Genomic DNA, 144179 nt, shown 5'->3' on the forward strand with positions numbered 1-144179 from the left:
GTTGGGGTACTCATCTTGGGGCAGTCAGGATTTTCAAATTTGAAGCAATAGTTATTTTCTCAACAAACTCAAGTACATTGCTCTTTTAAATGAGCCACTAAATAAGACTTCTTCTTAATGTGTTGCCAAACAAATCACGGAGAATACGAAGGAACAACAAGAGCAATGGCACACAAACACAGGGCAATGAATTAATTCTGCTCCCTATTGCACAACTAATCAGTACTCCCGAAACAGGGAACTATTGCTGCCCTGAAGACCAGAATTTGACACAGACTATTTAGTGTTTCAGGAAAACAGGCAATTATTCAAAAAAATGAGCCATGAAATTATCTTATCCAAAGGACAGGGAACTAATAATAATCTCAAGAAGTCTCACAGAACCACCATTGTCACTGTATTTGAGATATACTTTCAAAAGTTCAATTAGCACATCCAACACCAATATTTAATGTCAAAAAATAAGACCAGACATAAAAAGAAATATAAAAAATCACACTCATTCAAATGCAGACATTTGAAATGGTAAATATATGAAAACACTGTGTGTTTTTTCAAACAAGAAGGTTCATATATTACTGATTTTATGATGCCAAGTATTTTCTGCCAAAGACTTTGCTATTCTTTTCTTCCTCTCTCTCTGCCTCCCTCCTACTGCATCAAAGAAAAATCCCTCAGCCTCTATTTTTATCTTGAGGCAACACAATCTCAAAATGTGTCATACAATTAAAAGGAAAACTTATTAAAATTGAACCACCTTTCATTAGATATGGATTTTTTTTTCTCTGATGCTACTTGAAACAAATTGCCTGTCTTTCAGTTTGCCTAATGACTTAAATTATCTTTTTTTCCAAAAACATGCTGGACATGCTACTCCTGGAAAAGCCAATAAAATATGTCCTAAGGTATCCTCTTGCCAAAAGCTTTTTCCATAAGCGTTTCCAGCCAGCTTCAAGAAACTTACTGGGTATTTGTAATAATTTATAATAAAAATTTTGATACGAAACTTCTGGCAAAAAATCTAAAAAGAATTCAAATTATTAAAAAATAAAGTTGCAGTATACATTGCAAACACAAAATTACTGATGAAATTACATAACATCTCTCATAACTGTAAAAGTTTCCATTACTGTAAGTCATTTTGTGTGCAATAATGAGTCAAACTGAAACTATCACCAAAAAGGGTTAAATGAGAAAACATTATCCATGCATTTATGGTGACAGCCACAAACTCACTTGAGTTCATGAAATGTTCACTCCACTTACCAACACCACCAAGCACATTTGTATTTACATTCAGAGGCTTGAACGTAAAAACCAGAACCTTTTTTGGAGTACTTAGCTTGAGAGTCCACTGTTTTCTGGAATATTTTCCCAAAGCACCGTGTGTTACTAGCTCCCCTCTCAGGGAAGTAGAAAGTCCTAAAACCTCATCTCTCTATTCTGTAACTTCATACTGCATATTTGTTCGGTGGACTGACATAGCAGTTAGAACAAATACTCCTGCTGGGTTGAGAGCACCTATGAAGCTACAGGAGGAGAGGGGGACACATTGTCAGGAAAAATGGAGTGGTTGCCTGGTCACTGTGGCAGAGCACACTCAGGTGCTGACCTGTGAAGGAAAGGTCCTAAAAGCACTGACAACATACCATAGTCAAGCAATGCATCACTTAATACCTAATTTTTGCACTTTCATCAATACCATGGCAAAGACATGGTCTAGAATTTTGATTAACTGCTGGTAAATTTTACGGATTTAGGGAGACTAGATTGTGGAGTTCATAGGGTTTTTTATAAAGCACACTAAACATATCATTGCTTTCATAAATTAGGACACCTCAGCAATAAACAGGAATACTTCCAGAACACATTTAACAGTGTATGAAAACATCTGATTGCTAGTTCATGGATCAGGACAGTAATTGTCTTTGTTCTCTCCTCCAGCTGAGTACACATCTTAATACATAGCCTTGCTGGAGTAGGATTGGTGGAAGAATTTGTTCTCCCACACCAAAAACCAGAGTTCTCTGGACACTGTAATTAATACTGGGATATAGAATTCATGTAATTTCTTCAACAAGACTGGTAGTAGTTAGCTTAAGAGCTGCCTGATATACTGGTGAACTTGTAAGTCATTTAACGTTCTTTGTTCCTTGCTCAACCTGCCTCCTCTGTTTCTCTCTTGTCTTCTGCATACACAATATTAAGATTAGAGAACCCATATTCATAGGGCCATTTTTATTTCCTGCTGAAGAACAATCCCTTGGCAAACATGGAAGTTACATCAGAAAGATGACACTAAAAAAGCCAGCTATTGTTAAAAGGTAATATAGTAAAAAAGCCAACCATGTTAAAAAGTGCCTAGAATGTTCAAATTCAGATTTTCAGAAAACTCTGAAATAATTATATCTGCCCTTAAGCCATTTGCCTGAGTACAGCTGCACACAGTGAATGTGTAAGGATACTTTTCAAAGCCTGTGACTGTGAAGAGCAGACCCCTGGGTACTGCTGGTCAGGAGGCAAAAGAAGCTGGCTTAAGAGGGAAGGAAAGAACATAAAGACAGCTGCTAAAAGTAGGCAGAGTTTACCCTGCTGCTGGACTTTCTAAAGCAACGATGCTGTCAGAACTCCTTCCCAAGCAGTCCAGAAAGGTGCCTTAACACAATGAAAGAATCAATCCAACCACATAAAGTTGGCTTACAGAGTACCTGAACAGTAACTTCATCCCATTTCTATTGGAGAAAGTGAATTCTGGGCCAAGGTAAACTGATGAAGAACAATTTTGCTCCTACAGTACAAAACAAGGCAAGTCAAAGCCAAGAACAGAAAGTAAAAAAGAATGTTTCCATTTCTATCTCCATACCTGAATAAAATTGTTGAAGCAGTTTCTCTTCTGCATGAACTTCAGACTAGAAGTTCACACTGCACCTCATGTGCAAACTTCATTCAACATTGACAGCTGAATTACCATTTCCTAGACTGCTTACAAGAATTTCTTTTTAATTTATAAATACAAGTTAACTTTTCACTTTTGTAATATACTAGTTTATGCTTAGAAGAAATAATACAGGCCTATGCCACCAAATCCAGGTGCACATTTGAAACATTTGGGCTTGCTTAGATTTGTATCTGTTTTTGAGAACAGCAGGTAAATTTAAGAACTTATTTGAAAGGCATCTGTCTGGTCATGTGGTTTCTGCTGCAGTCTCCAGACAGGGAAAGTGAGGAGAGGAAATAAAAAAACTAGTTGTCATTTATAAAGACACCCAATTTATTTCGTGGTTTGTCTTTCTGTGTTCTAGGTTTGAGCATGTACAAGGGATCTGAATCTTCAGAGAATTTCTCCTCAAAGACATTGCTGTTGGTCTGCATTCTGGACATTGTAAAATATTCAGTGCTGCTTGAAAGGGACAAGATAGTTTTCCCTGCCAAAATCGAATTAGTTTTACAAGCTTTATCAAGAAATTTTCCAGGTAATATGACAATAACAAACATTTTAACATTTTAATAAGAAAAATACAAGAACTTTCCTTTCAAGTGAGGGTCAAAATTAACACAATAGAAGCTGGAGAGAAAATTATAAATTTCTAGCTAAACATTTAGAAATATTTTTTAAAGTTTTCTATATTTCGGGCAGATTATACAGATCTTAAACATCATTTAATTCTTACACACCTTAGTAGTTTTACATATTTCCCATGGTCACTTATGTCACCATTCATCATCAATTACTTAATTGCATCATAACTCACTCTCTCTCAGACTCAATTTTCTTTCTGTAAAACCCATATTAACGTTCCAGGAATGAGCCTAGTTTTTATGAAATAGTAAGAGGATGAAAAAAAAAAAGTAGTTTGTAAAGTTTTTGCTGGAAATGGAAAAAAAACAAAAACAAAAACAAAAATGCACACAAAAACCCAGCACACAAAGAAATTACACAAATCACCTTTCTAAATGTATTTGAACAATCTGGAGATTTGTTAATTGAAAACAAGAGAGTATTTTTAGTCCTCTGGTAATTCTAAAGGCAAAATGATCTAGGTGTGCCCCTGTAAAACCCAAATACTGAATACTTCATCACCACTGCCAACACAAGAGGAGACCTAATACTTGACATTGGCACATACAATATCTGGTAGTCCAGAAATCAATAAGAGCAGTGACCTGCTTTCAAATGAAAAGCAGGGAAAAATCTCTCCCAAAGGGCCTAATGTCTATATGTCTTTCCAGCTAATCACCAATATGCAAGAAAAATGTAGAAGCCTCAAACATGATGACAAAATGGACAGAAGTGAAAAAACCACTTGCTTTAAACAAGTGTGATTCAGACTTACACTACTAGTTGGGTTTTTTCATACTGCAGAAGTCAGAAGTGGTCTGGAGTAAATGACAGAGGAGAGAGAAACTGAATGAAAAGGTGTTAAGAAGAGGTTATGGCAATATCACCTAGCCAGAACAGCACAGTACTTACAGAATTACAGTAGTCTTCTGACTAGAAGTGTGTGAAAAGCTAGGAGGGTATTTCTGACGTACATCAAACACAGTAAAAGCTGAAGTGAGATCTCAGAGCCCTCTTCATTTTCTGAAACAGGTTATGAATTTAGTTATGCAGAAACAGAATTGGTATGTGCACATCTTCTGAAAGTCTTGTAGATCCTTCCCAAAGAAAATGGTTCCTTTACGGTAGCAAAGCCTCTAACTCCAAAGAGTTTTAAGCATGCTAGTGCATGCCGCTCTCCCTTCACTGCAGACTCCAGCTCCTCCCTGAGTCAGAGTGAATGCACTTCTTTTAAAAAAACCCAGCTATTCTGACAATATGCTCATCTTTTCCCAGGGTTTATTGCCAATTTCTAAAGCCTAATTGCTGTTGTGAACTGCAAGGATATCCAAACTGAATGGAATGAGAAGTTACCTTTTTCCTTCCTCTATTCTCTCCCTAATTCAGCTGCAGATTTTCTCCCTCACTGATGCAAATATTTGTTGCAGAGGATTTTTCCTTTACAATAAAATCAAAAGTATCTCTTGATTTCCAATATGATTGCTACAGATCAACACCAATTCTGACTTTGTATTTGACATTAGCACTGCTATTTATAACAAATTTGGTAGTTTTTCAGCAGTTACATCACATTTCTTTAATGCTTATTGACAGGCAGGTCAGTAGCCAGTGACTTTTTTTTTTAATGACTGTATTCTTTTGTTCTCTCTGCAGTACCCACAAGGACTTGAATGACAGAAAGTTCATTTTTCTCCGAATGAACATCTGATTAGAGTAGCCCATGCTTTACCCCCCTTTGGGAGACATGCTGTCAGCCAGCAAAGCCATGGTGGTCGTGGTAGCTGTCACTGCATATCCAGCAGCTGCTCCGTTACACATTCCCTAACCTGGCAAGAACTGCGCCGCGGACATTCTGCCGCTTTTCCCCACCCTGGCTCTGTGTTGCCCTGGCCCTGTCCTTCCAGAAGGCAGGCTGGCCAGCAGCTCTGCCTGCAGCTGCTTCCCACCCTCCTAGTGCTGGCTCACCCCAGCAGGAGCTCTCCCAGAGGTGCTTTCTATGGCCTTGGCCCTGGAGAGTGAGTGTCACCCTGCCAAGGAGCCAGAACTCCTCAGCTGCAAGCTTCCAGCTCCCTAACCTGCTTGGTACTCACTGTGTGCAGATAGTGGCACTCTGTGGGGTCTTTGCTGCACCAATGGAAGGAAGTTATGGGGGAAAAATTATGCTGAAGTGGACATTTTGAATTAAATTTATGTTCAAGGCAGAACACGGCTTATGATGAATAGAATGTCAATCAAATGGACTCTGTATGTTTCCTCAGTATGAAAATAATTATGTCTGTGCAGTAGCCATGCTCTAGCCAAGTGTTAGCTCAGAACATGGGCTAGGTAAGACAGAATTCAAAGCAAATTGCATTCAATAGATGGATGTCCGAACCATCACCTGCAGAGTCATTTCAGTTTAATGCTAAAGAGTTCAAGATGTTATTTTAATTACACAAAACTAGGTACCATAATTTTTTTTTTTGAACCATCCTTTACATTTTGGTCTTTGTTGAAGATGTGATTAGAGCATGAATAGAGCTTTAACTGCCACCACAGCTGGTTACACCTCCCTAGAGTGACTTTGCATTAATGCCAGGTGTCCTGGTTAGGATTGTATTCTACATCTCTGACAATGAGTAGCTCTGTCTTCCACAAAGAAATCCAGAACTGAAATCAATGTGAGACATTCTTAAACATCATACTGTTCTAGAAGCCTGAAGGTATAGCAAACTGCTTTAACTTTTTAAAAAAGAACACATATTTCTGCTTGTGTAAACCATACAGAGCTTAAATATATATATATATATATATATTCAAAATTTTCCCTGATTTTTTGGCTAACAAACTTTTGAGTCAATTCAAACAATATGAGAAATTAATTATAGTGGTACTTATGTACCATTGATATTAGTATCTGCCATCCTTTTTGTTAAAGTACAAATATATTGTATCTGCAGAAACTGGAGTTCAGACACACACCTGATTAATATTGTACACCTGTCAAAGCTGATACAAGATCAGATGTCACTCACCAACCAAACTTTTTCATATCAAAAAGTAAATCAAAACTTTCATGGGCAACAAAGGATGGCAATAAAGGCAATTAATTAGACAAATTTGGATATGAATTGTGATGAAAACTAAATTATATTAATGAACTGACAGAGGATGACAGTATAACCATGGCATACCAACAGGTTTGAAACTGGAACCCTATCAAGAGCAGCATTTGCCAGAGATGACAGGTAAAGTTTTCTACATATTACTTCTTCTCCTGCTAAAATTGACCAAAAGTGATCCTTATGCACTGCAAAGGGCCAAGCTGTCACATCATAATAGAGAGCAAAAGAATAAAAAAATATTTTTCTATGCATGATGTATCGATGGAAGAAAAGATGAAACAATAAGATACTGTACTTACAGTATATATTTCTCGAATGAAAAATCAAGAAGTATAACAAAAGGTGGAAGATCTTGTTAAGAACCCAATAAAAACATACTAAAAAAACTTGTCATTCTCTGAATGTGCTATGATTTCTCCATCTAACTTGGCTGTCTCCATTTTGTTAGGATTTCCTCTCTGAGGAAATCAATACCAAGCTATGCAAATTTCTACATCTTAAAACTTTATTTTATAAGCAGCAAGAAAGGACCCTCAGAACAAATAGAATCTTTATTTCTATAGATGCCAGAACAGCATATAGATAGACAAGTGAAAAAGAGGTATTCTGACATTCCAAATGCAGTGTTTCTTTAGATCTCAGGGGTTAAAATCTTGCTGTTACTCCTAATCTGCTGCTCTGCATCAGAAAATCATGAAATTCAAACTTCAACTTCTCTTTCTACAGCTTATCCCAGCATGGGAATTGATTCATCACACACTGCAATCAACTTTTTGGTACTTAACTGAATACAAATTACGATACTGAGGGAGATTTACATGTCATAGAACACAGTGCTCATGAAAAAATGTTGTTTTATCTTCTGCAGGAGTTCAGCTACATTTTCAAATACCCATTCAAAATACAGCACAGAAAGATTGAGGGGATGGGTGTTTCAATTGTTTCCTCTGCCTTTCTATTTCTCTATGTTTACTTATGTAACTAGTCATTTTTAAAAGGATTGTTTTCTGTTTATCTCAATCCTTTGACTTACCAGAAATACCAAATGTGTTCTCCCATAATTTGGGAAATCTCAGAGATGTTATGAACCTTACTTAAAGTTTAGAGCACTGAATATTCTTTTCTTTAAAATGTGAATTAGTCACTGATATTAAATAAAAGGTGTTATAAAAAGGTGGGGGCAGGGGGGGGAATTCCAAGAAAGAATGAATTTGAAAATACCTGACCAAAAATCCCTGCTTTTCTGAGTTAACACTTAGTCCCACTTATGTAAAAACATGACAGAAAGCTAAATATTAAGGTTACACATTCTGTTGACACATCCCCATTCACTCAGGTCTGACGCTATGCTTCTTTCTAATTCTGTATGATAAATCAGAAAGAGAATTAAATATCTGTATATGAAACTTATTACATTTCACATATATTACCAATGTATAATGGTAATAGATATACAGTAGATGTCTTCATGCTAAATATGACACTTGTAATGTCTTCTTGGTCTCTTTGCCCTTATACAATTCTGCTTGTTAGTCCACTTCAATTGTTTATACTGCAAGATTTTTGGAACAGATATTCTAACAATGCTTGTAAAAACAGACTCAGATCCCTCATACTGATATTAATAATGCACAATGATCAGGCTAAAGCTGAATAAATAGTAAATAATAAAAATAATAAGTCCATAATCCAACATTGCACTTTATTAGGAAATGTTGAGAAATATAGGATACACTTTAACTACTTATTTAATTGGAGAGCAAAGAAAGAACTATGAAATCCTAAATCATAGTATCTGCATTCAACTCCCAGTTTCAGTTTGCCCTAAATTAATATTGTTACCATTGTCACTGAAGTTTCAGAACTACCCAGCACTTCATAGATCTTAAAAGATTTATTTTACTAATTTTGCCAAGGGTTTCTATTGAGTATCCATTTCTGTATCAAGCTTACATTACATTATATGAGGACATACATGGCCTTATATAATTTTCAGTTGTGAGTAAACGTTGAACACTGGTGGTAAAGCAAAGGACATGGTTAATTAAATGCTTTGCAGCAAAGAACTTGAATGTAGAAGTTGTCAGGCTCTTATGGCATCCAAAATGTAACTGGAATCAATGGGATAACTCCCTTGAATTTTCATCTGGATTCTGTGTACTGTAACGTCACATTAATCAGTCCAAAACATATCTCAAGATTCTTTAGAAAACACTGTGGTTTGACACATTGGCAACGACCAACCCTTGCTGCACCCCCACCAACCAGCCATCAGAACTAGAGTCACCCAAAGCCTGTATTACTTAGGGATGGAAATATCCCAGGTAGGGAATGAGGTACACACCACAATCAGATTGCAGGGAAACACGTGTTGAGAGATGAGTTTTCAAATCAGATATCCCCTGCATTCAGCACCCACGTAACACTGAAATGAATGTCAGTAGATGAAAGTACGGCAGCTATAAAACCACACTCAGCAACACAAAAAAAGAGGTGAGAATGGGAGGTGAGGGTAGAAATAACATTTGTTTGCAGGTACAATGAGAATTTATCTCTCAGCTTGAAAATATGGGATGCTATAATTTCACTGCCTTCACCAATAAATCTCCCATACTCACAAACAGGCAAATGCTTAACTGCACAACATAGGCAAGTTGATTTTCAAAGTAATGGATCAACACAAAGAAGCATTTAAGGTTTTATTCCCTTACTGAATTTCAGGTTATGGAGTTTTATGACTGCCAATTCTTCCTCTTGACAACATCCATATCTCAGTAACTAAAATCTCAGAATCAGTGCTGGTCAGTTGAGGTTCCTTAGCAGAGTAGTGTTAAAGTCACATATAATTTTCCAGACTGGTGAATATAGATAAGCTAAGTGTTCAGCATTATTATTGTTGCATCACTCTTATGCACCCAAAAACAAAAGGGGAGGTAAAAGATTTTACAAAAACATATATTCTGACCATATCTGTCATGGTAGAAAAGCATCTTCCTCTGCTCATATTCTGTTTATCAGACTTTAAGTGACAAGTTTGAATTAGAAACAAATACAGTATAGATATTTAATTGTAAATGTTAAGGGAAAAATCCCTGTATCTCAGATTGTATTTTTTATTCAATGGAGAAAAAGACAACCAACCAAAGCCTTCGCAATAATATAAACTAAGGAGGTATGCAAATAAAATGTCATTGATAATTATGTAACACTATCCTACTGCAAATCTGGTTGGATAGGTGTGAGGATTTATTTTAAATTAAATACTGAGAGTTTGGTGCAAAAAGAAGCCATCTGCAGACAGAAAGATTTTTTGAGACAGCATCAGGATCACATCCAGCAATGACATCCTTTTCTCTTTCATTTCAGCATCCTTTTCTACATACATTAATAAGTAGCTTTTGTTTCATCACCTTTTTCTTCTTTTCTTCAGTGACTCAGATCTTATAATTTCCAATTATGACAATCCAAATATAGAAGTATGGATTGTATTTAGGCTTAATTTCCTGAATTATGAGTAGTGTTACAATCTCAAGTAATCCAACTGGACTATAACTTGAGGAGCTTGATCTTCAGATCTCTACCACTAGCATTCTTCCACAGTGCCAGGCAAACTCCTTAAGCTCTTTGTGATGTCTTTTTTCTGTCTCTAAGGTTCTTTGTGGTTTAGAGGTCAATGAAGCAACTACTGCAGTTGAACTTCAAGGCAGAATGGTGATCCTACATTGCAGGGTGGTGTGCCCTATGAGAGGGAAATATTTACAGAACTAAAGAAACAGACAATGATTCTTAAGAGGCTCAACCAGCAGTTAAGACGATTTGTATCTCTAAGCAGGGATTTACTAAACAAAATGAGTATGTACAAACAAGACTAACACTCAAACAGGACTACGTAGTGCATTTCAGTTATTTAAAGCTTACTCTTTCCTTTCCTGTTTGTAAGACGACTCCTGACACCAAGGGTGGAGCTTTAACCTCTGTCCGCATTAAAGAATTGATTGAAAAGTACCTTAGAATTTCAGAACTTGCCTCCATAGAGATGTTCTCTGGTGTGGCACAAAAAAACCCAAAACAAATTAAAATCATACCAAAGAGTGATTAGGAAATATCCAGGCTAGTACTGATAGAAAGACAGCAAGAGGGCTCTTGTGTCAGCTCACATACCTAGAGGACTACACCAATCAGTGGTTTCTGTGGCCTTGAAGCCACAATGAACACTGAACAATTTCTCTTTTAACACTTATCATCCAGGACCAGCCCTTCTCTGTGTGGCACATAAAAAAATGGGAAAGGATAAAGTAAGACAATAGCTAAGTAGTTTTTCAAAGAACATCACAAACAGAAATAAAACTTCTAACTGGATGTAGAGCTGCAAGGAGGGAAAATGAAAATATAAAGCTCCTGTAATTACTTAAATAGTTTTCTAAGCAAAACTTGCAATATAAGTGAAAGTCACCCTATACTTGTGAATGTATTCATACAGAACAGCATTCTGACCACAGCCTGAAAAGTAACTGTTCTTGTAGACAAGGTAAATCAAACGATGAAATCTTAGTTTGCTTTGTTTTGGTGATGGACCTTCCCTTTCTTTTATACTACTGAACTAATAAGACCTAAAAACCTTAAAGACAATCAAGTGATCTACACCTGCTATAGAGTTTGTAACTTCGGGATACATCTGAATCTGTTGACATAAAAGAGGAATTTTTGGGAAACAAAAGCCAGTGAAAGAGTGTGCTCTTGTGCGCAGACTTCAGAAAAGTAACAGAACTGTTTTTCACTTTGCCAATCAGATCTAGTAGTGACTGGCAAAAAGAATTATTATTTGATGCAATTTTTCTACTTGAGCAGATGGCCAGCTCCCTATATACAATTTCAGTGACATCTTCCTAGAGACAGCAAGCTTTGGTAGTCTTCCTGATTAGATGGCCCCAACTGCCCTGAATCTTGAGTGGAAAGGTCAGGGCCATGAAGGGAAAGATTTCATTACTGGTGAAGTGGTAAGAAAGAGTCCACAGGACTCGAGATAGGCACTACCACCACAGAGCTTGCTGCCTAGGAACATGCCAGTTGTTCTTTGAGAGCAAGAGAGAGGCCAAGGCAATGCAGTGCCAGTGCCTGCACTGTGCAGATGCTGCAGAAGTTTCATGTCACTTACTTGAGGCTTGACAGGCTGCAGTTTCAGAGGTCTGCAACATACTAGCATCCACTAATATCCAGAACAGGCAGAATTAGAGGCTCATAAGACAGGGCAGAAATAGTTCAATATGCCTAATGCTTCTTCCTACAGTAACAGATTCTATTGTAAAGACCTCCTGTATTTAAACAGACATATGGATGGGTTTAATTCTGTGGGGGAATAAATACAAAATGCTGCAACTTGTATAACAGAAAGACACTAAAACTCCTTTGTCATTTTTTCCCTCTTCTGGAAGATGTCTCAAGTCAGCAAAAATCTCAGATGGCAATTGCAAATATGGCCCTCAACAACTTTGCAGTGACTTAAGTAAGAGTACATTCCCTCCAGAAAAGAAGGAAACGTTTATTTGATTCTAAGTATTCGCATTTAAAGCTCCTCCACACCTCACACCTATGAATGAATGTATTTCACATGGGTAAGCTTAGCAAAGAATCACAACCCTTTACTGGAAGCTATATTTCATGAAACAAGATCAAAAACATCAACAGCGAACAAACATGTCAAAGAGGTGTCATTTGAAAATAAGCCTTTGAACTCATTTGACTAAGGCTATTGTTAAAAAAAAAATCACACCTGTGTGCAGACAGATAGGCTCTCTTTTATCTGGTAACAACAAGGTGTGGAGACTCATGGGATAGATAATTAATCTCTATTGCTATCTATAGTTTCTTTGTTAACACTGTCTTGGTCGAAGTGTGAAAATATGTTCACACTTTGGAAAATGGGCAATTAGCTAATCAAATGACAATATGATTCTTAGAAACACAGAAATTACTGTAACCCAATACTACTTCTGACTATATAGGGTATTAAAAATTTTGTAAGAAAAACATTCTCTCAAGCATCCTTCAAGACTATAAGGGAAATTACCATATCTTCCCCAAAAATCAGTCCAGAAATTGTGACCACCATCACCAGTCTATTTCCACTACCGCACTCAGTATTTTACCCTCAGGGAATTCATTGCAGGGAGTATTTTCTTTGTATAGACAAGTTAAAAGAAACTGTGACAGAGACATAACTTAAGCAGCACCAAATAACCTGGGGCACTAAGCAGCAGCCACTGTTCTGTTCAGGCCCTGCTATGTAGCAGTGGTGTGTATTAAGTAGTACTGGTCTTACACCAGTGCCCCAGGAGATATCCCAATTAAGCAAGTTTACCAGATAAGTGTCTCAGTTAAACGAAGCATACAGTACAAACTTGTATCAAAATGCTACATGGCAAAAGCCCCACACATTTCAGCACAACTTCACAGGGCTGCCCAAGGTGTGCAAGATTCATATTAAAAAAGATATGACTAAACACAAATTGCACACTCTAGATGTTATTTCAAAACTCTCTCCTGGGATAAGATGCAAGTTAGACCTCATGTTTAAGGAAGACCCACTTTGCACTTTTTTTCCTTTTTTTTTCCTTTTTTTTTTAATGAAACCATCCCTTTATACCCTTGGATGCTCTTTCAGGATGGAGTTCATTTTCACAAGCACTTCCACATTAATGAAGGAAGTAAATTAATCTTTTCCCCATTTAAGTTCATGATCATATTAACCTCAAGACTGCACATAAAAGCATGAAGAACATGTATTTACAAAGTGGTTTGCTTTTTTATCTGTGCTACTAAAATTCTTGATATGGCACTTAACAGTTCACATCCCTCACATAGTAACTTTTCTGGTTATGAAAACTGTTCTCCATCTATTCATTCAAGCTGTTGTAAGAAAATAATTTTCCTGTGTCATTGAGTCAGCCATTGAGCCACTTCCACTGGCTCCCGAGTCAAACACAAGATATTTATCCTAATTTAAAGCCCTTTGTGGACAGTTACTACCTTACCATCTTATACAATTCCTGTTCTGCATAATGTCAGCCTCTTTTGCTTATCTGTCAAGACAACACTTTCTCTGATACTTTCTAATTTCTGATAACTTCTACTAGCCCCAAATAGCATGAGACTGTTATCAGACTCACAGCTGCATATGCCCCCCACAAAAACTATTTCTGACCCTCAAATTTCCAGAACAAAGTTGTTCTATCAACTTTTTTTCTTTGTATTTGATCTTATTTCCTTATTATATAAGGAAATATTGTATAAGCTTATTATATAGGCTGTGTCTTACTCCCTTTTGCACTTCTCAGCATTCATCATTCTTGTCTGCCAGACTTGGAAATAAAACTCCCAGAAAGTCCTGTTTCTGCTTTCCAGACCTGATACTGGAAGAAGCAGCAGCAGACAACTTCTCCAAGTTACAAAGCTATTGGACATTTATTTTTGTATGTACTGCTTCCATGAAAGAAACAGCAAAGTTCTGGCCTGAAACCAATCAAGTTAATACAACACACAGAGCTGACATGTAATTTCAAAGATCATCAGTAAAAGAAATCTTCAGAGTTGTAACTTTGCAGGGCATATATAAACATCAGTGAGCAAGAGTTCAGGAGCAGCAGAAATTATTAACTTAAATAATACCTTTTTTAAAAAAAACCTCTACTTACTTCAAAAGCATACATTCCCCTTTCTTTGGCTCTCACAGTGAAAGCTCCTCTTTGTATCATGTGTTTTCTTGTATTTTCTCTTTGCAGACTTGCTGGGATTTTTTTGTTTTAACACTCTCTTAAATTCATTGCAGAAGCAGCTTAATCTCCTAATAAAACAAATACAAATAATACAAATACATGTTGCACTTGCATGGCTTTGTTCAACTAAAATTCTCAAAACAGTTTATAAACATTAACTGAAGTGGTATAGTTTAATGTTACAGAAAAAAAATTGTAATATTCACATTTTACTCTAAGGAATGAGATCAAACTTGTGGTTAAAAAAAGAAAAGCATAAAGGCACTTAATGGTATAAAGCAGAAATGCTCTAGATCAGTAAGGCCAAAAGCATTGGTGTGGAAGATTTTGCCTGCATCACGCTCTACTAATTTCTGTGAATGTATCAACACCAAGAACTTGGCTCTTAGTGTGGCCTCAAGTTGAAACTATGAATTTCTGAGTAAAGAGACTGAATTTTCATATCAGGAAAATAGTGTTTATCTGGGGAAAAACAGTGTTTATCTGGGGAAAAACTGCACTTGAAACTTTGATGGAAAATAATTTTAGTAATAAATTACATGACATTGTCTACATTCCTGAATTTTCTAGAGTGATTATAATCTTCCAGAGGCATACAAGGTCTATCTGGTGTTTAGGGAAGGCTCCTAGGCTTCTCATGTCCCTAAGAATGTAATGTTTAAAGCTCACCTTTCCACTGAACAGAAAGTAACAATGCCACGGAACAGAGGAAATGCTACATTTGGAAGAATTTTGCAGCCTCCTGCAAAAGAGGCTACTGCAAAAGTGATTGATTTTTCATATCACTTGTCAGTCTAAAATGTTAAAGATAGGAAAAGAGGATAGGCTTTCTGAAAGTTCTGGCTTGTATTTGTAGAAACAAATTGTTTTATTTGTATCTGGCTTGTATTTGTAAAGTCCTGAGTTTCAGATATGTCTCCTTGCTACTCACTTCTCTTAAATTTCGAGGGAATCACGTTCTTGGGTTTTTAAATATACGACAATTTCTGGCCATTTATCACTTTTTAAATTTATTTTTTACTGCATGTTTTGTGTCTCGAAGTGGTTATTGTTGTCTCATTCAAGTAATAACTAAAAGTTGGTCATTTAAATATCCTGCAGGCTCCTAAATAAGAGTTGCAAGTGGGACACCAGATTTCCCGATTCCTCTGTCAACCACATTGCTGTCACAGGAACGTGGTCCCAGCGACATTGGGGCACGAGAAAGGACCTCTTGCCCGCTGACTGGGAAGCCCTTTTTATGGTCAGAAACCAACTTATTGATAAAAATAGCACCAATGAAATTCTCATGTGCCACTTCAAGTCCTTGCTGTGGAAGCCTCAGGCACGCCAAGGGCTGGAGGATGTGACATCAGTCCCTGTCAGAGGCTGCACACATGCAGACACACACACAAGGTTCCCTGAGGCTCCCCAGGAACCTGGTGCTCAGTACCCAGGCCTGTCAGGAGCCCAATTCGGGGCTCCTCAGCACAAGAGAGACTTGGAGCTCCTGGGGGTGATCCAACACAGGGCAATGAGGATGAGTGGGGGACTGGAGCATCTCTCTTCCGAGGAAAGGCTGAAGGAGCTGGGCCTGTTCAATCTCGAGAAGAAACATCTGACAGCGGACCTTATAAACGCATATAAATATTGAAAGTGGGGGTGCCAAGAGGATGGAGCCATGCTCTGCTCCGTGGTGCCAAAGAATAGCACAAGAGGCAACAAGCAGAGCCTGATACACCTGAACAAGAGGAAGAACTTCTTTACTTTGCGGGTGACCACGCTCTGGAACGCGTTGCTCAGAGAGGGTGTGGAGCGTCCCTCACTAGATACTCCAGAATACCGATCTGGACACAGTCCCCTAGGAAGACCCTTTTATGCGCAGGTAGGTTGGACCAGATGACCCACTGCGGTGCCTTCTCAACCTGACCCATTCTGTGATCCCTCGGTGACTCATAGGGTACGAGCCCACCCACGGTCCCTCGGCGCCGCTCACCGCGGCGGCTCAGTTACGGTGCCTCAGGGCCTCCTCAGGGCCTCCTCAGGGCCACCCCCTCGCCCACACGCCCACACCCACGGCACCCTCCGCCCTCAGCGCTCCCGCCCCCGGTCTCCGCCCGACGCGGGGAGGAGCGGCCGGGCTGTGCCGCGCCTGCGCCGCAGGGCCGGGGACGTGACCGCGCGCCGTGTGCGCAGCTGCCGCCGCTGCGTGGGGCCGCAGATGGAGCCTCCCCCCGGCGCCGCAGGTAGGGGCTGCCGGCGGGCGGGTGAGTGAGCGAGCGAGCGGGAGGGAAAGGGGGAGGGAAGAAGGGAGGACGGCGGGGCGGCGGAGCGTCGCCCAGATGTACTTACTTCACCCCCGCCTTCCTCTCCCCTACCGCCGCTCGCCTCGCCGAGGCTTCCTGTGGGAAACCCCCGTCACTTTCCGCTGGCCCCTCACACCCGCCGGAGAGCGCGGCTGCCTGGGTTGCGGCGCACCGCCGGTGGGTGCCGGCAAGGGCCACCCTGCGGGGCTCCGGCCCGGCCCGGCCTCCGCGAGGTTCCCGGCGGACTGGGACGTCCCCGCCGCCCTCGGCGGGCTCCCGCCGCCATCTCTCCCCTTCCCTCCTTGCCGCCCTGCTGCCGCCGCCGTCGTGAGCTCCAGCTTCACTGGGCGAAGGCAGCTCCGGGGCGTCCAGCCACCCGCGGGTGCCTGCTGTAGCCTCTGCTGTGTGACACACGCTAAGGCAAAGCACCAAGATTGTGTGGTCTTCGGCTTCGTGCTGCCGAGGTCTTGTCCTAATGGTTATAGACACGTGTCCATAGGAGTGAATGTATGCCCCTGGCCTTTATACCGTGTAGTGTTCGCTCATTGTACCCAGAGTTCCCGAGTCAGGTGTCTTCGGCTTGCTGACTTGAAAGGTCATTCCCTTCACCTCATGCAAGGTGTTCAGTCTCCCGTAAGTGGTGGTGACCTGCAGTGGTCCTGACCGTGCACCTCGGTCCCTGCTGCCTGTGGCTGCTTCTCCAAAAGCCGAAGGATAATAGCCAAGACCAGGCTCTTGTTTTTTGATGGAAACCTATCCTGGACCTGGGTGTCCAGGCCTTGCAAACAAGGTGTTCATAGAGTAGTCAGGTTCTGGGTTTATTGACTGTATCCTCGAAGCATTGATCTAATCATTGATCTCAATTAAGAAAATGTTATAAAACTTACCGCAGCATTGCAAGTGGTGGATGTTCATGTACAGCGTAATTTTGCTTCCCAGTTGTCCTTTGGAAAAGGCCTAGTTGTTACATTAGTTAATTCACAGATTCACAGAATATTCTGAGTTGTAAGGGATCATAAGGATCATTGAGTTTGACTTTTAAATAAATGGTCCATAATGGGATCAAACCCACAACTTTTGTGATATTAGCAGCATACTCTAATATACTCTAACCAAGCTAATCCTAGCAATTCAACCTGTTGAGATTTCAGTTCAGAACAAAAAGCACTGGCACCAAACACTGAAGTCATCAGCATTCTGCTTCCCTATTTATGTATATAATGACATTATCTGTCCCTCCCAAACCGTATTGTATGTTAGCTGTGGTAGGTTGTATGTTAGCTGTGGTAGGACTGCTAAGGGTGTACTTTGGGTACCTGCTATGTGACACCAATACTGAGATTCATCTCCTGAGCAGTGGATTGCTTACTGACACCTCTCTAAATCTGCTACCTTGTTATCCACTATCTTTTGCTTCCCTCCCCCGCTCTCCATCAGTTTCTGGCTTATACAGCTTTGTTGAAAACCAGAATGAACTAAAAGTGGAGATGTCTACGTGAGGTAGTAGAGAAACTGGAGCAATAGCTGCAAGAGGTGTGAGCTGCCCTGTTTGTATCACTAAGGTGTTAACCCAAATATCCTGGTGTGGTAGGTTTTAATGTCATCATTGTTAACTGCTTTTTGGCTCCTATACAAGAAAAAAGAGGGAGGATCACAGTTCTGTAAATTGTTACCATGACTGGTACTTCATTTTATGGTCACAAAAGACACAAGTATTCTCATGGCTTTGAAAGGCAGTAGGGAGTGCAAATCAAGGAGTCCTCTGAAGCTCAGATTGTAGAACCTATGCACTATGCCGTGATTTGTATGGGAGGAGTTTCTTAATAGCCATAGTTTGGGAAGAAACTGGCTGTGTCATTAGGTGATTATGTCCAATAAATAAATTGGTAGTAAACATGTTCGCAAGATTTTATGTTCATAAAATCACATATTATTCTGAGTTGAAATTCACCCACAAAGATCTCAAGTCCAATTCCTGGCCCTGCGCATGACTTCCTCGAGAATCACACCATGTGCCTGAGTGTGTCGTCCAAATGCTTCTTGAACTCTGTCAGGCTTGGTGTCATGAGAGCTTCCCTGGAGGGCCTGTACCAGTGCCCAGCCACCATCTGGGTGAAAAACCTTTTCCTAATATCCAGTTTAAAAAGCCTCACCTAACTCAGCTTAAAGCTTCTGCTTTTCCTGTTTTAGAAGGCTGTAGCCTGCAATGAGGTCTCACTTTAGTCTCCAGGCTGAACAAACAAGTGACCTCAGCTGCTCCTTGAATGGCTCTAGGCCTCTCACCAACTTTGTAGCTCTCCTTTTGATGCTTTCCTGAAGTTTTATATCCTTCTTCTATTGGGGTACCCAAAACTGCTCCCAACACTGGAGGTGAGGCTGCCCCAGCTCAATGCAGAGCAGGACAATCCCCTGCCTTGCCTACCTGGCCATGCTGTCCCTGATGCTCCCCAGGATGAGGTTGATGCTCCTGGCTGCCAGGGCACTGCAGACTCACGTTCAACTTGCCATCAACCAGGACCCCCAGGCCCCTTTCCCCAGCACTGCTCTCCAGATGCTTTTTCCCCAGTCTGTCCATACATCCAGAATTGCTCCATCCCAGGTGGTAACTGTGTTAAATCTCGCATGGTTGGTGATTGTCCAGCCCTTAATTTTTTTAGGTCTTCCTGGAGGGGCTCTCTGCCTTTGAGGGAGTCAACAGCTCCTCTCAGTCTAGGAAAATGTTACACTATTTTGTTTTATCCTTCTCCAAAATGAATGTGCTGCAGCCCAGTGTTGAATTTGATTTTTGTATGCATCACTTCCAAAGCTATGTAGGGTGCTGTTTTTAGTAGTAGAGGCCATGGGTTATGAGAAAGCTCATTTTATTTTTAATGTGCACTTGGTTATAGCTGTCATTTTTAGGTGGTGATGTTTGGATCCCTAGCTGAAGATTCACAGATGTGTAAAGTGGAATTATGGACGATAGTGAGATAAACAATACAGGTTTTGGTACCTATCCTTGACACAGAGCTTAAAAGCAGACATTTTGAAGACTGATTTGATATTTTTCATAAGATACTTAGCATGCCTATTTCTTCATGTTGGGTGGAAGTCTAGGTTGTTAAATACAACAGCAGTTTTATCAGTGGATGGAGAAAATTGGGCTTGCAGAATGGATGTGACTTGTTTCAAAGTGGCAAGGGCAGTAAGACTAGAGCTAGAAGAATACACTGAAAATAATGAAATTATAGTTTAAAAAGACAGAAAGGATAAAATAATGGAGGATAAAGCAGTGTTGCATTTAAAGAGAAAAAATGTAGTAAAAGGAAAAGTTCTTTTTCAGCTGTCCTTTTTCAGCTTTTAACTGCTTTTAGATAATTTTTGTGATTAGTAATATAAATTGCCAGAATAACATCTGCAGTCCTTGTGTTAATGTAACTGAAAGGCTTTTAGCCTTGTCACCTCATGCTCTGAAACTTAAGAGAGCACTGGTGTGTTTTGATTTTATCACTGATGTTAGTTTCCAAGGTATTCATTCATTTATGTTGTATGTATTGGTTGTTCATTTACTACACAGGTACAGAAGTCAAAGGTAGGCATTGTTGTTTATTTGTCTCTTAATCCTTACTTCCAGTTAGAGAAAATTTTTTAAATGCAGAAAGAATGGTATTCAGTCCTGTTATACATTAAACTTGCTCTTCATTTGTGTGATAGTCTTTATTTAGAATGAAAGGTGTATATTTTGCCTTGAAAGGAGTAGCTAAAGAGCTAAATATTCAAGCTCTCAAGGAGTTTTGGCAGATTTGTTTCTATAATGAAACAAATTTGTGATTTGCATTGTTTGTTATTACCATTTCCCACAGGTCTGAAAATTAGTAAGGACTATGTAGTGCTGGAGCAGCTGATTAATGGTGGGCATGGTGGCAAATCTTAGGTGGTTAACATAAATTCTTGTAATAACTGGGGGATTTGTTGGTTGGTAGATTTTCCTGAATCCCTTCCTCATCCATATTGGGTACTTTGCTCTTTCTAAGTCGCATTTACCTATTACTCATCTCTTGTTTTTGCTGCAAATTATTGCACAGTTTCTTATGTCATTGCTCTATTTTATGTGATCTGTTTGGTTTATACAATTCAGATAATTCCTGTTTTTTCGGAACCCTTTTCTGTTTCTTTCTCCAAGTGGAACTAAGCATTAAATTCTTGGACACCATTCACTGTTAGTTAGAAAGGGCACAGAAGAAATTGGGATTATGCACTCGGGACTGTTTTCAGATAGGAGGTGCTCAAATGTGTGGGCTTGACTTTTGAAAAAGTGTGCAACCCTATCCTATGTGTAGGAGTTGAATTGTGTCTGTGCTGTTAGAATATTTTGGCATCTCAGAAAAAGCTGTGGGCTGTGTATTTGGTTGCTGAAATCCTGCTGCATGGTGTTTTAAGTGACAGAAAGTTTTGTTGAGGATTTTGCAGCAGTTACCAAGTGAAGAGCACTCAGAAGCTTTACAGTGGTGGAATTACGGCTGGCTCTGCTAGTTTAATCCTTGGTCAGTCCACAGCCCTAGTTGTTACTCTGTGTTTTCTGCATTTTGCTGGAATTCTCATCTGTTGTCAGATGGGATTTGAGGTGGGCTGAGGTGTTCCCTTTTTAAGTAGCTCACAACGTAAATTTTCGTAACTGGCAGGTCTGTCGTGCTTGAACAGTGGTACAGGCTACATGCTATGAAGCTGCATTATTTCCAGTAGTAAATATTAAGTCCTAATCTATAATTAATTTTCAGGCCCTGTAACTGGATTTGCTGTGTGATCAGCAGTGTAAAAATATCTCCTTGTGTCGTTTTGGCTTTAGTTGTTACTCACTAGATGTATGAGCATTTGCAATCTGCATGTAATTAACAAGAAAGTATGCTTTGTCAGGTCTGCTTTTCCTTTTCTTTCTAGGTATTACAGACTTGCTGTAATACAGCCATTGTTCACTTTTAGCAAACAGCATTCTCATAATCCAGTACTGCTGTATTGCAGGAACATGAGCCTGAAAGCAAAATGTAAGATAACAAATTCAGCCGGTGAAAAAGGTGAAAATTGACTTTGAGGTGATGATAGAATGGTGAGAAGTTAAAGCTTTGGAAATTTTCCCTGGTGCTGTCATCCCTGTACTCCCATCTTAATTTAAAATGATGTCAGTATAAGAAAGATCTCAAAATCTGGAACTTTTAAATACAAATAAATTTATTTCTATACATTTGAATAAAAAGAAAAAAGGATGCTGCATAGAAAAGCTGCATTGATAAGTTTCTTTTGCTTTTAAATCAGGGTTTCAGGGCATCACAGATCTAGTTTCACTTGGATTATAACACTTCTGTCATTTCATATTGTCCTATGCTTCAAAACCTCAGCAGAAACTCACTACTTAAGACTCTAGTTTGCATGCAAACACTAATGTGCAAATGAAATTACCAAAACTCAGTACCATTGCACATATGTATAAAGGTGTTTGTTTGGTCTTGGTCCATCATCTCTCAGTTCAGACTGGATATCTTTGACTGATAAAGTTCTTTAACAGGATTCTGCAGGGTTTTTAGGACTGAAGTTTACAAAGCGAGATGCTGAAATTATTCTGCACCTTTGGCACAGAAGGCACAGAAGCCCTCCCAAAGGCTACAGGATTGGATACTTAAAGTATTAATTGAGACATCAAATTACAGTTGTAGGAAAAGACCCTAAGATTTGAGAAAGATGTTTTTTTTTTCTCCTGTGACTTTAATGGGTCTATCTCTAAATGAATTTGTTCCGATGTGTGACTTAGTGTTTTCAAATAGACGTTTTGAGTATTTGATAATATATTCCATGATACAGACTTTTTGGATAAGTTTTTATGATGCACATGTGCATAAATGATTCACATGAATTAACCTAGGAGTGGTATTATTTTTTTTCAATACAAGGGGAATAAGCTAGGTAGAATAATGGAGATGAAAATTTTGAGTTGAATGCATTCTTTTCCTGGAGGAGTACTAAGCTCTAATTATATTTTCTTATTCAAAACATTGTTATAGTTACACTAAAATGGATCTGATTTCTTTGTAAAAAGAAAGATAGTGTCTAGAGCCAATAGTCCAATTGATGAAAGGATTGTTTGCCAATAAATAGGCAGTGGACACTGTGATGCTCCTTCTGTTATTAAGAAAAGTTTAGTTTTCCAGTTTATTTTTATAATTAGCTCATAGGCAAGTGTTTTAAAGCAAAACTTTGTAATGAAATGAGTATTTCCCTCACAGAAACAATTTTTACTAAGTAACATGAAGAATAACTGAATCCTCTAAATTAATGCAATGTTGCAACTTAGTTATGAACTTGTTACTCATTCTCCAAAACATCTCAAGCATTGCGTATATAACAGGTCTGTGTATGGAAAAAATGACAGAATGGCTGTTAAATTCCAAGTTTTAGTGGTCTCATCACAGCTGAAAACATGACCTTCCCTTCCAGGAAAACAGCTTCTTTGCAGTGGAGATTTTCTTTAAAAGTGATGTAGGTTAAAGAATGGTAATTCTGCATGCACCTTCTTGGGTTTCTTCCCTTTTCACTTTAGTAACTGCTATTTCAAGGGCTAAAGTTCTCATTGATGCTTTTTTGAAGTTTTACTTTTTAGCTTAAAAAAGAAAAGTATCTTCAAAATCTGTCTGCTCACAACTACTTACCTTTGATGGCAACTGGTAGGAAAAAGATATTAAGGTGTAATAAAAAAGAAGGTCCTCTTTATGGCTTCACATTTTTCAACCAATCTCCCGAAATAATGAAAGTGATTGCTTTTAAAATTGATGTGTTTTGTGGAGTGTTGTATTTTAACTTGGATTCATGAACCTTGACTGAACTTTCTACAGCATTTTTGCTAGTAAGGAAAGTAACTGATATTTAAAAGTTGACAGAACTGGGATTTCAAGAAAAACATGAGGCTAATTAAAATGATATAAAGTTACTGAAACTTCTTTCTTCTTCATGTATACTGTGATTCTTAATGAAAAAGCAATAGTATTTTAAGTATAATTTTGAGCATTTTTTGAATGTGGATAAATAAAAACATCAAGAAAATCCAAATTATAGGTTGTGTAACTAGAAATGCACATTTCAAATACTGTTACTGGAATTGCTTGACTCAGTTCCCTTTGGATGGAGAAAGTGTGAGGCTTCTTAAAGTATCTGGGTAGAGCAGATTTCAACTTTTCTAAGTAATCTGTGTCCCTGCTCCCTGAAGTCATGAAAGAGGCGAGAGCAGAGCTTTTAACTACCAGCAGGAGGAGTAAAGGGTCAGCAAGTCAGTTACCATCTGTGTTGAATGAAGTGGGGAGATGATACGACTTCTCTCAGGACACTCTCCTAGGAAAGCTTTTGTCTTGGTATCCTCTTGTTGTAATAGCGTTCTAATTGATATGAGAAGCTGCTACAGTCCCTTTTGTTAGGACTGTAAAGCAGCTTTGTATTTCATTCTCCTCTTCCCCTTAAAGGTCTGCTGCTTGCAGCACAACTCTGCACTTGTGCTCCTGTTGTTCTCAAGGTCATCCTGGGTCCTTTGGTCAGAGGCTAGAAAGTCAGCAAAGTTTTTGTCATCTGTTTTCCCAGCTTCCATACAGAGTGGATTTGATGTGTTCTAGTGGTTGGGATGTTCTTGTTCCTATCAATGCATATTAGTTTGTTGGAGTTTGGTAATTGTTACAAAAATAACAAAAATTATTAAACTGACCAGCTGTGGTCCTTGGCCTTCCATGGTAAAAAGAGTTTTTTCAGCTGAAGGTTTTGATCAGCCACAGAAGGCTATTATTACAACTGTAGTCTTGTGGCCTACATATTGTATGCAACAAGAGAACCACAAGCACTGTGATTTCCCAAACCCCACAAATTTTATTCATTAAAAAAAAATCATAAATTTTTTCTTAGTGATTTGGTGAATAGGGATATCCCTCAGTTTAGTAATCTCTGTCTTTAATAGTTTACACTGGGCTGAGGTTTTCTGGAAAACAATTTCTCTTTCACAAAGGTATTCCCTTTTCTGTAGCTTTCCCCCCTTTTGTCTTTTTCCCCCCCTGCAAGCTTGTAACTTCTTTAACTGTTCTTCTCATCTGGTCCTTGTCCCCAAAAGGAGCATTCTGGAATCTGCTGATCAGTCTTCAGGAAACATTCAGTAGTTCTATCATAGAGATTCCTTGCCTGTAGAGTTACATTTTCAAGGAGCTAGTGATTTAGCTGTAGCCCCTGGAAGCTTGCATTTGATTTTAATTCTGGCTAACTTCTGTGTATGTTTTTACAAAATACTTAGCTTTTAGTATTAATAGTATTTAGTCTATGTTTTGTAACTTTACTTGATTAGCTGTGTTCATGCACCTGTCCATCTTAATATTTGGTTGTACTTGGAAATTTCATCAAAAAGTAAGGTAAGGGTAGAATCTCAGAGTATTAAATTGTTCTAACAAAAATGCTCAAGTTTGGGCTGGCAGAGGGAGAAGATAAAGCTGCTGCTAGCATTTCTCTGGCTCTCTGGAAGCTAGGGGGAATGTGGTGGTTTGTAGTGAAATGCCATGATCTCTTCAGCCTACCCAGAAAACCAGGAAAAGTGTGTGGAGAATGTGGGTGGGAACCAAAGGTATCAGCTTTCAAATGCAGAAGGCAAACTGTAGGAAAATATATTTCTTACTTGTCTGGGAATAATATTTTCATGATGAAATAAATACAGATTCTTCTGTAGGGACTAGTCTGCAGCAAATCTGATAGTAGAATAAGAAGTACCTTTCTTAGTGCAGAATAGTGAACTTTCAAAAGGGGGGAAAAGTTCTTATTCTGGAACCTGTAATATAATTGAAAAAAGGGCAAAAGGAATTGATGGTTTTACATCATGGTGGTGTCATGTTTTTTTGCTTCTGAGGTGGTCTCTGAAAGTTCTTGCCATATATGTTACTGCAAAGATGAACAGCTTGGATTGATGATGATCTTGCAAGTGCTTGTACATCAGTCTCAGAAATGCAGGTACTTTGCATGTGAACACATTTGCTTTACCTGGTATCTGCCGTTTTTATATTTGCACCTTATTTTTCTTAAATATTTTGTATAAATGCTAGGGATACTGACTTCAGTAAAGTGTTTTAAGATTGTTGAAGGAAAATCACTGTAATTGTAATCCTCTGGATAGTTTTGAATCAAGGAAGAATATTCAAATACTTAAAATGTTCCAGTTGAAACTCAGAAGTAAATACAGTACTGCCAAAACTGAACATCTGGATTTGAGCTATTTGGAGAAGTAGTTGAAGCCAGAGCTTGAAACTTAGACAGTATAAGATAACTAAAATTTCTTGGGCTTTTCATAGACTCAGTTTTCCTGGCTTTAATACCATCGAGTCCAACCATTATTAATCACTAAATATTTTCTAATTAAAAATACAAAAACAAAGTCCTGTAAATATAAACATTTGTAAAATTTAAAAAAAAATAACTAAAACTGATACTTCACAGCAGAGATTCTTCTAAAAACTGTAGATGAGTTTATAAATAGTCTTTACTGTCGTTTCCTTTATAATGTTTAATTATCTTTGAATTGCTGTTGTAGCTCTCTTCTCATTCTTCCTACTGGATGCTCCCCAGTGTCCTGATGTGCCCTCTCCTTCCTGCATTTTCAGCATTTGTAGTCTTGACAACATGGGACTAAAAAGAAGGAATTTGCCTGGAGCATAGTTCTGTCATGGTTCTGGTTGTGCTGGTGTTAACACCAGTAGAGCTACTCCTTGCTATCAGTGTTACGCCTCTTTTCTTTTGAATAATCAAACCGAAGATTGGGTGTTTAACCTATGAGAAAACACGACAGTCTTTTTGACTGTTCTGGGCTGTCAGGGAGGTCTTCTCTTTATGGGTTTCTTTTTCTTTGCTTGCTTGCTTGATGTCTTGCTTGGTTTTTTCCAGATGTCCCTATGTCCTGTTTCCTTCCTAGCCTTTAGTTGCATTCCTACCCACCTCTCTTTGTCAGTAGCAGGATAGCTGATCCTTGCACTGGAGCCCTGTGCTTTGTCATTGTGAAAATTGTGGATGCTTCTGGCCAGCTTTGCCAGCAGGGGAAGCCGAGCTGTTCTTCCCAGGACCTAAAGACTTGTCTCCTCTCTGCTACATTTCATGTATGCTGTGGTATAAAAGTTGAACCTGTGCAGAGCCAAGGGGTGTACTTGATGATCCTTGTGGGTCCCTTCCAAGTCAGGATATTCTGTGATGCTAATTATAGGAAGTAGATAAGTAGATCTAATTACTCCAAAGTGTAAGTCAGCTGAGAAGCACTTTTTTACATGTATTTGAATTAGTTTTCTGTTTTGACCTGCTTACTCACCACACAGGTGCATAATAATGATGATCTGATGGGAGTGAGTGAGGGCAATGCAGGACTGGTAAAACTTCCCTTTTGGTGACAAATGTCAACCCACTTACTTAACTGTATCTGCAGTTGTACTCTGTGTACTCTAAGCACCAGTATAGCCAAGTTGAGTTTAGAAAAAGTAAGTGTGGGGAGCAGAAATTTAGGCTGTAATTTGAACCAGTGGTACTCATAATACTTCAGTCTTTCTTCTCGCCCAAGACTCGCTGAATTCCTTCATATGGGCAGCTTTGGAGTTATACACTGAACTGGATTAGGGAATTTACTGAGCTGAAAAATTGCCTAACAGGAAATATATTTACCTTTAAAGGAAATTAACTTCCCCTTTCATTCACCACAGGGCTGCTAAGCCTGTCTGTGTGGGCAGAGGGAAAAGAGCATCACAGGATGTGGAGAGGGCAGGAAGGCTGCAGTGCCAGCTTGTTTTGACTGGAGTGAGTGGAGCTGAGACATGTAGTGTGGTAGTGCCAGTTCCTGCCATGTCATTCAGCTGAACTGATTTGTCCTGTTTACAAAACAGGCTTGGAAATTTTCTGACAGCTTTATCTTGTCTGTAGCCTGTGTAGTGTACCAAGTGTTTGGTACAGTAATTGCACTGATACTCTGCAGAAAGTTAAAATGTAGGATATTTGTAATATCTTAGCTGTAAAATAATATATTTGTAGAAATCTGGTATTTGTAATATTTTAATATGAAAATTAGAGTGTGGAAGCAAATCTAAGTCATGGGCTATTTGTTTTTAATGTCTCTGTTGTATGTACAGAATAGTTATTTTCCCTGCTGTAGAAATGTTAAGAAGGATATTTTTGAGGAGAAATGTCTTTAGTTCAGGTTCTGTATATTGCTCATTGTAATCTTCTGTTGTTGCCAGATGCCACTACTAGTATCACATATGCAATACTGTGTAATCTCATAATGCAATGTCCTAGCATTAGTAAACTTTAAGAGATGATGACTTAAGAGTGACAAATGTTGGTTTTGGTTGTTTTTTATGGAGAATTAACCAAAAATGCTCTGAAGAATAGTGTTTGACTGTAGGTAACTTGAAACCTGCTTCTTTCCTTAGTTTCAATACATTGTGCTTTTTCTTCATTTAATCTCCTTTTTAATAAGTGATTTTAAATTGAAATGACTGTCACCCAAAATAACTCTATCTGATAGTAGAATATTCATAGTGTGGGCATCCCAACTCATGGTATTCTGAAATGTGGTATGAACTCCAAAGGATGAATAAATAGTGTGTTTGAAGATGAAAACCAGGTATTTGGTACGACTGCTTTGGACTATACAGTGTTATGAGCACATGTCCTTTAAAGGGTTTTAAACTCAGAAACTGAGAAGTAAAAAACTGTTCTTGATAAATTCTTATCCCCTCATTTTGAAGAAAGTGGATTTGGAAAAGCAGTATTTTTTTTCCATAGTTTTCTGTGTTGTTTATTTTAAATCACTAGCTGTACTCAAGAGAATTCTGGAGGCAACTGAAAGCAAACCACAGCTTTGCTTTTAAGTATAGTAATCAGGCATTAACATTTCTTCTTTTTAAGTTGGATTTCTCAACGAAAGAGCTCCTAGATCCTCCATTGAAGAGACTTTGTTTTCTTCTGAAGAATTGAAATCTTCCACGTAGCCATACAAATTCTAGCTTGTGCTCTAGTATGTGCTATTTTTCTCAGCTTTGTGTCAGTGAATGAAAGTACATACAGATCACGTGCACAGAAAAATACTAGTATCCAGAAATAAAAGTATTTAACTGCTGTAGTGTCTTTATGCAGAGTTTTTATTCAGTCAGAAGAAATTCAAATGTGCTGCCAGAATTTGCTCCTTTATTTTTGTTTCATAGTGCACATTAAACAGAGTATAAATATTCAGGATAATGCTCATATTTGTATCTGAGCAAATTTTGGACTTCCCATCCTTTTGATCTGAGTGGTCCTTTCATGGTACTTTCTGCAGCTGTTTGTGACAGTTTTAGTGTAATCCTGTATGTTAGATAAACAATGCTGTGTTATTTCTTTAGATTTACTTTTTCTGATGTATAGATAACATTTTTTTTTCAACATTATCTTTTTTTTTTCATTCTTGCAGAAAATTCTAAGCTGAGACATGTAGAAAAAGATGTTTTGATTCCACAGATAATGAGGGATCGAGCCAAGGAGCTGTGTTCAGATAAGGTGCAAGGTAAGAGTCACATATTCATTAGGAGATCAGATGTACTCACTTTTGTGCCCTGAATATAATCCTTGTTTTTGAAATCATGTAGTCAGAGAATTAATATGTGCGATCTCTATCTTACCAGTTCACTGTGAAACCAATATTGAAGCATGTAAATCTGCTATGTTGGCTTTGGGTGCTTGGTGATGTGGACTGTTTTCCAAAATGTCTTGTTCTCAAGGGCTGTAGAATTTAATATGATTATTGCAAAACTTTTCACTGTCTCAGTCTGGTGATGACAGAACAGCGCAAGAGTTACTGTGTTCCTATATGAAGTATTTAATACTTACCTAAATTCAGTTGCCTCATGCAAGCTTTCAGTTAAGGCATCTCTCATTATAATAAATTTGTTTAAATATTCCCAAATTACTGCATCCTTTCCTTGCCCCAACACTGAAATGGTCCATGCTCATAAACACACACGTTACTAGACAGATGTTGAAATAGGGTGTTGCAGTGCGCTTCTGTTTTCTTTTGAAGAGTACTGGCCGATAACTCTTTAAAGTGGAGTCACCACCTCTGCTGAGAGCTACTTAGACACAGGTTAGCCAAGAATGCTGCCAATAAGAGGGATGTAAGAATGGATGAAAAGCCGTGGAATTATTCTGTACAAGTGTTGGCTTTCAGTGGAGAGCATTTGCATCTGGTCATTCAGATCTGTACTCTTTAAACTTCCTTTTTCATGTACCCCATCAGTAAAAAAATTTCTGCATAATCCCAATATAGATATATTCAATTATAACCTATAAATTAGATAAATGTATCACTGTACTTGTATGTTATGTACATTATAAAACATAAAAATAGAAGTTGAAAAAGAATAAGATAATTAAATAAACAGTTCTTTAAAATATTTTAAGCTATTTATCAATCTAAAAAGATTACTGTTAATAACAGTACTTTTTATTGAGATCTGTACGACTGAACATGCATCACAGTTTTTAAAATCTTTAACAGTTTGATATAGGAATTTGAGTACCTGGTTCTAAGTTTCACTTAGTTATCACTTGATCTTAATGGGTGTCATGCCTGGAAAAGATACCTTAAAGAGATGCATAGATCCTCATGGAAGAAGTACATAGTTGCTTGCACTTACTAAATTTTACTCAATTGTACTCATTTTTCAGTCCTATCCACAAGTTTTGCAAATGTTTTGCTTGAAATTGGGTAATAAATTATCTTGTCCCCTGATGTCCATCGGTTTTTCTTCCAGACTAATGAGAAGTTGTTGCATGTCAGTGTTTCCAACCCCGAAAAACACTCCTTGGGAAGATTTTTTTAACAGGTTAGACAGTTCTGTTTATATCCTTTTAAAATGTGCAGTTATAGGAGGTTTTTGTAGGTGACACACATTTTGTTCACCAACAAAACCAAACCAAAAATTCCATAATTAGGTGAACACATCCAAACACTTATTTCAAAATGCTTTCTCCGAAACATGATTTTCTTTTGCAAAGAAGTTGCTTTCTTACTCATTGTTAAAATGACACCTTCACCTTGAAGGGACACTTGAGTGTTTAGTTTTTGGAAATTCCTGCTGGGTAGCAAACTACTCACTGCCACTTGCCATCACTGAAAAGGTCAGTGGATTTGGAGCACTTGTCAAACCTGACACATTTTTTTTTTTAGAAACAACAGCTCTTTTAAGTACTTTGCCACAAGTTATCCAGAGAACCACTCTGTGGTACCAGGGATTTTCATGGCCCCTTGCCTTAGTGTGGACTCCCATTTTATTCCAATCAAAGCAGCCACTCCATCAGTGGCTACATTTGCACAGTTTTTCCATAATGCATTGTTTTTTATTCACGGAGGTGCTTCCTGTTGAGAATAGGTCTTCTCCAGTATGTCTTTCCTTCTTAAAAAAAAGCAAAAGTTTTTTTGCATCTCCTTGTTGAGATGCAAATACCACAAGGTGCAAGTTCTTTACTTTCACTCAACTGTAGAGCAAACCTCCCACACTGAGTAACTTGTTTTAACACTTCTTTCTTCAAACCTTTATCACTGTCTTCTGTGCATCTTCCAACAGCATTTACTGACAAAGGAGTGCATTTTAGTTTGTTGCCATATTGTTTTCCCTGAATTATTTCAGTGACTTTTACCACAGCAGGAAGAACAATTGTTTCCCCAATGGCTTGTGGCTTTTTGTGTTTTGCTATTATTTAAGAAGCTTCAAAGGAAGTTTCTGGAGTTTTATCACTGGGGCACTCTATGACTAGAGTCAGGTCTAGTCTAGGTAAAGTGGACCAGTGTATTTTTAAGTGGCTGCTTTTAGAGGTTCTCCAGAAAAATTTAAAAAGTAGTGTTACAGTAATAGCTGCCAAAGGAATGTGGCATCATGTAACAGGTGCCTTCCAGTCCTACCAGAACGATTTAACAGACCGTTTTTTTTTTTCATAGTTGAATCCTTTTTACTTTGAACGCTATACCTGTTGGGGGAAAAAATGAAGATGAAAGCAATTGTAGTAGTGTGGGTCATTTGAAAGATGTCAGTTAAAAGTATTTTGAGAACTTGCTGTTTGTGTAATATTGTTTGAGGTTAACCAAAGGGACAGTATGTATATATTTTTCTTCTCTGAACTTTGTGTAGCATGAGGACTTTGTTTTCAGCACCTTCATTTTCTGTGGCAGCAACCAATATTGGACGTTCTTGAGCTGTGAGCTGTGGACCATTACCTTGCAGCTTCTCCATCTTTTTCCCTCCGTAAATTTTAAAGCCAAATGTTAGGTTTTTCTCTTTCTGTGATGTTAGGCAAAAGTATAATTTCTTTCTTCTTTCTCCTGCACAGAGTTTAGTTGTGTATCTTTAGGAAAATAAGGTTTGTGGATGCATCCCTCCCTCATTCTTGTGTCACGTGTAAGCCAGCTTTGATCAAATTGTGTGAAAGTTAGAAGCGGAAGCTGAATATTTCTGAAACAATTTTTAAAATCAAATAGGTGAGCAAAACACCACATTAATACCTCTATTAAAATAAAAAGGTGGTAGCAGAGCTTCAGTTATTTTGTTGTACACTTTTTCATCTGGGTGGAGGGGAGAGACCAAATCATGGGAAATGAAGCTTAAGCAGTTTTGTGATCAGTAGATTTACCATCTCCTAAATCCATTGTGAGATTATTCCTGGCATAAATTTGTCTTCTTAGTACACAGGGATAGGTGTTAATCAGAGTAAATAGGCTATGCTTTTTATGCTGTAAACAATTATAAGCTATGAACATAAGCTCTGTAATTAAGTAATCAAAGCTCTTGTGACTTGGTTTGTGTGCTGTGGAGTGTACACACATGCATGAAATGGAGTTGTTTACACTGAGGGCAGAGATACTCATTTAATTTGCTCTCAGTGTAGGATTTTTCTGCTTTATATTAAGTTCATGTTTCAGGAGCTCCTTTTAGTAGACCTCTGTTTCTTTTTGTCTTTAGGAAATTGTGATAAATGCATCGGTAGTGTAGGAGATGAAGCTATTCCACAAGTATGTGCCCTTACAATTGGCTTGGTCAGGCTAGGTTTGCATGTGTCCCTATGGGGAGCCCCTATACATTCAATAGTGCTCTGCATGAGCACAGGGGTCCATCTGTACCCAGCCTGGTACCTTAGCCTGCAGCTATACCACCTAGAGCTGTGTGCTTATCAGAGCTAATAATGCAAGTAATGACAGCTTGTCCAGCACGTGTTCCAGAGCCATCCAGGGAAAAGAAACCCCAAGTGTTACAAAAATAAATAAATAAACAAATAAATAAATAAAGGTTTTGTTAACTTAAGAAGTCATCCTGCTACTCTAGTGTGCAGTTAAATGGGTGGCTCATTGCTGTGCTTGATTCTTAGCCTACCAAAATGGCTTAGAGAAGAAATAACCATGGAAAATATATCTACCTGATAATTTCTAAAAACAATTAAGTGTTCTGTCTGGTTGTATTTAATTTTACTTAGATTATTTAAATTTGCTTACAGCTTTTTCTTTAGATTGTTCCAGTGTAAGTTCTTGTAGGTGATGCATGTTAATGATTTTGTAGCTCTCAGTTTCAGAATGATTTTTGTGTGATTTAAGATTTTCAAGCACTTTTCCCAGTGTAAATGGATATATTAGTAATTTTGTTAGCTTGGGTAGTAATTCTGTTAACATGCTTTCTGGGAAACATTGGTCAATTTTCTGTGACCATTATGTAAATATGGTTTATCGTGTTCATATCCATGCACTGTATGTACGTATGTGAAATTATGGGCCAAAGTGTCATAAAACAAGTAAACAAAAAAAACCCCAAAGTATTGTCTTACAGGAATGTTTCACTGTATTTTTACAAACTGAAGCATGAATTTGCCTGAATTAATATTAAATTATATATTTCTGTTATCTGCATGCCCTTGCATTTCAAATCTAAGTAACTAAAAGGATTATTTATTAACCATTGCCTCACTTACTGCTTTTATGAAATAATTTCTTAAGCAAGATGTTTTCTTGTTTTGCTTTGATTTCCAGTGATAAAATTTAAATACGAATAAGCTTCTCCAAAGCAAAATCCTGGCCAGTTTCAGGAACCTGGAGTTAGCAGTTTTCATCAGAATGGTGGCCCTTAGTACATCAGAAGTTCTGTAGTTTCATCCAGCTGTACTTTGCTTTCCATGACTCCGTGTTCTAAAACTAGGGACAGCTCTGTGCTCTAAAACTAGGGGCAGTCATGGAAAAAACTGCAAGGGCTGTGGTTGATTCTTGATAATTTCTACAGGAAAGTTTGTCTAATTTCTTGAGAGCACTTGCTTTGTTGTCCAAAGTTACAGATTCTGAAACTGAACTTGGTGGGGTTTTTTTTGGTAAGAGAAATACACAAACTTGGACTGTCAGCTTAATTTAGTTTCATTTTGGGTTACTTTCTATTTTCGGCTTGGAAAATAGAAACGATTGACTGACTTTGAGATGTTGTGGGTTTAGACTCTGAAGAAGTTGTCTTGAATTGAGATTGCAAAAAGAAATTACTGGGTCACAGATTCAGTCATGAAATTAATTCTGTATTATATATATTGTAGATGTTTTGTGTATTTGTTGTATTGTAAAGCATGTGTGTCAACCTTCAGAAACCTCACAACCTTTTTTGGTTTTTTCTGGGAGAAGAATAACTTGCTCCAGAGACAAGCGGTTTAAGTTCTGAACTTCTTTCCTCTGAATTTTGTTGTCCGTTACTTTTACGTCATCTGGATTTGGACCTTTAAGATCATGAAGAGGGACTTGCAGACATCCTCTGTAACAGAGACTCCTTTGTAAGATTGATGGATTCAAGTAGGAAATAGACCTACATGCATTTCAGGGTGACTGCAGGGACAGATAGTTCAATTCAGCCAGGTTCTGCCATTAGAAAGATTTTGAAGTAAATGTAGCGATCTCTTATTTTAAGTGTATTGTGGGAGACGTCCCTTTGATCAAGATGACAAGTTGTTCTGTCCTTTTAAAAAAAATTGTTAATCTATTTTAATTTTTTTATGAGGGGGACACAAAGAAGATATTTCTACATGTGCCGAGTTGAGGACCTTGACTGGAGAACACTGTTGTGTTGGTTTTATTGTCTGTAGGAGCTGTATAATTAAAGCAGCTGGAGTTACATTGCTGAAAAAATCTCATGATGCTTGGCAGGGCTTTAAGAATGGTTTGGAAAGTGTGGCTGGAAAAGGACATTTCCAGGCAACCACCCTCCTCCCATTCTCCAGACTTCCCATTAGCCTTCTCTTCCTCAGGGCTCGTGTTGATACTTAGTGAAGATGATGGGATGCAACACTACTGCAGGCTCCTCCGCAGCTGAGCATGACCAGTGTCATCCGGAGTTTTGATAATGTGCAGTTACTCAACAGTCCTGTCACTGACATTATCTCTGTCCCCGTAGGGGCCACCTGCTCTAGACCATGACCCTTACACCTGACATAGCAAGGTCCATAAACCCAAAGAAATTTCTGATCGAACTACATGTGGTGCTGTACATTGAAATGCCCAAGAACGCCTTTTGATAGTCCTTCTTAAAAACCCAATTCTTTTTATATATACAATTTCCTATCAGAAATGCAGATAATGAAATGCGAGAAATCCTTAGCAAATTTTGCTTGATATTGCTCACTTTCCTTGGTATTGCAGACTGAATTATGTTAGTTGTTGCTAGGCCTTGTTTTATGCTGAGGGAGCATACCTGTACCTGTTGGTACCTACAATTATGACATTAGAAGATGCTAAGACTGATAGTAGAGGGAAATCACATTACAGCTCTACTTAAAAATTTTGATGAGTGTTCTTGTCTTATAGCAAATTAAAACTAAAATCACTATTTACAGTCAAACACCACGCATCTACTTTGCATCATTGTGAAAATATAGTCCTTACAGTTTTTTTTTCAAGTTCACATCTCCTAAGAATATCTGGGAACACAGTGATCTTCTAATCCACTAAAGCAAAAAGATCAAGTGACTGATAAAAATCAATGAGTTAATATGACAGCTGCTGAGACCTTTTTTAAATTGAGCTGCTGTGATCAGAAATTGCTTACATGTGCTTATGTCCATATTATTCAGAGTTTGGTGGAAAGCCTGAGAGGTTACAGAGGAAGAATCATAGATTTTTTTTATGGCCACAATAGCCTTCTCTTAGGAGGATAGAACAAAAAAAGCTGCATTATTATCTGCAACTCAGTTTTTATGAGAGGAAGGTTAGTATAATTTGAGAACATAGTTTCAATTCAGCAACAAAACTGCAGGTGGAGAATGGAGGAAAACTGTTGTCCTCTGTTGCTGTATTTATTGTATGAATATTGAAGTATATTATGCTCATATTGTGTGTGACCACATGACCCTATATAAAATTGTTGATACTAAATTAAGTTACATGTGTTGTCAGTTATTTAAATTAATTTAGATGTTTTGATAGTATACAGTTATATTTAGCACTGATAGTACATTGCTGTGAGCTTTTTTTCTGGCTGCCATTCCTCGAGAGTAAGATACTGAATTTTTATCAGATGTTCTTGTTTGCACACAATAGCTTTTATTTTGGAAAAAAATTATTCAGTGCTATATATTTCCAACGAACATTTACTCTCATCGCACTTAACTATGTGAATTAATACAATCTCTAGAGGGATTATGGTATATTGAGCTTTGCTCCAACAAACTGGGCAGAGAGAACAGCTATATGTAAATTAGAATTTGAATAAATGAGATTCTAGATTTGTGTGGGTTTGTTTGTTTGCTTGTTTGAGTGATAACAGCATTAACTACCCTAAGCTAATTTATAGAAAAGAAATATGAGGGTATATTTTCTTGCTTGCTGATATAAATTTCAGTGTTCTAACTAGTTTTTAGGACTTTGAAGAAAATGTTCAGGGAGGGCACTTGACTGATTTCATTTTTTTTGTTCTTCCCCCCATCCATGTCATTTCAGCGTAGCTGATGACAAGAAATGGGTCAGACTGCTAGCTTTACCACTGCAACTTAGTTGTGGGGTTTTTTGTTTTTTTTTTTTTTTAATTTTTATTTTTTATTTATTAGGGAATGGAACAGCTTTTACAGGGACAAAGAGAAATGAAATCACTTTCAGTGAAAGAGGCCTCATTATAGCCACCAACAGCAGTTATTGACAGCTACACTTCCTATTAACAAGGAGCATTTAAGAGTTTGGCTGTTGGATCTTTGGACTTGATCTAATTTGCTAGCATTAATTAGTTTCTTTTGAGCACAGACACTTGGTGCTCACAGCTATAGATTTAGAGGACTAATTAGGACAGAAAATTGAACAGAATGGGGTAAGGCATTAACCTTCAACCATTACCAGCTGGGGCTCTGATAAAGACCACAGAGTCCAAATGCTCCTATTCATGCAAAGAGTACTCTAATGAATATCAATTTCAGCCAGGTTGCCATATCTTACAAGCCCTGTCTTGATTTTGATTCTCGTACCTGGTAGAGATTTTTATGTATAGATATTAAAGTGATATTGGTAGTTCAGAGGTCACAGATGAGAACCTCAAGAGGTTACCTGTGTTTTGTTCAGTCCTTCAATTGGCTTTTCTCAAGTTACAGATTTTATTGGTTTCCAGCTAAGATCCTGAATTTCAAATTGATTTCCCTCTCCAGCATAAATGCATTAATGTAGCCCAGATTAATTACATGTTCTTAACAAATGCTGGGTTTAAATAGAGGATGCCTGTGGGTTTTTTTTTGATTATTGTAGTACACGGTAGTAATAGCCATAACAAGAGCACTCACCAAGCTAACTGTTGAAAGTTGAACAGTAGGATTACTTCTTTTGCAGCTCTTACAGTGAGATACAGTTATTGTGTTATGATGTTCAGTTGGTAATCCAGTTTTAGGAGAACTATTTTTCCAAACTGGATTCATGTATTTTAACATCTGCAGAATAGGAATACTTTAACTGTATATAAGGAAAGAAAAAAACTAGTTGCCTTTGTCCTTTTGCATAATTTCTTGGATTGTTGGAAGAGTTGAACTTGAAATTAAGCATCAGAATCATCTGTTGTTTCTACCTTTTAGTCATATTACTATTCCCTGACAAATTCCCCATTAAAGCTGCGTCATGGTTGCTGTCATCATTTGACTTCTGTACCTGGAAATTCTTTGCCCACTGATGAGAAAAGTGTAGATGTCTTTATCATAATTTCTCCAAACTTGTTTTTTTCAAGAATGATGCTAGCATTGATGTATATAGCTTTTATGTACTCTGATTGTTTCCAGTTCTCCACTAGTGCACTCTACAGTGTTAGGTTGAATAGCTGGTTTTGTGTCTTAGGGTCCTGGTGAGGTAAGATTGGCACAAACGGTAAAAACAGAGAAATTCAACCTTGCCTCTATTACTGGTCTTGGAGTATGCAATGGTATTTAGATCAATCTTTAGAGAGAGGAGACATGGTCAAGTTCTTCCCCCAACGAAAGGGTGAGGATACTGTTCCAGCCACTGACTAATACCTTTTCCCAGATGTTATATACAGTGTTTGCTGTTCTCAGTTTTCTTTCCCTTTTGACACATTTTGATTCTTCTGTGTCATTCTTATTACCAGCAAGTGAGTGCAAACTTGGGATTCAGTGAGGGGTTTTTTGCATCCATTGGATCTATGGTGGGGTTATCCTATGGGTGCAGTTTTAAAAGTGTTACAGTGAGGTGTTACTGTGGTGTAGGTGGACAAAGCAATGGCAGTTTGTGACTCACAGTAGCTGTTATTTTTGCTGCCTTCAGTGTATGAAGTAGTTGCTCTGCAATTTTGCATTATAAGCCCCTCTTAGATACTGCATTCAACAGTTTCACAGTTAGCACTTAGTGTAAATAAATCTTAAAACTTTCAAGAGGTCATGCTATATTCCCATTGCCTGTGTATAAATGTTTATGTTGTGTATTAATTATTAATATTACCTGGGGTTAGTTTCACACAGAAAATAGGTTATTTTTCAACTATTGAAGTCAGAATGTGTTGTATAGGTACCATTAGGTTCAGCAGTGGAAAATAAAACAGTTTGGTCAAAAGGTTGCTACTGTGTATTCAGAGATGCAATAAATAGTGGTTATTCATGCAGCCTAAAAGCTGACCAACTTTGTGTTCAGCATAAGGGGAAAGTTCCTGTCCATTCTTTAGAAAACACATGAAGTTGACAAGTGTATTTGCCAAAGAAAATTGCTTAACCAAATCTCAAAAATTGAAATGAAGCTCAACAGGAATTAATACTAAATGGAAATCAAAAGTTGTGGTTTTACTTAATATGCTTTGATTTAATGGGACAGTAGATTATGAGAGTTTTAGTTTTGATCTCCTGTATGTTGGAGACCTATACCTGTTGTACATATCTTTGTGTACAATGTTATGACTCAGCAGAACCAGTCAAAAAAAAGGAGTGGGAATCACAGGTCTTATCAGGCAATAAGGGAAGACAAAGTTGAAATACAGTTTGGCAAATACACACGCTTTCAACAAGATGTGGTGTTCTAAGTGTTCTTCATGCATTTTGGTCTAAGTGTTCTTCATTGTTTTCTGAGAACAATGAAATCTCAAATTTTCATCCTGTTTTGGGATGAAAACATTTTAAGCTTCTTTTCCCGCGTAGAGCAGTAGTTCTAAAGATTGTTTAGCTCAAACCGAGTGAGTTGTCCCTCTAGCACTTATTCTTTGATGTAGTAGGTAATGGGTCCCATGGTAACAACACTGACAATGCACAAGTGGTTTTTTTATGGTAGGCACAATGTTGTCTGTTGCTGAATAAAACTCTATTCTTGTACATAATTTTTCAGGTCCTTTTAATAGCAACAACAAAAATAATCCCCCTCTTTCCCACCCCCAAATTTAGTTTTGTTGCTGTTGTGATTGCTTTCCAGTAGTTGTCTCAGTGGTGCTGCATAGAAAAAGTGTGGGGAGATTTGTACTCTGAAGAGTTTTACTTAGAGGTCTGGTGCCTGAGAAGGGAGTAAAGGCTACAGTATTGAAAGGTCATAAAAAACTTGCGCTGTGTTGTTATCCCTCTGAATTTTGTTTTTAACAGTCCTGCAGAAAAGAGCGCCTGGAACATTTGCTGTCTTGAATCAGGACAGCTACCTCTACAGGAAGTGTAATCATGTAACAGAAGGCAAGAGATGTTTTGGATGGGGAATCAAGAGCTGCAGAGCTGGTCAGAGGATAGGAAAGGGGATGATCAAGGAATGCCAGAGCTTTGCAGATATGGATGAGGCTTTACATTTATGATCAGGGAACAAGAAAAGCAGTTTAGCTGCTATATCCTAGATTTGAGAGGGATACTAGCAAAGGATTTGAAAGGAATCATGGAAAGGAGGGAAGTTAGTAGGAAAAGAACTTATATGAGGAATTTTGAAGAAGATAATGTAGAAGACCTGTGCATGAAAATTTCCCTTGGATGAACAGATTCTTCTCTTAGTATTTATCCATTGTTTTGGGAAGGAGTTGAAATGGTTGTAGGGAATTTGAGACTTGAATTATGGTATTAAGAGATCTGCCTTCTTACCTTTTTCCTAAAATGAGTTTAAAGAAAATTTTATTTTAGTCAGTAATGCCTTTTTTTGGCTTCTGATACTCAAATTCAGGATTTCCTTGTATTACTTTTATCACCTATAGTGTTGTACTCTTGATAGTTTTCTTTCTTTCTGGCTGTGATCTGGAATCTCTCAAGGAGGTTCTAGTTATTCTTCTTCTCCCTTGTCTTCAATGTACACTAAATATGCCCTTCAAGATTTCGGATCAGCACCATATTTTGGGGATGTTTAAATAGTCCTTTTTGAAGCACAAAATCAAAAATCTGTTGTTACATTTGCATGCTAGGCTTGATACAGTTCCTGCTTTGTTTTTTGGTGACAGAAATTTCCCATACTCTTTGCTGTAATGGGATGCTCATGAAGTGTGTGAAAATAACAACTGCAAAGTTGTGGCTTGAGATGTAATCTCACCTATGGCTTAGACTGTCAGACTTTTTAAAAATTATATTAGGGAGGCACAGCTAATGTTTGCTAAAGAACTTCTGAATGCTATGGTTTAATATGTGGAAAATGTACAGGAAGTGTATAATGTGGAAAGACAGAGAGTTGAAAGTATGACTTCTTCATGAAATCTAGACTGGTCTAACTATGCTTCAAAAGCATGAACTTCAGTTCTGTGAAATTCTTACCAAACCTGAGTGCTCTTGGAGGGTACATTTATCAGGCATGAAAGGGATTCAGGTCTGTAGAGGGCTTTGGAAAGACATTTTGGGCCATCAGCTTCTCTTGGGGCCGTATCTAGTATTCCTGTGTTTGTCCTGTAATCTGGGTAATGTTTCAGCTACTGTAGACAGCCGGTTTCAGTGCTTAGTTTTATTTTACCATTCAAAGAATGCTTTTTGCTTTTTAAGTTTTTTGGGGATTTAATGCCTAAACTAACTTTCCTTTGTATATCAAGCAATTTATGTTCTCAGACATTGGGCAGATTCCTGGCAATGATCTGAATAAAAGCAGGACTTTAAACAGAAGAAATAGGATGATCTGATTAGTGTTAGACAGGCAAAAGGGAAAAAGAAAAATAAAATACTTACTCAGTAACCATCCTGGAAAATTATTTCTGTCAGAGTCCCCGAAATGGCTTAGGGAAGGTGTTGAGTCCTGAGATTTCAGGGTTGTTTTGAGGAGCATGAAGAATTTTAAACACAAACCCCCAAAATCTTTAATGTTGTGGTATTAAAAATGACATTTAAATTCACAGGGAGAATTCATGGTTTCAAGTTGAAGAAAATTATATCCAGTAAACAAGAGTGACCACAGTCTGCAACTTCAAACTTTGTTGCTCATTACTTTTTTTCCTGCCTTTGGGGTGATAATTTTCTACAGTGACTCTGACAGCCCAGTCAAAATGATTCATAAGGCCAATGGTGAAAAGAGCTCTTTATTTTTCTCTGGTGTAAATAATCTTTGTCATTTCTGATCTGTCCTGATTTCCTCCTTGTACTTTGCATGTCTTTTCTGAGTGGTTGGAGTTTTTTTATGTTAAATGTAGGCTTCAGCATATGTCTAGTTAATGAACAGAAATTTACCATTGCTTTCCATAGAATATGGCAAAGAGGAGTATAAAACAATGTGTTTTATATAAAACATTTGGGGTTATATGACTTGAGATTTAGTTAGTAATTAATTAATCTTTAATGGGGTGCTAGAAGAGCACAGAGTTTCTCTGGTGTCTTCAATGAGTTACATCAGAAGACCCATGTTTAAAATACTTTACATTAACTACTTGTAATAATGCTTCATGACAGCTGAGTAATAGTATTAATGATTCTTCAGCTTTGTCTTTGTAATAGAGGTATCCCCATACCTTCGAAAACTATTCCAAATTTAAGGAAATTAAAGAGCATATTCATGTATGTATGTGTGATGATTTTTTTATGTTTAATTTTATACATTCCAAACGGTTTGAGGAAGTTTTGAGTCCTTTGTGGGAAGTGAGAATGGCATGGAAAATATACTTTTGCTTCTGTGAGACTGTTGTGTAACTATTTTGATATGCTCCATCTGTTGAGTAACTATAAAACTTCAGTAGTTTTAAACCAAAATAGTGTTCAGGGAATCTGTCCTCTTCACTCTGCTGTCAAAGTCATGTAAATACTACTTACTGGCTGTGCACAAATCATTGGGAAACATTCATTGTTGGGTAGAGAATACTTAGTAAATTACAGCCCCAAAAAATAATTTTTGTAGTTCTATAGAAGGAAGATATTTAGCAGAGCTGCAAACTTTTGCTTTGAGTGCCTTCTCCCACCAGTAATTCAGAAGAACAGCTCTGGTGTTCTGGTCTCATGATTTTCTTTTCTGTAGTAGTTTCAGTGGAGTGCTGTTTGTTCCAGACCTGATGTTACAGATCTCTGTGGCCCTAATGTTTGAGTTGCAATGACTTTGACTTGCCTGAAAGCTAATTCAACCACTCTAATAAGAAGGAATAATTGCCTCTGTGAAAGTGTTAAAAGTACTTAGAGGTAACAGTGTTTGGGTTATGGTGTTGTGGTATTTGGTTCAGCCAGATATGTTTCACATAAGCAGTAAATTGTAACAGTGACTATAATTCTGTGTGAAGTGGGTAGAATCCCCTTGTTTCTGATGTAATGTAGTCATTGTCTTAAAGTTTGATTGTAAAGTTGATACCCTGATGTCTGGGTTCTACTGTGTTGCAAAGAGATCTGGTACATACAGTCTTCTATGTGTCCAGAACTGATTGTACAATAACATTTTACTTGGACATGTTTTGTACCAACAATTGTCAAGTCCTCAGGTCTCTAAGCCTTGGCTGAACTTGTGACAAAAAAGTCAGAATGAACACCTAAAGCTTGTTGTATTTCCAGCAATCAGAGGGGTTGAATCTGAGTAAGAAACAGAGTCTAGCCTTCCTCTTCTCCCTTTTGCAGTCTTTCAAAGCTCAAAGGGGATAGAAGTTACTTCGTCCTGTTCTGCAGTGTTCAGAGAGGAGACCTTTATAAGTGGAACACCCTCGGAGACTATGTCAGCTCCTCAAACTTATCCTTTGATTTTTGGTTAAGTCATGTCACATGGGAGACATCTCATCCCAGTTGCAGTCCTACCCCTCTCTCTCTCTCTCTCTCTTTTCCCTGTCCCCTTACCCCTTCCTTGTCAAGGCTCAAGGCAGCAAGGACAAGAAGGTACTTTCAGAATCAGCTTTGGGTGAGACATGGAAATTTTGGGTGGCTAAAATGAGGTAGTGTATTCTACTCGTAGTCATTCTTCAATTTTTGTTTGGGTATTTGATCTCCTGCAAAAGCCATGTAGAAACCCTTGGACTTCAGCACTTCCTAAGGATTCCTTTGAGCTGTTTTTTTCTTGTCTGTCTCTGGTTGCTTCTATATCTTGGGAATCCCATTGGTTTGTTAGTGCCTTCTCTAACATTAAGCATCAATGTGTCTCCAGGTTCTGTGCTGGTGTGGACTGGCAGAAGAGTAAATGTCTTTCAGGTCACAACAAGATCTGGTGGGGTTAGGGGAAAAGCAGTTGGTGCCTGCTAGTTCATGGCAAACAAGGTTCAGCTGGACACTGGTTAACAATTTTAGAATTTGGGAAGAGCACTTGTAATTGAATGTGGGTTTTTTACTTTTATGACTCCAATTACTTTCCGGGTTTTTTGTTTGTTTGTTTGTTTGTTTGTTTGTTTTACTTTCACCACTGGCCGCAGTCCTGGACTCTAGCTAAAGACCAAAATCTAAATGAAGCTATTTTTCATAACTAATTTGACATCTTGTTTCCTGTTTAATAATTTTTTTTTTTTTGGGTCACAAAATACATAAGGCTGAAATCTTGGTATGTAGGGGAAAACAGGCAAATAATCTCAACAGTGTAAACTTCGATTCATAAATTTGAGACTTGCAACCAGGCTGCTGTACAAGAAAACAGATGCCATGCAATAAATTAATACTAAGCTGAATAATAAACAAGATGTATTGTTAAAGGTCTTTAATGCAAAGAAAGTGATTTCAGACTTTCATATGCTTGTTTTCTGTCTTTGTTTAAATGAAGCCTTTGCATGTGTTTTCTTTATTGTTCTCCTTTGTGCACATTTGAGCTTTGTTGGGTTGAGGACTCAGTCTCTGGTTGGGCAGTGGTGATTAACTTACACTAAATAGGCAGCAATAATGTGATTTGAGAGTGAAAAGGATTGATTTCTTTTAAATGGGGAAAAAAAACGGGGTTGAAGGAAATAGTTTACATAATCTGTAAACTAGTTAAGGAGCTGAATATTTATGTTGGTTGAAATTGAAGCTTAGTTGCCCTCTAGGGGTTTTACATTAATACAGCATATGCTAGCTTTTGGGTGGTTTTTTCTTCTTTCAGAATAAAGGTGAGACAAGTCTTTGAAAAAAACTTACATGCTGACAAATCTGTGGTGATAGAGGCATGTGTACATCTGTATTCAGTGAGTAAAGCTCATTTAGTTCAAAACCCAGAAAATGGAGGAGAGACTTTTAGCCACTTAGGTTCTTTTAAATTTCATTGTACCAGTGGAGAATGCACTGACAACCAACCAGTCATGGCACTGAAGTCCCAACCAGGAAAGGTCCTTACTTTTAGTTCTAAGTAAACAGAAGACAAAATGTCACAGGAGGTTGTAATGGCAGCACTAGGGCTCTCCATCAGTTTCTGCTCATATCCCAGCTGCTGAATGCTACTTCAAAATCTTGTGTCCTCAGTGGCTACTTACTAATGCACAGGGGTTTTCTGTCACTTCGGGTCTTTCAGCAGGTTGAGCCCTGGATATTGGTCTGTGATTGAATGTGTTAGAAATAAACTTTGTCTTCTCCTTTTGAAAGCAATTGACAAAACCAGTAGTTTTTGATTGCTTGGATAGGTCTGGTGATATTTCATTGGAAATATCCTCATGCCATAGGAGGAAGTGTGACAAATGGCTTCTAAACTGGAGCTACGTATACATATCCCCTTGTTTTAACTTTTAGTATCTCCTTCACCAATGATTTTGTAGCAGAGGCATTGTTAACATACTTATTTGAACAATTGCTAAATAAATTCATAAGAGTTTGGTTGTTTTTCTATAAACGGAAACTACATTTATGTGATTATTTTTGCTGTTGATGCTGTAGAACTCTAAAATGTTTTTGCATGAGAAACCAGGTAATTGGAGCAGGCAGAATAGATGCACTTAAATGACCCCTCCTGCCAAACTTGTGTCCCTCTGCATACAGCTTGAGGAGCACAGTGTAATCAACTTCCAGAAGGTAGAGCAGTGTCCCCGGGGCTTCAGTGTGCCAAACTACACCTAGATTTGTGCTAGTAAAGTCAATGGTCTTACACAGACTTTTATGCCATTTGCCTATTAAGCTTTGCACTGCAAAACAGTTTCTCTCTTTTGAGGAGTTTTCATAGCTAGTTTCTGGTGCATTTTGTTTTGCTTTGTAGATTTATTAAAGATTTGTTTGTAAATCCCCTATCTACCAGTATTTGATTTTATTGTCTTCAAGATTACAAATTTTGATCTGAAAAAATGTACCTGGTTTTTGCAGTTCTTTATTTAAAACATTTTACAGAAGATGAAAGATAAATCTTACACAGTTACTACCAAATTTCCAGATACTGCTGAGTTTTGGTAATGTGTTTTCCTGCCACGTTTTAAAGTCATGTCTTCGAAATCATGAAATGAATAGGGTAGTCTGAAATTCTAAATGCCTACACTGTCAAAGATGCAATTTTATTTGAAAAACTACGTTTGCATACTTTATCACACTGTGGCCACAATTGCAAGGGGTCGAATTACTCTTCACTGTTCACTTCAGAACATGGACATAGCAGATTTTTCTTTTCCTGGAAAATTTGCACCTTGGTTTTGTCATCCTTACTAGTACTGAGTAGTACCTCATTCAGCAGGAATTCTTCCATCGTGAAGAATGATCTGCCTACGGCTAGTCACTTTTGAAAAGATACTAAACATATGCTACAAAGTAGGCGAAGTACATGATAACTATTTTGGAGATGTTGGAACAGTGGATGGGGATGAACTGTGACCTGCGAGGGAAAGTAACTTCCTCTTTTATTAACTGTTGGAAATATTCTATATTCTCAAAAGACCTGAGATTTTGACCCTATTCTGTGTGGCCCATCTCACTGTCGCCCTCCAGATGGAACCCTGAAACCAGTTTCACTTTTGCTTAGAGGATATTTTGTTTCATTCAGAGCAGTGAGATAGTTCTCACTCTATTACTGCTACCACCACCGACCTTCAGTATTGAGCTGCGAGTTAAATAGGTGGTTTTGGAAGTCCATCAAATTGAACTGGGGCAGGGGAAAGGAAGAATCCCCGGCACAGCACGGTGTAACTGAGAGCTGGTGTCGTGGTGGAATAACTTGGCAAATGCCTCCTCCGGCGTTATATGAATGCCCTGCTCTACCCCCACCGTGTGGTAGAAGGACATTACTGTTACTTCTTCGACTCCGTGAAGCTCTGTTTTTGAGAAATAGATATATTTTGCCTTTGAAGTTCAGCTAAAGAGTCAGTCGCTATGGGACAGAGGGAGGGGATGTTGTTTCTTTAATCATCTGTTATCCAAACTTCTCTGCTGTCCCTGAGTGGCTCGGCAGCTCCCGAAGGAGGCGGGAGGATAGGCAGTGGCGAGGCTGCGCTGTGCAGCTCAAGTTGGATGCACTTGTTTATATAAAAGCAGGCAGTGACAGACAGTAGCCATGGGGGAACTTGCATTTGTTCCAGTTCTGCCTCTTCCAGCGCCTGGTATGGTAACGCTTGATGTCAGGGATACTTACTGCAGGGTGGGAGGAAAATTAGATCAAGTCAGTCTTAAAGGAAGTTGTTTAAAACCAGTGCAGCTTAACCAAGTGGCTGTTCTTGCTGGGCGTGCTTTACCTGAAGCCTTATAGAGAAGGTAATGCTTGTACTTGACGAGCATTCCTCCAGCAGATTTCTTTAGTGGATAAATCATGTTTTACCCAAATAAACTGCCTCACAGCAATATGCTTACTTAGCTTAAAAGGGTAGCTTTTTGTAATTTCACTAGGAAGAAAAAGAGGTCTGCTTCTCTGTAAAAATCTTCCTGCGTAGCCCAGCAGATTGTCATTTTTGAGCACTTAAATCTGCCTTAAAGTAGTTGCTGTAAAGCCTTATACATAATAGTCATTCCCTTGCTATTTCTTCTGTGTCTTCTGAGGACATAACGCTCTTGTGTACTGCTGTGCTCTGCCTGTCTTGCTTAGTCAGAAGGAGGAGGACTTGGCTTGTAGCTCTTACAGAGCTGGCTTGCTGGAATTTACTTTAAAAGTATGACAGTGTACATACATAATCTGTATGACAGATTTCTGTGTGTTTGGTGCAAAATGCATGCACACGTGTGTAGGTGTGTATACTCATGCATACAGAAAATGCTGATGATTCTGTATATCCAGGATGGAAGATCAGATTAGATCTATGGCACCAAAACTAATAAGTAGACATTTCTCTGTATCATCTCTGCCAAAGCTCCTTTTGTTTTTGAAGTCCGAGTTCTGTTAAAATTCTAGTGACTAAACATATATTGCTAATAAATTCCGCCTTCCACAGTATTTAATCATTTAGCAAGCAGGAAAAAAAGATGTCAGGAAAGCACTGCCTGACATTTTAAGGTATATGTTCTTTTCTGACTCTGTGGCTCTTAGGAAAACACTTTTCCTAGCCAGGTTTCATGTATGCATTCATATCAAACTGAAAACTAACTTTAGTCTTTCTAATCCTTGTCCCCAAAAAGGCATTTTGGTCAGATCTCATGTGTGCAGGACATAGAATGAGCAGAGCTGACCTGTCCTTGTCCTAATGGCAGAACTAAATGCTCCTGAAAGTATCTTGAGATTGCATGTGTATATTTTTTTCAGAACTTTTTTTTAACTCTTAATTACTTTAATCTGGCATATTTTTGTTAACACTTTTTGTATTTGTCTGGGGTTTGTTAGCTGAACTGATTAGGTTGGCTTGAATTACTGTGTTTGGCTGTGTTCCTCAGCTTGTTTTCTGTGGTTTTCTTTTTCTTGAACAAAACAATTCTTGTCTTTCCTAAACTTTGCTTTTCAATTCCATTCTCTTGTTTCTTGGTGCTTACTATAAAATTGGAAAGAAAAGATCCAGCGATATGCTGTGGATAAGTGTGGGTTATTTGGGACAGACAGAAGTGTTTCTCTGCTGTTGCTTGAGGTTTCTGGTTATGCCTCTTAGAAACATCCACAACTCTCAGTCTGGATGGTAGCAAATTTTGAATTGCAGAACATGTTGCGAGTCTGGTGAGAGAGGTTCCCCCAGCACAAGCCTCTGCATCATATGGGAATGGGACTAGATCTTCACTGTTCGAGGCTTTCATGCATGTTCTCGTAATTCCTTGATGGTAGTTTCTTAAGATCCTCTTTTCTTCCCCCCACATATTCTGTCTTTAATGATTGTCAGGTTTTAAAACAAGAGAAACCCTGCTAATATTTCTGTAATAAAAAGATCACCAGCTGAGCAATGACTTCTGATTTGAATTAACTGATGTTGGAGGATCCCTATGTGCCTTACATGAGTTTTCAGAACTGCTGTGGTATTGTGGTTTAAAAAAAAAAACCCTATATATATTTTTTTTACAATTTTTGAAACAGAATGTTTGAGTAAGCTATTGATTTCCTATATTGGTTTTAAAAGCCCACTGTAATCAGTTTGCCAAACCTAGATCTTTGTAATATCAGTGTATGTAGGACATGAAAACTTGTAGAGATGAATCCCTCTGCAAAAACCCCTGTGACAGCCCCCTGGAACCTCCTTTGAGATAAGAAAAACTACTTGCTTAGAATGACTCATGTTAGAAAAATGTAAGCTCTTATTTTTTTTTTTAGAATATTATTGGTTAGGTTTGGTTCTTTATAATTGGTTGTCCCAAACAAAGAAAAATAATGTAGTTGGCCAAAATGTGTTAACCCTGTTTTCCATTGGTTTACTTGTGATCCCCCCAAACCCTATAAAAGTACATGTGTGATCCCCCATCTTTGGATTTGTAGCCTGACCCCTTCACAGATGATAATAAAGCCTGTGGGAAAAGTCTGAGCTTCTCTCCTGGTCTTTTTATGCTGGCTGGAAACTACAGGTTTCTGTGAGAAACCATGAAGCTAAGTTCCTGAAAGGCCAGCACTCACAGACCTTGTAACTTTCCCCTGCTCAAGGACAACTGGGCAGGGGACACAACAAAAAGTTACAAAAACTTTGGAGACTCTTGTTCATAAGTAGGTGGCATTTACAAAGTGAGTAACTGGATGTTCTGAAAAAAACCCCAACCAACTCTCAAACATTTTTGATCTGTGTAGAGTGTTGTTGCTCCCTACTGCTCTGGCCTGTTTCTGTATCCAGCTGAGAGATACTTTGAGGTCAATTAATTTTTGCAGCAGGATTTTGAAAACCTGCTAATGAAACAAGCACGCATGGTATGAAACAAATAACTACAATTGCAATAGTTAGGAGTTTAGCAGGACTTGAGTGGGCTAGGGCAAAAAATGTCGAGGTTGGCATATACCTTTCTGGTTTCAAGAGGTTTTTTCCCTCTTTCTTCCTCTGCTTTTGGATGCTTGTCCATTTAGACCCACCATGTAAGGCATCCTCAGGGTTTTGAAGGGCATGTGAAAACTTTATGCTTCAAGGTATAAGCCAAGCTTACAGGTGCTAGGGGTTAGGAAGAAACTTCACTTGAGAAGATGTGTTTCCACAATGTAGACTTTCTGACATGTTTTTTTTAAAGCAGCTATTACTGGCTTCTGAGAAAGATGGTATACAGGACAAATAAGCCCTTTGATTCAGTATGTTAATTTCTCATCTCTTAATGTCCCCTAAAGCAAAGTCTTCAGATTTGTTTTTAGGATATTGATGTGTTCTTTATCCCAAGGTATTGTGTTTAGACAAACAGATTCTAGATTTTTTTGGGAAGCATTCTTCCTCTGCAGATCACAGTTGTGCTGTGTACCTTCCTGATGATTCTCTCCTGCTGTATGTTCACCTCAGTCACAAGATGAAGGTTTCTGCATTTCATTCTGAAGTGCCAACCAGTGCTGTGGTCTGCTGGGGGATCCTCTGTTTGCACTCTGTACTTTAAGATAAAGCTGCTTTTCTATGCTGAGAATGCCCTGGAAAAGATTGGCCGCAAGGATGAATATCCCTTCCTTAAAATTGCCAAATTCTTGGGTTTCTCTGCTCCGCAGTCCTGTATGGCGTGCTAGTATATATTGATCATCTCCCCTAGGACAGATGCCTCCAGCTACAAAAGCTGAAATGGAGCAGATTTTGGGGGGCTGGGGATGAGCAGGAAAGTAGAAAGGATATGATTTTTATGTTATAGCAAATGAATGTTTGTGGAGAGAAAGTATTTGATCTGATAACAGAGGTTTACTTGAAAGAATCAAGGTTATTTTATGTCAATTTTCTCTTTGCCCTATATAATATGCATTTAATTATTTCATGCTATCTCCTTCTATTCAAATTAATCTGTCTTATATATATTGTTGCTCAAATTAGAATAATTCTTTAATCAGCTGTGTTATGCATGCCATACTAGGCCAGAATAGGAAAGCTACTCCTAGCATACTGACGATGCATGTATTTTATTTGTTGTTGTAATTTAAAAGTAAAATCAGAAATATTGATTTCTACTTGACTGGAGAGATGATTTAGTTTGAATATCAGACTGATCTTAATCAGGTGAGAATTAATTGAGTTGGAGGTATTAGATATTCAATGATGTTAACTGAACCATGAGCAATCTGCAGAGAAGCTTTCTTTTGTACTGTGTTGGAAATATCAAATAGCTCATACTCTACAATGTAAAACAATCTCTTCATGCTCATGCTACTACTTCCTCTGGCTCATTAAATGTACCAGTAATCTTTTCTGTGCATACTGAGTAATCTTCAAAGTAACAAGCTAATGAATCATAATTTAATACAAAACTAAAAGCATAATAACTACCCTTAAAAATGTTGCTGGTAATGTTGGGATAATTTTGTTTTTGTACACATTTTACAAATCTAGGTTTTAAAATTTTGCCATTGTTTGCATTTTAAAGGGAACTATTTCCTCTTCCTCCTGCTATCACCTCCAAATCCCCATTGTCATTTGGGCATCTTTTCTCCACTCAGTGGTACAGCACAAGGAATGACCCAATACACCAGACAAATACATACATACATATATATTTTTTTTTTTTTTTTTTTTTTTTTTTTTTTTTTTTTTTGGTAGAGGGAAAAAACCTACCCCAGAATAAGCCTGGTCTGGATCATGATGAAAGCTGGTTTGGTGTTTTTTATTTTAAGAGTGTGATAGCAGTATCATAAGTGTTGAGAAAATATAAATGGTGAGATAACACCTCTGTAGGACTTTCTCTTAAGTAGTAAAATTGTAAAGTCTTTAAATAAACGAGAGTCAGACTGAGAGGATCAATTTATCTTGGTAATGGGGAATATTTCATTTATTTTGTGTACAAGCACATCTGCAAAATAGATGCACACTTATAATTGATAAAACTACAGTTCCAGTATTATATGAAATGTACAACACTTCACAATATGAGGCAATATGAAAGTGCCAAGGTCTGAATCTGCAAAAAATGAACCTTCAGAAATAGCCTTCATGCTACAAACAGTTCATACATTGAAAATAATGAGGATGATTCTTTAGTGTTATATCAACACAGTTTCCATGCAGCTGCTTGTCTGGAGATAAGTCCCGCTTTTTATTCTCTTACTTTGCACATGGGAAGACTTTGATGTTTGCAGAAAGAAATTATTAACATCTAATATTTTAAAATATTTAAAGCAAAGAGAAAAAAATCCTTTCGACATCTGCTACAAATATAATCTAATGCTGGTTGTTCCTCTTTATTAAATTGCAAAAAAACACCCACAACTTTCAGTTTGTTTTTAAGCTTGGGGCAGGACATAGCAGGTTTTTTTCATAGTCTTTCCTTTACATACACATAACTGAAACTTCAGCAGTCCAACACTTCTATTCCACCGTTTCATTTTGAATGCAGCACAGTGAAAAAACAGCCTAATTCTGTTTGGGTGTGGGATGGTATTGTAGGGTACCTAAAGAATACTTGCATCATAAATATGGTGCCTTGTTTATGTTGTCCACTCTTTGTAGTCCTACAGACACCGAGATTAACAGTGTTAAATGTAACCTTGTCTGGTTTAATGGTATGGAAGAAAATAATTGTCTTTCTTCTGCAGAGCTGTGCTTGTGTCTTATGCTAGTTGTGGGTTTGTCCCTTTGACTCAAAATCCTACAGGTTTTTTTTTTTTGTCATATGGAGCAAATATTTCTTGAACCTGTGAATGTGTTCCGAAGTTAAAATGGGCAGAACCCTGGCTTTTTAATCTCCTTTTTTTTAATTAGGGCTCGTATGTCCCAGAACATCTGTTGGTGGAATCCCACCAACTTTGTTGTAGCTTTCTGGTAGTGTATCTGATCTTTTAAAATTAATGCTTTAGTGTGTATTGCATATGCTTGTCTGACTGCTTGAATAGACAGGGAAATAATTTGTCCAGTCTTTTTTCTGTAATAAGTGAACTGTTAGCCAGTTTCACTTCAGTTTCCATCTGCTTCTCATATTATCTTGTGGTAAAGTCATAAACCAGTTGGGGAAAAAGCAGTTAGAAATCCTAAGGAAAAGCATTCTTCTTAGGTACTGTTTTTTTCAGCAAAGGTTAGTGCAGACTGTAAATATCTTTGTTTACACAGTGGTCTTTACTGTGTCAACCTTCTAACTAATTATGAAAGAAACCTTAAAAAGAGTGCTCTGTAACTTAAAGAAGTTTTTAATCAACCATCAAATATACTAAGTCAGGCACTGAAAACTAATTCTTCATACCTTCAACATAATTTGTATAATTCTTTATCTGAAGGAAATTACAGAAAGACTTGTAATAGGATTTTTGTTTAAAAAAATTGTGTCTGTACAGCTTTATGGATAAATTAAGAAGGCTTTCAAAACCTCTTTTTTTTCCTGTTCTGTGACTTTACATACATCAGGATCTAATTTCTCCTAGTTCTTTGGGTTGTGCTTTCTCAGGTGGGTAGGTTGGGATAGGAAGACCCAGTGAAATCCGGCTCTTGGATCCAGGGCAGATCTGGAGGTGCCAGGGACCAAACTCAGCAGTTTCCCTGAGCTGCTCAGGGCCAAAGATGCTCCCTGCTGCAGAGTCAGTCCTTCGAAGGACTCATTCTCCTCTGGCCTCAGCCAAAAAAGCCCTCCTGTCTGTCCCTGAAAATGTGGTCTTCCCGTCATAGGCAGATCCCCTGCCCATGCCAGCATGCCGTAGTGAGCAGGTGAGAACTGGCAAAACTGAACTGCTCTGTATTCAGACATGGCTGTTCAGCTTTTGTTAGTTGACAGCAGACCTCTCTCTTGGCAAAGATACATACACACAAAGATACAGACTAGCCTTACACGCTTGGTTGATTTAGAAAAGGTTCTAAAATGCGGGCTTGCTTCTAGCAGTTAAAATCCCTCTATGTGGCTGGAATGGCCAAAATGTAATGAGACTTAAAATTCTCCGAACTGTGACTAAAACTCATTTTGGATTTGCCTTGTAACAAAAATGCAAAGCTTTCTTCATGAGAGATGAAGAAGAAATCCAGCCTCAAATCAGTGATGAGCTGTTAGTGAAGTGTCCCTGAGCTGTAGGCTCAAGAAGAGATCTTTGCTCCATGTGCATCCCCTTAGACAGAGCCTGTGGCACAGAGAGGAGCCTGTGGGGTAACCTATGTCAGATATGATGTCATGAACCATGACTTCTGCAGGTGAAAGGCAGTCTGTAGCCAGTTTCCGTGGTAACTGGTAGGCACCTGCAGCTTGTTGACGCAGTAGTGGATCTGTCCTTGTCTGTGCACAGAGCATTCAGTGATGGACATATGTAGCTGTCCTAGAAAAGCCTTGGCAAAGGGTTGATTTGGTGGAGGGTGAGCCCCTTTCGACAAAGCATTTTCGCTTCTGTTGTGTTTAGCTCTGTTCCTCAGTTAATTTGGCTTGTATCTGGAAATATTGGGGATAACTTTTATTGTTTGAAACATGACTTTCTTTTGTGTTACAGTTCGCAATGAATTTGCAGACTGGCCCAAAGTTACCTCTTGTTTGGCTGCTGCTTGAGGTCTTATTTTGGTAGCTTGCTGCTTGCAGGAAGAAAGGAGACATATCAGTCTATGAACTTCAAAAGTCATGGAAAGCCATTTCCTGAAGTTGTAAAGATAGTATCGTACACAAGATTATTAAAAGATCAGTTCTGTTCTTTCTGTAATGTGCAGTGCATCAGGAGGAAGGTTGGTTTGTATTCTTTAGTGTTCTGATTACCCCTCATAGCTGCTAAAGTGTTAAATTACAGTAGGTTTGTAATCAGATCCTGTGTATCTGCTCCTTCTGTGGTCTCTTGCGATGCATCCTGAAACTATGGTCAACAATGCAGATATTGCCTGCATGAAGAATGAGTAAGGCCTGTCAGACATGGAGATTAATTCTTGGTTTGAGATATCTGGAAATATTGAGCACTATTTCTGACATTATTCTCCAATAGTAGTTTAACATCAACACATTTCATTTCATGGAAGAGTCACAGAATCACAGAGTAAGCTGAGTTGGAGGGGACCCATCAGGATCATCAAGTCCAACTCCTGGCCCTATGCAAAACATCCCACTCGTACCATGTGCCAGAGGCCATTGTTGAAATGCTTCCTGAACTCAGGCAGGTTTGGTGCTGTGACCACTTCCCTGGGGAGCCTGTTCCGGTCCCCAGCCACCCTCTGGGTGGATATCTTTTCCTGATCTGATAGCCAACCTAAACCAGCCCTGATCCCACTTCATGCCATTTCCATGAGTCCTGTCACTGGTTAGGAGAGTGAAGAGATTGGTACTTGCCTCTCTGTGAGCAAGACAAAGCACAATTAAAAATAAAGAAAACATTCTACAGACTCCTAGAAGGTTTCTGGTAAGTGTCTATAACTAAACCCATCTTGCAGTCTTTACATCACTGCCAAACAGAAGAGAAAGATAATCAAGTTTCGTGTGTTCATATAAGGATACCCAAAATGCTTTAACCTTCCTTATTCCTCTTTGTTGTTAAGCATCAGTACTGTTAAAGCTAAACAGCTGGAAGCAGTTTTATCACTTTGCAACAGTGCCTGGCCATGTACCACAAGCAGGGCCTTCTGAAGCCAGGGAATGCTGGCAATTGCAGTTCAGGCCTTTTTTGTTCACTGGGACATCACGCCTTTAACCAATCAAGACTGGTGAGCTAACAAGTGAGAGGGACCTCCTGTTGTCTTCAGTGGTTTTTTACTTCACAGCTTCCAGAAGAAATGATTGCTACTACAAAAAAAAAAAAAAAAAAAAAAAACAAAAAAACAAACAAAAACCAACCAAAACCTCAACACAGCACTTAAAAGAAGTGCCTGTAGAGACTATAAATCAAATTGGTCACTAGATAGACCATAAGCTTTTGGATGTTTTTCCCAGAAAAAAACAAAGGTCATTTTTAGGAATATACTAATAGGTATGTTTTTTCTGAGATGCTGATGTAGGAACAGTCAGTATAAACAGTCAGGAAAGAACAGAAGAAATGTCAGATTTGAAAACCAAAGAAATTTCTGATAAGCTAATAGCAAACACATATCCCTTGTTCTGGGCTTAAACTGCTTAGTAAACCTGAGCTGTCCAGGTGTTTCCTCAGAGCTGTGCTTGTGCATTTGGGTGAAGTCTAAAGCACATAGATCTTAGAAACTGAGTGTGGTTATTAATAGAAACCTTTGAGCACAGCTTATGGTGTCTTCCCAGCTGGTTATTAACTGATTAATTGAAACTCATTTTCTGCACACTTTCATCTGGTCTTCGTGTAGGGTTTGGTGGAGTTGCCAGTGTGTAATGCTGGGTGCTGCATTGGAGAAACATTTAAGTGTTCATTCATAAATAATATGTTTGAAGTAGGTAAGAAGTTAGTTCTTCACCAAGTTTGGCAGTATAAGGACACTTAAATCTGTCATCAATACTTTATGCAAACACTACCTTATCTTGCAAATTATTTTAATGAAAGCATACTTAATAATAGCTATGGACAAGCAGATTAATCTCACCTAGGGATTGCTTGCAGCTGTTGGATCACTGTCTCAAAATCTTGCCAGTAGTACCCAGGATCCTAGAAGGTGGATTTTGTTCCACTGAGGTTGACAATTGCTTAATGCCCATTTCAGCAGGCATCTGCTATGAGCAGAGGACAGGAGTGCTGCGTTTGTAGGCTCAAATCTCTGCTTTCTTGTTTATTTAAGTCTTGATGTACCTATACACTGAGCATAGGTAATGTGATTTACCTGTTTTGTGATGTAGTACCATTAAGTTTTGATATTACTAGATTAGCTGTAAATTTTGCTAAGTATGTGCAAGAAAATAACAGGTTTTGTATGCCCTAAATTTGCTCAATATTAAATCACTACCAGGAAGACCTTAGAGGAGGAGAAATGGATGGAATTCTGGAAGGGGATGCAGTGGAGGGGGGAACTTTGCTCTTGATCTGGCTCCTAGTACATCGTGGACACATGGCTTTCTCTTTCTTTCTCTCTCTTTTCCATCTGCTAAATGTAGCTGATTACCACTTAGAACAGGACAGTTTGAAACCTCCTGATAGAAATAACAGCCAGTTCTTATCTAGGGTTACTATTCAGTGAAACATCTGTACAGGGTGCTGGTAATAATAAGGCATAATTTTAGTTACTTCCAGATAAATCCCACGTCCTTAGCCATGATTTTGTTGTTCTGTTTTAGTATCTCACTGGCTTGTTTTTAAGTCTTAAGATCCTTAAAACAGACCAGGTACTTTCACTTTTTTGAGCAACTTCATTAACTGCCAGAGATGTAGGTGATAGCCCTGAATAGAGCATGTGAAAAGCAAGCACAAAAATAATGGATTTGCTGCAAGAATAACTTCAGAAATGGTATTAGCAACAGCAGTATGTGTGCAAATGTGCTACATGATGAGGGGAGAATCCCAGTTAAAATGTTGTTGCAGAGGAAGTGACAAAGGCCTTGCAAACAGTATGAGAATCTAGGCCAACTATGGTTACATTAATAATAAATCAGATCTGGTCTGCTACCTCCTCCACATAGGGTTTTTTTCACCTATTGTCAGTTTTCTAACTTCAATTTAGCTTGTGTTGTTTTTTTTTTCCTCAGCATTTACTAAATGCTGTCAAGAAACTGGTATTCTGATGGTGGTGAAGTGTCGGCAGGAGAACACAGCACTGAAGGACTGTCTGGTTGGCTAGTAAGTCCCTCATGAGTTTTTGCTGGCTTTTGTGCATGGCCTGTACTAATCTAGAAATGTTAACTATTCTGAAAAGAGCTGTGTGGGGTTAGGGACTTGGATGTATTTTCTGAAAATGCTATCTTTGCTCTATTAAAACCTGGTCAGGGTGAACAGGGCATTAACCAGGGCACATGCTGGTCAGGGCACTAACTGACAAGATTTATTTACCATATGAATATATGGCTACAGAGACTTCTTGATTCACCTGGGGACAGATTTCAGCCCAGAGGCTCTGCAGCTCTAGTACATCACACATGTGGGGACAGAGGAACACAATGAAGCTTCTGTTAGTGAGACAAGATAAGTTTGGTTTTGCTTCTGTTTTTTAAGATTTAGTCTGTGTTGAAAGTGCCCTACTGTCGTGAACAGCAGTAGCAGGAGCAATGGAAAATTGTTATATATGAGAGGTCAAGTCAATGCCATGGTGGATTGAAACATCTTTTTTGGAAGTCCTAATTTAACCCCAGTGCCATTAGGCTGAAGTTTTAGATTCTTGAACTTCCCAGGGTGAGGACTGTGAATTTTTTGAGTTTGACTGGGGGGAACAAGGAGGTTGGTTTGATTTTTAGTACATCCCGATCTCTTAAACCAGTGATTTAGATTAAAAATAAATGCCTTTGAACTAGTGATAGTTATTCTCAAGTATTTAGGAACTGATGAAAAAAACATGTGCAGCCAGGCAAGAATTTAGGCCTAACTGTAGTCAGAACTCTCTGGAGTTACTCAGTTTTATTTGTATGTTCCTTCACCTTAAAAAAAAATAAAAATTGAACAAATTGCTTCTGACAAAAAAAAAACAAAAAAAACCCCGGTTTATAGTGTTGAATAGTTATACATTAAAAAAATTATGAGAAAATTTAATGTCATGATCAAGGACCTCTATATCTACTGTTAAAGACATACATATGAACCTATTCCCAGTAGTTATCTGGGTGCATTAAAAAAATAACTCAACTCCAGCAGCTTTCCATGCTGAGGAGGGTAACTGCAAATGAATTCTTCAGCTGAACTTAAATACCAAACATCTTTCCCTTTTTCTGCCTTTCCTCTTGGTGGCTTCACTGCAGAGGCTTGAAAAGGACTGTGCTTCAAAAGAGAACAGTATCATGACATATACCTCTTTTTATAAAGTAGCTAAATGTTAAAGTTATTTTACTGTAAAAGGCAGACAAGTTTTCTTTGGGCATGAAAGGAAGGTCAGTTATGAGTGGTACTCGTGCAATATTTGTTCAATATTCCAAGATGAAAAACAGTATGTATTTTTCTGTCTTGTAGCTATTCTGATCCATCATTCTATGAAGAATGCAAAGCAGAATATTTGAAGCAAAGAGAAGAATACAGAGCAACTGGAATTAAGAAAAAAAGACAGAAATTTACTTCGAATGTGTGATTAAAACTTAAAATGAACTTTTTTTTATATGCAGTTTGGATTTAACTTGATTTAAACAGACTTAAATTGTCTGAACCACTGTGTGGAGTTTAACTGAAATATACAAAATGAGATGAATGGAGAATAAAATAATGACTGAAATTAAGAGTCTATTTTACATTTTTTCATAATTAAAGATCTAGAGCATGCTGTCAGAGTTTGCAAGAGAGGTTGCAAAGGTGTGTTCCTCTATCTGGATGTGAGATTTTGATATCAGTGTACAATTTGGAGTTTACGACTCCAGAATGTCCATTTGGAATTTAAACCCTATATCTAGCTACATGAGCCAGGCAACATAAAAACTTAAGGGTGAATAATTTAAGTTGTATTAACTGATCACAGATTGGCTATACACTTAAGTTGGCCTGTTAATCATCACCTGAAGCTGACATAATGGAGATGCACTTACTAGAAGAGAAGGGTAGCAAATGAATTTGAGGAGAGCGACACAGACCAATGTGAATTATCGTCTTCATCAAAGTGTCAGATGAGAGCCTGGTAGTACTTCTGCCTGCACTGTAACTCATTTTTACGTCTATGCTGTGACTCACTTTTAAGCCCACACTGTCAGAAGGGATGGATGCTTTACACTTGTGTGTGGCCCAGACTGGCCCTTGCAACTCTGGAGGAGCGAGTAATCTCATCCAGATGTTCCTTGAGAACAGGGGAGAAGCTGCCATGCTTCAGGAGTGAGTGACCACACTTGCAAAATTATACCAGGAAGAGGTGGGTAAACAACTAAATCAGGCATGGAAGATGTTGATCACCTCTTGCAGGAGCTAAGCAGGTCCCTAATTTAAAAAGAGCACACAAACAATCTTTCGTATACTGATACTTGAAGCTGCTTAATTGTCGAACTCTCAAATGCTTAAATTGCTTCACTAAAGATACTAATACAAAGTTTGAGAAACTATCTTGGAGTATCATCCAAGCATTCTGAAATAAAACTAAATTCTTTAAAAGCAAGGAAAGGCTGCACTTAAACTTGGTAACTTTAATGCCCTGATTAAGAAGAAAAAAAAAGTAATTTTCTGAGTAAGGAGTAGGATTTGATACTGTTCCATTAAAAGAGGCAACATTTTACTTGTTTATTTTAATACTGTTTCACTACAAGCAGTATTCCCCTGTTCAAGGAGGAAACTGACTGACACCTGTATATGAAGGACTTAATGCTGCAGGTTAGTAATTGCACTTTATTCTGTGTCTTTTACTGGAATAATCATTAATAATGTTGCTTCAGCAGATTGAGTGGAGGACTGGACTTGTGAGTGACAAACTGCCTTGTTAGGCAAACTTAAGTGCCACTCTGCTCTAAAGCTAATAACCACTTTGAAATAGCTTATGTGAAACAGGGTCCTACGCGTGGTCTCAGCTTCTTAGCATTTTGGAAAACAAAAATATTCCTAATTAGCTGTTTTGCTGTATGTATTTTAAAAAGGAGGAAATTTAAGGTAGATGGTGACATGTATTATTAATGACAGTGACTGTTCTTTTGTCCCATTATGAAAATCTGCTGTACTTTCAACCTCTGGAAAATTATTTTGGAATTTTTTTCTGGAGTTATTTTGGCTCTAGAAAGCCAGCCTGGGTGTTTAAAAGTGTTGGCAAAAACCCTTCCCCAGAGGATTGGTGTGGGAGTGAGCATTCTCTTAGGGGCAGTGCTGGGTGCTGCCTGTGGTGCGTGTCTGCACTGAGGGCTCACCTGGGTCATACTCAGCTATGACTCAGACCTGAGTCAGACAACAGCACCAGCAATGGAGGTCCCCTTTTCTGGCTCAGCAGAAATTGTGTGCAGCAGGTGAGGAGAAACCCCCAGTGCAGCGACAAGGACTGCAGGGGCGGAACGGATGCGTGGAATGGAACAAAGCTCAGGTGAACTTGCAGGTTCGCTCCTCACCCTTTGATACAGGCTGTATGTTAACAGCAGCCACAGCTCACATCTGCACCAATATCACACCTGAAATTCCATGTATTGAATGGTGCTTCCAGCCATTTTTTTCTCTTTTCCTTCATCTGGATTATTTGAGCTCCTATGTTTACTCTGGTATGCACTTAGAGCAGGGATTGACTTTTGGATCATTCATCAGCTTCCTCTATAGTACACCTCTGTGTGGCCTTTTTTATACTCAAACACAGAGAACCAGGGAAATACCTTACACATCTGCAACCACTGTCCTTCACAGGGCCTGGCTGGAGATCAGAAGACAATACAGGTGTCAGTCAGGTACCAGAGCTCTTCACTCTTCCTTTACAGCATCATTAAAGCTACAGGTGTCTCAGCACAGGTGTGTCAAAGTCTGCTGCAAGTTCGTTTTAGAAGAAAATTCAATCTGCTTTATCCTACCAGTATAGATCATGTGATATTATATGGACCTGTGTTTCATTACTTGGAATGGGTGTTGTTTTACTGTAACTCCACCATATGTCTCATGCTGCTTTTGTCTTTTTCCAGCTGTAAAATTTGGACAGTACATCACAGCTAATTTGGGGGTTTTCTTTTTTTCAATAGGGCTAGTTCACATGTGAGGAAAACTGATCAGCTGTACACCACAAACTGGCAGAGAAACTTAAAATCATCAGATTTTAAAAATATTTAAAATTAACCAAACAGTGCAAGCTTACATGTAAGTTATTAGAAGGTTCATCCAACTCACCAAATACCCAAACACATATTCATCAGGTTGCCATTTGCTCATTTAAACGTGTTTAAATTTAAATTTAAATGCTCATTTAAACAACCTCCTGCTGCCCCAAAAGCTGGCTTTAATTTCTGTTAAATTGAGTTAATGCTTTCTTAAATTAAAAACTGTCTAATTGGTGGGTTGGGGGAGGTTGTAAAATGTTCAAAGTTTGCATTCAAGTTAAAATTTTCTTGGGGTCATGTAACAAAATTATTTGAGAACTTTGGTCCTTACAATATGTAATTTTACAGTTCTGTGTAACACATGCACACTAGCACCAGGACCTCGTTACTACAGCTACTTCTCCATGTTATTTGTTGTCACTGATGAAAAGATTCCACTTCTGAAAATGGAAAAAGCACTGTAAGCCACTAGCAGCATGGATTTAAATGACTTTTCCATCTCCAGTCAAAATCTGATTGTAAGCTTTGGTCTAACAGATGCTTCACAAGTCAGCGAGCTCCCCAGCGCCTCTGAATCTGGGGACTTCCTTTTCAAATGTTACAGCTTGGACATGGCAATGAGTGAGTGGATTGGAAATGCTGCCTGCAGCAAGCTCTCTGGCATCAGTCCCTCTTCTCCCTAGTTAGCACTGCTCCTGAAGTCCCTCTCAGCAAACATTGCTGCTCCCTTCGCCAGCATGAGCAAGAGCACAGAATCTAAACCAAGGGTCAAACGCAAAATCTGGAAATCCTCAGGCTCTGTACAGAAAAATCTTAATTTCACACAGGACAGGACAGGCTGACTGGGAACCTGTAGTCAAAGCACCATAGCTTAAGGCAACTACATCTCTTCAGGTTTCAACATCCAGGATACTTCTCCCAGAATATGCTACAGCAGATGGCTGTTTTTTTTTTCCTTGACTCAAAGTGATGAAACTCAAACCTAATTGTTTGCATTTGGAAAAACATTTATACACAATAAAGGAATTAAAACTTAAGTAAAAACAATTTGTGCCAAATATGGAAAGGAGATTTGTTAGTGAAATCAATTTCAAACAAAAATAAATTTATTTAATGTCTTACACAGTAGAATTCCTTCATTGCACAAATCATGTTAATGCCTGTTGAATGTTACATTCCTTAATAAAAAAACCTCTGTAATGTTGAGGTGAGGAGCCCCAAAAGTAAGCTACATTAGAACTAGGTACCATATAGCTTATGTAGCCACATGAGAAATGTTTTCTTTGTTATTACACAGGTAGTTGGTTCTATCAGCTAAAGCCTAGTGACTCGGATTTGTTTTATGCATATTGGATTTTGTTCTATTACTTTCCAAGAGATTGTACTCCCCTGAGTCAGCTGTGTTCATTGGTCAGAATAAATTCCAGCATCTGACACCATTTCCATTAATCACAGACAAGCCAATATACGTGAGCAAGATAATAGATAAAAACAATATCTGGTGAATAGGAAACATTGTTTATGTATGCTGTTTGTACTACAGGAGAAGGTATCTGGAAGGCATTTTTTTGCCTTTGATAGACAAAGCGAAAGATGGGCTCTGTCTGAAGTACTTACTGTGCAGGGGAAGTGTGTCTGGAACCACACAGGTCACACTTGTACAGCCCATCATTACTATGGCTGTGCTACAGCCCGACCTTCCCCACGTATTTGCAAGCAATCTAAAGATAATTTGCTACTAAACAGCTGTGAAATTAATTTTTATTAATTTGATGGATCTGTGAAGCTGAATACTTCAACCCCCCCCCCCAAACACATCTGTCAATAGCATATTCAATATTAAATATCTTCCTGCCCATTACAAGTTAGGTATCATGACTCTAAAACACAATGCATTTTTCTTCAACTTTTTGAGCAGTCAAGACATTTCACTTAACCCTGTTGTATTAAGCCAGATATGAAGCAGAGAAGTTTACAAACAAACAAAGGGCATAAATTATATTTGTCTAGAAACAGTTCATGGTCTTAAGAGGAAAAAAAAAAAAGAAAAATTCATGCCTAGACACCCATAATCTATAAAGCAGGTAGTTGGAATTCCAGTAGTTCTGGTTCTCAGTGGCATACTAAAGATACTTATTTTTGTATATCAACAGTGCAACAACACCAAGTCTGATTAAATTAAGGCTTTGTTTCTTTAACAAAAGAAAAGTTACTAGCCTTATTCACAGGAATAAAGAGTCAGAGTTGTGGTGTTGTGCAAAGGAGGCACGATATGGAAAACTGCACTGTGAGCACGCTGGGTCTGTGGCAGCACCGCTGCACAGTTACAACAGCTTCCTTCAGCAAGAACTGAGGGAAACAAGCTGAACCTCCAGGATTCACAGTGTTCAGCAGCAGTACTTACACTCCTTCACAATTCACAACCAAGCCCTAAATGGGGCAACCAAAACAGGATAGCCTAGGGGTGGTTTTTCTCTTGCCACTTTCTCATATAAATCAAGGTTGAAAAAAATATTAAAAAAAGTTCTCCCCTTTCTTGGTTAAAAATTACAGAAAAATACATTTACAAACTAGAGGAATCAAAGATAATTGAAAGGAGGAAGGAAGAGAGAATTCAATTCTTCATATGATGTCTTTTTCTGAAAAAGAACACTGTCAAAGATAAGCTCAGAGCTGGTACAAGTTCTAACACTGGATACCAAGTATTTTCTCGATAACATACAAATAGCAAACAAATACAGAACTGGACTATTTTGTTTTATTCCACAAACTCACTTTTCAGTGTGACCTTTGGCAAATGTATGTCATTTGCAGTACAAGACTATCTAGGCCCCATGCTAGATTTCTTTGTATTTACATTATACCAGCACAGCTTTAACATCAAGGAAGTCGCTCCTGATTTACAGCAGAGGAAGACTAGGCTTTCTGATTTGGAACTATAATTAAAAATAAAGAAAACATTTCAAGCAACTTGTTTTCTCTCCTTAGAAGTTCAAGCATTAAGGTGCCTATTCAGAATCACTCCAAAAAAGCCTCAGTTCATTTTAAAAGTTAACTCTTGCGCAGACAGTTTTGATTACACTGATCCAGGTAATCTGCTGGACAGTTTAACAAAGTTGGATTATTTTTCATTTCCCAAAACATGTTCTCATTGGGCTTTGGAGGACTTGGGAATACCCAGGAATTATCTTCCAGTGAGCTCTTTCCATAAGAATGGTGCTCCTGAAACGTTTTGCCATCAGCTGGAATTGGTCTCTCCTCTGTCCAAGCTTGTAGGGTCACCCTTTCTGATGGGACATGGGCATCTCTCAGCAGAGGGGGAGACACAGTGTTGCCGAGGGCTTTATCATTTTGTGAGAGGTTTTTACAGACTACCCCAGATGTCAAATTCAGCTTTGAAATGTTCAAGTCAACACATTGCACTGGTGCAGTACAGGGAGCTGAAGGAAGAAGATGAAAAAGATTTCAAAATTACATTAGCTAATGCATCTTTCATGTACTCCAAATGTACTACAGTCTAGCAGGGATGTTAAACACAGTGTCTTCAAGCCACAAGTTTTCGGACCATATTCAGTGAAAAACTACCATATTCACTTAAAAGCTACAAATAGCATACTACCCTCACCAGTCTCAAGATGAACCCAAAATCCTGAAATCACAGTGCCTAAAAACACACCCATCTCCAAGGGTATCTCCCAACTCCCATTTCAACACAAATAAAATGATTGATCTTTCTGATCAGACTGAAATGAATGCTGAAACAGACACCATTTTCACATGCATGGAGAAATCAGCCAGATGCAGAAGATTGAATGCTGCTTCCTATTGTACTGAGTCTTTTAACAAGTTGTATTCTTGTGCAACCCAGAACCCCAATTCTCACTGCTTGTGAAGCTGTAATAGGGAAACACATGGTGTTCACAGGTTCTCTTGTCTGACTTCCAAAAGTAAAGTGACAGACTGCAATATTCAGCCCTGTGAAATTCCAGAGGAGTTTTAAACGGTTAGCGGGGAGAGGGGGGGAGGGATTTTGAAACAGAACAGCATCTACCTGAAACAGAAGAGCTGTATCTTCAACACATATCTGAACATATGTGCACATACAAGCAGGTCATTTTCTTTTGTAATGATAATGTACATAAACGTGTAACCAGAGTAGATGAATGCTTCCTGCAGTTAAACTCTATCTTATATAGAGTTTTCTAGAGCACCTGTTAATCTTGAGCATGAATTGCAATTTTTAACTTTAGCTCTTGAGGGAAAGAAAAAGAAACTGGTATCTTGGTCAAAGAATACAACTTCTGCTTGTCACAATAAATTAAAATTTGTGGAGGTCAGCCCAAACCATTTTCCAATAGCATGGACATTATGTCTGAAAGACATGCTAAGGCACTGGATTTGGCATCTTGGTGCTGGCAGGTGTAAAATGCAATTTGAGACCTACAGATCTTAGGAAGTTCAAGAAAAACTGAATCCACTGAAAATAGATTGAAAATGTGCAAACAGAAAAAAAACTAACACCAAACCCCACCCAAAAAAACCCTAAAAAAACAACCAAAGAAATCAACAAGGAAATAAATAAACAATAAACCTCCCACACGCATTTGTTGAAAATGTCTCCATGCACAGCAGAGTCCACATGTTAAATGATATTGTTTATGTCCCACAAAAAGTAATGAAGCTGTATTCTGCAGAATTAATGCACCTCTGTCAATGGCAGCTGGTTTGTAGATGCTAAAAGTCAATACTGGAGGTAAATGGAAAGCTTTGGTCAATTGTACCCATATTTTGCATAAGCCAATACTTGTCTATAAATATAAGCAAAGATGTATCTGTATTGCATTCATAAGTGTGGCTGGTGACCAAGATCAGACCTGTCCATTCTCACATACTTCTGAAAAATTACTGAAAAAAGTCTACAGATGAAAAGGCAAAAGTCCACTGTTTCCTGATCAATCAAGAATGCCTTCTACGGCTGTGGATGAACAACTGCATAAGAACTGCAGAAAATGAGACTCCTCACCTAGGAGAAGAGAAAAATCAGTAGTTGTGTAGTGGCAAGACAGGTAACTCCGAATTAAAAATAAGGACAAAAAGACAGTATATGATCACATCAAATCTTGACAGATCTAAGATTGTTTAGACTCATTCAGTTCCAGTTTCTCTGTTGGAAATTATTTGACAAACATGTTTTAGAACTGTAGGAACATAGACTCACCTGGTAACAATATGGCCAAGTACAAAATGGGTTGACAGTTTGTATCAGCCAAGTACCAGAGACAAAGTGATCATTAGTCACTGCTGACCACAAAGGCAGGGACTGCTTGGGAGGTGAATCCTGTCATTACCTCACTGAGCTGTTTAGAAACAAAATGTCTTGATCTGGTAATGGACAGGGACATCAGAGACTGTCACCAATACACTCTAAGTAAGTTCACTATCTTCCACCAGTATTTGGAGCACAGTAGAGACCACAATTGAAGTGAGCAGAAAACAAATTAACTCTTTACCACAGTTTGTTTGACTGATAGTCTAGCATTTGGCTTGAGAGAAACATATGTATGGAACATAAGAACTGTCTGATGAAGTGCTCACAGAAATTTTAAATACTTTATGTGAAAAATCTTTAACCCTTAAAACTATATACAGCAGCTTTGCTTCCCCAGTACTCTGACATTCAGAAAATGCCACACTGTGTAGCCTTTTGTTAGAAAAGACAAGTTTTGTGAATACAACTTAAAGAAATATGGAGCCAGAAGGGAATGTCAGTCTTCTAAAGTCTGATTTTAAAATACTGCCAATTTAAAACTTCATATATTCTATACTGGGAAAATAAGACTGCATTTGCAAAAATATTTTTTTCTCTCCTAATATGAAGTAGTTGTGGTAAAAGGTCAAATACAAGTAAACTTAACACCTCAGCCTTGTGCACATAAGCAACACTTGACTGAGAAAAAAGCCACAAGGGGAAGAGAATACAGTACTGAAGAAAAAACACATCAGCAACACCTTTATGTGTGAAGTTGACCAGTATGAGATAGAAGCAAAAGCAGAAAATGGGTAAGCTGGAACCATAATACAGTCTAGCTTATCAACTTCAATTGATGATATTCTGATAAGACATGATAGCTAGTTTATTTTTAAAATGCTACAGCTTGAATCAATGGGTTGTGTTTGTAAGGTCTGTTACTGCAAACACTGACTTGCCTTTCTTGGCTCCTAGTGGGCTCCTTCTCAGTTTTCGTAGGACCTCAGCTTGCTTGTCAGTCACTACACGCAAGTTAGACATTTCTCTCTTCAGCTCCCAATATGTTTGTTGCACACTTTCAAAACAAAAACTGATGACAAGTTAAATATTGCTGCCTCTAAAGCAGCCCATTAACGTGCCTGTCATGTGTTAACGGTTAATAAATTGTTCTTGCCTGACACACGCCGCAAATTTTGTTAGAGTACCATAACTGTATAAATGGACTGAACAGTACTGAGAATTACCTTAAACAGATGGACCTTTGTAAATTGTATTTGATTCCTGCCTATTACAATATAAAATGCATTATATATCAACATACTAGGTAAAAATATCAACTCCCCAACAGAGTTTTCATTTCAGTATCTGAAACAAACCATCTTCCAATAAAATTAGTCATCTCAAAAGAATACTTTATTTAAAGTGACACCAGGCTATTAAAAAGGCAGAGTGTTAACTCTGAATGCCTTTCAATAAATGACCACATACCCCAACACGTATGATGAGCTTAGTAGTACTGATTGATTGTAATTTCAAATAATCAAAAAGCAGTATTTGGGTCTTACACCATGCACATTGCTACACTGAATTCAGACTAAACCCAAGATCCAAACTGAGCATACACGCAGAGTCCAAATTAAAACATAAACCATACTCTTTCATATTCAAGGCCTCCAATTTATCTGTCTTATCAGACAGTGTAAAAAGTAGTGTTCCTATTCATTCTCAAAGACACCATAATACAAGAAACATATTCAGCAACAGCAGCACTGTTCCAACTGATGTTTTAGGTTAATAACTGGTATGAAAATTAAGAACAGGAAAAAAAAAAAAAAGCATAACCATATGTTTCTTGGTAAAGTTTCTAGCAAAGGCTCCTCATTGAATATCATGTTTATGTTGATTAATAATAAACTCCGTGTTCAAAGACATAAGGATGTAGTTACTTTCAACTTAAATATGAAATCAAAGATTTAATGCTTTTTTAATGCTTAACGTTCTACCAAAACAAATTTATTGAAGACAAATATAATGGATGACAGTTTCCAGCATTTTTAATTCCTCACTACATTCACCTAAAAGGCACTTATTTGAAAACAGCCCAGTATCTCAAGCTATTGAGATGAGTAAGAATAAATAAGCTTTATAACTGTATGCTACACTATCCTTCAAAAATAGCAACATAGGATCACTCCTGCATAAAAATATCAAGCATGAATGTGTTCAAAAAATCACTCTGAGAAGCAGCCGTTATGCAAGTAATGGCTACGAGAGCTCCCTTAAAACAAAGAAATATAACTTCTATCCACTGAAATACTTTCCCAGAACACAAATCCATGATCCAGATCCATGAAGCTCTGTTAAAGAACAGAGGAAGCTGGTATTTTAATAAATAATATATTAAGTGTCAGCAATTCTGACAGATAGAAAGTTAAAATTTTCAGAATTGACATTTCAAGAAGTTCAGCTAAACGTGTGAACCTTCTTTTGGCTCTTTGAACTCTTAAGAGATGACAATTTTAAAGCTCATGTGGCAACCACACTTCCTTAATTTTCGTGTTTTGGTCTAAAAAATAAGATTAAAAAGTTATGTCAAACTAGAACTGTCCAATATTTCACACAGAAGTGGTAAATATAAAGATACCTTCTGGTTGGTGGCAGACACTGAGTTAAGTGCTTGGATGATTTTTTAAAATTTTACAAGTATCTGGCAAAGGGCTGCAGGTACCAGAAATCCACTTAAATCATGTGCAACAGATTTTAATTGTTTCTGTAGATACTGATATAGAATCCCATTGCAAACCAAGGATTCCCTGTGCCTGGAGGTTTATCCTAACTGCCTTCTAACATGTGATATGAACCTTCACTATGACAGCCTGTTTAAACCTACAGCTAATTAGATTTGCACACAGTGACTTTAAAGTCAGATTTGTAGGCTGCTCACAAATATTAAATAACTACCTTCCAATAAGTTATCTAAGTGCAAATGTCTCCATTTCCTATAAAAAGCAGGATTGCTTGCTACAAATGTTTCTCATAGGAGGTTTTTCAAGTATTTTCTCCACAGATTTTTGGATGGGCTTACATATTTATAAAACATTCAGTATATATATTACAATAAACACTATACTGTCCATGTGCTATTTTAGGTGGCTGCCATCTGAGCACCACTTGGTGGAATAAATCTGCTCTAAACAATAATTATTTGATCAAATGATCACTTTGATCAGAGCAGTGATCAAAGAGATAACTGCTGTGGTCTTGAGAGAACATCTTTTATCAGGCTGCAAAGCTCTAGGAGGAACCACAGGAGTAAGTATTCAGGCAAGGTGAAAAGACAAAGTGTGATTTGTGTGTAGTGTGTGCATTATTATCACAATTGCACCAGAGAACATACAATGAGAAGTGTCTCTATGTTCTCTTTCAGTGGCTGATCTCCTTTCCTCTCTCTTCCACACCCAAGGAAGTACCAAGGCCCTTTGCACTAAAGCCTGGCATTGTGAAGGGCTGCTCTACCCTCTGGTGGAAAATGGTGCAAGTGCACCAACAGGCATAACTATATAAACGTTCTCATCATCATCCACAACTACAAACATTGCAAAGAAAAAAAAATGTACAATGATCTTTCTAAATAGCTATACCTAGACTTTCAATTATGTAATTTGAAATTATGCAACTTGAAATAACACACCTAAAGAGTCTGCAAGAATAATTTATTTGTTCAACTAATTGTCCCTCAGTAAACTGAAAACAAAATATTTCATACCTCTGGATGTCTTGCCTTTGAAGGTGGTCTCCATGTAATGGATTTTCATCTTGAGTCTGGTCCTGTATAACAGAGTGAAGGGAAGACAAAATGAATAATATGATTTCAGATCTTCTCTCCCAAAAAACAGTAGTGAAACTCCAAGTTTCCTAATACTGAAATTCACAAGTAAAGTAGTCTTAATTTGTGTTAGCTGCAGTGGTTTTCCAAAGGGAAATAAACACTTCTACTAAGAATTTCCATTAAAATACTTAAATTACCTACTTATACAAAGGCATTGCTCAGCCATCTCTATACTTTTTACACAGACGAACTCTCAATTAGAGACTGATTACTTTTTTAATGGATATCAAAAGTCTTCCTCAAGTTTTGCTTTTTAAAAGTCTTTTATTTTTTTTCTTTCCCCATCACAGTATATAAAGATCTTTAAATTAAAGCAAACTGTTTCAGTATAGATTTACTTCCACATGTTACTTCTATGACAGAATATAATTTATCCCTTTAGTCTGAAAGACTACGTTAAAATTGCACATATAGGCAGCGTCACTGGATTTACCAGGACTGTTTAACAAATCTAACATTGGGCTCACTTTGTTAACTGTGTTTCCATTAGACCCTCACTTGGTCTAATGATGAGCTCCCTCCCTTTCATATCCCTTCTTTCCATGTTCCCTTTCTATCATTCCCCTCTAGCCAAAGCTGTTATAGGTTTGATATCTTTACAGTGGCTTTAAGGCAGCCTGTACACATTTCAAGAATTTTGTCAGTACAAGGTACACACTTGCATCAACTACAATGCAAAGAAGTTGAGTCAGAATATCTAAAAGTACAGAAAAACAGAAAGTACACTTGCCTAAAGTAGAAAACATTTGAATACATGTTTTCCTGTTTTCATTTTCATTATTACTTACTTTTACTACATGTTAGCTAAACTAACTAATGTAATAAAAATAAGTAATAATGAAAATACCAGCTAAGTTTAAATAATGATTTGTCATTTCCCATTGATCACACTTGACTGTACTTCACCTGATTCTCCCTTCCTGAACTTTCTCACCATCTCCCAAAGATTCAAATTCATAACTTAAAAAAAGTTGCACTGTATTACCCCCACATTTGAAAACAGGCACTTTTTATTTCCTATATTAAGCAGTTACCAGGATCAAGAAGAAAATATAGACAAACCAAAAAACCAAAACCAAAAAACAAAAACACCAAAAAGCAAACAAACAAGCAAAAGAAAAATAATAATAACAAGAGAAACCCAAACAAACAAAAAACAAAACAAATAAAAACATAACAAAGCCCCCAAAACAAACCAAAAAGCTGTTCCCTGTATTTGTTCTGTGCAACAAAAGCTGCTGGCATAAACATTATTTAAACAGTGTCACGTGTAGTATTCCTTACAACTGCTACTTTAGTCTGTTCTCTCTGACACCATTCACTCTCACAATACAATCTGCAATTATTTATGCAGCTGTTACTCTGTTCTAGAGTTACCAGAACCGCATAGGAGTTACAGCAAACCTTCAGATTTTACAAGTTACTGAAAGCACCTGAAAGAGCTCCAGACACAAGTGAAACAACCAGCAGTAAGGGAAATTAACAAAACACCTCACGCGCTTTATCCCCACCTAGTGGGAAAAATGCAGACTCACTCAAATGCTGTGTGATTCAGGATTACATAATCTTCATTATTAATGACCATAAGCAATCTAAAACAGTCTGCCTTCTCAAACAATCACATTTAAATGTTTTACATTAACTGTGTAACTTCAATGTGACTGCAGCGTCCTAGAGACTAGCACTGTACCTACCTGTCATCAGTGGTAAGATGGAAAGCAGAAAGAATGCACTAGACAGTAACTTACTGCTTTTTTGCTACTGTTATCTTAATTTTCTTTTTGAGATCCTAACAATGTCTAGATTACAAAATGTGTCCCTCAAAGCAGGCATTTGCTTCAGAAATGCCAGGGAAAGGGTGCCAAAAGAGGTACTTTCCTGACAGGCATCATGCAACTACCCTATAGAAAAGCACCAGACCTCCTTAAATAAAGTCCATGACATCTTTTAACATTAGCATTCCATTGTACAGACCAGCTTTTGCCCAAACTTTCTCAGTAGCCCAGCTTACACAGAACTTCAGTGACTACTTATAAAAAATCATACAGCTTTATTTTCTGTTGTTATATGGGCAATGGCTGGGAAATCTCACCTGGACAGAATCACAGAATATCTCAAGTTAGAAGTGACCCCTAAGGATTAAGTTCAACTCCCTGCTCGTTGCAGGATTACCTAAAACTAAACTTTATAATTAAGAGCTTTATCCAGACACTTTTAAAATTTGAACAGGCTTGATGTCATGACCACTTCCCTGAGGAGTCTATCCCTATTTCCAAGAAAAATGACAGTCTGTGAAAATATGTAAAGTCGATTTTACCAAGATATTAATCTTTCCCTCAACTGTATACTTCATATTTTTTGTTAATCCTTGATTTTGATTTACCATGGGATTTAAGATTAACCATTAATAGAAAAACTCCTTAAAAATTAAGGTACCTTCTTCTTGGAATTTTGCAGCTCCTTCCTGAGACTGTTGCACTCTTCCTTGAGTTTTTCTAGATCCTGTTCCAGACTATGCACTTTCAGGTCACTGTTCAGCTTCTCTAATTCCCAGTTAGCCTGAGTACAATTCAGACTTTTTATCACTGTGAAGAAGATACGCAAGACAATCAGATTCTAATCTCAGTCCAAGGAATGTCACTCAATATGCAAGATGCTCATCAACCAGCCCATGCCCCACAAAAACATCATATTCTGAAGAAACTGGAGTCTATGGCAACAGGGATATAAACACTGGTAATGTTGTTGGCAGAAGTGGTCTACTTTCTGGGTTTAAAGCATGGAACCCCACTTTCTAGGAATGCACTGGAGATTTGGCACAGACAAAAAATAAGTACCAGCATAAAAAGAGGCACTAGAAATAGAAAAATAAATCAGTTTATGGCAAATGCGTATCCTAAGTGCCAACTTGCATACTTCTTACATGCTTTGAAACTGAGCCTTTTTGCCCTCAGATTTGTATTGTTACATCATTTACCATTACGCTTTCCCCAAGTTTAATATCAAGAAGTTCCAAACAGAAAAACAAGATACAATCAAAACAAAAGGGGAAAGCATAAAAGTTACACAAATCTTGTTAGACTGAAGCAATTCACATGGTAAGAAGCAACCTAAGCTGATGCTACCATCAGATCAGTAGCAGGGCATTAGTGAGACAGCAGGAAAAGGAAGAAGATGACAGAAAGAAGGCCTACAAGTCTTCAACCGCATGGTACATTTATTTTCAGAGTTAATAGTTTAAGCAACCTTAAGTTACACTGATTCTTCTTTTTTTTTTTTTTTTAAGCAAAGTACTCGGAGTCCATTTATGAGTAAAACTGAGTTACAAATAAGGATTGAAATCATCACGTTTTCAGAGCTCTCTTTACAAAGTGAGAAAACTCTGCAATTCTTATGTCCTGAAAGTATGAGGTCCTCAACAGTGATACTAGCACTACCTGCAATTTGCTTTTCCAGGTTTAAACATTTGTGCAACTGAAGTAGTGCATTACATGCTTAAGGGCCTCTTGGAGAGTAATCCAATTCAAGCACAGCCATACTCTAAAGTGGTGGTACTCACCTTTTCAAATAGCTGCATTTTTACAGACTCTGAAGTCAGTCCATATTTCTAACTTTATACAGATGGCATTTTCTTGTAACAAAATCAATCAAGGTGTTTTTTTCTTCCATGGTGTTTTGCTTTACACATCTATCATGTACAGAGCACTCTCTACAAGAGAGTGAAGAAATCTAGCAAGAGAAGCTGGAATTGGGCTTTTGGAATTGCCAGGATATACTTGTAATGTCTCCTTCCTCTTTTCACCAGGCTCTGTACAACCAGCATCTTTCTATCTTTTCTCATTTCCCAGCCATCCAAGTAACAGCTGGTGACTGCAGCTATTGCTATACAACACCCTCTTGTATTTCTCATATCCCAACAGTGAGACAAAACAATATAGTGGACCCTCTGCAGGTGTCAGAGGAAGTGGGACTGACTGAAGGATCTTTATACTTGAACAGGCCTCTGCCCTGCTCTGTGGAAAAGGCGGTGGGGTCCAGGGTTGTACGTAACACAGCCTATAAACTGTCAGGTGTCCATTTCTCAAATTTGTAAGTCATCTATGGCAGAAGGACACAACAACCTCAGCATATAGATATCACCATTCACAAGAATGAAGACAAGTTCAAAGTACCTCACTGCTGTTCATGCTTCTCTTACCTTGCCCCTGTAGAGGGTTAAACCTCTTCATGTCCCAAGATCATTATATAACCACTATGGCTCCTCAACCTACCTTAAGATGAAGTAACCAACTGCATACCTTGCTGAGTTTCCACTTCAGTTCTTAGTTGTAACAGCTCTACTTCTTTAGATTGCAACTGTTCGTTCAAGTTTTTCAAGGATTCCGCGTTTTCTTTTGCCTGTTTTCAGAGGGGGGAAAAACCCCAACCCAAAATAAATTGTGAAGCATTTTTCTGTTATGTCTGACAATTCAGTATTTTAGAACAAACACAACAACAAAAAATACTGCTTTGATTTTTTTTTTTTTTTAGCATTATTCTAGCCTGGTAATAAAACTGAGGTACTTAAATCATTATTCGTACAGAAAGTATTGCAGAGTGATAACACCAACAACCACAGATCTTAAGTATATAAGATTCATTCCACAGTAAACAAGTACTAACTATGCAGTACTGATAAAGCATGCATTGAAGTCATTACTTAAAAAGGCACACCATTTTTTCCAGCTTGCTTTTCAAATGATCGCGGTCGATGCAGGCCTCTCGATAGGCCTGGTAAGCCTTATTGACTTGTTCCCGCACAACTGAGCTGCATTCCTCTTCCAGCCGGGAGCCAAGCACCTGAATGTTTTAACACACAGGATAAGTGAGACTTTTGTATGTCATGCTGAGAACTGCAAAACTGTAAAAATGCAGTGGTACAGCCTGCAATATTAATCTAACAGCTTTTCTCTTTTTTTGTTTTCAGTTTAGATAATAAATTAATCAAATACACTGATATGGGCCAAAGTTTTTTATAGAAGTGCAACAAAGGCTGTCTACAAATTCTGAATTCGCTAACAATAGTTAATGTTCACTGATTTATAGAATCAGAGAATAGTTTGAGTGCAAAGAGGACATTTAAAAGCTCATCTAGTCCAACCCCCCTGCCATGGACAGGGACACTTTCCAGTAGACAGCTATAAGTTCACTCCTATGAGTACTTAAAAACCATTCTTAAGTCATGATTACTCACACTGGAACTCCCTTAATCATATTTTTTCCGGGCTCTGAAAAGAACTAAACTGCTTTTTGGAAAAGGAGTGGTAAGTATATAAATACACAACATACAGAAAGTTCAAAGGAAACCAAACATAATTTCTTAAATGCCTCATAATGTAAATAAATATTTTTCAGTGTATTTATGTAATCAGAGCCAAAGCAGAATTATTTTACAAAAAACTATGAACTTTCAGATGATCACCATCTCACTGATGCTATGGCAAAAGACAAGCAAGGCAGAAAAAGCAGTATCAACTGGATTGCTAGAAAAAAGAGAAACAGTCAAAATATCTTCAGCATTTTTAATAAGACAGAAAGAAATCTTACATGAAATTACAACAATTCATACAAAATGTTCTTGCTTTAATTAAGTACTGCATTTTCCTTTTCATTCTTTTTGTCCTGCACACTTACCTCAAACACAATGTACCTCGTATAGATATTCACAACAGATTTGTGCATATTTTCTTAAAAAAATTACTAAAACAAAGCATTGATACTCATATATCTATCTTAACTATCTCCTCTTTTAAGTGTTTGCTTGAAACAAAGTATGGGAAAACAAGACGAAAAGACAGGAAGCTCATGCCCTTGGCATTTTTTTGGATGCATATGACTCCTTTAAAGTTTTGTCCTTTATATTTTTCTCCCCCTAATAAAGCCACTCAAATAGAACACAAGCCTTAAACAGCTTTTTGGAAGTTTCCATGCATGTTGAAATTGAAAACTCCAAAGGGGTAACTCCCCATATATTTTTTAAGCATACACGTACATTAGCCATTGACAAAGACTGAAAGTTATTAACAGTCTTGGCCTTCTCAATACCCCTCCCTCATAAAAACATTTTTATGGCACTCACATACTAAAAAGTTTTCTCTACAGAAAACAAAGTGTCATCTTCAAGAGAATTAAGCTGAACAAGGCCAAAACAAAAGATACAAGGTGAAAGAAACTGTCAGGTCAAATCCTATTTATTGTGATTTTGAGTAACCGCATAAAAGATGTTACACTCAACATGGTTCAGAAGATACTAGGTTTGAAGCTCTATTCCTCTTCCCAACATACCTCCAGACCTTATATAAAGGAAGTCCTGGGATAGTTTTGCTTTTTGAGAAAAAGTCAATCCTGTCTTCACAAAGAATTCCCGAGTGTTTCAATGCTGTGCCAACTGCAACTGAAGCTCTTCATTCCAGTGCCACAAAATAATGCACAATTGGAAAGCTTTTCAGAGTCAGTAGCATATAGTTACAAGTAATTCCTCAAAACTGTCTCAGCTCTAACACTAGGACCTATCTTTGCATCTTATATAAGAAGGCAATCTACCAAGTCAAGATACAGATTCTGCAGTACAAAGACACTCAGTACTGAACAATGGATGTATGCTTAATGACAGCATTCATTATGTGGAGAGAAAATCCTGTGCCCTGGTCAATCTTTAGCTTTAATGAACCTCGCTAGTTTATGGCCATGAGAAAGTGTCCATAAAACAAATTCCAAGATTCATTTACATTTTAAAATTACTGCATCAAAAGCCAGCCAGGCAACATCTATGTAAAGCATTGCAACTTTGTATTTCACGCTTGAAGTTGTGATTAGCTAGACCTAGCTGGATATTCTTAGCGACCAATTTTTCCGTATCACTTCAGTATGCTGAGCCCAAGAGAGTCTTTTGATAGACAGTTCCTGGATTCTCATAATTTACAAGCTTTGCACCTCGCTGTTCAACAATACTGTGTCACATGTGCCCAAGCTAATAAACACCATAAAGAGGCACCCAAACTACAGCGACAAATTCTACGCCACTACGCATCTGTCTGAATCAAAACCACTGTCTTTGCATTGCATCATATACATACCCAGTGAGAATCAAAAATGCCAGAATGACACAACTACACTACCAGAGGAACAAACTGCATTTCACTTAAACAAATAAAACAATTTATAAAAAGCTATAACATGGAAATTCTTTCAATTGTGTATTTCAAATCCTTAACCTTCTTCTCTGCCATTCAGCCACAAGCAAAAACGGAGCTGCTACCAGAAACTGGTACATCAACTATTTTCTTACCTTCTCTTCTAAAATTCTCACTTTTTTTTTTAAGAAGGAGTTCTCCTTCTCTGTCTCCTTCAGTCGTTTCTTGATATCTTCATATGCAGTGACAAGTGCAAAGTGTGAGGCAACAGACTCATCTCCAGTATATGATGGAACAGGAATATCACTGTCTCTCTTGTGAGTATTGTCTGCTTTTTCATGATTCAAAATACAGATGTCATCCTCTACCAACTCCTCCATGACAGCTGTTAAAAAGACAGATATAAGTGCTAAGTTTTCACAAAGACAAATTCATCAAGAGTCTGAAAACCTTCCAAAATAATACTGCAGGGTGTTTCTGTCTAAGTATGACAATACAGAATATTCAAGAAGTATCTTAATACTTCTTGAAAAATCTTGAATTCAAGAAAAATCTTGAATTCCATTTTACATTGAAAATGCACTGTTTAGAAAAGACTCATTTCGCTATTACTTGATAAAAATATTTCGAGTACCTATCAGATGTATGAGCCCTCAAAATCATTTTTATTAAGTCTTAACAACAATGTAAAATTTGGCTGGTACCAACTATCTGAACTCCAAAGCAATATTGTATCAGAGCTTTTGCAAGCCAGCAATAAGCAGTAAGAGTACAGTTCCAACAAATAAACTAACTCCTGTGGTTCCTGAGCACAAGTGCCAAAGTTTCTTTATTTCTGAATACAAATACTTATGCTTTTCCCAAACTTTAAAATGGAATCTTAAAGTACACTTCTATTTGTCCTTAAAGAGACTGCATGAGTAGCTATTCTTTCCTTGGTCACAGTGGAAAACCTCCTTCTGAACAACAATTACGGTAATTTTTGACTGAAAATATTATGAGAATGAAAACATGCACAGTAACAGAACCTGCCCCAATATGCGTGGAGAAAACTGACAATAATCTGAACATCAGTAAAGTGTCACTCTAAAATACCAGGCAGACTCACCTGAATGGCAAATGCAAAGTAGATGTTACACTGAGGTTTTTTTACAACCCATATCATTTAGGTACAGCAAAACATTCAATAAGAAAATAACATCTTAAGGAAATTGTATGTATTTTCTTGAGTGACAGGTCTCAAGGAAAAATACCCAAAAGCATTTTCCTTAAGAGTTACAAGTTATCTGGAACAAGTTTCAGGGTTTTATTTAAAAACAAACCAACCCCCAAAACACAAAACCAACCAGCCAACAACAACAAAAAAAGACATCTCATTTAGTTATGCACATCACGATTACTTGTATTCCTATGCAATATTAAGAAATGCTACAAAGTGCCTGATAATACCACCTCCCTTTAAACAAACTAGTGATGTGACTTCTACAAAAAAGACTTATTTTTTTCCCCTTCAACAAATCCTTAGGTTCCTGATGATTAGCTAATGAACCAACAGAAATGCTAGAATGAAAGAAGTGAGCATAATGAAGACAGCTTTTTGTACTGCAGGAAAAACTTATTTCAACAGAAAACTGACTTGATCAGCAGAACTTTGCAGAAAAGGCAGGCACAGTGCAAAAAGACCTCATGGCCACAATAGCAAATACACAGTAGAAGCAGCAATTTGAATTCAAACTAGACTTCCATTTGTTTATAGATTACAAGAAGTAAAGGCCTGGAGCTTGTCTATACGGTCAAATTTCTCTCACCATGCTGGAATGCTTTGAGAGTGCAGCATTATATAGAGCTGTAGTACAGCTACTGCTGAACAATGGTGCTGTTATCACATTTGTCTCAATTTGCTCCAAGCCAGTTAGACAGCATGATAAAAAACTGTGACAGTTCATTTCTACTAAATAAGACAGCAGTGGAAGTTTTCAACAGTGAAAAAAAAGACAAAAACACTACAAACCAAAGCTTAACTCCTTTTAGTGGTTATGTTCAGGAGGTAAATAGATGCCTTTACATTGATGCATTCTGGCAAAAAAAAAAGTAGCCTAAGCTTCCCTTGCTTGTTCTGCCTTGAATATTCAGTGATTTCTGTGATATTTAAGTAGAAAGAACACTGCAAAAAAGGTCCGCTTCCTTTTCATTGTAAGAACAGTATCACTCCATGCACAAGGTGACCTTGACCAAAAGCACCACATCATTCAAACTGTATTAGCTGACTGAAGGAATTGCTCATTTTGTCTTCCCAGATGAGCATACCAGTTTATCCTCCCCCATTTCACCAAAGGCCCTGCAAGCGTTGTCACCCATCTCATCAAATTCCCAAGAGCTTGCCTTCTCAAGGCAGCACATCTCCTTTTCACTGAACACTTCACTCAAATGTCATTAAAGAAGTGTCACACCTTATCATTATCTCTCCAAGAAAGTAGCAGCAGATTTGTGACCTTGTACATAAAACAGATCTCTGTCCCCATGCTTTCCCATAGCTCCTAAACTTGAGCATCATACATTCCCTTTCTTGCACACAGTTCTACCAGGAGATGGCAATATGGGAAAACAGAACCATATTTATTCTGCATTTTGTTAACTAAACGTGCCTTTATGAGCTTCCAAGAGAGAAACACCTTCCAAATAAGACTCAACATCCACAAATACTATTTTATAAATTTAAATACACACCTAACCTGCACCTAGTAGGAAGACCAGTTACTCTAACATTTTATTACTTGAAAGATCTCATTTAGTTTATAGGATTATTCAACTTGGGTTTTCTGATGCTGCTCTCTAGGACAGAACTGGAGATTATTTAGCATATTATTCCACATAATTCAAAGGGACTTTGTCTGCACGCTTTTCTAGATTTCTGTACCCAAGATAACAGTTCCAAAAAATCCAACACACACATTTTTTACTAACAGTATTACATACTAAATGATGACAAGCTGCCATTTAAACAGTTTAAGATCAGTAGTACTATTAAAGGCCATGGTAAAGTGCACAACTCACCCAGCTTTTTTTTGCTGTCAGGATAGACAGAAACCCTCAGTACAGAAAAAAGGGCTATGTCTGTGAGAAATCCCCAACTACAGCTGTAGTCTTTAATTTCGCTCAAGGACAGGAATCAAAATTTAGATTCTCTAGCACTATATTACCTCATTTTAAAAATATAAGCTGACAGCAACAATCAAAGAAGTGTTTTGATGATTCCACAGGTTACGACTCCTCAAATCCAGAAGAAAAATGCCAGAAGGGCTTTCAGGATGGTTCATCAAGTCCAGCCGCAGACTTCTGCTCTGTTTTAATCTGACTTCTCCTAATTCAAAGTCACACTTGTGTGCAGTGCTGAAAATGCCCCAGAGCTGACACTCTGAAACACCTGAGTGAATTTTGACCTCTCTTGAGCTGCAATTCATGAGATAATCTGTCCTAAAGTAACCAGTTCAAGTGAAAGATTTCTCACTAAAATATCTGAAGTAATATACTGACAAGTTAATGTCTATTAATACAATTGATGTCCACCTTGGCTTCCTTAAGGCAAACTTCACAATCCCATTTACCACACATTCCATCCCACTAAAGGTCTCCCTAATACTTTTTACTCCTTTTACTTCAGCACAGTAGCTAAATATTTTGCCTGTGATAAATACATTGCATTTACACTTTAGAATAATCTGCACACAAAACAGCCTACTTAAAAGGACTTTAATCTTTATGCCCAAAATAAATACATTAAATGAGTACCAGTACTTTTGTTTGTATTAAATAACTAAAAGCCAACAAACAAAAAAAAAACAACCTGAATACACTGTTGACAGGAAACAGTATTAAGTTCTAGCAGGAATAATTATGTTCCCTTTTTATAAGCAAATGAGTTTGAATAGGTGGCACCACTTAAGGTTTCTTTCACATAATGTGAAGAAAAGAAGAATTATCAGGAACCACTTCTGTTGCTCAACACAGGTTATAGAACAGCTTCGATTCAATACAATAAATATCTTGAGCAAAAGAATGTTTTCCCATATCTTACTAATGCTTGGCAGAAACATAGCTGTTCTCTTTAAAGAGCTTTATGAATACTAGTCATTAACACCATGGGAGGCAGTTAAATATAAAACACATTCTACATACAAGGAACATGGGATGCAGAGGCTCTAATAGCAAACAGACCACTGCACAATCAGAGCTCTGTAGTTTGAAATGCTAATCTTATTCTTGGATCAGAAGGAGAGATAGTAAAAGCAGGATTACATTAAATTTTTCACAGTATGAAAGAGATTCTAATTTTGGCCTAATGGTTGATTTGAAAGAGAATAAAACAGTTTTCAAAATATTTCCAAATATCAAATGCAAATAACTTCAAGATGGTTGCTTTCCTGTTTGCCTTCCAGACTCGAAGGGTTTGATTTCATAATGGTAGTATGAACAGTTTCCAGCTGTTGATAACAACAGCATAATTTTTGTACTGATTTATTTTGCCTTACAGAGAAGGGTATACATATATGCATGCAAACATAAAAAAACCCTTTAAATTCAAGAAATGCCTTTGAACCAAAGGAATCCTGAGTAAGTGTGTTACAACCCTCACCTTAATTTCAGAAAAGCTGTACTGATTTATTTTTCTTTTTTTAAATACACTTGAGCACAGCAAGGAATAATACAGAATTCCTGCAGCCAGCATCAAAAACTCCACACAGTACTTGGAGCATATGACACAAGATTTTAAAACAAGCAAGACTTCCAGTCTCTTTAAGCATCCATCACTTTGCATCTCTCTGTGTTAGAAATCTTAGGCTCTCTTTGATTCCAGTTGTGAACAGACTGTTCTACAGAGAAAGGCATCACTTTTTACACATACTTGCTGTATTTTTATAGAGTAAACAAAATTCTCTCTCTCATACACATATACACACACACACACACACACACACACACACACACACATCTCAGTAGCTGCTGCTTTGGCCACTGTTCGTTCTTCTGTGTGGTCAAAGTCCACAGGCCCAACGCCCTCCCAGATTCCCTGAGCACAGGGGCACAGCCCAGCCATCCCAGTGTACTCAGTGTGCCTTCAGAAACACGTCAGCATGTGAGCTACATCAGATCTCCAGAGTACTTTCGTTTTATTGCCTTCAGGAAATGGAAACTCACTGTCTCCAGGCTCACACACCACATCACCGTAGCTCATCTATCCTGAATATCTGGGTAAGCTACAAAAGCCAAGCAAAATCTCCTTACTTACAACAGGCACTTTTTTCAATCTCAAGGTTTTTATAATAAATAATCTACTCTCACAAGAACCAGAAAAGCAATAAAAAGCCCATTTTATGACAATAGCACTTGATAAATTTTGCTTTCTCTGAACAGTGTCAGACTCCAGTACCTCCACTGCTAATTTGCAAACCTTATGCCTCCTCAGTGTAACATATTCAACCTACCTTTCTGTGGATGCTGTCACAATAACCACTTTCCCTGACAACTACCTGAAAAGGGGGAAAATAAAAACCCAGAAGTAGGAGTCAATAAAATATTATCCTTTCAGTATCATATAATCCTGTTTATTAAACTATTAAATTTAATGTTGAAACTAGTTAGAAGCAGTACTGTCAAAGAAACATATGTGGGAGCAAGATGGCTTTTGGCTGTTAAACATTTCTAGCACCAAATACAAGTATCTTAAAAGGTAACTGAAAACCTTCTTTTGCTGTTCATTCATCCCCATTTCAAAAAGTGTATAAGGAATAGCTACTTCCAAAAGTTCAGAGGACTTGTGTTGGATTTTTGTTTTCATATCTTCTTTTGTAAACCAAACAAACTAGCAGGTCCTACCTCCCAATCACAAGTTTCCTTGTATTCAATTAAACTGCCAGATTAATTACCATTCAGTAAGTTCACAAGTTCAGTGATAAGCCTTATGTAATTGCACTAACTTTTAATTCAACTGGAAATTTGCCTCACCTGTTACAGCTACTGGAAGGAAAGTGAGTCTCACCAATGGCCCTTGGTGATCCTGCAACTCACCAACACAAACATCTGTAGTTTCTAAGACATAACTGGGCAGGATGCCAGCAAATCTGATCCAGGCTCTCTTTCACAGGGGGACCAGATGATCTTCCAGATCCTTTTCAACTTGGGCATGCTTCTAAAATTCTATATTCAGATTTATGTGGCAATATTTCAGACAAATCTGGTAATTTGAACCTAAATTCCACTTAGCAGCTTCTAAGTGGATGACTTGGAATATTCAAGCCACTTATGCTTCACTTACTCTCTCAAACTTAATTTCTTCTCCCCAAAGGTCCTGTCAAATTTCAGTTGCATCTACAATTTCATACATTAAGAATTCCACATAAAAACACTGTATAATAATGTAAATTAGTTAATTAATGCAATTATAGAATAATCATTTAGCAAAAACATAAGACTGATTCCAAAGTGAACCATGGATAATACACACAGGTATGGAGTCTCCTTCAGCAGAATTCCCCGCTGACCCCTACCAAGCTGGTTCCTATCCTGACCCGTTTGTTAATCCTATCATTGCCATTTTAGCAAACTGAATCTCATTATCACTGTTTCATTCAATATGGACTATCAGACTTTCTCTGTCTAGAAAATCCCTGTGAAAGAATGAAAACATACATCAAAAGCTAAACCCACACTCCATTTTATCCTGTCTCCTTCTATATGTTCTCTTTTTTTTCTTCCAATTCAAATTAAAGAAACCAGATATGGATAGCATGTGCAGGGACAGGGGAGTTTTCACTTTCCTAAGTAGGCCACCCACATTTAACATTTTATAGTGCACAATTTCCATTTCAATGTATCTATTGAAATAATACAAAGAAATGTTACTGCATTTGTGATTCTATGCAAACGCTATGATTTTCCAATGCTGTGAGATGAAATTACTCTATTTCTCTGCCCTGAGTACAATAAGTACAGTTATATATATATATTATACAGTACAGTTACATATATATATTTTTGACCAAAAAATTTCACACTTTCCCCACCTTTTGAGTGTCACATAGGAAACAGAGACATACTGAAAACTAAAGTAGAATACTCGCTAAAATTTAGGCAATCTTAAAACTCTTTATTTAAAATTTATTACCCATTTTTGGTGCACAAAGATGTCCCTTTACCCTTTTTGCTCTTCTGAAAAACTTTTATTTAATTTTCATTGTGAAACATAACCTAGCTAGTACTCAAGCAATGGTCACCTCACACTTCTCTAAACTGCAAATGCAGCAAGCAACGTTATGAAAAATTATCAATTTTAGCAAAAAAAGTACATATTTTTGGGAGTGAGAAGGTGGCTAAACCCTTCATATAGTCTAATCTAGAATTCAGTCAACCAGTGTTTTCTGCCTTCTGACTTCACTGGGAGTTCAGATGAAAAAATTCTGCTTAAAATTTGAGGCAATAGTCATCTATTTAAGTTATAGGGCAATTATCTGATAAACACTTTAACAAAAGGCCTGTTATTAAACAGCAATTATCCAAAGAACAAAAAGTAGTCATAATCTTAAGATTTCTTTTAGTTTCTACAGTAATTCTAGTAGAATTACTAAAATTCTAAAATAGATGTGGGAACAGACAACTTGGATTATTAGCAGTAGTAGCAGGTGATCATACACCACTATCCAGGAAATGATATATTCCCCATAGCCCATAACAACACTTCCCAGAAAACTGTCTCACAAGAGAAACTGACCTTTGGAGTCCAGAGCAGACTTAACTGTCCCGGCAATAATTCTCTCCTAATTCCACTTTTTCCAGTCTGCTTCCAGCACACTGATTTTACTGCACACATACAGTGAAAGGCAGTGGGAAAATGAAAGGATTTCTTAAGAAACAAAAAGCTTGTAAAAGAACTCACTGGAACAGTTGACACTCGCTTCTAAGTTGCTAAGGGACCAATTTATTTAAGGAGATAAAGGTATTTTCCCTACCACGTGAAACACCAGGATTTAAAGAGGCAAGTTCTTAAAAGGTGAAAGCACCACTACCATACACAACTACCTCAATGCTTATCTGCACTCCCTTCTTCCAAACTAACAGGGCCTGCAGCACCCACATTCCTGTCAGTTCCAATATTCCATCATGGTTCTGTTTTCACACCCGTAGTCGTACTTTGCTCATTCCCTTTGCCGGACTCCCCCTGTACCAAGGCACAAACTGCAGCTCCAAGAACCCGCGGTTTTTCAGCTCGAACAGAGGCAGCTTTGTAAGCAGCCGGACTGCCTGCCCGAGGCCCGACCCCGCTGGGGAGCGGTACCTGTAAGCCTTGCTCGCTGTCCCCCCACGGCATGACCCCTTATTCCGGCCAAGTGTGACGGGACAGGCACACGGCACAAGACCGGCAGCAGGGTCCTTCTGAAACTCAGGAAGTTCCTCTTCAACACGAGGAAGAACTTTACGTGAGGGAGGCAGAACACAGGAACAGGCTGACCAGGGAAGGCGTGGAGTCTCCCTCTCTGGAGTCATTCAAATCCCACCTGCACGCGTTCCTGTGTCACCCCTAACCTGCTCGGGGTGACCCTGCCTTGGCAGGGGGATGGCACTACTTGATCTCCTTTTCAACCCTAACAATTCTACGCTTCTGCAAGGACCACTCTATTTTAAGGGGAGAAACGAAAGACCAGCCTCTTTTCCCAGGGGGAGCCACTCCTCTTCCACGGAGGCACGAAGCTCCCCAGCACGCCTGGGATACCCCGGCCAGGGCCGGCCCGCGTTCCCCCCCGTGCCGGGACCAACCTGTCCGGGCCCCGCTGGGCCGGGCGGGTCAGCGGCGGGCGCTCAGCTCGGCGGGGAGGCAGCGCCGCCCCTTGCGGTCTCCGCTCGGGCCCCCTCGGGCGCCCATCGTCCCCACCCCGCCGACCCGGCCGCGGTTTCGGCCTCCGCCACTGCGGGAAGGTCCCAGGGCTGGGCGCCGCCCCCGCCGCCTCCAAGGAAGTCAACAGTCGCCGCTCCAGGTCCCCGCCAACGGGCGCGCGCCGCTCCCGGAAGGAGAGAGGCGGCCCCGCCGCCTGACCGGGGAGGGAGGGAGGGCGGACTACAAATCCCGGCGTGCAAGGGGGCCGCCGCCCGGCCCGGCCTGGCCTACAGCGCCGCGGCAAGCGCGGCCGAGGGCTGGCTCCGCCCGGCCGTGGGTGGAGCTGCCACCGCTCCCTGAGCGGCCTGGAAGCTGTGGGGGGTCGGCGTTCCCGCCTGGAGCGAGCTCACGGAGCCACGGGATTGTTAGAGATAGAAGGGACCTCTAGAGATCATCCAAGCCAGGCCCCTCTGCCAAGGCAGGGTCACCACAAACAGGTACTACATTAACGCGTCGAGGTGGGTCTGGAATTCCTTCAGAGAGGAAGATTCCACGACCTCCCCGGTCAGCCTGTTCCAGTGCTCTGCTCTCTCGGAGTAAAGCGCTCGACCCCATGTTGAGGTGAAACTTCTTGTGTTTTCGTTTACGGCCCTGTCCTGTCTCCGGGCACCACCGGAAAGGCTCTGGCACCATCCTCTTGGCATCCACATTTGAGATAATTATATACACTAATGGATCTCCACTCACTTGTCTCTAGACCAAACAGACACAGCTCCCAGAGTCTTTCCTTAATAGAGAGACTCCGATCATCTTTGTGACCTCCGCTGACCCTCTGCAGTAGCTCTTTGTCTTTCTTGTACTAAGGAACCCAGAACCGGGCGCACCGCTCCACTCTTGTCTGGCAAGGCTACTGATGTGCTCCCTACCAGTGCCCACTCTTCAGCGCCACTGGGCATCGCCACAAGCAGGCAGCCACTAAAAACCCACTTCTCCCTTTTCTGAGGCTCACTGCACTCCCTGCCATCATTCAAAATAAGGCTGTAGCAAAGCAATAAAAATCAGTGACTTCTAGTGAGAGCTGCCCTCAGCTTGCTCCAAGTACTCCTCAGCAAGGAAGCACATCCAATTCACATTCTTCAAACTCTTTCCAGTTTCTTGAGAAGTTACACCGGCACACAGCTGAAGATATGGTGTAGCATTCATTCTCTTTTTAATTTTTTTTTTCTCCCAATAAGCCAGAGGCAGAGATGAAAGGCAGTGGATATTCTGTTGCTACGGCAGGGTGAAAGATCATTGCGTGTAACCTCATCTGCCAAAACCACAGCATTTGTTCCTCCACCAAGGTCGAAATGAAGCAAGAATAAATTAAATTGCAGATCAGGACCTCTGTTACAGGGAATAAAAGCAAGCTGATTCAACAAGTCTAATGTAGATCTACAGGGGAGAGCAGCTGTGCCGTTCAAGACTAATTTAAAAATAACAGGAGTTTCCTTTGTGGTTAAAAAAACAAGCAGTGTGCTTTTATGTTGTGAGAGTTCTTCAGCCAAGTCCCAAAGGACTTTTGGCAACTGTGCCACAAAGTCAGCTGGAGCAAGGGAAGTGTACTAACACACCAAATTGATCTATATATGGAAAAAATATTGCAATACTGTGTACTCCTTAAGTACTTAAAGACCAAATGAAAACAGGACCCCTGCTGTGGGCCAGGAATTATTTGGACAAGAATCTAATTTAAAAACCAAAACCACAAGTTCTCCATTAATCATGCTCTTAGACCTCAAAACAACTTTTTAAAAAGTTTGTAGCATACTACCATTACTAAGATTTTCACTAGAAGTTTACTTTACATGTAAACTGCTTTTTATTTTATGAGCCAAAGTAGTACAATGCTGTTTCCCACTGTATTTCTTACCAAGAGCAGTGGCCTTCAGTTGAAGGGCAAAAAATACTATTTCCAAGTTAACACTTCTTTGTAACAATTTATGTGACATGGATACAAGGATGTTTGCATGTTATTAAGTTACAGAGCAGAGGTCTTACTACATAAATTACTGTTGATTTGAAATAGCAACATTATGAAATCCAGAAGGAAAAAAGGTAAGGATTTGGGCTATCAAATATGCCCAGTATTTTTGTGTATAGCATTCACAGACTAATTATCACATTTATTTTTAATCATGTATTTAATTTGTAATCTTTTCCCCATTAAAATACACACTTGTCATCCTATCCACAGAACAGTTAAACAAAAAATAGCCCCAAACAATGGCTGGTACTGTAAAACCTGGTGTTACACATTTAAAACCAGCTTAAAGACAGTCATATTAAAATTAATGTCAGAATTTTCCATTAGTAGAGGGTCTGGTTTTGCTTGTTGTTTTTCTTTGAAATGTCGAATGTTTAGGTGGACAGCAGTTCATCATGTCATTTATCTTTTCTGAAAGAAATGCACTTTGATTTATGGAGAGATAAAAACAAATTTATTATCACCCCATTTGCACAGAAAGTACTAGAACAGGGTATAGATTAAAAAGCTAATTAGAAAGTGTAAAAACATACATGATTCAGCTGCATATGGACATGCATTGTTCTGTTGAGCAACTATGGATTAAAAAAAAAAAAGAAAAATACTGTTAGATTGACAGATTTTTCTTGGAACACCACTATGTTGCTACACAGCTGTTTGTAAACTGTCCAACCTAGAGCTTGGAAGCTACCAAGAATATCTTCTAATTAGCAAGATATATCCCTGTACTTCAGTCTGATATCCTAATCCCAGCACATGTTGAGCACATACAAAAGAAATACGTTGCCAGCATTTCCAGGCAGAAGTATACAGCCTGCAGAACCAGAATTCTGGACTTTTAAAACTCAGCAAGAAAACCCCACCAAAAGAAAATCCCAGCTCTTTTCAGACTTTAGCAAATAATTCACCACAACAGATGGCCACAAGGATTTGTGCCAGAACATCCAGTGTCAAAAGGTGTGTCTAACTGAGACTAGTAACTTTCCAGTACTAAATACATTCCAGTTTCATAACCCACCAGAAAGGTGTTACTGTTTGTTTCTCAGATTTATGGGAAGACTATGTTTAGCTACAAGAGAGAAAAGTTAAACATTCTATCGTGAAAAAAGCCCACTGATCAGCAATTAAATTAAGTAATAATAAATGATACCACATCAGATTTTCACCTAGAAAACCAAATAGAAGATAACATATTCAGAAATGTTGAGGCCCCAGATGACAGTATGAACCCTGGTAGTGCTCAAAGACAGGTTGGATAAAAACTTGAGCAACCTGATCTAGTGGGAGCTGTCCCTGCACATGGCATGGTGAGGTTGGGGCTAGAGGATCTTTAAGGTCCATTCTAACCTCTTAACATCCCATGGTGATTCTGTGGCAGTTAAATAACTCTGATGCATTAGAAGTGTGTGCTTAGAACAGCTTAGTGCCTGTATGTTGTTGAATTCTCTTGACTACTTCTATTATGTATGATTTAAATATGTACAATTAGAATGATACAAAATTCTTATTGCATATAATTAGAACAGAATGAACTTGATATAAAAATCAGCATTCTATGAACCACATTACATTAGATTTCACTTTGGCAGACGCAAAGGCTGTGTTAAACACATCTATATTTATGCAGTGCAAGTCATTGCAAATACAAAAATAAGTCATAGTTGCTGTCTTCTGATCCCTTTCTGTGCTTGACATTGTACAGAAGCAACAGAAAGATCACAAAACCTGTCCTGCTCAAACATAATGGCTTAGCAGTCTTTATACTCTGCAATCCTGCGCCAGCCAAAGTAGGACACAAAGCTGCTTTACAGTAAAAATTTGGAAGTACCAAATAATAACACATACAATTAAAATCCTTGTTGTGTATTTCTCTAGTCTGCTGATAAAGCATAAGTAATATTTAAAATAAGTCTGCCCCAGCACAAACCAGCACAGTTTGTTCAAGGTCAGTAGTTAGCAGTAGAGGTAGAAAAAAAGTGAAAAGAACCCACAAACAAACCAAGCCCAAAACACAACACAATGTGATTTCTGAAATGCATTGTTTATGGATTTATAACAAATCAAGCCCTTTATTAGACATGAAAACAAAACTAAACAAAAAGTCCTTGCAGTAACATATGCTATGCAAGATCATGGGAACAATGCTAGCCTTGCCAAAATTACTAAACTTTGTAAGATGACTAGACTGGTATTTTTTTATCTGTCTATCTTGACAGATACAAGCCATACTGGAAGGTAAATCTTCATGTTTTTGGTGATTCTGGCCTGAAGCTGGAACTTGTTCTGTCCTGGCTATTGTTACAGGGCCTCTTTAGGAAGGCTATGAAAGGAAGGATTTTGATAGGAAAATACATAAACACCAGAGGTTATGTCCAAAAAGGAGATAGAGGAGTCCTTCAACATTATTCAGCTAAAGGGAGAGAGTCTACTGGGGCACACGTCCGCTGGGTTTTCCCTGTCGAGGTTTCGGAGGGTGCACTCCTTTTATCTTGAACTCCCTGCCCCATATTGCCCTCTTCCTTTCCTCATTGCTAGGGTACCAAGAAAGTACAGCCTTCCCAAACACCTACCACACATTTCCCCCTTGAACCTACTATTTTACCTCAAAGTTCAGAAGTTCAGGCTTGTGCAGACCCACTTCTTTATTCCAGGAGCAAGCTGTCTGGGTTCTGCAACAAACCCTCTGCCCAAAGTTAGTGGAGACATTAAGACCTATTTCAAAGACTTAACACCTATACCTTCACCCAACAAACTGCTTGTAAAGACATTAGCTTATCTCTCAATTTGATAACACAAAAAGGAAATAAAAAACCACATAGGTCTCTCTGTGGGAAATTAATCAGGATATGTTTATACTCATTACTTTATTAGGATTTTTGTTAATAATTAAAATGAAGAAGCATAACTGGATAATTTTATGACTGGCAAAGAGCAAGTGGAGACTAAGAACAAAAGAAAAGCGAAGCCCACCTTTATCTTCTTCACAAAGGTGGTACATTGTCTTTAATTTATTCTGAGATACAGACCCTGAAGAAAACTATGACTAAACTCACGCCCCCATGCTCAGTCCTGTATGAGGGACAGGTGTGGGTGACGCTTCCAGTGAGCCCAAATGCTTCATTGACACTACCGTGGAAGAACATCTTTTCTGTGAACCTTACAGCGTAGAAATTATCCCTATCACAATGGCAAATGGCCTTGCAGAATGATTTCTAAAGGTTTAGTTAAAAAGGATTTCAGAAAGAGCTGCAAAGCTGGTTTTCACCAGGCAGGGCTTACTGACTTGGTTCCTGCGCTGGAAGAAGTTACGAAGACAAGTTTCAGACTAAGAACTGTCTTTCCCAGCTGCCAGCAAGGAAGAAGAAGCTCCAAATTAAAAAGCTGACAAGCTCCGAGACTGCTGCCCGAGTCCGGTGCCCTCACCCCCGGCGCTCCCGCCGCGTTTTCCCTCACATCGCTCGGTGAGGAGCTCCGGCCGCCGGGCGGGCGCTGCCTGAGGGGCTCAGCGAGCCCGAGACCAGCTGCGGAGATGCCCGCAGGGTGCGGGGCAGCGGCTGAGGCCCCGGGTCACGGCGGAGGCGCGGGGGGCACAGCGGCGCTGCCCAGCCCCGTTGTCCCGGCTGCGGCTCCTGGCGGGAAGCGCCGTCGGGCGGGCGGGGGGCGCCTCTGCTGAGCCCCTTCCCTCCCCTTCCCTTCCCCTCAGAGATGGCTGCCCCCGGCGGTGGCGGGCCCTGCTCGGCTCCAGGCTCCCTGTCCGGCGGTGCGGGGAGCAGGGCCCGGTGATGCCGCTCAGTGGTGCCCGGTTCGCCCCTCAGCAGGGCGGCCCGGGGGTTCCGGCCGTTCCGCCGCCTCCCCTCGCTTCAGGTTCCGATGCTCCCCTCGAGCATCCGCGGATGCTCGGGCTCGGCTTTCCGTGAGGAGATGGGAGCTGCAGGAACGCCGCAGGTACCGCGCCCGCTCTGGGTCGTTCGGAAAGCAGAGCAGCCCCGGCCGGGTGGCAGAAAGCAGAAAGGGCCGTCCCGGGAGCCCTCCCCGCACTGAGGGCTCAAAAAACCCTCCCTTCATTCCCCTTATCCAGAACCGTAACAGGTTGAAGGAAGAAGTGGTTGATCATAGGAGCTCAGAGGCTGAGGGGTTTTGGCTCTTTTTTTTTTTTTTTTTTTTTTTTTTTTTTGGTGGCTAATCGTTAGCAGGCTCCTCAGTAAATCTGAAGAATCTTTTTAAAAAAAAATCACAATAGATCTATGTATGTTTATATTCATTAAGCCTAATGGTGAATCCTTGCAAAGAACAGGTGCTTTGGCAGATGAAAAATATTAAGTTCCTAATAAGGAAGAAAGTGCTTTAAAGAGGCTAAAAATATAAAATACTGAAGATGCAGAATTCATCATCAGCTATAGCTTAAGGAGTAGGAGTAGCTTTTGATTGACAAAATCAGTGTGAAACTTTTTACTGAATTCAGCTGGTCTATATTTCCCTTGCTGTCCGCTTAGTGATGTACCCAAAATCCCCCAGATTTTGAAATGCTAAATTGTTTTGTGCACTAAAGTTGAACATCTCCTGTTTGTGCTTAAGCAAATATTATTTTTAGTTATTTCTACTTTGTCCCTTCTCTACTTTGAAGTTTAAAACAAAATATTAGGTCCTTATTGCATTCAGTAAATTTGACTAACCTTTCTTTGTAGCTAAAACACATCTACTGGGTTTGTTCTGTTTGAAGCTCTGTACAATTTTACAAATGTCTGGAAAACTCTTGGAAGTTCTATTTTGACTTTTGTGTGATGCTGCCAGAAGGTATATTTGTGTGTGAATGAAAAGAAAAAGGAAACAGAAAGAGGTCTGTCCAGAATGAATTTGTTGGTAAACATCATGCTTTGGAGTGGTCACTCACTTTTTTTAAAGGAAACTGTTCTGAAAGAAAATCTTGTCAACAAAATGCATCAACTCTGAGGCAGTGATATTGTCATTCCAAATATGGCAATTTATTGCCATAAACTTTTTTCACAGTTTTTACAGAAAAAGGTTTTAGACTAGAAAGGAATCAGAGATGAGGGGAGAAAGAGTATGACCAGAGTTGGTACTACTGTCTTGGTATGGTATCAAGTTCATTAAGCATTTCTTTTTTAAATTGATATTTATTTATTTGAACTTTTTTCTTATCTATTTCATGTGTGCATTTAGTATTATTCTGCAGTGCAATTAGGATGTGGCCCAAATGGGCCAAGATGAAGCACACTCAGATAATTTCAGTATGATAAAGAAAACATGAAACTATCAGTCGTATGCAATTCGTAAGCTGAATAAATAATACTTTTATTATCAAGATAGTTGGTAGCTCTGGGTTAATTTGTCAAATGTCACCTAAATTAAAGCTATGTCTATCTACTCTTTCTTTCATGGGTTACAGCAGAAAAAAGTGGTAAGAGCTAACAATACCCTCAGAATATTCTAGTGCACTGAGACAGCCTCCTATAGCAAATTGGTTTTTGTTTGATCCCACAGTCAGAATTCTAATCGATGTTTTCCTTCCTTGTGAAATGCTTTTACTGTTTTGTATAACGCTTGGTTTTAGTTACCTTTAGGTTGATGACTTAGGGTTGTTAGCATCTTCTGTCATCTTATTCATAACCCTTCTTATAGTAAGATTTTACAATGTATGAGTGCTGTTGTCATTTCCAGTTAAAATGACAATAAAAATACCTGGTAGAGAAATGGTCAGGACTTGCAGCTCTCTGAAGGCATAAAATTATCTGAATTCCAAAACTACCAAGTCCTTCCCCATAAGCTCTGCCTTCCCTTGTGTAATGTTTTGTTACCATCTAGCAGTTGTAATCAGGGTACCTGAGCCAGAGGCATCTGTTGGCTGTCAGGGCAGTTTGTTCTGGAAGCACTTCAGCTGAGCAAAGGGAGCCGGTCTTGAGCACACTGAACTTGTTCTTGTTAGTTGTAACAAATTTGAATTTCCATGTCCCCATATGATAAAACCAGTTAAAGTTCAATTACCCTTTCCTGACTAAGCTTTTTAATTTTATTTCAGTGTTAATCCCAATCTGCTCATCTTTCAGTAATGAGTATTTAGAATTGGAAATTTAGCTACTTCTTTTAGCTAAATGTCTTCAGAACTTGCTCAAATTCAGACTTCCCTGCTGTATGGCTGTTTATGGATTTCTTGTACAAATCTTAGTGAAACATATTAAGTAAGCAAAGGGAAAGGAGAATAATTTGTTGAGTTTATTCTGTAGTTTTTGTTTATTTGACTTTCTTTTTGGGTGTTGTTTTCTGGGTTTTTTTGTTTTTGTTTTGTTTTTTGTTTTTTTTTGTTTTGTTTTGTTTTGTTTTGGAGGGGAGGAAGAGGTGTTTTGTGGGGAAGCAGTCTATAGGAAGGAAATGTTTGTATTCCTTATTCATGGAAGTTGACAAATAGATGATTTGGTACCATAAAAAGAATGAGTAATTTTCGCTGAGATAGTTACATTAATTAGAGACTGGCTTAATAAGCCTCCAGTTTAGTTATACACAATGTAAATGCTTTGCATTCTCTAGTCTTCCCTAACCAACAGAACTGTTTTTCAACAGTTTCAATATTTTAAATATCTTAGTTGAGTTCAAGAAAATTGTCACTTTTCAGCTCAGGAAAACTGAAACTTGTGGGACCTTCAGGTGATAACAAAAACATTGTCCTACTACAGAGGTGTAGGTCTCTTTCATGAACAGGAAGGTTCTTTGGTATAATTTTCCCATCCCTCTTTTCTACCAATTAAATACTGATGAGCCAGTTGAGTTCCAAAACTACAGTTTCAAAGCCATTAGTTGGTAAGTGTGATGTGAAAAGAAATACAGAGATGTTCCAGTCCAGTCTGCTCCTTGATGGGTCTGCAGCATATCCTAGAAGGCCAAGAAAGATTTCATTAATTTTAGAGGAATAATCACAATTCAGGATAGACTAATGTACTTCCCAGAAAAGCATTTTCCTGGGGGCTTTTCCGTCTTTCTTGAATTATGAGAAGAAGAAGAGTTATAGTTAGGTATACTGTACTGAAGGTAGGCTCCATGTTCTCGGGCTTCTTTTCTTCCTCTTTTTTTCCCTACTGTGTTCTCGTTTGAGAATGCATTTGTGGAATTCCCTGATCATCTGGAATGTACATGACAGAAAAGAGTACGGACTAGGCATCCTGGCATGACATCCAGATATCAAAAATATATTGCTGATTTTTAATTTTTTTTTTTATATTTTGTTTTCTTGCATACCAACAATGTACCAACAATGTCATATTCTGCAGTTAAACCACTTAAAACAGTCTTGAGTTCATGTTGTGCCTACCATGTTCCCTGATCACTGCACTGACCTTGTAATGTAGACAAGGGTCGTTGTTGTCATACAGGATTTCATTATCAAAGCAATTAATTTTTTAGGAAGACTCTCTTCTTCCCTTTGTACAGTATTCTGATTTGGCAAAATTAAAATTTAAAAATCTTTTAAGATATAGTCATGTTTCTGTGATAAAAGAAAAAATACCTGGTTTTGTAAACAAAAAAATGAGTGAAAATAGGAGGCCGTGTAATGATTTTGTTGTTGAAATGTCATAAATTTTCATATAATTAATTATGCATTTTAAATATGTGATACTTGTTTGGATGCAAGAACTATGGAGAAATGGAGATTTCAAGGAACTGTATTGACATGTTTTACATAATCCTACTTTTTCTCCACAACCATTTCTTGCCTTTTTTCCTTCTATGTTCTTCACAAGGTAATAGAGAAGCCAGTAGCTGGAGTAATCTGTTGTATTTACACTGACTGACACTTTCGTGGTACCCTTGTGGTGTGTAAAGATAAAATGCTTTTGTTACAAGATGTTACTTTTAGATCATAAAAAGCACTAAAAATAACTTTACTGGTAAGTAAAGCTTCCTTGAAAAAAAGAAAATCAGTTGCATTAGTTGTTATAACACAGGGGTTTTTAAAAAATTTAGAATAAATACGGTTTGGCACTTTGTAATGAAGCATTTGCAAAGCCTTTATTTTCCTATAGCTGAAAAAAAAATGAAAAAAAATTATCTATATAAAGTGTGGATTCATAATGAAAATGGAAAGTGTTTAAAGCAAGAACTGATGATGCAAGTTTATACAGCTCAGCCATGGTGTTGCAGTAGGGCTACTCAACCATATTTAAAGTGTTGGATTTCTGACAAGTATCTTCTTGAAGAGACGAAGCCCCTTAAGAGTGGAAGTAATTATATCTGTCTGGAGCTTCTTCTAGGAAGCAGTTCTGGGAAAAATATGCAGATAGCCAAGATAAGATTACAAGGGCTATAATCCTAAATTTTTATTCGTCTTCTTTGTTGTCAAGGCATGCATATACTTACTTTGTATCATATGCAGAAATGTTTTAGAAGTGCTCTTTTTCTCAAGACTACGAAAAATTAGTTGTAGAAAACCACTTGATATTATTTCAATCACTGCTAATCTGTGCTCTGTTACTGGGGGCAGTATGAGTTATATAAAAATTTCAGCACCAGAGTATTTTTTAATTAGATTTTTCTTCATGTTGTCTCCATTGATACCTATTTACCTTTACTGCCTAATGTTTTTAAGAAACCTTTGTTGTGATTTCCAGCTTCTAATACCAGTTGCCTTTGAGCAAGGCTGACTTTTCTGGTGATCGAAGGTTTGGGTTAAGGTGTACAGAAACAAGAGGAACATGCAAACTGATCTCATCTTTTCAACAGAGCAAAATCTCTCCTGACCTCCCCACCCCACTCCTGCATTTTCCAAAGCTTTTTATTCCTCGGGGCTTTCTATTAGTTTTTCTCTCTTGGAAACCATACCATAATCTTGTCCACATATGAATATACTGAACTCTTGCAAACCTCTGTTTGATTCTCTGTAGCAGACAGCTGCTCTCTGCCCATTTCTCTGGAGAACCTCACCTCTCACACAGGGCCCACAGCACAGCTTTTTATAGAGCTCACAGACACTGCTATGCCCTGGCCTGTGGTTCCCAAGCCTGTTGGCATTGACTCCAAGCAACTGAGGCACTTCTGGAGCAAAGGTTACCTCTTGCTTGCCTTGCAGCATTGACAGAATGCCTGGCCCTTTGCTGTGGAACAGGAAAGCTTTAGAAGTCATTCTCTGAATTTTGCTTTTATAACAAAGTTAAGTACATAGAAAATACAAAACATTCATCTTGCATGTGTCTCCAGTAGAAGTTCGTGCAATTAAAGTTTTACAATCATTATTTCTTTTGGGGCAGGATGATCACCAATTGAGAAAAAAAGTGCACAACTGTGGTGTTTGTATTGCAGTACTTTTGGATTTTAGCATCAACAGGTATTTCAAATTCGTTAAAAGGATTTCTGAATGTCTATAAAGACAATCACAATCAGAAAATTTATCAGCGAAGGATCTTTGAAGCTTTATATCTGCATTTTCTGTGCTTTTAAATTATAATAAGCAAATCCACAAAGTAAAAAATGAACAGCTGTGTCCTGCTACTGCAGGAACAGCAATGAAATGGAAAACGTAAATTTGTTAAATGTATCAGATTGGACTTGCTCTCTATTGGTACAGAGGTTTATCACAAAATTCAGATGAAGTCAATGTGGATTATAATTGTTCACCTGTGAGAGCTTTCAAAGTAAGATAAGGATTTTATTTCTTCCTCCTAATTCATTCCATGCAGTAATTGATGGCAGCAGAGATATGGATACATCTCCCAAATAGACTTCCTGTGAGGGCATTTTTTCTCTCGGTTACTTTTTAGGGTGCTCTGACAAACTTTGTTCCAATCCAGTTAACAGGCAGTGCATGGTGTACAATTTAGATGTCTTTGTTAAAGCTATCATGCTGAATTCCTGGTTACTCTTTGTTCTAGATCTTAGGTTTCACTAAAACACATTAGCAGTTATTCTGAACTCCTTTAAGGTTGGGAAAATATCACATTATGCACACATGACTGATAGAATATTTTCAGATATGAGTTATTGTATATAGCTATGCTTAAAGGTAGTTGGAAGCTGATTTTTCATATTATACGAGAATATATTTTCATATTATGTAAGAATGGTACGCTAATTATTCTGTGAATTTTGAGATTTTTCGACTGTCTAAAGTTGAAAAGTAAAACCATATTTTAGAAGTGGCTTAAAAATTCCATTCAAAAGTAAAATTTAAGTACAAAGGAGATAGATTGTAAGTGTAACTTTCATTTTTCAATTTGAAAGCACACATGTATACAGTAGTGTTACAGAAGCTTTAGCAAAAAAAGAAGGTACAGAAATATGACTGAAGTTCCTATGATCATGAAGGAATGGATACAAGAAATGTGGAACTGTTGCTTGCCAAATCTCACAGTACTAAAACTAGATAGTATTGCATTAAGGTAGTTGGAAGTGATTTTAAAGCAGACTAGTGAAGTGCAGCTTGCGAAGTTATTTGAATACTAATGTACTGACCTCTTGGAATTTACTGGAGATTGTGTAGTCAGCTAGTACAAGTGGGTTCAAAAAGGAATTGTTGTCATATTCAAAGTAATTACTTAGTAAGAACAAAAGTAGGCAAGTGTGTGTTTTTAACATTCCTAGCCCAACACTTGTAGGTGATGTGGGAGTGTGCTGGGGGAAACTGGCTGGATGTGTGTTCTCCCTACACAGCATTTCCTTTTGCTACTTGAAGTGCTGTGCTATGTGGATCTTTTGTCTGACTTAGCAGTACTTACATATAAAACCTTCCATTTTTCTCAACAAAATATTTTTTTTCCTCGTGCTTGGTGGCAATCTCATAGGAGCTTAAAACTGGTATGAAATATAAAGTAATTTCTAAATTACTTGCAATTTTTGGGGGGCGTGTATTAATTTTTGCTTTTTATAGGCATTTGGAACATCAATATGCATTTCTTGCCAGTGTATACTAATGAAAATGTCAGATACTTACCATAAAATAAAACTATCTCAGAACTATTGCTTTGACTGCTTTTGAGTGCTTGCCAGAGATTAGACTGTGGATATAATTTTGTTTTAATGACTTCATGTTGGGTAGCCCTGTACTCTAGTTTACCCAGATTTGTGCCAGAAAAAAATCAAATATGAAATCTCTGTTTTATTTATTTTGGAATTCTGAATTTAATATGGCTTATGGATATTTTAAGAGAGTATATTCTGTGTGCTGTCATCAACTATAATCTATTCTTCCTTCTGTTCAGTATATCAGCACTTGTTCCTTGGTGACAAGTATGTTTTTCTGGAAGATGTTACTCCTTGCATCCCACTTAGAGGAATACAAATTGGAGAGCTCAAAAGTGCAGTCTTTTTTGTTTAATATTATTTGAACCATTTTTCAGATGACCTTATTTTTAAATAAATCAGTAATGCCTTGCAAGATAGTTGTTATGTAACCCACAACCAATGCTTGCTTGGTTTATACTGATAGAAAGAGCAGAATGCCAATATATTCATACAAGAGTCTGTAAGTCTCAATATTCACTTATTTGGGCCAGAAACCATTGAAGTGCTGTCATTTCTGAATGTTCAGGCACAGCACAGCTTTCTATCTGTGTATATATACCTGTGCATACATGCATACTAATAAACTGGAATTCTGAATGTTGAAACTAAAAAGAAATTGGTTTTAAGTAAATAAAAATAGTCCAGAGAGATGTAATTTTTTTTTGTGCAGAAGGGATCCTGGTTCATTTTTTAAAACATTCTGCAATATTACCATCAACTTTTCTTATATATAAATAAGTTTACTAGCTCAAGCATGAATGTCCTTTTTTATTGTTTTTATTTAATTTTCAGACTACCATTATAAGAGGAAAAATCTGAAAAGGTACATTGAGTTTGTGTGCCAGGGTCTTGGTAATGGGGAGGCTACAGGGCTGGCTTCTGTGAGAAGCTGCTGGAAGCTTCCCTCAATTCCAACAGTGCCAGTGCCAGCCCGGCTCCAGGATGGACCTGCTACTGCCCAAGGCTGAGCCCATCAGTCCTGGTGGTAGTGCCTCTGGGATGACAGATTTAAAAAGGAAAAAAAAAAAAGGGATAACAGATTTAAGAAGGGGAAAAACCGCTGTGAAAATGTAGGAGAGAGTAATGAGAATATGTGAGAGAAGCAACCACAGATAGCAGGGTCACAGGAGAAAGGGTGGGAAGGGGTGTTCCAGGCACCACCACAAATGCCCCTGCAGCCCGTGGTGAGGCAGCTGTGCCCCTGCAGTCTAGGGAGGTTAATGGAGCAGAGATCCACCTGCCCCCTCTGGAGGACCCTATGCCAAAGCAGGTGGTTACCCTAAGGAGGCTGTGGCCCTGTACTGGAGCAGGCTCCTGGTAGGACCTATGGACCCATGGAGAGAGGAGGCCAGGCTGGAGCAGGTTTGTTGGCAGGACTTGTTACCCAAGGGGAGGCCCGTGCTAGAGCAGCCTGTGTCTGGAGGGTTGCACCCATGATGGGACAGTTTGTGAAGCATTGCCACCTGTAGGAAGGACTCATGTTGGAAAAGTTTGTGGAGGACTGTCTCTTGGGATGCATCTCATGCGGGAGCAGGGAAAGAGTGTGAGGAGTCCTCTCCCTGAGGAAGAAGCAGCGGCAGAAATAATGTGTGATTAATTGACTGTAACCCCCACTCCATGTCCCCCTACTCTGCTGGGAGGAGATAAGGAAAAACAGTATTTAAGCCTGGAAAGAAAAGAGGAGTTAGGGGAAAGGTGTTTTAAGGTTTGGGTTCATTTCTCATTACTTTGTTTTGTAATGAATTAAACTAAGTTCCCTGAGTCAACTCTATTTTGCCTGTGACAATAATTGCTGAGTGATCTCCCTTGTCCTTATCGTGACCACAAGCCTTTTGTCATGTTTTTCTCCTCCTGTCCAGCTGAGGAGGGGTGTGGCAGAGCATCTTGATGGGCACCTGGAAACCAGCCAGGGTTAACCCACCACAAAAGGCAATCTGTCTTTTTATGTCTCTGATAAGTGTTGGAGTGGCTTCTTTAGGAAAGATAGCATGTTGTCACTGATCTTTAGAGCCTCCAACAGATTATTTAATGTACAGGTGTAGAGTGTGGACAGATAGGCCCCCAAGCAGACCTGAGAATTTAGTTTCCAGTTTGTCTTAGATTGGCTGAAATTATTTTTTATGTACTTGGAGACAAACCAAACCTTTGGCCTTTATGATGGTCCAGAATTATTTGTCAGGTGCCTGATACAATTTGTGCTAAATTCACCCAGCTCATCATCCTTAATATACTAATTCCTTGTTTTTTCTTGCATTTCAATTATTTTCAATAAAGATGTGTCCATTCTTGTAGAGAGGAAAAAAATTCTTAAAGGAATGACTGTCTTCTTGCCTTTGGCTGAAGCGTACCTCACAGCTAAGATTGTGAGGAAGTTTGCCATGCCACTCTGCTAGACAAGCAAGATTACATCTGAGATTAGTAGTCCTCCTGACTTCTTTCATAGAATTTTTGCTGAAACCTGTCTGAAAAGGTGATTACTTACAGCACTAATTGGCAGCAAAATTAACTCCAAATGGGTACTATACATGAGGTCTGTGGAGCATTCCTCTGAAAAACCTCAGAACCATCTGCTTGTGAGAACTCCAAGATAACATGCTTTAGGACTTTATTTCAATTTTCGCATCCATCTGCTCTGATCATTAGACACATCTGATCTCCCTGCTGGAGAGGCTGTCCCTCACCAAGAGGGGTGGGATTCGAGAAGCAGCTTTATGTAACTGTTCCAGAGCTCTGACCCCTCTCCGTCTGTCCTACCCTCAAATCTGAGCAAGAGGTGTATCTTTCTTTTAGCAGCAGGCACAAATAAGAGTGCTGTGCTTTAATGAATGCAAAGAAGTACGTATATTTTCATTCTGGTCGCACTTTGGGACTGATGTTTACCTTCTCAAGTACACCTGATGTCAGCTTTGCCAAAGGTGTGTAAAACCCTACCAGTAGGTCTCAACTGCAAGTTTTTCAGGATTTCACAAGTGCTGCTTAGACTGTGGTATTACACTGAGTTTGCTACTCAGGAGGGGCCTAGATCTACCTGTAGATACTTGGTAACTCTACCATGAGCTAATGCATAGGAAGTATTCGCAGTTTCTGCTGTCAAATATAAGTGGATGGAAACTTGGTCATGAATAGTTCTGTGTTGGATTTACTTTCATGAATTTCTGTCAGTTGCAGTGTTAATCAGACAGATACAGGATGAGGCACAATATATCAAAATGGCTTCTTCTCTACAAATCTGACAGTGGCAGCATTGACATTTTCCCACCTCTCAGCAGTATCTCCTTTCCATATGGAGAAAAGGCTCTCTGATCCTTATCTTCACATCATGGCTTAGTTCATGCAAGTATCAATGACTTTGTAACTCAAGGTGCTCTCTGGAAATGCTTGTGTTGTACATCTTAATGTGTGGGACAGAACACTTATTTGTGGGACAGAACACTTATTTGTAGCAGAGCAAAGTAATTCCCCTCCTTTTATGTATACAATCACGTTATTTATTGTGTTGTTATCTTTAGTTTCTCTGGCCTCTTGTTGGGATACTTCTGTCTTCCCTCTGAACTAATGCCTTGAGTAAGAGTTTTATGAAAGGGCATAGAACTGCAATCCTTTTCATAGAAGTGACTCTGTTGCATGGCTTCGTCCTCTTGCTGAGAATTAGATTTTTTCCTTCTAAAATGTTCAGAATGCGCTTTATATTGCTGAAGAATTCATTTCTATTGCTTAAAAATAGATAGAAATTTGAGGTTTTAATACTTACTTTTTTGTATTCTACAGGAATGTATTTCATTCTCATCTAGGAAAAACGTACTTGCAACTTAACAACAAGGGAGCATTACTTACGCTCTTTTTATTTTGTTAATGTTATATTCTTGCCAAGATTGTCATTTGCTTAAAAAGTTGATGAATATGATCTGCAATACTACTGAGCTTTTGTCATACATGAACTTATTTTAAGCTGTTAAACCAAATACTAATTGAGATTTCTGGAGAAGAAAAAACCCTTATAAAAGGTTGTGTGGGACTTTCTAAAGAAGTGAATGCTTTTGTGGTTATTGTAAGCAGATAAAATAGGAGAAATTCAACAAATCTAAATGACTGTAAGTAGACAAAAAAGTGTGGGTTTTTAAGAACGCCTTATGTTACTTTATTCATATTTTATTAAAGAAATACTGTTTTTCTGATTTGAAATTTCTGATGAGTAGAGGAATTTAATTTTTTTTTATATTAGAAGTTTTACTAGAATAATTCTCTCAGTGACCATGTTATCCAATATAGTTATGCACTGAAGTTCAACACTAACTTTAGCAGGGTTGGGCACTGTATCAGGCTCACCAGGGAAGTGGTCACTGCACAAGACTGACAGAGTTCAGGAAGTGTTTGGATGCTGTTCTCAGTTATATGGTGTGACTCTTGGGGATTGTCCTGTGCAGGGCCAGGAGTTGTACTCAATGATCCTTTTGGATCCCTTCAACTCAGCATATTTTATGATTCTGATTTGCCTTAAAAATTAAAATATTTAATCTCTTTGCAAACCTAAAAGTAGGTAAGTGTATTAGTTAGACCTGAAATCTTGTACTATAAGTGTGAGAAATTCAACATACCTCACTGTTGTAAGGATCTGAAAATAAAATTTCAGTATTGCTCTAGCCATGAGCTGAATTGCTCTTAAAAGCTGCACAAAGCCAAAACAGAGGTTAGGAGAAAGCTGCATTCCAGTAGAGTTTTCAAATAAAGAGTTATCTTTTCTTTCTGAGGCATGAGTCTTTCAGATTCCATGTCCTTTTCTTTACGTCCTTGTGTCTGCTAGAACCATACAATTTGTGTGTCATGAAACCCAAGTCCAATTCCATTCACAGCTGAGGGAGCGTTATTCAGGTGGTCTGCGATTTTTTGCATTCAGATTAGACTTAAAATTTAGTCTGTTTTCCTCAATAATTGAAGTAACAATTTAACAGTGTTAATGAAAGCATGTCTTTTTTAAGGGTGGAACAGCATTTGAGTAAACTTTTTCTTTCGTATGTAACTAATAACCTCACTTCTTACATTTAAGAATACCGAGAGGAAAACAAACGGTGCTCTGCAGCGCGTTGTTTTGGGCTGCACTTAAACCGTGTGACCACAAGATGTCACAGCCCAGCTGCGGGCGCGGAGCTTGGCTTCATCCCACCGACTGCTTTCCCTGCCCCTGTTCGCGAGGAGCACCACACATCACCCCCTCCCAGTATTGTCTTCGGAAAAGTATTCATTTCCTAATGGCAAGTATTTCTGTCTTCAGCTGTCTTTATCATTTCCTCTCCATTTGCTAGCTCGGTAGTCAAAATACTTAGTCTGTTCTGTGACAAACATTCATTGGACTTCCTTCACAGCTGTACTGTTCTGCTTTTCTCCTTTAAGCAGCTGCTTCCCCTATTGTTGTAAGTCTGTGTTTTTGTGAGAGCATAGCAAAATAGGAAATAATAAAAGAACCTCTTCCCTTTCTCTATGCCAATCAAGGCTTAATATATCTCCATTTTATGATCTTGTCAGCCATCTCTTTTTTAAAGTGAAGAATTCTACCTCATGTTGTGGTACTTGAAAGGTATTCTCTACCTTGATTCTTTGTTACCTCTCTTTTTTCTCTTATTTTCTTTTTTTTTTCTTTTTTTTTCTTTTTTTCTGTCTTGTTCTTGTGGACTGAAAAAAGCATGCAGCCTGTAAGATTTGGGAGCTTTGTGAAATCATGTGGTGGCATAGTGATGTGCTCCTCTGCTCTATCTTAGTAATTCCAAATACTTTATTTCCTTTTGTGATTGCTCCTGAACATTGAACCAATGTGTTCACAGAGTTGTCATAACTTCAAGGTCATGTTTAAGTGTCGATTTTTCATCTTATCATGTTTCTGAAAGTAATTTTTCCCCCCATATTTATCACTTTAAAGTTTTGATTTACCCTGTATTTCATTTGCTATTTTGTTGTCCAGTCAGGACTAGAAAGTTGTGTAAGGTGTTTTGCTATTTTTTGGTTGGTTTGTTGGTATTGTTTTTCAGTTCCTTATCCCCATGTCTTTCCTTTTTATGGAACAAGTTAGTATCAATATTGGAGCATACTTAGAGATCCCCCCAATGTTTACTCACTTTTCCAGATAATTTACGCACATGTTGAACAAAAAAGGCCAAGCAGAGACCATTTTTGGATTCTGTTAGCAAAAAGTCATTACTGAGAAAACAGATCAAATATGCTTTTACCTTTCTTTTGTCTTTCTTTTATTTTGTCATTGGCTCAGTCATCTGAGAATCCTCAAACCATTACATTCTTACTTGTCTTAAGAGCATATAGTGAGGAACTAAGTGCCTTTCAGAAATTCAAGGTTGTATTAACCTGATTTTTTTGTTAAGATACTTGCAGACTTCTTCAGGGAGTTTGAGTGGACGTGATAATCTTTACATCTCTATGATAAGACGTGATTCAGCATGCCCATCATCTGAAGGATCTTTGAAAAGCTGTGTTTTTCCAAAGTACTGCTTTGATTCAGCAACATTGCATAGATCCATTTTCTCCATACTAGTACCATCATCCCAGCACTGTATCCTAAAACTGAGCTAGTACAGCATTTACACTCTCACTGTGGATGTTTCCTCAGCCATGGCATTATCTATCCCAGTTGCATAACTTCAATGTTCAGAAAAAGCAATGAAATAAGAAGATTATATTTTGGTGCAAGTTATTTTGGAAAGAAAAATGGCAGTACTTTTCTGGTTTTTTTTTTTTTTTTTTGGTCTGATTGGTTGGTTTAGTTTTTCTTGACCCTTGATTGTTTGATCCCTGTGGTCTGAAAGAGGGTTTTCTTCCTGGGTTTTTGGGTGAATAGTTCAAATTCTGAAATCCTGAGGATTCATTTACCATCAACCTGTGTGTATAATTTAATTTTCCCAATGTTTTAAAAATATTAAACTTAAAAAATAATTGTTGCTACTGACAGAATTCTATCTGGATGGGGTGCTTATAGAATTTAAGTGTCAGTTTGACTTTCCTTAAGGGGACATGCTGGGCTCTCATAGAACATCACTCTATCCTGTTTTTCTGAAAAACTTGGTGAGTTATCCAAATATCTATCTGGTGAATCTTCACTGCTAAGTCTGATTGAAGTTCCTGTCCTGGATTTGAATTATTCTACATACTATAGCCTTAACTGCAGAAGCTCAAATCAGAATATGTAGAGTAGCCTCATGGCCAGAGACTTAATGTCTCTTCTTCAGCAGCCAGCACCTTAATGAGAAATTCTGCTTTAATATTATGCTTTGTCTTCTGTTGAACACATTTTTCCTGTGTTTAACTGGAGAACAGCTTATACTTCCTTATGTTCTGCACAGGATTTCTGACTGTTACCATAACATCTGCTGAGGTCTTTGAAGGAATATAGTTTCCTTGTTAATAATGGTGGTTCCCTAAGAATTATCACCACAAATTTTCAGTCACTTCATCTTCTGCATCAAAGTTTACTTTGCTCAAGGTAATTTCACAGTCAAAGAGATTTAACTCAGTGTGTGGTCGCTTCACTCTCAGACATTTTCTAGTTTATTGTTTATGAATGCTTTCAAGAACAATGCTTCTGGAGAAGAAATTTCTGTCCCTCCTTTTGAGTTCTTGCTTTAAAATAAAAGGAAGATTGAAATTAAGCTGGCAAAAAGTGAATTTTCAGCTAATTTAAGATAAATATTTAACTTTCAAATGTTCTGTTCCAGGACCCTGAGATTTTTTAAGGATTTTGTAAGCTTATAATCAGAGGATGTTAATTCCACAAACAGTATACAGAAGTAACCCTTAATGGTAAATTTTCTTCAATGACATATGCTCAAGAATTTAATTCTGCCATTGACTGAGTCTCTCAAGTTTCAAAACTCTCTTAAAGTGCTGAATTATTTCTCATAATTTGCTGGCAAACTGTAGTTCATGAGGAGCTCTACCCTTTAGAGTGGTATGGAGCAGAAGACAGATTTTTTTCAGGATTCTGAGGGGAAAGATCTTGGACAACAGTAGACCATCACGATAATGCTACTCTCAGAAAGCTTTAGTGGAACTTGCATTAGTGTCCAGCAGCTGTGTGTCTGGTCTAGTGTGATTGAACCATGTTCCAGTCAAGGTGAATGCCATGTTGAATAGGAAGTGCAAAGTTAAAATGCCATCCAAAAAATACAGTGTTTTTGTGGTGGTCTTTCCACTTCATTTGGGCAATGCTGGGTATCTTCAGATGCAAATCCTGGTACCTGGGTATGGCAAAATCCAAGAGTGCTATGAATATGTTGATGATTACCTCTGTTTTCAGATATGAACATTTGCTTAAGTTTAGAAGCCAAAAACTTATAGGCATTCACTTTCTTTTCTTGTCAAAAAGTGAAAAGCATGATCCCAGAAATATCTGATCCTTCATGGTAAAGTTTTTGATCAAGTTATTAAGTTTCAGTTCTCTTTAAGTGCTGTTTTACCAATTCAGAGAATTTCAGATAGGCTTCTTTAAAGCTGTGAAACCAGAAATCTCAAAAGAACATGAGATTTGAAGTAATGGAAGTAATTTGAAAAGTGTGCTGAAATGTTATTAGGCTGGTTTTTAGTGTGATATAATAAATCAATTGCAACATCTGATTATTTTTTCAAAGGTAAGGAGTACATACATCTTATGAATAACCAATATAATATATTTTGTTTGTCAGATGTATTTGTCTTCTGCCTGTATTGGTTTTGAAATGTTTTTTGGCAGTACTACAGGATCATACAGGTGGTAATGATGCCCAAGTGATGAGTGAGATTTCTTGTAAAATTTGCTGTAAAATATTAACCTCTAATGTTCTGATTAAAAGAGATGATAAGCAAGGTATTAGGTTCCTAGTTTTTGCATCTCTTACCCATGTTTTATTTTACTGTCAACCAATTTTAGACCTGTAGCTCTTAAAGTACTTTAAAAAACCAAAAACAACTGGAACCCCTCCATCAAAACAATTCTAATGTTCTTTAGGACAGAAAAAAATTAAAGTTTTTTTTAAAACATACCTAGAAGATTTTAATAATTTATTTTGAGTTATCATAAAAGCAATTGTATTTGTAAATACTATTTGAGGTTTGAATTTCTTTCTTTTTATTTTTTTTCATATTTTTAATTTTTTTCACGTGCCCTTTTATGTGTCTTATTCTGTATTTTAAAAGTAGGTTTTTGAAATGTACCAGTGCAGAACTGTGAGACACAAAAGGGGCAAGAAAGCAGGATCAGATGCAAAATATGGAAACTTTTTTGGGGTTTTGATGTGTTTAGACATAGTTCAGAATGTGAAAATGAACAAGCAAAGAGGGAAGAGCACGTTCATTGCTCCCCACAGAGACTCCCAAAGGAGCTGCCACAGTACAACTCATTGGTATGAAAAGTCCAAGTTACCATGGATGTTTAAATCGAATCCCATTCCTGTAGTTGATGTGTTTCAAGACTCTACAGTTTTTCAAGTTTCTCATACAAAATCATGAGCTCTAGCCATGTTCAAAACTGACATCAAAGATTTTGGAAGATGCCTCCTCTTTTTTCCCCCCTCTAAGATTTAACTACCACTTAACATCCATGAATCCATCCATCCATTTTGGAGCTTTTTTTGGTGATTATAAAATATTGTGACTACATTTTTTTTCACATGCTTCACCTTATTTTGTGGCCAAATAATGGCTTTAGACACATAAACAGGTGAACAAGTTTCAAAAACCCAAAATACTAAGTATCAAATCCTGTTAAAAATCAGGTCACAATATTGCAATGGGTTTCAGGGTGTACAAGGCACTTCTGAAAGTCTCCTATCACATATGGGAGACAATTCTTTGAAAACAGCTGTTGTAGTAATTTTTTTAACTTTAGAGAAATCACCCCCTTCCTGAAGTTTCTTTTACCTTGCTACTTTTAGTAGCATTTCCCGATGTTACAGTTTGTCCAGATGTAGAAGTGGTACTACTTTTTTATTTATTAATTTACTAATCTCTGACGTCCTGGAAGTTTATTTTAAAAAATACTACACTTGAACACAATTAAATGCATACTTATCATCAAAAATACAAAACAGTTGTTAAATATAAGATTGAAAAAGAACTTCTAAAGTGCTAGCAGATAGCAGCTCTACTGTAAGAACAGGATATGTCTTTGTCCCAGTAACTGGAATTACAGCTGTACAACTGTATTTTTGTGACAGCTAAAATTCTGATTTCCAGTCTGAAATGTGGTTTGTAACACGTTTAACCATTTCCTCCAAGCTTGTGCTGTCCTTATGTTTAAACATCTATGTTCCTTCTTGGTGTTTCCTTTCAACATGTGTTTATTAGCAAACAATTATCTGCACTTGCATCAGAAGTTGGCATTGTTACTCTTAGCTTCAGGCCTTATTTTCTATGTGCCAGCATAGACTTACATACTCAGAAAAGAAATCCCATCAGGAAAGAGATGATTGAAAGGCTCTTATTGATTATGAGTTCCTTGACCCAGTTCACTGCATAGATACAGGAGTATCTGGGCTGGTAGAATGGTGCAGTTGAGGCAGAAGCCAAAGCAAGCTATGGTGGAATTGGAGGTAAGGAAAAAAGGTAGCGTGTCGTTATTTTCTTTAACTTTGATCTTACAAAACATGGAAGTTTCCATTCTCTGATCCCTAGTAACAGTTCTGTACATGTTTCCCAGTTTGAATCCATTTTTCTTTAATATAAGTTGCTAGAATTATGTGTTGCAGTATACACAGGGGCTCATTAGTGCAATGTAAAATAACAAAGGCTTCTCTTACTCTACTGAAATGATCATTTCTGATTTAAGGTCATGTTTGCCTTGTAGGGTTGCATCACATTGGTGGCTCAATTGTCCTGAGATTGACAAATATGTTATGATCTTCATTTCCCTAATAGGTTTTCACTGTATTAGTTTCTGAGGAACTGCCACAGAACTAGATTTAGGCATAAATAGTTTGTATGATGACAGACTGATGTGTCTGCAGAATCATCATGGTATAGAATTGCTCCCATATTTCACCCTCTCTTAGCAGCTCAGGGTGCCAAGATCACATGAGCATTAATTTCATGCCACTGCTGCTATGCTGGCTGTGTACTTGTCCCCTCCTGCTCACACCTCTTCCCCAACACTGTCAATTTGGTGGTGAGCACATAGCAAACTGGGATCTTGGTTATCTGATGGTGGAACTGGAAATTGTTTTCACCCGGTATGAGCGCATTCCACTTCTCTGCCTCTGTCAGTAATCCTTTGGGTTGTTCTCCTTGGACAAGGTGCACGGCCCTAGACCCAAGACAGAGAGAGGGTTGTGCAGAAGGCAGCGAGACTGCGGCAGTTTGTCATTGGTGGTAGGGATGTTGCTTAGCTTAGCAACACAAACTTCTCAGGGAAGATGTTCCTGTCCCAGTTCCTCTGTCATCACCACAGAATATAGTTTTGAAGCCTGTTCATGTTGAGAAAATAAGTAATTTTATCCTCTCCTTGAGGGCATCAAAATCCAATTTAGTATACACTGCTAAGAAGCCTTGAGCACTGAGCCTGTGCCCCAACCTCATACTTTGTATTATTAAATGTCATGACACTTCTATTACTCCAGTCCCCGAGTCACCCGGTTTTTCCTTTATCCTAGTTCAGTTTCTCTGTATTGACACATGGTTAGGAGGCATTGACATCACTCCTACTTTTTATGCCAGGCAGTTTTAAAAGTATTTAATAAGATTGTTCTCAAAGATGGACTTTGAGGATCTCCACTACTAACTTCACTCTAGGGCAGAGGTCTAGCTCATAAGAGTTGACATCTCCACAGCCAGTTCCTTACTTCTTACAATTGCAGCAATAACCCCAATTTTATGTAAAACTTTTGATGTAGAGTGTTACAGAGATCTAGGCAAATAATATTCTGCTTCTTATTTGTTCATAAAATTTGCTTCTTTTTAAAGATATCACTCTAGCAGGATTGCTTTGTTAGTCATGCCATTTTGTCTCATATTCCATTTATCCTCATATATTTAATGGTTTGTTTTCTTCAGAAGTTTGTGCTCTGACATCAGAGTAAAGTGTTCAGTTGTGTACATCACTTTTTTTTCTGTATTGTATGCTGGCATAAAATAGGTATAGGAATAGAGAAGTAGGACACTGTTAGCAAATGGCATAAGTTAGACTATTGCTATAATATTATTTTCAGTTATGGCACTTAGATTAAAAAAAAGGAAAAGTAATTGAAAAAATATTCAGAAATAGCTATAAGAATGTTTGTGTGCTACTTGTAATGTGGGTTATAATGAGAGGCTTAGAAAACGCAATCTGTTCAATATATTTGAGTGTGGATTCAGATGTAATTTGATCAGAGTCCACAAATAGGTGCATGAAAATAAGATTTCTAGTATTTCTAGAATGTAATCAGGTCCAGAAGCTTGAAAGCAAATGTAGACAAATCCAGACTAATAAAAAAGGTGCATATTTTAACAATGAGGGTAACTAACATTTGGAACACACCATTTAAATTGTCATTACTTGGAATATTTACAAAGACATTTAGTTTTGATGGAATAGCAGGAGATACTTTGGCCTGCAGAGGAAGAGTGTTCATGCTAATTTAGTTATAGTCCCTTTTGGCCTTGATACTTTTCTGCTTCTTTTTTAAAATTCTGATACATAAAACAAGTCCCTCAAACATGCAAAAGAATGGAAATAACATTAACCTCTCCTCTCAGCTTGCCATCTACAAGGCACTTATCTTCATTTTCTATACTTAGGAGGAAAAGACCTTACAAAATGAAATCTGCTTGCCCTCCTGCTTTGATAATCTGTAAATGATGGCATTTTATAGCTATAAAGTGTTGGGAATGCTATCTTATTTTTATAATACAACAGGGTTTGTTATTCATTCAAGATTATTTCAGCTTGAATTAATTTCTAGTCAGTCAGTTTTCAAATGAGCATTGCTTTCTTTGCGCTTCGAGAACTAAGAATAAAAAGCCCCCATATGCTGAATATTGGTATCCACTTAAAAAGGCAAAATGCTGCACTTCCATTGAATATGGGAAACCTGTTGTAGACAGGGAAGTATTGGGGGTTTTTTGAGCCAAGTTTATGGGAAGAGACAAAAATTCTTTAAGAAAGATGGCAGACACAGAGAATAGCAATGGTGCTGATTTTATTAGTTATACAAAGCATAGCAGTAGATGAGCCAGTGCTTGAAGTGACTCTGCTGAGAGGACCTCTGGGGTTTAACAAAAATTTTTTAAGTTCTATGCTTTACATTTACCATTCAATGTAAAGAAAAAAAAAAAAGAAAAGTTATTTAGCCTTCCATACTTCCTCCAGACTTCATTAATTAGTAAATAATTAAGAAAGAGGTTTCTATTCAGCAGAGGAAATCGGAAATGAAAATGAGTCAGCTTAAAAATATTGCATCTTAAAATATTTCATTACATCACTTTTTTATTTTTTCCCCATGTAATTTCACATGTTTGTGTGTAATTTGAACAATTTAAGAATTAGCATGACTTGAGAAAAAAACCCCATGAATGGAGAGATAAGCATAGATGGATTTTTGTTTGTCTATTTTAGTTTGGAAACATTTTCACTTTACAAGCACAGAACTACTTGTTACTGTGGTGCCATTCCTTGATGTTGCACGCAAAGTAAAATTCAGAAGACTAAATTAACTGTGACCTTTAAGAGAAATCTTAACCTGGATGACCAAAGTAAAAATGAATAAGCAGTCTTTGACAGATGGATTAAGAGACTGTCATCTTGTACACTTTCAGCATAAAATTTAATTACTGCACTATTTTGAGAAAAATATATTGGTAGTTTCCAGAAGAAAGTTGAAACTGATGAATTGTCATGAATCTTCAGCTTCTAAGGACAGGAAATGAAGGTGTTTTACAGAAGTGTGTGAAGAGAATTTCGGTGTTCAATAACAATTGTACTAATTTTTTGCTTAGCACCTGATTCAAGAACATTAAAATATGGTATAGAATCTTACTGCAAAAGCCTGCCTTTTCCTTTTAAGTAATGAAAGCATAAATGGGCACTATGCTGCTTAATCCACACCTGGAATTCTGTAATTTTATTACCTGGAGCATTTTGGCCCAGAATAATTATGCTAATTTATTTGAACATACAAAGGGTTTAGGAAACATTTACTTGATGTTTGAAAAATGTTGAGGTGAAACATGATAGTATGTCCTTACATAATTTCTTTCTGTAAGGGCAAATTTGAAGCAAAAGTACAAAGTTCATCTGGATTTGTCTGTTAGAGCAGATGTCCAGGATGAATACTGAATTATTTTATTCTTTAAACAGAAGATTTAGAAAGCTTCATGTTTTGAGTTGAAGTGGAAATAGCCATAAAAAAATAAAAATATTTCAATGTTGAAGATATTTGACTTTTTCAGAATAATGTACATTATACAACTTTAAAATTGTAGTACTGTTGCTGTCCCATTCTCAGCAGTTTCCGTGTGTCATGGTAAATTGTGCCAGATTGGTGGGTTTTACAGTGATCTAGTAGAGGCTACAGGAATACTACCTACTCCATTTTTAAATGTTGAACTTGCTAAATAGTAGCATACTGCTTCTGCAGATTTTCAGTGCACCATTTTGCCCTATAGAAAAACTTTAGAGGAAATCCACAGCAGCCAGCATTAAAGCATATTAGCTTATCTGAAATATATTCTCAGTATAGATGTTTTAAAAATAACTGACAAATTTGTATCATCTTTCTTAGATAACTTCCTGTTATGAATACACAATTTTTTAGAACAAGCCTCAATCCAAATCTGGAATTTATTGTAGCAGTTTCAGCTGCTATTAAACATGCTTTTTCTTCACACAGAATCATTTGATAAAAATTGCTTATTAAATGAGTGCAGGACTTTACATATTATTGTATGTGACTCCTTGTTCACTTGAACTTGTGAAGAGTTCAAATATATTGTGAAAACAATGTTAAAAAGGCATAAAATTAGAATAACCTTAAAATAAGCTAAACTTACATGTTGAAAATATTTAGATTTCTATTTCTTAAATTACGTGTGAGCACAAGAGCTGTGGTTTTTGAATACAGTGTTACTGATAAGTAAAAGGTTTGCAGATTGCCTGCACTCACAATAGAATGTAATAGAACAATATTGTAAGACTCAGAGAATCAGATAAGTTATAATGATATATAAAGCATATAATTGTTAGGTAAGAAGGGAAAGTAATAATTATTGTTATAACCAGTGATATTGGAGTGACTGAAGGCTTGCAATAAACAGACCTGGAGAACAGTAATTCATTTTCATTTGATAGAATTTCTAAGTATAAACTTCAGGACTTGCTGCATTTCTAGTCATTTGAAAAACAAGTATGGATGACTACTAAATTTCTCTGAGTGTCTGCAAATGTTCAAAGATATAAAATGGGCGCATAATATCAGAAATTCATGAGATTTAGGAAATAAGAGAGAAAAGCTTGAGAAAAAAAAAAGAAACCTGACTGGTTTATGTATAAGACAAGGTATAAGACACAATTAGGTTTTATTAAAACAGAGCCTTTCTGAGAACTGCATATATTTATGTAGGTACAGGTAGAAGTCACAGAACATAAGTTTTTCTTTGTTTGGAGGGCTTATATCAAGGTACTTAGGAACAGTTACAAGAAGAAATCTTAGCTGTGCAGAGAGGTTTGATATTTGATGTGGGCAGTAACTCCTCAAGCTGACTTCAATGCACAGGCTGACAAATCAAGAAATTGCTTTAGATTTTAAGTGTAAGTACATTTATTGTTTGGTTGATTTGTGCTTCTGGACTGAATGTAACCTGTTAGTATTTTGTAATGATTACATATCTACCATTCAATGGAAATATCACAATAAATGTACCTGTTTTTCTTTAGTGTGTACTAATTTAGAGAATCTTAACAGGTAATAGTAAACTTTCATTAATGTATTATGTGCATCAAAAAGCCTGCTGAATGGGATGCTGTAGAGATGCACTGAAAGCTAACCCCTTACATATAACCCAAATATTTCACAACACTGTTGAGAGGAAGAAGGTCATTGTGGTTGCAAGATCTCTAAAATAAAGAATTTTGAAGAAGACACTGATAATAGTTAAAAATTTCAAGGATCCTCAGAGTAAATATAAAATTATTTTATTCAGAAGCTAGAAAAACTCTTAAGTATGAATTCTCTCTTTTTCCCCCCCAAAATCACATCTGCTCCTCATTAAATGACTTATTGCTATTTATAATTAGTTAGATTTTCATTGTGATTTTTACCAGATTTTAATTTTTGATCCAAGCTATCTTAACGAAAACAACAACAGATGTAATTCTTATTGGGTAATAGGACAGGCCATTTATTCCTTCAGTGTCTCATTTATCAGTGAAAGTAATTACTTAAGGGTCTATATAACTTAGAGTAGTGTGTGAGATATTTAGGCAACAGAGTTACCTAAAATAGAAAAGGTCTTTTTCAGAGTGTGATTATTTCCCTGTTAAAAAAAAATAAACAACATAAGCAGAACAAGCTAAGTACTATAATTATTGCTAGATTGTGAAATTATTCTTTTCCTCCAGTCAATTTCCAGCCACCAACTCTTTCATGAAATGATATGTCTGGAAATAATATTTCATTTTTTAAAATGATGAGTCTTATGGGTATTTAATGTAATTTCAAAAAACTATAAAATCTTTTTAAAGGAAAAGTGTGCTAAGATGCTCTGTTGAAGCAGTTCATGTGGGGAGGTAAGACACATAGAAGTCCTCACTTATGAGGGCTGTCTCATCAGAAATTACTTATATACAAGTCATATAATACATGTGAAATGTTTACTACTTTCTCTGTGAGGAGAAAAGAGTTTGTTTCTGATATAGTAACGTTTTGGCAGTCAAGTCAGTTGTATACTTCAGGCACAGCTTTTCTGGTAGTGCTTTTTATTTTCCTCCCAGCTGTATTATTTTGCCTTAAAAAGATTTTCTTTTTGCAGTGTTTGATTTGTTTGGTTTTAGTATTTTTAATATGCTAAAATTATTACAATTGTAATGATACTACTATAGTTACAATAAGTATATATAAATGGTGTAAGAAAAAAACAATTTCCAAGATATTTGTTATTGCCATATCACATTTTACTTCTAATAATTTCAAGATAATATAAATTACAAAAGCAAGTAAACCCCTAATTTTCAGCAGCCACATCCTTAGTGTTTCAGTATAAGTAATAGTTTTCATTTCTGCACTGGAACACAGGACGGTTTGCTATTCTACTGTCATACCATATTGTTTTAGTAAGTATTGTGTAAGGAAAGATTACAGTATTTACTTTGCCTCACATTTTTTAGTTGAGAAAGTTCTGTTGGACTAGATTTAGTTGGACATCAGGTGAAACAACATAATGAACCATGAAGTAAATGGTGTCATTTGGATGTTTCAAAAGATCCAAGCGGTGTCATTAAGATCCAAAAGAAAGGTTCTACTAGGTTTTGTGGTATTCCCTTTCCACACAATGTTCTGTGCAGCATCACAGATGATCAGTTAATTTAGTTAATTATTTTATAAACTGTGTGGTGTGAAAAAACTCCACTCAGGAAGAGCTATGAAATTTAAGAGTTTTAATCTAGATCTGTTGGAAAAAATGAGGCTAAAAAAGCCATGTTGCAGTTCCCAGCCAAATTAATCTCCATATAAACTGCAGAGCATTTGGAAATAATAGGATGGAAAAGGAGGAGCAGGGCTGAGGGAAGAGGAGCTGGACTTGCTTTGCTCTTACCCTGTCTGGAGATATAGATCTCTGTGTTTTTTATCTAGGAGTCCAAAGAAGTGAAACTTAGGAAACCTGAACCTCATCTATACCATTAATTATAAAAGCGTTTTTGAAATAACCAAGAATCACAGAAGTAATTTCCGTATCAGTATGAGACTTTCTTTTCCACAATTTTGCAAGAGTAAGTATTCACAAGTTGTTTTGTCATACTGATTCCAAGTGGAGTTCCAGCTGTTTCTGTCTAAACCTTCTCAACCTCTTGTACAATTTTCTTTAGCCAGTCCTGGTTTTGCTGGATATCCCTGTGCTTTCCAGGGAAATAGTTAACAGGAAAAACACAGGAAAATAAAGCAGATATTTGACAAAATTCCATTCTCAACCCTGCTAAAAATTCCTTAAAAGCATTAGATTTCACAACCAGTTTTAAAGTACGTGGTTTTGATAGATAAGCCTATGAGGTGACTGCGAGTTGCAGTACCTAAAAGTGTAAGAAAATAAGACTAAGTGAAATAACCCTTCAGTGTAATATTAAAATTATCCTAGAGGCTAAATGGCAACTATTTGTTTTATTTTCCTGTTTTCTTCTTTGGCATTCCCACCAAGCTAGCTGTGGGTTGATGTAAAAGTCCTTGAAAACACTGTATGGAATTTTGTGCAAGCACTTATATAGGTGGTCTTTATGAAGATAAGTGCTATCAATCAGACAAAAGAAAATGAAGTCAGGTCCCCCAAAAGAAGGCAAAAATAAACATCCTGAAATAATTGAAACAGAATTCAAAAATCTTCTGCTTTTGCTTTTCAGATTTCTTGCTGAGCATTCTTAACAGTGACATTGAAAGTGATTAATAGTATTAACTTTTAGGATATAGAATTGTTGAGTACAACTGTGTTTCCTTAGCTACAGCTTTGAGGGACACATTTTCACAAATATTCTTAATACTGTAATATAGCCTGACTACAATGGACTAAAATGTGTAAAAAAAGCATTGAACTTTTGACATTTCATGCATTTTTAAAATATTTCTCCCTGTTTCTTGGTATGTGTGTTTTCGTCTAAAAGAGGAATTTTTATGAATAAGGAAGAAATAAATCATACATAACCATTTGGTATTCTGCTAGCTGATTTTCACATAAACAGCAAGAAGCTGCTGTAAATTAAATGTTTCCTGCTGATCCACTTCCTTTTAAAACACAGTAGGAGGGGCATTAGTTAACATTAAGGCAAACACAATTATCTGCTGACTACATTGTATTAAAAATAGCTATCAGCAATAATTCTTTGGCTTCTTCCATCTTTGCAGATACATTATAAAATTAGTTCATGTAAACATGCTGGAAAGCAGTAAAATACTTCTTAATGATTTCCTGTAAGGTACTCTGAGCCTTGGATAAAGAAGTAAATTTTAGTTGTGAAGAAACATATTAACCATGTAAAGTATGAGCAGTTTGAAATTATTTTATTTTCAGTAGAAACAATGGAAAAGTATTTGTGGTAAACATGAAATACACAAAATTTCTTAACATATATACCAATACAGAAATAATTTATTTCATTCTTATATTTGCTTTATATGCATGTATGGAAATATGGAAGATGGCTCTGTATAGTCCTTTGTCCCACAATGTTCTTTTCTCCAAGGAGAACTCCCAAGCTATCCTAATTCTGTATCTGAGAGATAGATGAGCAAAAACCAATCAAACAAACAAAAAAAAAAATCCATAGCCCTTTTCAGAGAGTTCAGCCTCAGGAACTTTATTTTCTCTTGTGGTATTCTGTAACAATTTTTCTAGTGTGTTCTGCCCAAAAAGGTGAAGATGTTTATTTTGATTGCTGTGCAAAATAATATGTTTTTCTTAAGTATTTACTTTTAATACTGCTTCTACTACCATCAGTTATAATACTGATCCAGAAATTTCACATTCAAATGCAATTATTTGAATATTATTTACTTATGTCAAATAAGTAAAAACTGTGGGATAAACTATGCCCTAACCTAAAACAGAGTTAACCTCGCTCACTTTAGTATCAATGAAAGCTGATCTTTTTTGTCTGCTGATTTTAGTTCTATACACTTTGTTAATGTGAAACCCTTTATAAAAGGTTAAAATAATATTCTTTTTCTTACAAATAGCGCAATTCTGAGATACTATTTCAAATGATCAAATAATAGAAATAATAGTACATAAAAGATCTGGAACATTCTCAGGCATGTTGCAAATGTTTAAAACAGTGTCTTGGTTTGAAAGACAGGTGTTTGCTAAGGAAAGCAGAAGCTTCCCTTTGGACTGAAAAAAAACCCGTGATTCTTCCGATTATTATAATTTTGGAATTAAGAGAGCTCTCAGGCAAAGATATGGGGGTAGGAATAACAGTTCTTTACTAGTATATCTAACACGACAAACAAGAACAACAGCTATGAAATTACCCACAAACAGAACAGTAACTCAGTCCCAGTGTTTTTTGGCTGCAGGCACCTTTTCCCTGAGCTGCAGTTCCCGGTGCTGGGGGCGGGCGGGTCCCGCAGAGCCGCAGGAGGGCTGGGGGTGATGGCAGAGCTGTCCCAGGGGGAGAGAGAGATGGAGAGAGAGCCCTCCTCTCACGGTGTGGGTCCTGGTGCTCAGCAGAGTGCTGGATGGTGGCAGGTTACAGCGAGAAGGCAGCAGGGCAGGGTCTGACAGCAGTGAGGATGGCTCCCGGTGCTGGGATGGCAGGGATGGGACACAGGCGGCGATCGTCCTTCTCGTCCGAACTCCGCGGGGGAAATGGGCCAAGGCCCAGCCTTCCGCTTCCTCTTCTGGATGTTTGAATCTTGCGGGGCTTTCCTCTTCCCTCCCGTCCCCTCCCCCTTGTCACCAGGGCCCAGTCAACAGGTATCTTAGCATGACAATGGGGAGAATTCCACAGAGGGAAAAAAGGGAGAGAACTAACCCTCAACAAACAGCTTGTGAATCATGTAGAAAGAAAAAGGAGAGATACAAGAAAAAGGTATAAATTATACTTATTTTTGCTAGTAACTCATGACCAGAGTAATTCTTGCATTTTGCAAGTATATTCATGATTATAAAATGAAATTTTAAAATTCCTTTTCAATTAATAAAATTATTTCTAAAAGCAAATATGTTGAGATCTCCAAGCATTTCCTATATGGTGAATAATTCCTCCTATGAGGAACTCCATAATTTGAACACTAAAATTTCAATCCCTCCTTGTGGGCCTACAGAAATCCTAGGTCTGTTAAGAGGTGCAGTACTACTCATTCTGAAGTAACTTGCTTAACCTATTTGTAAAAACAAAGATCATTCTTAGCCCACTTTAGTCCTTTAACATGTACTATATTAGTCAGAACTTCTACCCTGTCCACATATCTAGTTAAACATTTATATTTAATTGTGATTCACTTGATCAGTAAGAATTGATTGATTTGATCACTCTGACATGGCTTAAGTCCAGAGTGTTGCAATTCAAAAGCCTGCATCCTATCATCCTGTCTGTATTCTTCTCTAAGGCAGTCTTTTTACTTTCTCATTTTGCATCCAGTTTATCACAAAGAGTCAGATATGGAAAATAATTTTCACATTGTACTGACATTTCTGTTGCCTTTCTCAGACAAGGTAGTATGTATAGGTTGGAATGCTGGTGGTTTGTTTTCTGTAAGCTTTCCAGTGAGCCATCATAGTCTTCATAAAGGTCTTGAGGACACTTCTAAGGTCAGACCTTAATGGAAAAAAATCAGAGCTATTCCCTTCTGCCTCATTGTGTGCTAAAATATTACACTTGAGATCTGCCTTTCTAAGTCTCAACTAGATTCAGTACAAGTTCTGTCTTGTGAATAGGAAATTAATTTATAGAACTGCAGAAAATAATGATAAATTATGTAGTCTTACTATATCTGATGGTTTATGGAAATGATAAAGTGTAAGAATCAAGTGAGAATGACAGCCTCACAGCAAACCTTTTTGATTACACAGAGCTAGTGTTTTAATGGTAGTTACAAACACAATAACAAGTAGCACACACTGGAATTTGAACACAAAATACAGCATTTGAAGTGGAAAAGAAAATACCAGAATAGATCTCCACTTCAACTCTTTCAGTGCATCTACATTTCATTCATTTCATCATCAAAACTTGTTATTCAATGTTGGGAATTTTTAGGGATATCAATATATCAATAGTATAATCAACTGCCCTTTTTGATGAAATTTGTTTCTAATTGATTTTGAAGAAAGAAATTTCCATACCTTATAAAGATGTCTCAGCATATTGCAGCCTATTTTAAATGACAGCATAATAACTCAGCATTTGTTATTATTTGTTGTTCCATGCACTTTCTTTTATTTGAAAAAGAAATATTTAGGATAATTTTCAAATGATTTTTTTTTTTTATTTTCAGAAAAATGAGACTTGTCACTTGGGACATCTTTTTAGGCTGTGTTACACTGTTCCTTTCACAGCCCTTGAAAACATTAGTGGTCTGCATTGTCTTTGGACATGAGAACACACTTCTTTTGCTGTTTTCTCTTGGGAGCATTATCCCAGGAAAGCCCACGGTTTGTTCTATCTTATGCCAGGCTGTTTGGTTCCCATTATACTATTTATTACAAGAAAGCCCTTTAGGATTAATGCTTTTGACATACTTGAGCTCTCTCAGCTCTCATCTGTTTCTTGTCTTAATTTTCTCATCATGACCTTTTAGGTCAGACACAGTAAGGCTATGTTTATATAATCTACATGTTATTAGCATTGAAATGCACTCTCATGCACATTGCTTCTAGAGCCTCTTGGGCATGGTTTGGAAGTTCTTTGTTTCACCTGTTTTGTAGGGCCTCATTTTGAGTCAAACTTGTGTAAAGGATAGATACTTACCTCCCTATTGCCCCAACCCCCAGAATGGGGTAACAAATTAATTTTTGTTGTTGTTGTTGTTGTTTACTTGTTGCTTTTTTGTTTGGTTTTTTGTTTGGTTTTTTTGTTTGTTTGGTTTTGTGTTTTTTTTTTTTTGTTTTGTTTTGTTTTGTTTTGTTTTTATTTTTTTCCCTACAGTAAGACAGAATCTACATCTACTTCAAAAAATGACTGGGAAGGGCTCTACAGCATTTAAGTATTCTGCACAATCTGAAAGTTTTCTTGATTCTTTTCACAGGGTGGTTTTGTGTTTACATGAAGAGGGAGGTCAGATTGAAATTTGCATTACTTTTAAGGCAATGGGTCATAACTTTTGCTTTAAGAGAAACTTTAGACTTGTGCATTGTCTGCTAGTGCAGTGTGCTTTGAGGACAGTCATACTGCTCCAAGGCATTTCTTCAACTGCAATTTATTATAAATCTTTTCCAAAATTTGCAAAACCAAAAGTTCTTCTTCGGGATATCAAATAGCATGTTTGAGTAAGTTGAATGCATGAAGCATGTTTCCATGTAGTAGAAGTCAATTGTTCTGAAGGCATTTGATCCAAGACATCATCCAAAGGGATGGAACTCAGAAATTAAAGTCTAGAAGTGATTATCTTTTAGTGTTTACCTACTCAGATGTTGGAACATAGGTTATCTTAAAATCCTGAATTTTTGACAGAGGAGACTTGCAACAGTGATTGACTTCTATTAAACTAAACTGATGATAGCAGCATATCGTGTTGGTAAGGAAGAAATTTTCTTGTTCCTTCATTATTTCTGAGTATGAGTAAACCATTTCCAAATGTTAAAAGAAAATTGGATAAAACACAAACTTTGTTATTTACTACTTACATTACTTACTGTAAAATAAGTTGGTATCTTCCAGCATTTCCAAAAGCCTTCTAGCAATGAGAAAGTTTTCATCAAATTATCTTTGTCTTTTGAATGACTTTGCTGTGGTGTCACATTCTTCAGAACACTATCTCCTGGTTATTTATTTAAAAAAAAAATATTCTGGCAAGATTATTTGTACTGTAATTTCTTATTGACAGATTCATATATCAGACTTTGATCACATTTCTTAAAAGTGATCATGTATGTGCAAAAAATTAGGGATAAATTATCTAGAATTTGTTTAGAAAATTGGCCTCTTCCCACAAATGCTTTGAAAAAATTAGGAGAAGCAGCAGTACCAGAAGGGTCTGTACTCTTGGTACCCACTTGAAAATGAAAAATGTAATTATTTGGTGTAGTTTAGTGACTGCATTCACAGGGTCTTACCTTTCATATTTCTGTGCAGTAGAAATAGTATTTTTCAAACTCCCAGGTATTAATATTTTATTTCAACATATTCTTGCTGCACTTTTCCAGCATCAGATCTACAAATGTTTTGAAATGTGAGAAAATCTGGACAAAAAAGTTGTGGTTTTTTTACTATTGCATTGTTTTGCCTTTCCTGGTACAAAATTACTCCATCGTGAAAGGATTATCACAGAAACAAAAAATAGTGGAGATTGTAATAACCTCCCGAGGCTGTCTGGACCAACTATCCTGTTCTAGCTGGGACATCCAGAGTTGTGTGCTCAGGACCATACTCCAGTGGCTTTTAAATATCTCCAAGGACAGACTCCATGGCATTCCTGGGCAGCCTGTGCCAGCTCCCAGTTAACACCATGGTGAATAAGTGTTTCCTGATTTTCAGGAGGAGGGTCCAGTATTTCAATTTGTGCCCATTGGCTCTGGCCCTGTTGCTGGTCACCACTGGGAAGAACTTTTATCATATTTGCACTGTCCCTTCTGTTATTTGTATACCTTGGTAAGAACTCGCTGAATCTTTTCTTCAGGCTGAACTGAATAGTTTACTACCACAGTTCTCTTCAGAAGCACCTGTTATCTAAGCAGCCACTTTTTGTACTCTCTTTTGTTGGAACCATCTTCAGAACCATGATACCTCACCTTTGAAGACTTTTTTGAAAGCTGGTACCAGGAGGAATACTGTAGAGTCATCCAGTCATATGAGATAGAGCCAGGCTCAAAAATAGAGTAATACTTCACAGTCCAGAACAATATTGTAGCTCCTAATGAGATACTTTTCACAGCATTCTTGCAAATGCTTGGGGGTTTTTTTGCAGATAATTTTTGTAAGCTTAGATGGTACAGAAATAAGGACAGCATCTAAGAAATCTTGCCTTATTAATTTGTTTTTTCAGAGAATCACAGAAAGTTTTGGGTTGAAAGTAACCCCTAAATATCACCAAATCCAAGTCCCCAGTCATGGGCAGAGACACCATTCCCTAGATCAGGGTGCTCAGAATCAGACTTTTTGCATTAACTTTATAACATACCTTGGGATTCAGTCATGGAGAATCACTTAGTGACTTGTGTCACCACACTGTCACTACTGCCCTGCTGAACTGGACTCACATATTGCCCACTTTCTCACAAATTCACTGGTTCTTCATGAAGCAGAATAGTTAGAGCTATTAAAAGGAACAATTATTTTAAGTGATCATTACAAAACACGATGCAAAAAAGCTTGTTGTATTTTCTAGTTTAAGGTTCAAAACTGAAGTAGCAATTTTTACAACATAGAAATATTTATATTTAGATTTTACAAAACTGCAGATAACTGAAATATGACTGTTTAGAAAGCTGCTAAAATAAAACCAGTCAAGTTTCTCTGATTCTAAATCAATTTTCAAGGCATTATAGGAAAATGCTGGATATTTATATGTTTGTAACATATATGATGTGCACATATCTTTCAGTAGTGAGAACCTGAATTTCAACTGTATAATCTTTACAGTCCTTTTTTCCAATATTAAACAACAATGGGATTTAATTGTTCTTTGATCCTCATATATAATCCCTTCTGGTTAGCATTATGTTCAGTACCGGAAAATTTAACTCTAAGTAGTCTCTAAGAGTCTTTTCACTTCAAAAACAATATGTTTGTCCAGAAGATTATTAGCTGCTACACAGCTTTTAGTTATGGTAGGGAACATCCAAGGCATGCTCATTTCACTGTCCTACAACTAAAATTATACCTAAAAAAGAAAAACCTACAAAATATAATAAAGATCAAAGCAAACCTCTTTCCTCCCACCCTGAGGAGTAGGGAAGGAAAAGAGAAACAGAACAAAGTGGATAGAAATGTAATTAAGAAAGAGGCAGAAAGAGGCAGATAAAATATTAATTTTAAATATAAAGGTCTTCACTATTTTATGGGATAAATGGTCACCACCCTCACACTAATTTTTCAGTGAAAAGCCCTTTAAAATTATTTTGTGCAATTTTTGCAATAATTTAATTCCTTTTGAGACTTTTTATAAAGAAAATATTACTGAAATTATGCTCAAAACAATTTTATTTATGACAGTGCTTGTTATCGAGGTTTCTTGAAGTGTCACATAATTACATATTAATGTTAAGAAATACTTTAAGTAATAAATAACCTCATTTAGGCCAGTCATCTTTTAGTATTTTTATGGCCTCAAGCAAACATAACTTATCTTTGAAAATACTTCTTTGCTGCATATTGCTTATGACTAAAAGACAAAAGAACTCAGAGCAAAAGAGAAACACAAGGTATGGAAATGAAGCTCTAAAATCTGTACATCACTTATAGTAAAAAAATGAGATGTTTGAAAAATGTCTGGTCTTGTTCCCATCTTTATAAGGATTCAAGAATGACTTCACGTATCACAGGCTTAAAAACTTCTCTTCAGAATTATAAGAAATGGTGCAGTATAATTAAGGAGAAAGTAATGAAATGCTTGGATAAATGTATGCTGATATGATCAAATCTGCCTAGCTGCCACAAGGGTAAATCACACATTCTTGACCAGCTAAATTCTTTGAGTCAACAGTACAGTGCAGAAAGGGCATCCTGAGGAAGTAATTTACTTGGATTTTTCAAAAGAATTTCTGACAAAATCTCTCAGAAGAAATTAGGAAGAAAAATAAAAGCAGCCAAAGAGATATGGCCAAAATTCTAAGAAGGCTTAAAAGTAAGTAAGCAAGCCAAAATAAGTGAAGTTTTAATAAATAATTCCTTCACAGACTAGGGAGGAATTCTTATCAGGCAATAGGAAACATTTAAGGGAAAAGAAGGTTTTATACTTTTACCAACTAGATTATAAATTACCTGGTTTCAATAATTATGCTACTTAGATTGGTGTTTCCCAGGAAGTCTCTCATGACTGCCATTTCATTACAGTTCACTAGGGCCACTGACGTGTTTTAGGTACCATTTGATTTTAATCACACTTTTCTGGTATCACAGCTTCAAAGCATTGAATTGACATTGCTGCAGTCCAGTCCTTCTGACTTTGGTGCTTTGTTTTTTTTCAGTGTCCCTTGATGCAGTGAAGTATTTGTCTGAGTATTTAGTAAATTAGATCAGAAAACCAATCTGGATGAAAATAATCCCATATCCCCTCCAGGAAGGGGTTAGAGATTGTCCAGGTTACTTTGTTTATTCAGTTCACAGTGTGGTCACATAAGTACATCTGGTGATGTAAGAGAGAGAATAGAGCAAGGGCAGGAATAATGGCTGCAGGAGATTCCCTCTTTTGATGACAATACCTATTTATTCTTCCTTCACATTATTTTTGAAGTTGTGTCTAACAGCTTCAGGTAGTGAAACAGGTAGCTTCAGGCAGTAGAACAGTTAGTGAAGTTAATTATATTCAGTTCAAACTTGAACTCTAGTAGTTGCTAGCTCAGACAGAAATGCAAATGGTAAGAGATTCCTGATAAGTGCAATGATGAGAGGTACCCTAAAAGGTCTGTAATAAGATATGATACATCTTTAAGCTATATATTGATTTTCACCAGACAGCTGTGCTGGGATCCATTTCACTTTACTGAACCCACAGTCAAACTGGTAATCACCAAGAAGAAAAACTAAAATTCTTTTGAGTTGGAGCAATCCTGTCTGCATTGTTATGAGAAACGCTTGAAGATGTAACTGAACATCACAGGATGCTTGGAGATTTACAAAATTAAATACAAGCATACATGATGTACTGTATTAAATATGCTTACTAATATAGCATTTCACATATATTAAAAAAATCGATCTGTTGTATTTTTTTCAGATGTTTAGTAGGAATAGAGTCAGGAAAAGGTTAATTAGGTTAAATTGTGGTCTGAGAGTTTCCTGTCATACAGAAGTCTTAACAAAGCAGTAAAATTTCACCATTAAAAAGAAAAAAAATACTGAATAAATGCCTTTATGTTTTACCAAAAAAATATAGAGGTGACAAAAATAAAACAGAAAATTCCCTGGTTCCTTGGTATCTTGATTACCCTTGAACATTTTGACCAAAGATTTTGGTAATGGATATTGGAGAGGAGTTATCTCTGAGTTTTTACTATTCAGGTACTTGTAGCAGATGATTGACAGCCAAAATATTATGAGCAATATGGGCACAGTACCATTTCTGGCTACCTTGCAGGAAGATAAACAGCACATCATTTTGTTTCAGCTGGCTGTACTTGGACAAGAATGGCATGCAGAGCAGGATTTTAACATGCATGGAAGGAGCTGAAGTTAGAGTTAATAGATGGATGTGGCTGGATAGGACAGTTTCCTCAGAGCAGTGGATTTACAAAAAAAATCTCTAGCTACATCTGCAATCTGTGAATCTTCTACTTAAATTTAGTAAAACTTGAATTTGTGAACTCTCTGAGTGTAAGGTAGGAGTGGTTTTTGTTGAAAGATCAGAGAGGCACCAGTTCCTCAGAACACAGTATGCTCTCTAACCAATCTGTCCTACCATTTATTCACATTGGTCTTTGGGGAAACAGATTTCTTCAGGTTGCATACTGCAAAGAGTCACTGAGAATGCAAGAAAAGAAGCAGCATAATCTCTGAAACATGTCTTATTTAACAGTATTATTAATAATCTGAGAGAAGTGTTAAAAATAAGTTTCATAGATGACGCTAAATTAGAAGGTGTTGCAAATATTAGTGAAACCAGAGATTAAAAAGAGCAAAAGGAGGTTGCAAATACAGAAAGGAAATAAGTAAACCAAGGAAAGGTTACTTAGAAAATTCAAAGTTAATTATATGGAGGAAAATAAAATAAAATGAAAAAAAGTTCAGCATTAGAAATATGGAAAATAATAAAAATAAAGAAGCTACAAAGACAATAATTGAACACCAAGTAGTATACGATTGTGAATTGGAACATGGAATAAAACCAAGAAATTTTATTTTGGAAGCAAACTTCTTTTTCAAGCTTTCTGATCTGCAGAACATGTAAATAAACTGTATCATCTTTCAGAACAGTGCATCTTGTTCTCTCAAGTTTATCTCACCAGTTTTGTGAGCTGGTTGCAAGAGAGGGTGTATCACCACAATGAAGCATTTTTATGATGCACAAACTTAATGGATGGTGTGAGCTACATTGGTATAAGCAGATGAACTATAATCCCTCACTATCTTTGAGGCCAGAGGTAGGTGCAGTACAGCTGTTCATGGCAAAGGGAAAGGCTGTGTTCCATTTCCATAGTTTCAGGTCACTCTCTGCAGGCTGGGTCATTCTGGGGCATTCTGCCAACCAAAGAGCTGCAAAGCATATTTTTTGCACTCACATTTTCAGGTCCTGCATAGCACTGCAGTTTCTTTCTATCACTGGAGGAGCTGGAAAGAAGCTGCAGTGCTTCACTCAAGTCAAGACTGAAGAAGTGAGTTGCCTGTGTAATGATGGAGAATGAGAGAGCAGGTGGAACAACTGTAATAATGACACTGTCAAGTAATTATTATAATTATTTGCTCTAAGTATCTCAGAGCTTTCTTTTCTCTGTCAGGAAGAGCCAAAATCAAAACACTTTTTGATATTGGAAGGGCTGCTCTGTGGAAGAGGGTAAAAGGGTTGAATAATGGGATAAAACAATGTTCATGAATATGATTATACCTGCATGGCACCTTAGGGGCTGGACCATGGAGCTCACTAGGGCTGCTGTGCCCCTTGATGTGTCTTAGTGCTTTTCATGGTCAAATACAGGACACTTGCAGCATTCCCTACAGGCTTACAAAGGCCTCTGGAGCTCACACAGCCTACAAATCCATCTTTCTTTGTATTTCACAACACTGGGCCCCTACTATGAAGGGTCACATGGCTGACATGGCATTGGCCATGTTCTGGCACTGCAAGGCAGCTGATGCTTGGCCATGTGTGATTCAGACAGAAGCATGCTCCAACTTGCTCAGACATGATCTAAGTTTGCAGTTGGCAGCACATCCCAAATCTATTTCACTTTCAGTTCTCCAGTAAGCAATAAACACATCATTCATACCCAAACAGTGTGGGTCTGGGACAATCATGGGCCTTAAGAAATGTGCTTTAAACACACACTTCACAAAAACAGAGACAAAGCTTATATGATGTGCTTAAAAGCTAACTGAAGAGAACTTAATGAGCATTCCCTAACAAAACAGGTCCTGTACAATAAAATGGAAACTGGCATGTGTACAGTACTGTGCACTTTAGTACGAGCAAAGGTAAATGAGAAGACATTGTTAGGATGTTACTAAGTGCTAGTTCTTAAGAGACCTTGGATATGTATCCTTCATTCCAAAGCATGCTGAATGTACTGGAAATCTCCCTAGCTATTGTCACTAGACTGTTCTGCAGTTGCCTTGTGACTCTGCTGAGCCAAACATGAAAAATTTGCACAGCTATCATATTCCAAGGGGTGCTACCAGGTTTGAATAGCTTTATTTTATGCCATGAACACATGCATTCTTTCTGGCTGCAGGTATCACAGGAAATGGTGGTTCAGTCTGTCTCCTTAGGCACTGGGTGTCCTTCATACTTTTTTCAGAATTGCACTTGGCATTTCAATATCCCAAACTTAGTATATGTGATATGTCATGTTGATTTCCACACTTGAGTAAGGCATCAGGTAGAGTTCAGTGTTCCTGCCCCAAAGAGAGAAAATATTTCAAAGGATTGAGGCTTAAATAATGTTGAAAGCAGGAGACATGAGACAAAGGAAATAATTTTAAAAAACAGTGCAATATGAATATTTTGTAAGTCATATGCATATGCAGTTCATTAATAATAAGCTTGGCAGAAACACCATGGTCCTACGATTAAAAAAATTAAAAAGTTCTAAAAGAGCAGGAAAGTGTCAAGAGCTGGGTAGCTGTTAGGGAAAAACCTTATCCTAGTTCTAAACAATAAGCTGCAAAGAAGCAAGGACTTTAATGTATCTTCGGCTGGGACACTGAGTATGGAATCAGTGGCAGTGAAATGTTTTCTCAGGATGGGTTCTTGCTTTGTTTCTGAGTCTTAACCTGAACCAGTGTTAGTACAGATATGGCAAGTGGATGTATCTATTTTTGTCAGTCTTTCTCCAGAAGGGCTAAGTTAAACCTAAAACTAATTCAGTTACTCTGAGATTAAGTCTAGCAGCAGTGGAAAGTACAGTCTTACTGATCTCAGACTTTTTCCATTGGCACTTGCTTTGGTATTTTGTACCTAGTTTAAAAGTCTTAAATTATATAGCATGGCCTCTAATGTCAGAATTCATCTTCCTATACAGCACTAATGCCTACTAATATTTATACTAATACCTAAGTGCCTAGCATTAAAAATTAAGGTAGACTAAATTCTGGTAGATTAAAATCTCCCAGAATTATTGCATCTCCCCCCAGTCTTTCTTTTTATTTTTGTTCTTTGGAGTAGGAGTCATCTCTGTTCTTTCTCTTCTCTTTTTTTTTTTGTACAGCTGCTAGCACAATGGGACCCTGATCTGAGACTGATTTTCTTAAAGTTCTAGAGGAGATGTACTGGAAGTAAAAGTTTCAAAATAGATCTATGCCATCTGAACTTCTGTGCTTCACTGCATGATGCCAATTTTAAAGACAGGGTCAGATTCAGGAGCAAAACAGTTGGAAAGATAAAGTTGGGGCTCTGTGAGACTTAAGCCAAAAATAAGATCCTCCATCCATAGTCCTCCAGCCTCTGAGACTGACCTGCAATTTTGTGAAATTATGAACCTCATGCCAGCCTTCATTTGTGTTTTGAGCAAACACAAGAACAGAAGGTTACAACTGATTCCAAAAGAAAATAAAAAACTTAATACTAAAAATATGGAAGTGTCACGTGAGCCTTTGGTAATTTTTTTATTAATTAATTGATTGACTGAGATTCTGTGTCTTGTACTCAATAACATTTTGATCAAAACAAGTAAATTCCAAAATACGTGAATCTTGTATTATTCAGTCAGAAAATATAAACTGAGTGACTATGTGAGACTGGGAAATAACTAACAAGAAATAGAGTTTACCATTATTAGCATAGCTCTTAAATATCATTCTTCTTGATTGCAGAGGGAATTTTAAAGGAACCTCTACTACAGAACAGGGAAGTATTACGGAGTCACATAAAGAGTACTTGCTGATAAGCAATCCTTTGAATCCTTGAAAATCTCTTCTCTTTAATAATTATACCAACTGCCACTTCCAACCACAAAGCAAAGCTTTACTGGCACAGTGGCTTAAGAAATGCAGCAGTTGTCTAGGGAGACTAAACAACATATTATTCTGCACTTATTTTAATAAAAATATACATCCATATACAATTTGAAAATGCATGTACTTTCATAACTATAAGCAATAAGAACAAAAAGACCTAAGCAAACAATACTGTTGATGATTTATGATTCCATAATCCCTTTTATAGCCCCCTAATAGGCATTACATGTAGCAAAAACAAAAAAGGAAATTTTCTGTTTTAACCAGGTCCCTTAATCCTGAAAAGTATTTAATCTTTTGGAAATGTCTCAGTGGCACATTGCTGATGGCATGCAATAAAGGTAGTTGACCTGTCCCCTGTGGAGTAAACCCAAGGCAGTCTGCCTAATCTCATCCTGGGAAACACTCCCAGTATCTCTGCATCTGATGAAATCACATGGATATTTTTTCATATGCCTTGCAAATGCATATACAGAACTTATTAAAACAACCTTTGTTCGGTTCACAATTCAGCCTTTTTGAAGCATCACCCATGCCCTTGAAGAACAAAGCAGACAGCTGTAGCTAAATTTTGTTTTTAAGATTATCTGCAAAATGACTCTCATCCCCTTGAGAGGAAATAACTCAATCCCCACAATGCCAGGTACAGTTAAAATCTAAAATAAACACATAAGAAATCCCCTTATTTAAGACACTGTATCTCCCCATTATTAAGTGTCTTCAGATAAAATACAATTTTTCTAAATTTTAAATACTCAACTCTAAGTTTTCTGTAGCAGGTGTCTGCCTCAGGCTGAAATGAATGTAGTACTTTACTTGTTTTGGAAAGCAAGCAGGTCCATGCCTCACAATAGATTTCATAAGAAAATATTTTTACTCCTATGAGAAATGTCTACAATTACCAAGGAAGCTGTATTATCTTTATGTTCTGGAGCAGTGGCCTAAAGCTTGGCATGAGTTACCCTGTGAAAATCTGCCTACATTTGGCTTGCATTTATAACCTCCTGGGTAAAACAAAAAAAGGAAAAAAAGAAAAGAAAAAGCCTCCATGTTTTTAGCCACTAGGGTTTCGTAGTTGCTTTCTCCAAAGCTTCGTCTTCACTGCATCTGCTCCTTGCCTGGACTGAAGGGGCCAAGTGGGCCTTTGTGCAATTCCTCCTCTCTTTGACAAGTATTATGGTTTGGAGAACAGAGCTTGTAGCAGGAGATTATCTCTCTTTTAGTGTCAAAGAACTCCTGCTGATGCCACAGCAATAGAAAGAAAACTGCCTAAGTGGAGCATAAGGAGCTGGGCCTGAGTGTTGCAAGGATGGGGACAAAAGATGGTGCACAGTCCAATAAAGAGTAACTAAAATTATTAGGGAAAACCAATGAAGGCAGAGACAAGTGGAGTTAAAATGCAAATTTAATAGAAAGGAGTGGGAGCAGTCTGGACCTCAGAAAGAAATTATTTGACTGGGAAGGCCACCAAGGAATCTATGACTGTGATATGGATGTACAGGAAATAGCACCTATGGAGGATTTCTGGTTAGAAAATTATAAATGGCTATTACCTTTGTCTGCCTCTAGAACTAAGGTTTTGCTCCTGCCCGGTAATAAATCAGGTAATAAAAGCATGTCTCACCTGCCTTTTGTGGCTGATTCACAGAAGAGGGACAGTTTTTCACAACTCAAGTATTTTTCTCAGTTACATGTCAGAGTTCTGTGCTGCACCCACCAACATAAACTGGTTGAGAGTGTGTACATGTGATGTAATGTCTGTTTAGAGTTTTTGCTTTTGAAAGCTAGGCAGTTGCACTCAGTTTCCAAACAAAATCTTGTTGGGTTTTTTTTTTTGGTTTTTTTTTGGCAAGTTTTTTACTGAAACCTGACATGAATCAGGTATTCTTAGAATACCTTCAAGAGTCTACATTGTGCTTTGTGTTTCTGTCACCGTGTGCCTCTGAAAAGCAAAAGTCTAGATCAGAACATCCAAATAATGAAAGTATCTGAGGCATTTTAAAGCTCATGAAGCTAAAAGACAGGTGTATATGTTCAAGCTCAAAATGCAACTGCCTGGAAAAGTTCAGTGATGAGAAATTTGCAAGGTCAGAGGACAAAAACCCAGTAAATTACTTTCTGGTCATTTCAGCTATGTTGCCCAATTTACTAGAGCTCTGGAGACAGGACCTGACCCATTCCTACATGCTGTGTAGTGTTCTGTATTTAAAAACTGATTGTGTTAAAAATCATTTAGGAGTTTCCTTTGCCTTTGTATAGTAGAACTAACTGGGTTATTATGCAACCTTTGTACTTTTTTCTTACTATTTACCATTTCTTCCCTGCTGTCATTTTTAATAGCACTAATATTTGCTTCTACATCAAATTACAAATGAAGTTTTGTTATGAAACAGAAAAGAGTATATTGACTGTAGTTCTGCTAAGTAGGCAGTGTTTTGTCATGGTAAATGCTGCCCACAGACATCATGTCTTATGATCACTCTTAGAGTTAAGAAAAAACTCAAAATACCAAAGTGATGAAGTGTATTACAAGATTGGTGGAAAATACTGAAACTCCATTCTAGCTAGGAACATTGAATCATTGCCATGACTAAGAGAAATGAGTTGATTTACTCATAAATCCCTAGCAATCATCATCTCTCAAATGCCACAGCCAATAAATAACCATTTGTTTACAAATAGGCTGCATCATCCTCTGGTGGCTGAGGCCCACGAAGCTGGATCATATTTACCTTTTTCTGAAGCCTTCTGTTACAGTTTCTAAAAGGTTTCCCTCTGATGATCTTATGTCTATAAAAACTGAATCCCCCTTAATCTCTTTGGATATTGTATTAAGTACAGCTTTTCTCAGCCCATGCAGAAATCTTGAAATATCACTGTCAGAATTTTTTAAAGATAGTTTAATTGGAAATCATTTTAAGTGATATACTTCAGCTGCATTTCCTTTAGCCATGAATTGTACTTAATGGGTTAATTCTCTTTTGTGTTTATTGATTTTTTTTTCCAAAATTAGGCCTATCAGGCACCTGAAAATTTTTCAAGATAATAAACTATGTTGAGTGCATCCTGGTAATTACAAATGTTAAACAATGAGAAGGAAAACCAAAATTTGATTACCAATGAGCACCTAAATATTATGACAAAGCTATTTTCCCCAAATTAAGTATTTCATAAGAATTTTTAAAAACTTCTCTCACCTTTGAACTACTTTGTTTTGAAGTCCCTATTTTTCAGTGCAGAGAAAAAGTATATTGATGTAAAATTCCTTCTGAAGAAGAGCAGGGATTTTGTGCATCAAACCATCACCATCACCTATAAAGGGTGTTCATACATCGGATTCCTTTCAGTTGCCTCCTGAAAACAAAACACATTTATCCAAATATTAGCGAGATAGCAAGAAGCTGTATTTTTACCAGTAGAGATAACTTGGTTGCTATGCCAAAAAAGTAGTTTTCTTTTTTGAAAAAGAAATTACTCCAGAGAATTTTTTCCCCACATCTTTTAAAATATACACCAGCACTAAATAAGCAATCATGGATTCACTTGAAGACTTGAGCTGTGAAATTGCATCTCAAGCAATTAAGAATTCTTTGTACTATGACAAGTAATACATACTAAACTTGTTACCCAGAATGGGTCAAATGAGATCTTCCAATGTAATAGTAACTTTTTAATCTTTTTAGTGAAATCAATACCCATAATTTTAACTTTCCAGATTTTCTGAATTTCCACTTGAGAGCATGTACAGGCAATATAGTTCTACATCCTTTCAATTTATATCTCTTCTTTCTGCTACTCTTGAATCATAAACTTGTTCTCCAGCCAGTCTTCTGCGTCCATTTTGTTTAAACTTAATCTTAGCTTTCTGAATCAGGCTGCTATTCTTTTAACACTTGTTCATGATCGGCTATATCAATTAGCTAATTTCTGTTCAGATTAATTTATTTTTCCAACATTTTAGAATTTTTTCATCAACTAAGATTTTATTCTGGGTTGTTTTGGGTTTTATTTTCCACCCCTGGAGACAGCTTTCAATTTGCCTTTGTGTTTGAAGGGAACTTTTAATTTTCCATTGATAAACACCCTTGTTTGTTTGTTTGTTTGTTTGTTTGTTTGTTTTTCCAATACCTTAGCATTTCTTGCTTGTAAATGCTTTTCTAGCTCATCCTGAAACATGGCAGATGACAAGCAGGGATGTTTTAGTTTACCATCTACCCACTATTCCATGTCTCATATGGGGGGGTAAATGTATCCATATGATATGGAAATACATGCTTTATGTATGTTTGTGCTTTATATAAAGGTACATACTCATGTGTTTAAATGAACAAATACAACAGATGGTTTGAGTGGCTGTTTTAATGAAACTTAGAGATTATTTTTAATATTTCCTTGTTCTCTCTGTTTTTGTACATTGCAGTTATACTTGAACCATATTGCTTCCTAAACGGAGAATAAGAAAGTTTTCATTCTAAATAGCATTTGTGAAGTTAGTTTCTTCAGACAGAATGGCCCAAAGGCAACATTATCTGCTTGTACCTATTTAATCCTCCCATCCCTCTGAATCATGTCCCAGAACACAGGTTTTTTTAGTAGGAGGCAAATCTTAAATAAGAACTCTTTAAATAGATTGTTATGTTGTTGTGACAGGTAGAAAAAGTAAATGAGCTATTAGATGTCACAGAACTGTAGAATCACCAGATTGTTTAGAGCTTCAATCTGACTGATAGCACTGAACTGCAAGATGCAGCTGTAGAAATCAAAATGCACATCTGAACAACGCTGAGTCATTACTCATGTTTGAGAATGTAATGTCTGCTGATTTGCATTTGCTTTGCTGTACCTTATTTTTTGAACTTTAAAATGGCTTTTAAATTCTTACAGTATTAGACCTTTATATGGATAAAGAGAAAAACAGTTACAGGAGTTACAGCAAAAAACATTTTTACACTGTAGATATAATTTGTTATTTTTTGGTATAAATTAATGATGATGTGGTGGTAATTAAGGGGAAATTCTAGTACCATCTATTTATTGCATATTTATTTGACTCTGTCTACTTATTTTCCTTTGAAGTGTATTTGACACTGAGCACTGTCAGGGTACAGGAGTAGGAGGCCTGTTGGTCTTAGATAACATATCAACTCCTTGTTTTCATCTAATTTTCTTTAGAAAAGATAGAAGTGCCTCATACAGTAAACAAAATTATTCCAGAGCACTTAATGGAGGGATAATAAAGTAGATAACTTGACAATCTTATAAAAGCCATATAAATATAGCAAAGTATGTAAACTGTAATGTTTTTCATTAGAAAGTAATAGAATGCAAATTTAGTTCATAGAAGGCACTCAAAATAGGCTTTTTTTTCCTGCAAAATTGTTTTCTTATTGTGAGACATCAGTGTGGTAATGCCCCAAGAAACAACAAGCATCTTGCCATTGGCTTAGTTCTAAGAAAATAAGGATTTTCCCGGGACCAAATTGGCACAGGTTATTATACAGATCCATTGTTTCTAGTAAAAGCTGTTCACTACTTTGACTATCTTCCAGACAAATTTCCAGTATTAAACCAGAAAATGTTCTCTAGATCTATTTCATATAGGCCTTCTCTTCACAGACACACCCTCTAGCTCTCAAACTTGTATTCCGTTTTTAGGTATACTGTATTCTGCTACAGTGGAATACCATTTATCTTGTCTGGAAGATGAGTTTCAATTGAGGTAGATACAGGTAGATCCAAGGAGAGTACCTTTTGGAAGTCAAGAATAGATTAAGTGGCTGATGAAGAAGAAAAAAATGAATCTCTTGGATTGCTGTTGGATTCTGACTTCAACTATTTTCTGCAGCTGTGAGCTCTTCTAGTGCTCCCATGAAATGAGTTGAATAGCTGTATACGTAAACTCCCAGACTATGAGTGAATGTGGTCTATTGTTTGAGGGCTAACATTGTCTCTTAGAGGCAAATGCAAGAACTAAACTGGACAGTGAACAGCTTCATAGTCCCGCTATTCTCCTTTGCATTTGGGCGTTGTGTTTCAGAATCTAAGCACTTACTCTAAATAAATTTTATCTAGATCTTCCTGTAATACCCTGTCAAGCACAAATAAATATGAAAATAATATATATTAGTGGCTAATGTACAAAGGCCAATGGATCCCTGTGCACTGGGAATAGCTTGTACTGTGCTGATACAGAATTTGGTGAAGGGCCCAGCTCAATGCTGAAGATGACATAGAGAGAGGTTAGCTGACTAATTCAGCCTCACACCTCTCCTGATCCAGGAATTTTGGTTCTGTTTATAGGATTGAAACCATTGTAAACAAACATGCCATGAGTCTTCATGGCAGGATCAAACAAGTGTACTGAGAATTATTAATTGTGTGTACTTGTAGCAAAGCATTAGAACCTTCACTGAGGTAAAGTGACCCCTAACAACTGTCAAAATTATGAACTACCTCATTGTCAATTAAAGGGCACAGGAAATGAAACAGACAAAGACACTCTAACATCTGCATGATATCTGGCATCTTGTTTGTTTGATCGTGAACTGTATTATCTTATTTTTGTGTCATTGCTGGAAATAGATTAGATTCTATCTGAAGCATTGTACTGGGACTTTTTGCTTTATCTGAGCACTACTCAGAACCAGATTTTCGAAATATGACATCTATTTTTGAGCACTGTTTTTTCTGCAAGCCAATGATAAAATATACAGATATGCATACAAACCTCAGCTGTATGTGTTAACTGAATACAAACTAAGCACAAACGGGCTTTTACAGATGTAAATTCTATCATTTGCTTGTACAAGTGACAGTGATAAACAACCACACACACCAGTGATTTGCATGCACAGAACTGAAGTTTAGCTTTGAGTGCTTTTTGAGAACTTAAGTGTTGACAGCATAGTTGACCTGGGAACTTCAGCTTTTGAATCAAAACATTTCCTTGCAATTTCAGTTTATTTTCTTTTTATCTATTACCATGTCTATTTATTTTTAATCTGTCATCAAAACATCTATCTTTGAATGGTTAGGCTGGTGTCTTTTACTGAGCTATTGCTAATACGCTGGGAGGCATTTCTGTTTAAGTACATTTGCTTAATTTTGGATCTAATTCTATTCATTTTGCAATGACTGGACATTTTTCCATTGGCTCTTTTGATTGTACTTTCCTTGGGGTAGGGATGTGTCTTCCATTGTTTTTTTGTGAGCGAACTACCAGTGATGGCATCCAAGAAATACAAGTAGACAATAACCTATTCTTTCAAGGAACAAAAAGATGTTCTTTTTGATGTATTCATCTTTCATCTCTCTTGAGTTTGCCATTCTGAGTCAGAAAACGGTTTGCATAGTTTTTAATTTTCATCAGTTGCCTAGGTTTTTGCATCTTCTAATTTTCTAATTTACTCTTCAATTTGCTTCACTGTTGTATTCATTAATACTCACTCCTTCAAATGTCTATTTTAAACTCTACAATTCTGAGTGGATAAATTTAAAATATTTTTTTCAGGTTGTGTTTTGAAGATATATGATATCCCATTCAGCAAAGGTTTCTTTCAAATTTTTACTCTGTGGGGGTTTTCTTCTCTGTAGCATCCAACAAAAGTAGAAATAATGAAAACATGGCTTTTACAATTGAGGTGACATTTCTAGCTCTGAAGTATAGATATATTAAAACTATTTATGGAATTTATTTTGGAAAGATAAAGTTCTGAATTTTGTGTTTCCACTTCCGAACCATGCCCTTTATTTCACCTTGTAATTGTAAACCTGGCATCAAAACAGGTTTATCATAGGCAGAGATAGTAAAGTCTCTTTTCTAAATATTAATTAAAGTGCTGAAGACTATTCTGTTTAAATACGTACTCTCTTGTCTCACTGGATTGAACCAGTTGCAGGTTAATACCTGAAAATACTGGACTAAACTGAAAATCCTGTACTCAAATCCCAGCAGCTGAATAGAAGAGCAAGTGATAATGTACACGCTTGTTATCAATTCTTAGCCTTAAGAAGATGTGATGAATTGTGTTCAGTCTTATGCTTAACACTTTGGGTTTTTTTATTCTAAGAAGTTTGATGAGTTTAAATGTATTTCCAATCTGCAGAAGGAATAAGGAGGGAATGGGGCATATCTCAGCAGGACCAGAGAGCCAGAAGAAGTTGAAAGAGGCAGTCAAATTGAGCAATATGCATTAATTTAAGAATTAAAAGTAGAAAGTGGGTTTGTGCATATTGTTTACACAGATACTACCGAATGGATTAGTCATCTATTTTCATCATCAAGAAAATTCTCCAGACTTCATTTTGACAGTTTTAAACAAAACCCATCATCACAGCTCAAAACTGTATTTGCATATGTATATATGTCATCTGCTACGGAAAAAAAATAAGATGCTATTAGCACATCGAGTCCTTATGCTTCACCCTATTACAAGCAACAGAAGCTATGAAAAGACATTGGGGGGAAAAAAAATAAATTTAGAAAAACAGGGATTGCTGAAGCTAAACACGTAATTGTTCTGGGCTTTCTCCTTACCCTATGGCTTGCTCCTGTTCTGATGATGTTTCCCTATGGTTCCACTGGGAATGTCAGATATAAAGGCACATAGGAACCTTCCATAGCATGGAAAAGAGGATTGGTGTTCCTAACACCTGCACTAGGTCCTCCACAAATCTCCTCTCCACTTTATAGAGCAGGGCTGTGTGTGGCTTTCATATCAGCTGGTGAAGCAGAAATGCTGGAGGGCTTAGCCCACACATCATCTTGTCTCCATCTCTCCCTGTCAGTGTGACTCCAAAACTCAGTTCTTGCACACCAACCCTTGGCTGCCACTGGAGATGTTGTATCCCTTGTAGAACATTCTCATGCCTTTGTCTACTTCTGTAAGTTTCTTGTCTAGCAATGAAGATTTAGCATTCATTAAGAAATTATCTAGACAAAATCTGTTTCTGTTGTTTTAAAGCATCTCCCTTTTGTTTGCTTCTAAAAATTATTACAGTGACGAATTACTTTTTCTCCCAATTTCTAACTTAAGTAAACTCAGTGGAGATATTTCTTTCCCAATTACTGAAAACTACCTCAAACTTTTCAATCTGACGCAGATCCAGGCTTACCACAGGAACAGAAAAAACTGCAGCATCACCCAGTGAAATACAGATGGTTTCAGTGTGTGAAACAAATGTGACTTTGCTGCCGACCCATTTCCCTCAGAGTTTCATTTCTTCTCTTTGAGTCTCCCAGGTTAGTCCTTTTGTCCCACCCAGTGATGTCCTGACTAGCTATGAGTGCAAGCCAACTCTCAGAAAAGTCAGCAGAAATAGGTGCTTCTTCTTCAACTTCATGTAACAATTTTGAGGTGAATAAAGCCTTCCACACAAAAATAACAGATACTTGTGTGCTCAAGTCATGATGCAGCTATGAAAAGTGCATTCATGGCCATTGCTCTCATTGCAGTGTCTTGGTCAAGGAAGGATGAAGCTCTGGCTATGGCCAGAGAATAATTTTGTCTGTCAGTAATGTAGAATTTAAAATACAAGGAGCTATGTTCTTGTTTAAAAGTCATTAAGCCTATCGATTCTATTTTGATGGTTTTCTAGAAAAGGAGATGTAGGAGTTCAGCAGATCTCCCAAGGGTTACAGGATTATTTATTCCAAAAAATGAACAGAGATAAGTCATTAAAGGTGTCAAAAAATATCACTCAAGGCTTGAGCAGTGCAGCCATTCTATGTGGTTTTGGGATCTGTGAGCAAAAATGTTAGAATGCAGGGGAGAACTAAATCGAAATTGTGGGTGGAAAACTAGAAGATGAGATGCTTTAGAAAATGTAACCTGTAATGTATCAATTTTCATGTGAACTGTGTAGACAATGGTGAAATTCAAATAGTATATTCAGCTTTTACTCTCTACGAACATCCACAGCATATCTTTCTATTCCAATGCAATGTCATTGTTTTACAGTAGCATTTATTAAGCACATAAAATTAGAAACTTTCTGAGACAAAAAAATACCTGCATAGATAGAACTCAAAAATTACAGAAGTCCCCAGATTACCAAATGTTTGCTTACCTGAAATAAAGTACCTTAGAATTTAGAAGCAGAGATTGATGAGTAGGAAAATGACTCATTGGATATTTGTATTAGCCACTTTCAAAGTTACAGTATGGAGGGAATTATCAATAAAGTCAGAGCCCTCACCAGAAAGCAACTCTGTTTGCATCTCTTAAGTGAGAAATTAAATTGCCTAGAATGCAAGTTGGCAGATAAGACTGTTGAGTGAGGCCCCAAGGAGCTTGTGTTGACAACGAGAAACCTTTTATTTGAATTGTCTAAGGGTAGTAAAAGGTCAAAATTATTCAAATGCTGAATGCAGCAGACAGATGAATCCTGAACCAACAGATTTGTGAGGCAGCAGAAAGCAAAATGCTCCTAGAGCTGCATTTTTATAAAGATTGCATAAGTGTTGCTAACTTCTAATGGCTACTTTTGTACACTTTGCATGCAATATCTTCAGTTAATCCACATTAATGTAAATGTAAATGTGCTTGAGAAAGACCTGAAAATATATTTGAACATTATTTCTTATATAAGTAAATATCAATAAATGTTTTAGCTAATTTCTGAGCAGTTATCCTAACTACTCCTAAGAAGAAGTGACAAATTGCTAAGTGAAACAAATTACCAAAAGAAGAGATTGTGGAAAGGGCATAGATGTTCTTTTCAATCTGCTGCTCAACTACTATATGATCTTAGGCAACTCATTTAATTTGTGCATGTCTCCCCACCATTTCTAGCCTTATTAATTAGGACTACATAGCATTTCCATGCCATGTTTGTTGCACAGCGTGTTTTACTATTATCTGATCAAAACCAAGAATAACAAAACAAAAATTACACTGGATTCAAGAAGAATTCTTTGACCCTTTCCATCAATTTTTTCGAATTCTTGGCCTATGATTAAATTCATATTGTCATCACTCCCTGAGTTTAATTTTTTGAGCTACAAAAAAAGTACTTGGTCATGACAGGTCTTCCTTTTGCATTTTAGAACACAAGTGTCTCTGCAGTCTGTTTAGTCACCTACACTCATTTTACAGTACAACCCAACTGCAAAATATGCAAGAGGATGGAGTGTGTGTTAATGAGTCATAGTATTGATTCCACCAGCAGTATTTTAATGCTGTTTCTCTTGAAAAATGAGCAATAGATCTGGGCTCAGAAATCCTTAATATATGTTGTATATGGTAGTAAACAGTCCATATTCAGTAATGCACTTTATTATTCTATATAGAAAGTAAAATATATGCTGTTTTACCACAGTGCACAAAAGTGAAAGATCCATGCTAATTTTTTTCAGTCTGTCAGCACATCTGAAAAGCATTCCAAACAATGTTGTTTTCTTAGGAACTCAGCCTTTTTGGTGTGGACTGGCTTGCCCTCTAGTGAGACTCCCTGCTTTCTGCTTCTCAAATGCTCTTCCAAGACCATTGCCTTGTGATAAAATGCTCTGGTTTGCCATTCTTCCACCTCAGCTCCAAATAGAATTCTGTGTTTTTAGTTCGATGTATGTACCAATTAAGTTGAAGGTTCCAAAACCTTTCCACTGGGCAATACTGATGAACTGTTTGGTTTTGTGGCTCATTGCATTATTATGGTCTGTAGCCCCATTCTCCAGAAGGACCACTGAAGAGACTGGAAGGAGGTCATGCTTCATATCTCCCCAGGCTGCTGGTTCAGATCATGTTTTCCTGTCCAATCTGTTAGTGTTTCTGGATTTGCAGTTACTGTTTCTATCTCAAAGTGTGCTTGGCCTGGATATCTTTATTTCTCTCACAGAGATTTGCAATGATTATTCAGAACTTTACCTTAACCTGAAAAAATATATTCTACTTAGGGTTCTCTTGAAATCCTTTGAATAACAGCAATTTGGTTAGTAGAGAGAAGACTGAGAGGATGCTATTATGATGAATTGTTTTCAATAATTTTATTTTTGCAACAGAGTTGTAAATCTCTTGCAGTACAAAAAGGAAAGATGGGGTAAAAAAAAGAAAAAGAAAGTGAAGTTTGAAATTTGGCAGCCAAATCCAAAACTTTGTACTGACTTTCATGTAGTCTAGGGCCTGCCCTTTTCTTCTTATGTAGGATCATATTTACTTAAACTATCTCAGA

The 144179-nt window shown here is 37.5% G+C and overlaps 2 protein-coding genes across 4 annotated transcripts; one reads left to right on the top strand and one right to left on the bottom strand.

Moving 5' to 3' along the window:
• Positions 1 to 16577: 16577 nt before the first annotated feature.
• Positions 16578 to 59177, top strand: CMC1 (C-X9-C motif containing 1). Its single transcript, XM_062496462.1, has 4 exons — positions 16578 to 16660; positions 29187 to 29279; positions 57527 to 57617; positions 58935 to 59177. Exons 1-4 carry the CDS (start codon positions 16636 to 16638, stop codon positions 59047 to 59049), a joined length of 324 nt encoding a protein of 107 aa, XP_062352446.1. The 5' UTR covers positions 16578 to 16635; the 3' UTR covers positions 59050 to 59177.
• A 3579-nt stretch (positions 59178 to 62756) lies between these two features.
• Positions 62757 to 86925, bottom strand: AZI2 (5-azacytidine induced 2). Of its 3 annotated transcripts, XM_062508903.1 has the most exons (9): positions 86790 to 86925; positions 78137 to 78366; positions 75523 to 75648; positions 75108 to 75207; positions 73246 to 73394; positions 70687 to 70748; positions 69565 to 69567; positions 67880 to 67995; positions 62757 to 65112 (listed from the first exon to the last, which is right to left on the bottom strand). In XM_062508903.1, the coding sequence occupies exons 2-9, from the start codon at positions 78359 to 78361 to the stop codon at positions 64724 to 64726; spliced, it is 1170 nt and encodes a 389-aa protein (XP_062364887.1). In that variant the 5' UTR covers positions 78362 to 78366; positions 86790 to 86925; the 3' UTR covers positions 62757 to 64723. The 3 variants fall into 3 exon arrangements, with proteins under 3 accessions (XP_062364887.1, XP_062364879.1, XP_062364870.1); XM_062508895.1 differs by lacking the exon at positions 69565 to 69567; XM_062508886.1 differs by lacking the exon at positions 69565 to 69567 and having other exon boundaries at positions 67880 to 68010.
• Positions 86926 to 144179: the final 57254 nt, after the last annotated feature.

This window comes from Cinclus cinclus, chromosome 1, assembly GCF_963662255.1.
Source record: "Cinclus cinclus chromosome 1, bCinCin1.1, whole genome shotgun sequence".
Taxonomy (NCBI): Eukaryota; Metazoa; Chordata; class Aves; order Passeriformes; family Cinclidae; genus Cinclus; species Cinclus cinclus.

Bases quoted from the DNA above. Each gene is read 5' to 3' on its own strand.
- CMC1 (XM_062496462.1), top strand. From the start codon at position 16,636: ATGGAGCCTCCCCCCGGCGCCGCAG. The intron at 16,661-29,186 runs GTAGGGGCTGCC...TCATTCTTGCAG, and splicing joins GCCTCCCCCCGGCGCCGCAG to AAAATTCTAAGCTGAGACAT. The intron at 29,280-57,526 runs GTAAGAGTCACA...TTTTTTCCTCAG, and splicing joins GTGTTCAGATAAGGTGCAAG to CATTTACTAAATGCTGTCAA.
- AZI2 (XM_062508886.1), bottom strand. From the start codon at position 78,361: ATGGAGGAGTTGGTAGAGGATGACATCTGTATTTTGAATCATGAAAAA. The intron at 70,749-73,245 runs GTACCTTAATTT...TCTGTTATACAG, and splicing joins TGCAAAATTCCAAGAAGAAG to GACCAGACTCAAGATGAAAA. The intron at 68,011-70,686 runs GTATGAAATATT...ACTTGTCATCAG, and splicing joins CAAAGGCAAGACATCCAGAG to TTTTTGTTTTGAAAGTGTGC.